General features: G+C 41.1%; 5 protein-coding genes, 2 long non-coding RNA genes, 1 other non-coding gene and 4 pseudogenes across 9 annotated transcripts; 5 read left to right on the top strand and 7 right to left on the bottom strand.

Moving 5' to 3' along the window:
• Positions 1–9,605: 9,605 nt before the first annotated feature.
• On the bottom strand, positions 9,606–16,504 carry LOC148997155 (uncharacterized; annotated as a pseudogene).
• A 6,853-nt stretch (positions 16,505–23,357) lies between these two features.
• On the bottom strand, positions 23,358–26,647 carry LOC148997154 (uncharacterized). Its single transcript, XM_089132810.1, has 4 exons — positions 26,385–26,647; positions 25,796–26,303; positions 25,280–25,709; positions 23,358–23,362 (listed from the first exon to the last, which is right to left on the bottom strand). Exons 2-4 carry the CDS (start codon positions 25,976–25,978, stop codon positions 23,358–23,360), a joined length of 618 nt encoding a protein of 205 aa, XP_088988936.1. The 5' UTR covers positions 25,979–26,303; positions 26,385–26,647.
• A 12,079-nt stretch (positions 26,648–38,726) lies between these two features.
• Positions 38,727–48,248, bottom strand: LOC120480000 (protein insensitive-like). Its single transcript, XM_089132357.1, has 3 exons — positions 48,105–48,248; positions 47,393–47,609; positions 38,727–38,970 (listed from the first exon to the last, which is right to left on the bottom strand). The coding sequence occupies exons 1-3, from the start codon at positions 48,201–48,203 to the stop codon at positions 38,861–38,863; spliced, it is 426 nt and encodes a 141-aa protein (XP_088988483.1). The 5' UTR covers positions 48,204–48,248; the 3' UTR covers positions 38,727–38,860.
• A 2,119-nt stretch (positions 48,249–50,367) lies between these two features.
• LOC120480002 (small nucleolar RNA U3) lies at positions 50,368–50,576 on the top strand. Its single transcript, XR_005623022.1, has one exon. It is a non-coding gene; the product is annotated as a small nucleolar RNA U3 (small nucleolar RNA).
• A 3,365-nt stretch (positions 50,577–53,941) lies between these two features.
• Positions 53,942–55,260, top strand: LOC148997153 (uncharacterized). Its single transcript, XR_016146018.1, has 2 exons — positions 53,942–54,103; positions 54,559–55,260. It is a non-coding gene; the product is annotated as an uncharacterized LOC148997153 (long non-coding RNA).
• A 16,656-nt stretch (positions 55,261–71,916) lies between these two features.
• On the top strand, positions 71,917–73,576 carry LOC148997152 (uncharacterized). The gene is made up of 4 exons (XR_016146017.1): positions 71,917–72,310; positions 72,891–72,965; positions 73,101–73,174; positions 73,256–73,576. It is a non-coding gene; the product is annotated as an uncharacterized LOC148997152 (long non-coding RNA).
• Positions 73,577–85,543: 11,967 nt separating this feature from the next.
• LOC120461626 (U2 spliceosomal RNA) lies at positions 85,544–85,720 on the top strand (annotated as a pseudogene).
• A 1,242-nt stretch (positions 85,721–86,962) lies between these two features.
• Positions 86,963–89,892, bottom strand: LOC120461514 (uncharacterized; annotated as a pseudogene). The gene is made up of 4 exons (XR_016146015.1): positions 89,274–89,892; positions 88,984–89,172; positions 88,444–88,892; positions 86,963–88,310 (listed from the first exon to the last, which is right to left on the bottom strand). The product of XR_016146015.1 is annotated as an uncharacterized LOC120461514 (transcript).
• Positions 89,893–91,504: 1,612 nt separating this feature from the next.
• On the bottom strand, positions 91,505–92,740 carry LOC148997151 (uncharacterized). Its single transcript, XM_089132809.1, has 3 exons — positions 92,633–92,740; positions 92,457–92,541; positions 91,505–91,825 (listed from the first exon to the last, which is right to left on the bottom strand). The coding sequence occupies exons 1-3, from the start codon at positions 92,738–92,740 to the stop codon at positions 91,506–91,508; spliced, it is 513 nt and encodes a 170-aa protein (XP_088988935.1). The 3' UTR covers position 91,505.
• Positions 92,738–111,597, bottom strand: LOC120461550 (uncharacterized). Its single transcript, XM_039649781.2, is given in 8 exon segments — positions 92,738–93,418; positions 93,655–93,781; positions 94,432–94,597; positions 96,941–97,010; positions 97,342–97,580; positions 97,946–98,701; positions 100,138–100,266; positions 111,531–111,597. Coding segments are annotated over 8 exon segments (1,557 nt in total). The 3' UTR covers positions 92,738–93,415.
• Positions 100,299–101,793, top strand: LOC148997150 (uncharacterized; annotated as a pseudogene).
• On the bottom strand, positions 102,153–111,313 carry LOC148997149 (uncharacterized). The gene is made up of 4 exons (XM_089132794.1): positions 111,279–111,313; positions 104,520–104,714; positions 104,075–104,171; positions 102,153–102,943 (listed from the first exon to the last, which is right to left on the bottom strand). The coding sequence occupies exons 2-4, from the start codon at positions 104,649–104,651 to the stop codon at positions 102,153–102,155; spliced, it is 1,020 nt and encodes a 339-aa protein (XP_088988920.1). The 5' UTR covers positions 104,652–104,714; positions 111,279–111,313.
• Positions 111,598–123,303: the final 11,706 nt, after the last annotated feature.

The following is a 123,303-nucleotide window of genomic DNA, read 5'->3' as shown; positions in this document are numbered from 1 at the left end:
GCCTATGCTGTTCGCCTTGTATTTATTGCCACTGGGTCATATTTTTAGGAAATTTGGAATATCGTTTCATATTTATGCTGATGACACCCAGATTTACCTGCCTCTTAATAGAAAAGACACATGTACATTAGCGCCTTTATTACAGTGTCTTGAGGAAATTAAGGCCTGGATGGCACAAAATTTCTTATGTTTTAATGAAAACAAAACAGAGGTTATGTTTTTTACCCCCGGAGGTACTTATGAATCGCAGAATTTTGATCTTCGTGAGTTGAATCCATTAGTGAAGCCCTATGTCAAAAACCTAGGCTTTACTATGGATTATGATTTTAAACTGGACAAACAGATTAACTTGGTAGTTAAATCGAGCTTTTTCCAATTGAGACAACTCGCAAAGGTGAAATCATTTCTGTCTTCCAGAGACTTTCAAAAACTCCTCCATATTTTTATCTCATCGCGTCTAGATTATTGTAATGGCCTCTATATAGGCATTAGTCAGGCCTCTCTCTCTAGACTGCAGAGGGTCCAGAATGCTGCAGCTCGCTTGCTGACGGGTACAAAAAAGCGAGAACATATTACACCTGTTCTTTCCTCTCTTCACTGGTTACCAGTTTCTTTTAGAATTAACTTCAAAATTTTGATGTTTGTTTTTAAATCACTTCATGGCCTTGCTCCTAGGTACATGACGGAACTGATTAGGCATTATGCTCCGTCTAGAGCGCTTAGGTCCGCTGACCATTTGCTTTTAGTAGTCCCACGTGTGAAACTAAAATCTAGGGGTGAAAGAGCATTTTCAGTGGCAGGACCGAAGTTGTGGAATAGGTTGCCCTTGTACATCAGGCAGTCCCAAACCATTACTATTTTTAAATCTAATCTTAAAACTTATTATTACAGTTTGGCATTTGACGCTGTGTGAGAGTTTGTTTTATTTTCTTATTATTTTATTGTATTACTGTCTTTTATTTCTTGTATCTTGGTCATGTTGGTTTGGTCCTTGTCGTATAAGTATGTAGATGTGTACAGCACTTTGGTAAACACTTGTTGTTTTTGAAAAAGTGCTATATAAATAAACTTTGACTTGACTTGACTTAAATGAATGGGAAAATTCCGACGAACAGCCTACACGGCCTTACGCGTTGGACGAGGATTCGGTTAGAACTACAAACACAAGTAAAAAATGTGTTTAAAAAAACTACAGACACGTAGTCGATACGGAGGACGCGCGAGTCCCCACGGTTGTGTAGAGAGGTTTAGATAAAGAGCTTTGAGTGATTAATTATGAGTATCTAACCTGACGAAAATGAATTTATTCAATGTTGTCCACATTATATTGCATTTGCAGCAGCATTGTGAACTTTTATAAAGACACGTTTATCCATTACGTTTTAAATGCATCATTATATTCAAATTGAAAACACGAGGAGAGCATGAAAGACCCACAACTGGCAGATGAACGTGCTCTCCGAAACGGTAGGAAATAAAATTAGATAGAATGGAGGATTTTAACTGTGACAAGATGATTGACAGGGCAGTTTACGGTGACAGGATTTTATTACAAAGTTTTAAAAAAGCTGACAAACAACGTGCATTTTTAAGTGATTCGGGTCAGTCAATCACATACCGTTTTTTTTTTTTTTATCTTGAGCTTGACGAAGTCACTGGCACTTAAACATTTCCGTATCTAAAGAGGAAGAAAGGAACAATGACAGCAGCCGCGGCCCTGTGCAAGCACAAACGCACCAGACAGGTTTGTAGACGAGATGGAGAGCGCGGCCTGCTTGCGTGACGTCACACATCACTACTCCTCCAAAGATTTTGGGATGTCTGAAGAATTGTATAATTTATTATGGTTCTTTCTACGGCACAAAACAGCACAAATCGAGCACAAACAAAAGGCACCGTTTTGGGCGATTTAGACGAGGTGGGGTGGAGAGTGAAGTCACTGTCCCGAATCCAATGTTTTATTTCTAAGGAGGGGAAAAATACATAATGTTCATCGTAACGGCACAAACCGGCACAAATTGAGCACAAACAAAAGACACCAACGAAGGACACATTTTGTGTGCGATTCAGAAGAAATGGGGTGGAGAATGACGTCACAGCTCCCGAATTAAATTGGCTATATCTGCGAAAGGAAAATGGATACAATGTTTGTTTTAACGGCACAAACCAGCACAAACAGAGCACAAACGAATGACACCGGTTTGGAGCGATTTGAACGATATGGGGTGGAGAGTGACGTAACACAACCAAAAAAATAATCTTCAATATCTCAAACTCCAAACCAGCACAAATGTTCGTTTTTACGGCACAAATCAGCACAAATACAGCACAAACCATTGGCATAGTTTTGGCGATTATTTCGTTTTATGGGGTGCCAACTTCACGGAGTTGGGGAAAACAGTATTTGAAAGGAGTATTAAGTCCGAAACCTCAGTACTCATAAAAGAGTAGACGAGAAGTTCCTGGATGGCTTACTGCTTCTGTCCAGATTTTGAAGAGTACGAAGATGAACACTTTTCTATCTCAGCAGGCCATGGGAGAAAATACGTAATAAAAGAACGAAGAAGAAGTACGTCTATGAAACGTCATTATCAAACATGACGGAGAACCGTGACGCGGGTGTTTTCAAATTTGAGTATTACAAACCAAAAACAAGGTTCCTTGTTTTAATTCACATTTGCTCAAATACTGAACTGTTTAATTTTTGAAGGTGTAACGCGAAATAGTAGGCATATACTAGTTTTATTATGGATATCTAACTGGGGAGATTTAGTGAGCACACGATCGTCTCCAACATAGATTTAACGTTACACTCATTTTAAACCTCATCCAGTGGAGAGTGGCTCATGAAGTCCTCTTCACTGGAAAGCGAAATGCTGCCATCAAAGGCTTTGAGTGAGTATACAACGGCAATAAATAAAAATTATTTTAATGTTAATGTAGTTTATTTAATTCTTGTAATTTCTAAACACTTTTTGATTCTTAATTTCTGTGAATTTACTGCAGAGCTTTTGTGGTGGAGCAGGACCTGCAAGGCAGGGTAACGGCAGCATTTGTAAAAAATAAAAAATAAAAAAATGGGAAAACCTAAAACAAAAATATAAATTAAGATAATTTTGATAAAATCAAATTACTTTGTGATATTAAAACGATTGCTTTTGTATCATGCTTGTGTGTTTGTGCTTTTTGCAGGACCTGAAATGTCCACAGACAGGGATGAGCACTGAGGATGGAGAGCCCACAGCAGCATCCTGGAAATGGTATTCCGCCATGGATGAGGCAATTGGGGGCAGACCCTCACTCACTCCTCCTGCCCTCGTTGCCTCATGTGGGCCAGATGCTGCTGTGGCCTCTTCATCCTCAGTGAGGCCAGAGGCGAGAGCCCGGAAAAGGCCTTTGGATATAGAGGACCTGATCCGGGAGATGGAGGAAAGAGAAGAGGAGAGAGAGCGGAAAGCTGCTGAGAGGGAGGAGAGGCTGTGGAGAGAAATGGCGGAGAAGGAGGACAGAAGAGAACGAGAGAGACAAGCGAGGGAGGAGAGGCAAGCAAGAGAAGCAAGGGAAAGTGAAGAGCGATGGCGCCGGGAGGCAAGTGAAAAAGAAGAAAAGAGAGAGCGGAAGACAAAGGAAAGAGATGAGAGATTTCTTTCTGTACTTGAGCTTCTTGCTAAAAAATAAAGTAAAAGTGTTTTCTGATCATTTACACATCTGGTTTTATGTAAAGAATAAACATTCTAAAACGCATTTAAATTGAATATACATACTAAATTTAGATTTGTGTGTGTGTATATATATATACACACACACACACACACACACACACACAGTTCTGTGCAAAAATAGTAGGCCACCAACAGCTATATGACCACCCATATTTTTCTATCATTATTAAGATAAAAACAGTAAAAAAAGAAGATATGAACTTAAAACAAATCTGGCTTCTTTAGGCAAACATCAGTGAGAATAAAGTGTCAGTAAGAATAAAAATGATACCATTGCTACAACAATGTCAAATGGTGGCCTGAGACTTTTGCACAATACTTTGTTTTTAAAAACAAACCATTTCTAGGCATCAACCACACATTATAAAACAAAAACAATCGTTTTATTGTAGTGTATTATGGGACTTATAGACGCTTTCATCAGACGCGTTGCCATGGTGATGAGCTGTCCCAAAGTTAACTTCTGTTCTGTTCGTTCATTAGTGTTTACTGGATAATATGGCATTGACTACAAATGCCGTGAAAGTTAAGGTGATGAGCAGGTTGTTGAGCTGTGGGGTGCAACCTGACCTAGGGAGCAAACGCAATTTTTAAAAATAAAAATGTCAAGGTTTCCTATGAGGGAGACGGCGGTATTAAAATAGCCTATCTATGTTTATCTGAGTGATAAGCGGTACAGTGTTTGTGTTTCCCATACATTTATTAGTGGCAGCCCACCACATTATCAGCGCTGACCGCCACATATTGATTTCCGTGTTTTTAACAATTTAAGATGGGAAAAGTTGTAATTGACTGCAGAGTTGTTGCGTGCAGCACATAAGTCTGTGTATTGAATGGTTAGTATCATAAACAGCGCTGCACAGATCCATCCAACATGCTGTAAATGTGGAGACCCGCCTTAAAAAAAGGTTAGCAAGCATGTAAGAAGCCTATAGCTAATAAGGAGAGCTATGTAAACCTTATCAAACCCCGCCGTTGCGGTCGGTACAGTTTTTTAACACTGCGGTAAATCAGACACGTCGGTAGAAAAACATTTTGTCTCTAATTTTTGTTCAACGGGTCTGGTAGTGTCACATTTCAGTTCGGCCAGGTAAAATTTATTTTCTTTGACTGGCAAGAAATACCAGCTACTAGGTTATTTACTTGTTATGGATTGTCTCCGCAAGTCTGCCAGAAGTTAAGTTTGGGCCAGAATAATGCACATGCGCAGTACTGTTTGTTTATGTTGTCACTGCTGAAAGCGTCTATAAATGCATACAGAGCTCACGCAGGGATATTCAAGGCAGGTCATGCAGGGTTCAAGTCCAACACACCTGTCTGTAATTATCTAGTAGTCAGATATTAATTGGTTTAAATAGATTCAGGTGTGTATAATTAGGGTAGGAAAAACTGTCCAGGACAATGGCCCTCCATGACCTTAAGGCGGGCATACACTGTGCGATTATCGTCCGATTTTGAGCAGAATTCTGACTCGTGCGACTCATTTTCGTGTCGGACCGATTTTCAGCTTTGTCGTGCGTCGTTTGTCGTGCAGTGTTCGTGCAGTGTACAGGGAGAGATTAACCTCTCACGATTGACAATCGGATGGTCGGATGAATTTCTGGCATGTCAGAAATTTTGGTCGCTCCTCGTGACTATATCGCACAGTTGAAGCAAAGCTACGAACCGATTGCCCTAAACTCAGTGTTTTTTCCCTCACTGCGCCTACACGAAAACAGAAGTTTAACCATTTCATCTGCAGCAAAAATAAAATTAAAATAAAAACGAGCTACAAATTACTGTTGCTTACCTCCAGTTCATGTTGCAAAATGGATAATATTAGGCTACCCACCGTCTTCAAGCCACCTGATATGTAACACCTCTTTTATAATTTTTCAAACAATGTTTTTGAAATAAACCTGTTTTTAATTTTCATTGATGATTAATAATGGCAATGTTCGGACATATTATAGACTGTTAATAGTTATTTTATATATAATTCATTGTAATCGACCTAAATGTTTTAGACAATTTTTAATGAGGAGTAAGATTAATATTTTATTATCCTCACAGCACGTTGGTTATGTGCTGTGAAAATATTGCGTGGCAAATTAATTATAATAGCCGATCAATTTAATAGTAAAATTAGCCTATAGGCCTCCCCTAATAATGATAATATAATAATAATAATAATTAAATGCATAAATTGAAAATACTAAATCATCTTGATACTGATAGCAGATGCTTGTTTTGACAATATCTCTGGATACATACACGTAAATAGGCGCAATCCAGGGGGTTATCGCAGATATTACACGTATAGTGTGAGCAGTGAAGTCGCAGCTCGACGATCGGACCGTACAGTGTGAGCACATAAATCCTGAACTTTGGCTTTGCATCGCATGCGATTTACTCGTTCAGTGTGAGTAGGTACCTTGCTGAAATCGCACAGACATCGCACAGTGTATGCCCGCCTTAAGTTGCACTCTTCACACAAATTATCTTAAGTTTTGCATTACCTAAACCCAGTGAAATAGTGACTGAAGTGTTAGTGCACCCAAAGATCTATATATATATATATTTTTTTTTTTTTCTTCACATTTTGTGGTTTAAAGACATAGTAATTGAGGGATCTGATAGCATGAAAGCAAGTAAAATTGTAAATAATGGAAAGAATATAAAGAAAGTAAATAATGGCTAAATTCAAATGTTTTAGGTGAATTAACCCTTCAACCCACCAGGTAGAAATGGTAGTAAATATATATATATATATATATATATATATATATATATATGCATTTTGTATTATAGTAGTAAAAATCATAAAGCATTTTAAATTTGGTAGATGTTTTTTTATCCAAGTGACTCTGTGCATTTATTACAGGGACAATGAGCCTAGATCAACCTGGAGTAAAAGGACCTTGCTCAAGGACACACTCGTGGCATCGGCTGTGGAGATCGACCAGCAATCTTCTGCTAACCAGTTCAGTGGTTTAGGCCATTACACAATAAAAGTTATAAAAACAAAATGCATGTAATTGTAAACCTATAAAATGACATTTGGAAAGAAAAGGAATGCTGACAACATGAATTGTAAAACATTTTAAGCTTTTTTAATGTTTTAAAGGTAGTCGTGCACATGGAGAGCAGGCACAGGGATGTTTGGAGCAGACACTGCAGCAGCCAGATTGTCCCGCACATGTTCTCCCACTTTTGCTGCAAGGTTGTGGGGATTATTATTATTATAGTTTATTTAGATAGGGACAGATACAGATAACATAGATACACTTTGACAGTGATCTGATGCATGTATCAATGTTTTTAGCCAAAAGCTAATTTACAACATTAGTCCCTAGAAGGGCTTTTCTAGTGAAATGCAATACATGCAATAAAATACACGAGCAATACAAAACAGTAAGGGCTTTTTGATAAAATGCAGTACAGGAATAAAAATACTAATAGAGAAAAAAATAATAAAATATAATATAAATGCCAAATAAAAAAATAAAAAAAATGAAAAAATTTACAGAAAAGGCAGAGTCGACAAGAACTAAATATGCGAACAACACTGTTTCTGAATTAACCACAATTTGGTTTTTTTTTTGAAGATATCTAGTGTCAGGATGCATTTCAGATGATCTGGCAGAGAGTTCCACAATTTTGCCCCTTTCACTGAAACAGAAGTCTGAGCAAATGATGTTCTACAGAAAGGGATGTTACAGTTGACTTTAAAAGCAGATCTGGTTAATCTAGTACTTTGTTGTCTTGTTATTATCTTGCAAAGCGGTAGTGGAGCAGCATCATTTAAACATTTAAAAATCAGCTTAATCAAATGCAGAGAAATAAAATTAACAAAACTTAAAATCTTGTATTTGCTTTGAATATGACAATGATGATACCTTATTCTTTTCTTATCCAAAACTTTCAAGGCTCTGTTATAAAGGCACTCTATGGTTTCGACAGATGACTGATGAGCTTGAGACCATGTGGTTATGCCGTAAGATATATGCGAAAGAATCATAGAGTTAAAAAAAATAAAAGCGCAATCAAGAGTAAGACAATTTCTAATCAGCATAAAGCAGCTCAAATTGGCCCTAACAGTTTTATAGATTTTCTTAATGTGACTTTTGAAATTCAACTGATAGTCTATATTTATTCCAAGGTACTTTACTTCAGGTACTTGTTCGATAAGTTCACCATTAATTTTTATGTTCAGAAGTTGTACTGAGGGTAGTTTTTGAATAGAGAAACAGATAGAGTTTGTTTTTTTAATATTTAAAGTTAAATGAGATGAGGCCAGCCAAGATGATATTCTTTCCAAGTTGGCATTAAGTTTGTCAGCCACAGTAGTACAGGTATCAGCAGAAGCATACACAACTGCGTCATCTGCATACATCAGAAGACCTATATCTGGACATACTACATCCGGCAAATCGTTAATATATAAACTGAAGAGTAAGGGTCTCAGGACCGTGCCCTGAGGAATACCTGTCTTGATTTCAAGAAAAGTGGATCTCACACCGTTAATCACAACACATTGTTCACGGCCCTTTAGATATGATTCAAACCAGGATAATGATTTTTTGGATAAGTTAAACTTGCTTAATTTGGAGATTAATATATTGTGATTTACTGTGTCGAAAGCTTTTTTTAAATCCAGGAACACAGCACCAGCTACATTTCCCTTGTCAAGAAATTGTTTGATATTTTCAGTTAGTAGACAGATTGCAGACTCTGTGGAATGGTTATTCCTGAATCCAAATTGTAGGGGACTAAGATATTGATTTATCTCAAGATGGTGAATGAGTTGTTCTGAAACAATCTTTTCTAAAACTTTAGACAAAGCTGGAAGAAGACTAATAGGTCTATAATTACAAGACATTTTGTCATCTCCTGATTTGAAAATCGGTGTTACCAGGGAACTTTTCCACCCATCTGGGAATTGTCCGGATTTAATGGAAATATTAACAATGTTTGTAAGAGGTTGGACCAAAATGCTGCTATATTTTTTAAGAAACACTGTGTCTAAATTAAAAATATCTTTCGAAAAGGAGGTGTTTAGGCCCTGTATGGCTTTCAAAACAGCTGTCTGATCGACCTCCTTCAGCTGGAATGAGTTGGCTTGATCTTCAGGCACATATACTGTTGTCAAGCCTGTATTAATGCAGCTTGGGAAGCTTGAGGCTAAGTTGTCAACGGATTGTATAAAAAAGGTATTAAATTCATTAGCAACTTGTGTGCTATCTGTAATAGTGTTTTCATCCTTTCTAAGTTCATATTTTGTTTGGGTGAAGTTACCTTTTGGATTTAGTAGGCTATTTAGCTTTTTCCACATTAATTTGCCGTTCCCTTTAACCTCTGTTAGGGCGTGAATATAGTAATTTGATTTAGACAGTCTAAGTTCTTTTACAACTTGGTTACGCAAACCTTTAAATATTTTAAAATCTATGTCCCTTCGGGTCTTAATAAAAGTTTTCAAAGCCAAGTCTCTTTTTTTCATCGTTTTTCTAATGTTATCGTTCATCCATGGTAGCTGATATTTTCTCTGGGATTTCTTTTGCTTTTTAGTGTATTTATTGACAATGCTCTCAATAGTGGACATACATTTATCACAGTAGTCATTTGTTTGATCACATTGTTGAAGCTCATCCCAGTTAACACTCTTTAACTCGGTTTCAAATTCAATCTGCTTCTTACGAGGAATTTCAAATTTATATACGTTCTTATTTGAATTTAAAAATCTATTTGTTCTTTTCTTTGTCAATTTTCTTGCAGTTAAAATCATATTATGATCGGATAGACCAGTAACTAAGTTATATGTTTTTATGATTCTATCAGGTTTATTAGCAAAGACTAAGTCTATCAGTGTTTGAGTCTTCCTGGTAATTCGCGTTGGGGTTTCAATCATTTGAATAAAATCATGTTTGGATGCAAGAATTCCGGGGGACCGTCCGGGGGACCGTCATCATGGTCTTCCTCATTCTCTGGCTCAAAGATGTCCCCATTGGCTAGAGCGAGATTGTGAAGCACAGCGCAGCACGCAACAACCTCAGGCACGAAGGCAGGGTTCACCTCCAAGGCCTTGAAGAAAATACAGCGCCAGCGTGTCTTCAGCATCCCAAACGCTCTCTCCACGATGTTGCGGGCACAGGAGGGCTTGCTGTTGAAACGAGCCTGCACAGGGTTCTTTACAGGCTCTCAATAAGGGGTGATGAGGCAGATGGGTGCACTCAGGCAAGGATAGCCTCCATCCCCAAGGATGCACTTACCTGCAGGTGGATAAATGCCGCCAGCATACACAGGGCTGTTCCTCAGCACCCTGGCATCGTGCACAGACCCAGGATATCCCACAAAGACATCAAGGAATTTCCCCCGGTGATCAGTGATGGCCTGGAGTTGGATGGAGTGAAACAGCTTCCTGTTGAAATAACAGTGGGAGTTATTTGATGGAGGTTTCATACGGATATGACAGCCGTCTATTGCACCAACTGCTCTGCTGAAAGCTGGTGACCCAGACAGCTGTGCAAATCCTGCTCCCACTGCCTCTAGGTCATCTCCGGTCGGAAAGCAGATCACCCTCCTCAAAATTCCCATGATGGTGGAACATGCACAGAGGACTTGGGGATATCAAAGGTCCTTGACACTACCTTGTAGGATGCTGCATGGGCCAGCCAGTAGAGGAACACAAGCACCTCGATGTCCCTTTCCCATCCATGGTCCGATTCCAGACTGACTGCAGCAATCAGGGACCTGATGGACGGCAGAGACAGGCGTAGGTGGGCACGGAGGTCAGCTGCTTCATCAAAATAAAGCCGCAGAATAGGAACAGCTCTGTTGAGGTGGCAGTAGGATGTGAGGTTCACGTTCACCACCTGTAAAAATGTGATAGTTTGTTAAAACAAGAAATTCGAATAAATCTCTGTTTCATGTGTTGTTGACTTGTATTTGTTTATTGTGATGGTTTTAGTTTTATCCATTTGTTTACTCATTGTTCATGTTTCCTAGTGGAGCCAATGAAATATTACTTCATTAATTTCTTGACTGAAAATGGATGTATTCACATTCATTGGCTGCATTTGTTCACTTTTCATACATAGTATGTTATAACAATAACAACTAAGCATGTTTTACTACAACTATCATTCTCAGTAGGAAAATATGTCATATAATTGAGTATTGGTCTGCATTTATCATTATAAGTGTTGGGGTGAGCTAGCATGGCAAGTCATTCTGGGTTAATGTTATTTTATTTATTTATTTATTTTTTACAAATTTACTAATGTACTTACATATTTAGAGTATGAAATCAATAGTCTTCTCCTAAGGCGAGATCTTCGAGCAGCTGCCCGACGTCTCCTTTGTACAAACATAGGAAACATTTTGCTGGTGTTGAAGAAAACAGTAGGCCTAATGGGTATGGTTGTCGAGGTACTGATGAATCAGGTGTTGGTACACCTGTTACTCATGATTTTCAAGCTTGCGCTTGTGATAACCTCTTAGATCACATGATAATGTCAACATGGCAGATGTCCGGTTCTCATTCATACTCAACGAGATTTGGCTATAAAGTATCTACTCTTTTAGCGCTCGTTAAGTAAGTACTTATTGAAATTAAGTACCTACTCATTGAGTATGCGGTTTCGGACGCAGCCATTGTGTGTGTGTGTACTCGTAGATTTCTGAATAAATGCATAAATTGCATTATAGTTTAAAAAACAATATGTGAAATTCTCATAGGCCATTAAAGTATATTTTCATAATGACACATCCCAATAGCATTGAAAACAACAACATTTTTCTTTGTGTGTGTAAGCATATGTCTAAATAAGAGTTCAAAAGCACCTGTAAAAACACTTTATTTATAAATACAGTGGCCAGCAGAGAGCAGTAGAAGACCACTTTCATTTTGACAGACTTGATTTTCACCAGTATTCTACACTAAAGCAAACCTGTTTTTCTATGATAACTATAATAAGACATATACGAAAAAAAAATTGTTATGTCAATTGTCAATCGAATTCTTTTATATATATATATTTTTTTTTTTCCTAAGTAAATTAACTGTATTGGCTGTAAATGTTCTTTCCTATGTTCTAATTGTATTTGTTTATTTGGATCCCCATTATGTCACGTGTCTGTCCTGTCGTGTTAGCACATGGGTGGTTTTGTTATGTTGAGCCATGTGCTCCTGTCATTGTTTGATCCTCCCCCTCGTTACCTGATTAGTGTTTGAGTTCTCCCACCTGTTCCCTCTTGATTTGTTCCCTATTTAAGTTCCTTCATGTTTGCAGTCTGTGTTGGATCTTTGTCTTATGTCTCCCCTGGTCCCTGGTGTTATTCATGGTCAGTGTATGGTATTTCAGTTCAAGTTCAGTGTTATGTTTTGTTGAGTATGTTTCCCCCCTCGTGGGTTTTTGCTTTGTGTTTTATTTTGTTAATAAATCATCCCTTCACTGCACTTGAGTCCTTCCCTTCACTTTTGTTAAGTGTATCGTGACACATTAGCCTTCTCTTCCTAGGGTCCCAACAATCAAATACAATTACTACATTTAATCAAAAACAATAAAAAGTTAAGTCAATAAACCTAACATTCATTCCAAATATCAAAATCAAAAATTTACCATGTATACTGCTATTAAATGTTCCTTAAAATATGTTTAAACTCATTTTCCTTGTTAAAAATTGTGTAATATCAATGATAAATCTTTCCATAGTTTCATTATTCTATACATTACAGTCCGATGTTTTGTAGTGGTTTTCGAAACAGGAAATAAAAAAAAAACATATCTTTTATGCATGCTTGGTGTTAAAACATGAGTACCACTAGGCTACTATACAAAAATTGAGAATACAGGAAATTAGCTATTCTAGACACAGAAATATATCTTGTAAAACAAAGCAGAGACAATCTTTCACCAGTAGGCTACATTCTTATTCTTACATTTTTTGTCTTTATGCACTCAACCAAACCACTGGGCAATAATCTAAGCTAGAACCATTGTTTTAGAAATACAGTTGTAACCCGGGTATCCCAGGCCACCAGTAAATTACTTGAGAGTTGGTAAAAGTTAAGAAAAAGAAATAAATAGTGTTCTACAAAGAAACGTTCTTCATCCTATCACTGATTGTGCTGCAGTGACTGACAGCCCTGAGAGCCAACATAGGCATATTCATTAGACCTGCCCACAGTTTGCACCGACGCCTCAGTCAGTCAGAATGAACAGATGAGGGAATCAGATGAGAACAGTTCAGACAAGGCCAAACACAAGGAGCATTTCTCCAAAAACTCCTTTCACTAAATCATTATTGAACATGAACTATGATTGAGTGTACTTACAAACTTTGGATGCGTCAGGCTGGTGTCATCAAGAGAGAGAAAATTTCAGAAATTATTTGATTTGATATGAATAAAGTTGAGTAGGCCTAGGCCACACTCACAGACTGAGGTGAACTAGTTAGCCAAAGGAAAAGCTAAACTGAACCCTTTGATTCAGAAACTTTGATTAACTGAGTCAGTTTATTCATGAAATTTGTTCAACTGAATCTATTTATCTTTCCAACATTTTCCATCTACTATTAAAAGTCAAGGTGTATTATTGGAAGAACTTCTGAATCATTATGTTTGGAGTCAAATCCAATACCCAATATCCAATTTCTTTATGTACATCTGTGTTATAGACGGGGCCTAGAGCAGCACTTTTGTAAGCGGCAAAATGTGTGCCAACCAAGAATTAACAATTCTCAAACTAGATTATTTATATGATTTATTGACCTGCGGCCGACCCCCTCTCACGAGTCATGACTGATTTAGCTTCCACCGCCCCCCAGCGCCAGCGAGGGCGAGCCCATGCACTCACGTGTCGGAAGTTCATTTTACCGACTCTCTGAGACATTCGAGTCATTTCGTTTATTTAAGTGGCTTTAAATGTTATCATTTTAACAGCCAAATTCCCCGATCACATCCACCTACGCAATGTTGATCATATTCTGAATTAAGAAATCATAAAGTAGTAAAAAACGATTTACAGGGAACATAAATGATTTCTTTACCTTCCGAGTCTTAGCCTTTTGTCACGTGACATAGCAATGAACAGATCGTTTATAATCACCCAGATAGCAAACTGACATTGAATCAACGTGGAAACATGACATCGAAACAACGTTGATCTGACATTGTTTTGCTCATCGAATTAACGTTGAACCAACGTCAGACGCGTCATTCTTTCAAAACGAACGGAAAATCAACTTGAAATCAACGCGTTGTTTCAACGTTATGAAAGCAAACCAATTTTCGATTTTCATTTAGCTTTGAAGAATGCCACGTCTGACGTTGGTTCAACGTTAATTCGATGAGCAAAATCAACGTTGTTTCAATGTCATGAGAGACGTCGTTTCCACGTTGATTCAATGTCAGTTTGCTGTCTGGGCACCTATCTGGGACTAATGCGGCAGGATGTCAAAACGAAATATGCCGGATATTGTTATTATTATGATAATAATATGATAATAAGAGAGCGCCAGAAGCGCTCACAGCCGAGGAAACCGACGTTCTTGTCATGGCCCAGCCGAGGAAACCGACGTTCTTGTCATGGCCATAAAACAAAGACAGAGAAGACGTTGTCCTTATAGTAAGTTACAACTGTGTTTTGCCAAACAGGTCTGAACCGTCATTACTGGTATTTGAAATACCACAAGGGTACATAACAATGATTATCAAATACCAACAATGGTAAATGGAATACCACAAGAGAACATAATGACGAACAACTACCAACAATGGTAGAGGGAATACCACAAGGGTAAATAAATGACAACTAATCCAACAAACCACACAACATAAATACAATCAAACCTCATTGTCATTGTAATAAAACCAGACCTTTTGTTTGTAAAGACGTTTGAAATTGTGAATGCCTTGACACTGCTTTAATTCAAGCCCCAGATTATTCTACAAAGTAACCCCACAAACAGACATAGAAAAACTCCTCCTGGTGGAACACGCATTTGGTACCACAAAGTTTCCAAATCCTCTCAAACTGTACGACTGCTCCTTATGAGAAAACATATTCTGAATGTTCGCTGGTAATAAATAATGATACACTTTGAACATAAACTGTGCATTATAAAATTTTACAAGATCCTGCATTTTTAATAGCTTTGATTTGAGAAAGAGAGGATTTGTGTGTTCATAATGGGCTATATGCACGCATAAGATTTGACGTAAGGATGCTCGTCCATTTCCGGTTGTGTAGATTAAAGCGGAGGAAAACCGGAGAAAACGGGATTATGGCAGAGTCTTCAATATTTATTGTCCTCCCGTCTTTGAAACGAAACGTACATACGTTTAGATGTAATTTTATATATAGTTATGTTTATTTAATATAATTTTAAAAAGAAGCATAAACACAACGAGGGGTGTCTGTTTTATCTGTTTTTGTGACTAACGTTTCATTAGTATAACCATGGAGTATAAAATTCAATATAAATTCTCGGTATTGCATTGGACTCTATGATCGGCGGAAGTTATCGAGCATCCTTAATCCTTCACCGGAAATAACGCCGTGCATAGAGCCCATAGGCGGCCTTGTGTAAAATTCGTATAGCTCTTTTTTGTAGCAAAAAAAGTGACTGTATTACATTTTTGAAATTATTGCCCCATACCTCTACACAGTAGGTTAGATATGGCTGTATTAAAGCACAATACAGGGTATGGAATGCATTATAATCAAGGATGTGCTTAACTCTACTTATTATGGCAAGGCTTTTGGAGACTTTGGTTGTTATATGTCTGATGTGGGCATTCCAACTTAGCTTGTTGTCAATCGTAACACCTAAAAACTTTATTTCCTGAACATTTTCAATGTGTACTCCATCTATCTCAACCAGTTTCTGCGACTCAGCTTGATACTTCCCAAAAAACATCACTTTGGATTTATCGAGGTTTAAGGATAGTTTGTTACTTTCCATCCATTTTTTTTATTTACTTAGTTATTTGTTTATAACACTAATCAGTCGCTCCAAACTATCGTTACTATTAAAAATATTTGTATCATCAGCGAACAATACACATTTAACCAATTGAGAAACATTGAAAATATCATCAATATATAAATTAAATAATTTGGGGCCCAATACTGACCCCTGTGGGACACCACAAGCAAAGTCAAGGCATTCAGAAGAGAACTCACCCATTTGGACAAACTGCACTCTGTCGCTCAAATAACTTTTCACCCATTTCCCAGCAACCCCACGTATTCCATATCGTTCTAATTTCTTAAGTATTATGATTAATGGTATCGATTAACGGTACCTTTGAGTTTGCGTCCTTGCTTCAATAATGCTATCTTATTCTTCCGATTGACAAATCGAACGATGACAACGGGCTTGCTGTTGCTCTTCCTGGGTAGAGGGTGGCATGCTTCGATATGATCCAGGTTTAGCTCCACTCCTTTACTCTGGAGAAAACTTTCCACCTGTTGCTCCACCGAGCGCGACTCCAGCTCTGACTCATCTCCATTGTCCCCGACCACAGCGCGTGCATACGAGCGTGGTTTGATCGGTAGACCGGTGATGACCAGGTCGTTCATCCGGGAGTACTGCTCGAGCTCGTTCACCCTCCACTCCAAATCCACAATCCGTTTGTCTTTGACTTCTATTTGGAGCCGTAGTATTTTCACCTCCTCCACAAGGGCCAATAGGTTTTCCTGCTGCCTCCGGATAGCAGTTACTTCTTCGAACAAAAGATCGATGGACTTTTTTATGTCCTCGCTGTTTTCTGAAGCGTTTTTCTTCTGCCGACTCATACTGAGAATAAGGCTTTTGAATCAGAATTTGGAATCCGTAAAACATCAGTACAATGCGAATTAACTACAAACACTCAACGCCGCGAGAACACGCATGCTTGATTCAGTCTTAGCGGCATAAACGAAAACCGTTGGTGTATCCTCAATACACTTAGCGTGCAAAAAACAAAACAAACAAACAAAAAAAAAAAACACTTAGCGCGCATGTCCGGTAACCTATGCAAATTTGGAATTAGGAGAATTTGGAATTTCCCGTTCTCTTTGCTTCGGGAAAGAATGCTATAATTTTAAAGTATTCTTCGCGCGCACCTCCGCTTCGTCACCACATCTGTTGTGTTTATGGTTGTGAGTGGTGAATTTCAAACCTCAAACGCCCCCTTTTCTTGCAGCTTGTTTGGTTGCGGAAGGACAATTTCACTCAAACCATGCCTTTGGTAGGACATGTTGCAAGTGTATCTATTTAATTTTGTGAATAAATATAATGCAGCTGGACTTACCTTTCAACATGGAAGGACAACCAGCTGCTGACAATAACACTGGAAAGAGAGCTCGGTGGTTTTGCGACCACTCGTTTCACATTTTCACATGCATCCCCCCAGATCTCATATAATGGTGTCAATGCAGGCAGATCAATAACATTGTTGAATATTAAATTAAATGTCCCCAACTAAGCAAAGCCAATGGCGACAAATGTTGTTGTCTGCAATTTGTAAAAATTTAGATATTCTGAAATGTTTCATTTACTTCCCTTTATTTGTTATTTCATTAAATATTCAGATGTTTTTTTGTGAATGTATAGTCATGGTTTTTTTTTTGTCCTGTTTTTATAAAAGAACTGTAGTCCGTAATCAAAGCTGCAAAGTCCTTGCTGCACTTCAGCTGGTACCTTGCAAACCTCCTCATACGAGCAGCACGATTACGTGAAAATTTTCGCGCCACTAAGGCAACACATCTGTTTAACAACAGGCTGTGAGAGGGCTGTGGACCACCGTGGACCATACGACACAAAATTATCCAAAATTCAAAATTACACAAAATTAAGAAAACAGAGCGATGGACTCCATTGTGTTCAGGGGGGACAATCGTGCTCGGTTCATGTCAACCTAGTGCCTAGTGTGAGTACACCCTTAGTGTCAGTCATTAACATATGAAAGGTCTTCACACCTCTCACACCCAGCAGTGTTTCAGCTGTATATGTCCGTGAAATATCACGGATTCCTGTCCGCGTAGGTGAGGTTTCCGGGTTTGTCTGGAAATATACTGTTCCGTGTTACTCTGATCCGCTTTTTCCCACATACGTCCAGCAAACATCAAATTGCAAAGGAGTTTACCCTGCCCGGATATTGCCGGATTTGAGTCTTTTCATGCAGTGAATGTTTTTTTTTTCATCTATGATTATGAAAAGTATAGCCTACGCAATATATCGGGAGACATGGCCAGACATGATTTTCAGACTTCATTAAGTGTTGTTTTGTAGAAAGCCTTTCTTTAAAGTGAATTTCGTTTTGTATAAATTGTATCTTCATTTAAAGCAAGTTTTCAATAAACCAATTGCCTGGATTTTATTAATAAGAAGCAAATATAGCTGGATTTACAAATGAACATCTTGATTGTTGCATACACACATATGTCGAAATAATGACATAACCACAACGACTGTCGAATTGTCCTGGTTTGAGACTGTTAATAGTAAGTGATCTAGTGTTGTCAAAAAACTCGGTACTTCGGTACCAAGTCGGTACTAAAAAAAAAAAAATGTTACGGTACCAGCTTTTCTAGGTACCGAATACCAGGTTAATCCAGTTCTAGACGCGCTGTCTGAAAGGTGCACAGTTGCGTCCTCTTCATAACGCTGATATGCTCTCTCTCTGAATCCACTTGTTGACACGAAAGGAGGAAAGAGCCACATATGGAAATATTTTGGATTAGTCTAATGTCACGTTGCCATAAGAGGCCGATTACATGCAAATTCGCAATTTCAAATATAGGCGCGAGGCAAGCGCGCTCATAATAAAAACTCGTTGCATAGCAACGACAGACGCCGCGTGAGAGCAAGCGCTTTGGAAAGAATAAGCACGCGCAAAAATATTATTCAAAAAAAAACACGCGCGACATGTGAACGGCCTCTAAAGTGCTTTCGGGGTAGTTTTACGAGTACATGAGCACAGTAGTATCCAACCGACACCAGAGTACTGGTATTAGTATCGATGCATCCCTATTTATGTCATTTAATGTCAGTGCCAGTTCTAGGCGTAATCTTGCCTTTATAACTCAGCAGTTTTAAAAAGCCTTTTCAAAATTAAATATGAATGCAGTTTTAGATTAAATAAAAGTACAGTCAAATCAAATAAAACATGTTTTTTTCTCCTGTAGCCTATAGTTTGGTAATGCTACAATAAGATACCATTCATCAACATTAGCTACTTCACATCAACACATTGAGTGAACAATATATTTTTACAACATTAATTAATGTTTGTAAATGTTATTTAATAGAAACACTTGATTGTTCATGTTTGTTCACTTCATTCATTGTGCATTAAATAAATGTTAACGGATTAGAACTTTACAAACAACTTTAAAAATGTGTTAGTGTATACTATTGTTTATTTTAGGTCATTTTATCTAATTTTTTTCTAAAGTGTTTATAATACAAATGTACAGTTTCCATAGTTGTAACCGTGATAAACACTTAAATATATGTAAATTTAAACTAAGCTTAGGTACCGAAATTGGTACTGAGAACCGTGAATTTTTACTGGTATTGGTACCGAATACTGAAATTTTGGTACCGTGACAACACTAAAGTGATCATTGTCAGCAATTTGGTGAACACTGATTCCCCAGTCTGAGAGAGCAGAGTTTTTATCAGGGTTTTTGACGCGAACTTCGTGGGATTTCGTCGGAATTCAGCAGGTGGTAAAATCGTGTCATTTATCACTGCCTCCTGTACACCTGCCTTTAGTGTGAGGCTAAGTAAACGTGCTCGTGCTCCCAAAAATATTGGTACTCAAAAGCACTTATGCATACATTGTGCACAAGCCAACTTACTGAAAGAAACGCTTAAGTTGGCTTTCACAAGCCAACTTAAGTGTCATTGCACCTTCGATATGGGGAACTGATGAGCTGGAGCAGTGGTTCCCGACAACTGGCTAGGGGTGCCGCAGAATCTCAGCTTTATTTTCCTATGTAAACAGCCTAAACTAACCTTCGTACCATATAATAACCTTTTACAGCATATTTTAAAATAATTTCAAAACTCCAACATGCATGTCCAAACGAAAATGAATAAGCGGGATTTTATAATAAAATCCTATTATACATTTAAAGTTTAAATGTTTATTTACCGCTAACTGGACTGTTGTCGGGAGGAATCGCTCCGCCCGTTTGTAATGGGCTCAATTTTATATTTCACGCAGATTGACAGAACAGGACAAATAGATACAATTATAGGTTTAAACAAAAGAAAAGCAGAAATGTCACAGCCCAGAAGACCGACTGTCTTTTTTATAAAAAAAAAAGACAGTCTATCTTGGCTTCACTTTACCGTCTTTCTTGGCTTCACTTAACATGTGTTTTTCTAAAACATCAAACAAAAGACAATCTTTCTTGATCTGACGATAACTTCAGTATGGCTAGTGAATGCGCCAGAGAAAAATGCACATTTCAAACGAATTACATAAGCAGAGAATTGTCTGTTTTCTTTCTTTTTGAATCGTTCTGTTTAAAAGTAGACATTTCGAGCTTTCTATAGATATATTTCTGTGGTGTATGAGGCAAGACCTACCTTATAAGCTGTGTTTCGGTTAATTTATGACTCGATGAGCTCCACGCCGGCGCCGTGTCGTGATTATCTATTGTCCGTTAGCTAAATACCGTATTTAGGCTACTTCTTTATTGAATCCAGGCAATTGGTCGATTATACATTTATTAAAGGAACACTCCGACTTTTTGGGACTTTAGCCTATTCACCATATCCCCCAGAGTTAGATAAGTCCATACATACCTTTTTCATCTCCGTGCGTGCTATAAGTCTGTTTGACGCACCCACCGCTAGCCGGTGATCCACTTGTCCTGTCTGTGCTATCGATGGGATGGCCGTATCCTTCAGCACATTATGGTCCGTGTGGCAAATTCCATTTTTTTCAAAATAATCGTCCTCATTGAAATGTACCGAGCAAACATAATGTCCCTTGATAATCTATTTAGGTGTGTTTGGATCAATATCCGAGTAAGTAAGTTAGCCATTTCTTCATCCAGTCAGCGTTTTTAGTTGGAATTCTGTGAAACATGGTATTACGTCCCCTGTTTACTGTCGCAGCTATTTACAATAGAGCGAAAACCCATGACTAAACTACGCTTTTACTATTTATAAATTGCTAAATCTGTTACCCAAACTCTGAGCGAACTCTCGGCTCCTCACCACGGCGTGTCTCCGGTGATGCGGTTATCACTCCGCCAAAGTAGCAGTGCTTCGCCTTCAGAGAATAGTTCCCAGGTTTTATACGGTTAAAAGATGTCTGTGTCTCATTTGACTTTGTTATTTGTACAGTCTGTGACTATACAAATCACAACATGTAAATAGGAAAATGTTTGCGTTATTTTGTCACTCATTTGGATTAGTATGAAAGCTGCAACCATTCATATCCAGTCTTTATGCTAAGCTAAGGCTAGCGGTGGGTGCGTCAAACAGACTTATAGCACGCACGGAGATGAAAAAGGTATGTATGGACTTATCTAACTCTGGGGGATAAGGTGAATAGGCTAAAGTCACAAAAAGTCAGAGTGTTCCTTTAAAATTAAGATAAAATTAATACAAAAATGAAATTCACCTTAATGAAAGGCTTTATGCTTTATGTTTGATGTGAAAGTTTTAAAGCAGTCCTTCAGAGGCGCTTTCAGAGTGATCAAGTCCGTAACGGGGAACTGTCACGAAACATTATTTATCCCTCATAAATACATACACGAAAAATAAGACAAAATTAATATTTTATGTTCTGTGGAGATGAGCCAACCGTGGGTAGTATTACTTTTTACACTTTTGCCACCTAAAAGTAAAAGTTTTTTTTTTGTGTGTGTCGTATATACATAACTGATGTGTTTTTCCCTTAAATATAAACGCGTGTGTAGTGATATTTTTCAAATATCTAAAGGGGGCATGGATAAGATGTTTCAATATACTGATATTAAATGCATTTTCTGAGAATTTACATTTCAAGTTTCTTTTTTCTTTTTTTTTACCTCAAATGTCACGTCCATGCTGGAATTGCCCATTTTTAAAGAATATATCCTCAACTAGTTTTGTGATGTAGGTAGGTCTACATATTTTATAATGTTAACTTAAAATAATACTATAGTAATTTAAAGATGTGGTAGCATTAGATTTGGACAGGAAGGATAACTCTGGGAGTTAGAAGGGGTGTGTCTAAAATGTTGCCTTCTCACACACATTTCTGTTTCATATAGCATGTCAGACAGCCATCATTTCTGCTAAAGAAAATGACAAAAATAGTAACGCACATTAAATTGGATGTAACTTTAATCCAATTACTGGTTTGGAAATAGTAACGTACTTTTTACTGAAAAAAGTGTTCAGAGTCAGACTAGAGTTACGCATTACTAAGTAACGTGTTACCGGCATCACTAATTGTATATAGGCCTATGTATGTACACATGTTTGTTTAGTTTAATTGGGTTGGGGTGCCGTGGAAAAAAAAAAACTACAAAGGGATGCCTTGCTTTCAAAAAGTTTGGGAACCACTGAGCTGGAGAGACTGAGCATGCGTGATCGCACCGTTTGTATCGACCTTTCTTTCGCTCAAGTTATACTGTAATGATACATGAACACAGGTGAACCGAGGACTTAAATGATGGGGCGAATTTAACTGAAGTTGTGATTACAAATTACTTTATTTGAATGTATTATTATCCGCCTGGGTAATAGAATTGACATAGTTATGTGAGGACATAAAAGAACTGGTGAACCGATTTTTTGAACCGGTTTGTGGAACAGAACCAATTCCCATCATTGTTTCATTCCCGCCAATAGAAGGCACAGTCATGTTCTCATGTATGAGGGGGAGATTGGTGATCTATTTAATTCTAGGTTGAATATTATTAATTAATTGATTTTGATTTGAATCAAATGTTTATGTATTTTGTATTATTATAACTTCTGGTTTCTCTTGTAAGGATTTTGGCCAGGCGAATCAATTTTTAATTTGTTTTATTGAACACACCCCCTTCCACGAGGAGCGCGCGCTGAGGAACAAAGGACAATAGCTGTGTCCCAAAGTGAAGGCCGTGGACTTCGAAGGATGCAGCCTATTCGTACTTGGAAGGACGCACCATGTAGCCGTAGGATTTGTAATTGCGCTACCAGGTGTTCCCCATTATGCTGTCGCCTAGCAACGCGGTGATAGGAGAGCTACAATTCTACACGGCAGAACACTAACGTTACTTGTTGAAATGGAGCAGGAATATATTATTTTTATTTTTATCTTTTATGTTTTACTGGAGGAGATGGTGAGGATGTTTCATCCCCAGCGCCGCCGGGTGATATATCTCCGGCTTGATGAAAACCGGCTCGAGGTAAGGGAGTCATTTTATAATTTAATAACTTATTTGCTTCATCCCAATTCAGAAGTTGCAAATTTCATTGCTGCAGAACACTTTAAAATGTACTTAAGTATTGGATGTACTTGAGTAATGTAATCCCATATGAAAAAAAAACTGCATGGTTCATATACAGCAACCATATATCTTCCTTGCTTAAATTGGCTAGAATTACCTTACGTGTTTCATGTAAGACCAATACATGTCCTATAAAAAATCAGACCGATTATGTCCCCTTTCATACTAAATAGCACACATACAACTTATAGGGGATTTTTGCATCATATATGAAAACTGTAAGTCTTATATGAGTTGTACATGACAAAATACTTGTAGAAAACACACAATATTCATATACAAATCATTTAAAGGTCTTATATTGAATTATATGAATTTTACATGACAAACATATGCAATGGTATATGGTTTTATTAGAAAATAACTTAAATTCATATACAAATCATTTAAAGCTCTTATATTGAATCATATGCTAGTCAAATTAAAGTCATATAGGATTTATACACATTTTGTGTCATTTTTTTATACTTATAAAAAGTGTGTCATACAGATTTCATGTTTAGATGACCAACATCACTTATATGAAGTTTGCAAATTTGGAAATTGTACAGTGCAGAATTCTGTTCATTTAAAGTAAAAAAAGGCAAAATACAAACAGTGGTTTTAACAAACTATTTATTTTATTAACGAACAAGCCCCTTTACATCATAGGTTAACCTTTAAAATAAACAATGAATGCACAATATAGGCATTTCTGTCAAATGGTCTGTCATACTTCAAATCCTGAACAGTGAAGTTTCATAGAGCAGGAACGGCTGTGCAGATCCAACTTCCTCTAGCTCAGTCATTCCCAAAGGCGGGGTCCCGACCCACAAGTGGGTCGCGGAAGATTTTGAATGGGTCGCCAAGTCGAGCACTATTTTTCAGTGTGCTATATATACTCTCTAGATCAGGGCTATTCAATTGGCGGCCCGCGGGCGATTGTGCGGCCCGCCATTCATCTCCATACGGCCCGAGGGCACCCCAACCTCCCTCCTCCTATTTTCTGGTGGTGCGGCTAAATTTGGTTAGATATGCGTGTGGCCGCAGTGGCGCGTGCAGCTGGACGACTATATGCACTGTGTGTGTACCATGAGCGCTCCGACTGACCTGAGAGAAACATTTACAGTCCGAATATTTCAGCAGTTCTTATGTGTGTCCCGTATTTCTGTCGACTGAACCAGCGATATTAATCATTCGTTGGTTTGATTATTTCCTTTCCATGAATTGGCCAAACGCGCATGCATAAAGGTCTGAAACGATTCGGATTCGTTCACCTGAAGCGGTTTCTCGGTCAGTGATAACAAATAGAGAACAAAACAGCGCTGGTTTCAGTTGTTTCACTAGTTTACTTTGAGCTAGGCAGCACGGCCCAGGGGATAACGAAACGCAAAGCTTAGCTAAAGCCCGGACACTATTATTAAACAGCGTTGTGACATCTTAGTGAGAAGCGTTTCAATCGGACACTCCTCTCTCTTACAAACCACAAATCTCTCAATGATTTTATCTAGTTTTAAATCGGATGAAACAGCCTTAACATTCCCAATAAATGTGGAATATTTATATTGAATACTATGTTATAGTCATTTATATTGCATAATTTAGATAGGGGGGTAGAGGAATGTATTATTAATTAATTGTGTGTATAGTTTTTTTGTTTTTACCTGTTTAGGCATTTTTTTATACAGTGGTAGTGAGCCATGCATGGTTACACAGTTTCACTGTCAGGATATTTTAATTTAAGCCTAATTATTATAGTAAATTGTGTACACTGTAATGATGAGAATATGAAAACAGTGAGATGTCCTGTCAACTCTTCATTTCTCATTTAACCTATGCATTTCGCTCATTGTCAACAACAGGTTAAAAAAGTGCTTTGTCAAATATCTGTATCTCTTTTAAATAGTTAACTGGAAGCTTAACTGACTTTAAAAATGATCATACATATTTTGTTAATGCATACATTCTCTTCGTGATATATGAATAGGCCTTATGTTTATTGGGTCACAAAGATTTTTCGACTTTAAAATGTGGGTCCCCAGAAAAAAAGTTTGGGAAACACTGCTCTAGCTAGTCCAAGACTTTGAAAAAGGTCCGTTCCACCAGCGGGGAGTCCCTCCCCGGACGAGCGCGCCGGCCCCCCGAAATTTTTGGGGGGCCGGCCGGCCGGCGGCACCCCCGGCCCTCGCCCGGCGTGGGGGGGCGCCGACGGGAGGGGCCACAAGTTTCGGGACCGCAGGGGCAGTTCCGCCTCGACCCCCACGGGGGAGCCGTCCACGGAACAGCCCGCGAACCCACTAAACGTCCGACCGGACGCCTTGCGACGGGAGGAGGAGGAGGTGGTGGTGGTGGGGCTCTCTGGGGTCCCCGGGGGGGCATCCTCACCCTCCACGGCTGCCTGGAACAACGCCCGCTGTTCCAGGGCCTGCTTGGCATCCAAGTTCAATGCGTAGAACTTGTCAGCCGTGGAGGTGTCGTGGCACATGAACCGTGCCACTTTGTGCCGGTCCCCGGGGCTGATGGTGTTCTTGGCCTGTTCAGAGAGAAAAGCACAGTTGGAAACAAACACCCTTACGTCACGAGTTCACAAGGCAGAAAAGCACGGGCTGGAAAACTCACGTGGGTTGCGATGGAGGTCCTGACATCTGTGAATGTCGGAGTTCCCGGCAGTTCAAGCCCAGCCCATGCCTCCTGAAAATATTGGTTCAGGTTCTTGCAGGGGCTGGGCTTGGAGGTGAAAAAGAAATACTGGGCGTCGCCACCACCCACTAGCTCCTCCCTCATGGCCAGGAACTCCGTCATCCACTAATATTCGGTCTCCGTCACGGGCAGCTGAGCGGCCCCGAAGGCCTGGTTCGTCTTGTGGGTTGAAATCTGTGGAAACAGCAACAAACGAGCAGCGTAAGAGAAGGACAGAGACAGAGAGAGAGAGAGAGAACATTTAACATTCAACTCACATTAATCACATAGCACCCGTCCATGGTCGCCTGGCGCGCTGCCCCCACCTCCGCAATGGTCATGTTCTGAAACACCCCACCGCGATGCCCGTAGATGCAGGCCAGGTAAGCGGTGAGGTGCCCATAAAATGACCACTGGTCCTTCCTGTCAAGGGTCACCTTCAGACGGGCTATTGAAAAACAACAACAAAAAATGTGTTAAACAGAGTGCTACGCAAAGGTTTAAGAGCTAAGAGGAGGCAAAAACTTACCAAGGATTTCAGGAATGGCGGCCCTGGCGGAGGCAACGCACTGGCGGAGAGCGGCCTTGGGGATCAAGTGGCACTCCTTGGCCTGTTTGACCCCAACCTCGTGGACCACCACTCTCCGCCGAACCGAGCGGATCAGGCTCTTGATCTCTCGGTTCAGGCCGACCATGATGGTGCGGGAGAGGCGGCAGGTGGGCGGCGGGGTCTCGGAGATGTACATCAAGAACTGCGACACGTTCTTTAGGTACATCTGGATGGTTGGCTCCGCGATCTTGGCCTGGTTGAGGGACTGGTGCCAAGACCGCATCCTCGCCGTCTGGTTGAGAAACCCAAAGCTCGCCAAGTCGGTGTGCCCCGCCGCCATGGATCCTATGAAATTCCTGATGCGGAAGATCTTCGACCCCACGTTGTTCACCAGCCTGGGAGTGGGGTCGGCGCCAAGTTGATGTCCGTGGAATTCCTCCAGCAGGACGTCTGCAAAAAGAGAGACACAACACACAACAACATACAGGGTCAGAACAAAAACACGGGGGTCAGAAAACACTGTCCGCAGAGGGAGAAGCCACAAAGCAATAATAACGATAATACATTTACTTAAAAAACATTTAAAAGTTGCTTTCTCAAAGCACTTTACAGACAAACATAACAGAAAAGCTACACACTTTAAACGAACAATTAAGCGAGTTAAACAAATCATCAGGTAAAAGCAATCATAAAATAAATAGTACTCACTCAGAGCTGGCACGTGGTCGGGGAAGGGATGCCTCTCCTGCTGCGGAGACGGCTGGGCAGGGGAGAGAGGCTGGGGGACCCCGTCGTCCGGCTCCTCCGAAGGCCCGGCCTCTCCTTCCTCCTCGTCGTCCCCGCCGCCGTCTCCCTTCCCGGGGGACCAGAGAGCGGACAGGAGCCTCCCCGTCACCCTCGCTACCTGGGAAGAGGGGGTTGACCTTGACCTCCTCCTCAGTCGCTTGTAGCGGCGGGTGACCTCCTGTAGCGCCTTGCTCAGGGTTTCCACCTGGAGGTGCATGTCCGCCAACTGGTCCCTGACGCACAGGCAGGCTGGGTTGGCGCAGGGTGGAGCAGGGGCGTCCGCCACCTCCTCCTCCTCCACAGGCCCCGAGATGTCCTCCTGATCCAGAGTCGAGGCCAGCGGCACTTCAGGGTTACTCGCCCTCAGGTTGGCCAGGTCCTCCAGGATTTTCCTCCGCTTGATTGAAGCCAACGTCTTCTTCCGAGTCGAGGGAGTTAGCTCGCTGTGGCACTTCAGGTGGCGGTCCATTCGGGCGGTGGTCTTGCCGCAGGCGGGCACCGGGCAAGTGCCCTTCCGGACGTCCACCCTCCCGGAAGAAAGGGCCAGCAGCAGTTTCCTCTCCTCCTTGTTCTTCACAAGGTGGGTGTTGGTCAGGTGCTGGCTCAGCTGGTGGTAGGGTCTGAAGCAGATCGGGCAGTCTTCAATCGCAATGTCGAGTTCTTGCTGGAAAGACTGACCCGTGCAGGGCTCTTTTATACTCTTTCGGAGGACACTTTCAACTGAGATGGACTGTCCAAAGTTTTTCTCGGGAGCCGCTTTCTCCACGTTCCAGGCACTTTAATATATTTGCAGTGGAGGATAAGGCCTCTCCAACGAGCCCACCCATGATGTCCAACTCGCCGAGATACGGGCGATTTAGTCCCGAGATTTTAGAATGCGCCCGACGGTTTTCGGCTCATATCTCCGCGAAAACGCGGCCAAACGGGACGATTCTTTTACCAATCTCTTCTGCTCAAATAGACGCTTCCAAAGAGCCCACCCACGGCTGGATGCGTTAAGTTTTAGAGCACGGAAATTCACGTTTTATGCTCTAGCTCTGGCCCCTGGGGGCCCACGGGGCCGTGGGTGGTCTCCCCGGAAAGGTCTGAAAAGGTTTTAGCAAGTGGGGCTTCATAAACAAGTTATACGTTGCTGCTCCTTTGAGCTGAGATCTGGACATCCCATGTAGCATTTATGCCATTATAAAAATAGGGGGTTCGTGGACGGTGAAATTTCGGGACGGCGCTTGGTGCCACAGACTCGGGGGGGCCCTCTGAGTGCAGTAAAACTAATTAAAATGTAAATTATGTATTTAATGTAAATTTAATTAAAATGTCCATTAATATAGTGGGTTATTGGACGTATAGGGGGTTCACGGACAGTGGAATCATGGGATGGCGCTTGGTGCTATGGACACCGCGGGGCCTGCCGAGTGCAGTAAAATAGTTTTCATCATGGCAGGACCTTTAATTGCAAAATTTCTGTCAAAAAAAGTAAATTTTGTCTGAAAAGTGTGAATGCGGACTGGAGTTTTTATTTTTTTCATCAAACCACCTCTACTGACACAGACAGACATAGATGGAGTGGTTTTAAGTATTACAATAATTATTGTAAGCTCTGTTTGTACACATTTGTCAGGACTGAAGATTGTTTATCAGTCGTCATGACAATTAATGGATGGTGTTGATTGGTTAGAGGGCGTGGGAAGTGTCATTTTCACTAAAATAATCCCATTTGCTGGTAGTCTGATGCACGGTGAGTCTCTCTAACCTGCTCTCTGATATTTTAGCTTATGCACTCGTGAATTATTTTAAATTGTACTTTAAAGTGCTTTGTGCCGTGATATTGTACCGTACACGAAGTCCCGTGCTGTGCTTTGTAACACGTGTATTACTGTTTAGTTTATTTTTTGGGCCTAAATTGATCAGTCCAGGGAAGTTATTTAATGCCAAGTTCCCATGAAGGACTGTAAATTTTATTGATTGAATTGTGATTTAATGATTTAATGAATCATTTAATGATAGTGTTAACCTTTGGGCCTAAATTGATAAGTCCAGGGAAGTTATTTAATGCCAAGTTCCCCCAAAGGACTGTACATTTTATTGATTGAATTGTGATTTAATGATTTAATGAATCATTTAATGATAGGGTTAACCTTTGGGCCTAAATTGATCAGTCCAAGGAAGTTATTTAATGTCAAGTTCCCCCAAAGGCCTGTCATTTTTATTGATTGAATTGTCTTTAATGATTTTAGCTGATTAAAGTGTGTGGGTTTTTTTTTTTTTCATCCTTTAAAGATGCCGAAAAGTTTAAGAGAGGGTAAGTTGACATGTTGGCCGTGGCAAAATGTTACAAATGGTTTGTTACACATCAGTTTTGTGTCATAAGCTGTGTGTGTGTGTGTGTGCGCGTGTGTGTGTGTGTGTGTGCGTGTTTATGTCCCTGTAAATCACACAGGTCAAACTTTAATTTGCAATAATGGAGGACACAATCCTAGTTTATCATTTTAACGGATACAACTATGTTGAGTCGGACGAGGAATTTCGCGTGGACGATGGGGGTGAGCAGGAGGACCAGGACCAGCCGGTAAACCTCAATTTAGTCGTGGCGGAGATGAATCGGAGGTGGCCGGCCTCCGAAGGGCCGTCGGCGCCATCAGGCGGCGCTACACGGCCCTGAGGAGGTTCAGTGAGAGGCGGCAACAGGAGCCGCTGCCACCTCCACCTCTGCCAAATGAGGGGGCACAGGATGTGCGGGTCCTCCGTGCCCTCGAGTTTAGGAAGAGGAGACACTCGAGGGCCAGGCTTGAAAAGAGGACGCGTCCCACTCAGTAAGTACATCTTTTGGTGGGTCTGTTTAAGTTTGAGTGGGTGTGGGGTTTGCTGACTCTTTGTCTCTTTCTATTTTTTTGCAGGACAGGCCGACCCAAACAGAGGGCATCGCCCTATGCGGAATAGGAGGAGGAGGAGGAAAAGACAAATCAGTTCATTCAATTAGTTATTAAATAAATCTTTTAAAAGTTTCACTTGTCTTGTCTTTTTTGATGCTAATTGGACCTCGCTCAGGGGTTGATTGCATGAAGGCCGGGTTTAGTACTTTTCAAATATAGAGGGTTATTTGACAAATAGTGTGTTCGTGGGATGACCCACATAGCATTTATTCCATTGCAAAACATAGTGGGTTCGTGGACAGTGGAATTATGTGATGGCACTTGGTGCTATGGATTTAGGGGCTCCAGCTGAGTGCAGATAAATAGTTTTCATGCAAATATTTTGAAAGCTAAGCTTAAAAACACGTGTCAAAAAACCCACTATTTGTCCAATAACCCACTGCTTTTCAAATGTACTACCCGAAAACCTATTGAATAAATTGCAGGCGGGATTCTGTCCATTTGCAGCTTATTGCATGAAGGTCAGGGCTAGTACATTTCACAAATAGTGGGTTTTTGGACAAATAGTGGGTATTTGGACAGTAGTTTTTAAGCTTAGCTTTAGAGATATTTGGATGAAAACCATGTATCTGCACTGAGCTGGGGCCCTTGAGTCTGTAGAACCAAGTGCCATCCCATAATTCCACTGTCCAAGAACCCACTATGTGTCCAATAACCCACTATTTTTTAAATATACTTCCCGAAAACCCATTGAATAGACTGCAGGTGGGATTCTGTCCATTTTCAGCTTATTGCATGAAGGTCAGGGTTAGTACATCTCAAAAATAGTGGGTTATTAGACAAATAGTGGGTATTTGGACAGGGGGGGGTTAAGCTTAGCTTTCAAAATATTTGGATATAAACTACTTTCCTGCACTCAGCTGGGGCCCCTGAGTCTGTAGCACCAAGCACCATCCCATAATTCCACTGTCCAAGAACCCACTGTGTCCAATAACCCACAATTTTTTAAATATACTACCCGAAAACCCATTCAAAAGATTGCAGGCGGGATTGTGTCCATTTGCAGCTTATGTGTTGAAGGCCAGTGAGCATAAACCCTAAAGTTTGAACGGCTATAACTCTGGGACCAAGCCGCCCAGATGCACCAAACTTGGGTCAACTTGGGGGCTCTAGGGGCCCTCTCCAACGGGCCCTAGCCCGAGGCTCTAGCGCCCCCACAGGCCGAGATATGGGGCCCAACAGAAAAGGGGTCACTTCAGAAGGAAGGGTCCCAGAACCTCGGGACTCTGGGGTCTGAGAGGGCCCCTAGGGGCCACTCAACGTCCCAAAGGACGAACCGCTGGGACTCGTCATTTCCGAGATATTGACCGTTTTGTCCAAAAGTTCCTTATGTATAACGGGGTGTATCTCGGGAACCAAACCGAGTTGGAGCTCAAAACTCCGGGTGTGGGGAGCCCCTATGGGTCCCCTCAAGACCCCAAAGTTTCGAGGTCCTGGGCCCTTTCGTTTCCGAGAAACGGGCACTTCCTGTCCAGATTTGACCGGGTATATCTCGGGAACCAAAACGAGTTGGAGCTCAATACTCCGGTTGTGGTGAGCTCCTAGGGGTCCCCTCAAGACCCCACAGTTTCGAGGTCCTGGGCCCTTCCGTTTCCGAGATACGGGCACTTCCTGTCCAGGTTTGACCGGATGTATCTCGGGAACTGAGCCGAGTTGGAACTCCAAACTCGGTGTGTGGGGAGGTACCAATGGGCCCTCCAATACCCCAAAGTTTGAAGCCCAAAGTCGGCGTGGTTCCGGAGTTATACGCGTTCAAAGTTGGACCTGGTGATGGCCTAGGGTCGTGACGTCATCACCGTGCGCCATAATGACACGTGGTCGACGGTTTTCGGCCAATATCTCCGCGAATACTGGACCAAAGGGTGGATCCGTTGAGTTTTCGCGATTGTAAATGCACTTTTTAAGCTTTTCTGACCACATGTGTCCAAAAACCCACTATTGTCCAATAACCCACTATATCAAATACATTTGAAAGGGGCCCCGTCTTTTTCGGCCTTTCGACCCCCGAACGAGGTCCGAGGGCCCCCAAACTTTTCCGCCCGCGTCGGGGGCCCGTGGCGAGTCGGAAAACGGCGCCCCCTAGTCGATCGGCCGTCGCGACGTGGGTTATTGGACGGATAGCGGTTTTGCGGACGACGCCTTTTTTCGGCCTTTCGACCCCCCGAAGGAGGTCCGAGGACCCCCAAACTTTTCCGGCCGCGCCGGGGGGCCGCGGCGAGTCGGAAAATGGCGCCCCCTAGTCGATCGGGCGTCGCGACGTGGGTTATTGGACGGATAGCGGTTTTGCGGACGGGCGTCCCTTTTTCGGACTTTCGACCCCCGAACGAGGTCCGAGGGCCCCCAGACTTTTCCGCCCGCGCCGGGGCCCCGCGGCGAGTCGGAAAACGCCGCCCCCTAGTCGACCGGGCGTCGCGAAGTAGGTTATTGGACGGAATCGGTGTTTTGCGCACGACGTCCCTTTTTCGGCCTTTCGACCCCTGAACGAGGTCCGAGGGCCCCCAAACTCTTCCGCCCGCACCGGGGGGCCGCGGCGAGTCGGAAAAAAAAAAGTTGCGAAGAGGCGTCCGCGAAACCGCTGCGGCGAATACATTCATTTAATGGGCGAGTGGGATTTTGACAGAAAGGTCCGATGGGCCCCAAATTTTGCACGCTGACCCTTGGGCACCACCCGAGCGACATACTGACAGCAGGGGGCGCTAGAGCAAAGGCAACCCATTTGACCCCTTTAATCCTCATCTCGGGCCTATAGGCTCTTCCATTCATGTACCCTAAGAGGCTTTTGAGTGAAAGTTGGTTAAAAGGGCTAACTCGCTACAGGAGGGTCCTAGGTTTTCACCCTTCGGGGCCGTGTGTCGGGGGCCCCTGGAGGGCCCAGATCTCAAATCTCGACGCGCCACGACCTTTCGACCCCGTACGGGGGCCATCCCACAGACCACTTGTTTCGTAGCGGTTTTGCGGACGGGCGTCCTTTTTCCGGCCTTTCGACCGCCGAACGAGGTCCGAGGGCCCCCAAACTTCTCCGCCCGCGCCGGGGGCCCGCGGGGAGTCGGAAAACGGCGCCCCCTAGTCGATCGGGCGTTGCGACGTGGGTTATTGGACAAATAGTGATTTTGCGGACGAGAGTCCCTTTTCAGCCTTTCGAACCCTAAACGAGGTCCGAGGGCCCCCGAAATTTTCCACCCGTGCCGGGGGGCCGTGGCGAGTCGGAAAACGGCGCCCCCTAGTCGACAGGCCGTTGCGAAGCGGCGTCCACGAAACCACTGTGGCAAAATACGTTCATTTAATGGGCGATTGGTATTTTTTTCCAAATGTCCCCGGTGCCCCAAATTCGGCACGCCGAACCCTTGACCCTCCCCGAGCGACATGCCGAAAGCAGGGGGCGCTAGAGCAGAGGCAAGGCGTCGCCAGGCTCTAACCCCGACCGTCACGCTAACCCTAACTCACAGGCCCCTTTTTGGGCCTCAGGACCCCTGAACGAGGTCCTGGGGCCGCCAAACCCCGAGTCAGGGGCCCCCGGAGAGTCGGAACGTGAAATTTCGAGGTGCCGCGACCCTCCGTCTGCGTGCGGGGGCCACTTTTCAGTCACCATCCACAATGAATGGCCCATTACAAACGGGGGCCTACGAAACGCTTAGAAAGCAGCCAGGGCCCTCAACCTCGGGGGCCCCGCTCGAGGTCCCTAGACGACGGAGCCCGCCAAGTTTCGGGGTGCTGCGACGTTCCGTCTCCGTGTGGCGGCTCGTTTCGTCGGTTTGACCTTTTTGACCTTTGTCATTTTCAAAATGTGCATTTTTCACCCTTTTTCGACCTTTCGGCCCCTGAACGAGGTCCGAGGGCCCCCAAAATTTGCCGCCCGCGTCGGGGGCCCGTGGCGAGTCGGAAAACACCACGCCCGAGTCGATCGCCCGTCGCGAAGCGGCGTCCACGAAGGCCCGTTTGGCAAAAAACATTCATTTAATGGGCGAGCTGGATATTTTTTGAAACGTCCCAGGGGCCCGAAATTCGGCGTGCTGGCACCTCGGCCCCCCCTGACCAACATACCAAAAGCAGGGGGCAGTAGAGCAGAGGCACACTTTTCCCGGCCTGTGTGAAAAAATCCTCTCTTATGGCTTTTTCACTCTGAGACTGAAAATGCCATTTCAGTCATTTAGCGGGGGAGGGGCGATTTTTTTAAAAGGTCTTAGAGATCCGCGCTTCGGGGCCCCGGGTCAGGGGCCCCCGGAGAGTCGGAATCTGTAATCTCAAGACGCCATGCCCCTTCGTCCCCGTACGGGAGCCGTCCAAGGACCACTTGTTTCGCAGTGGTTTTGCGGACGCGCGTCCCTTTTTGGGGCCTTTCGACCGCCGAACGAGGTCCGAGGGCCCCCAAACTTTCCCGCCCGCACCGGGGGGCCGTGGCGAGAAGGAAAACGGCGCCCACCAGTTGATAGGCCGTTTCGAAGCGGCGTCCACGAAACCGCTGTGGCGAAATACATTCATTCAGTGGGCGAGTGGGATTTCTTTCAAAATGTCCCCGGGGCCCCAAATTCGGTACGCCCACCCCTTGGCCCTCCCTGACCGACATACCAAAAGCAGGGGGCGCTAGAGCAAAGTCAAATTTTTCTAAAGACCCCAGAGATCCGCGCTCCGGGGCCCCGCGTCAGGGGCCCCTGGAGGGCCAGGATCTCAAATCTCAACGCGCTACGACCCTGCGTCCCCGTACGGGGGCCGTCCCAAGGACCACTTGTTTCGCAGTTGTTTTGCGGATGCGCGTCACTTTTCGGGGCCTTTCGACCGCCGAACGAGGTCCGAGGGCCCCCAAACTTTTCCGCCCGCGCCGGGGGGCCTACGGCACTTTCGGCAAATATAGTGGGTTATTGGACAAATAGTGGGTCCGCGGGATGGGGGCGTGGCCCGGGAGTGGGGGCGTGGGCTTATGGCACTTATGGTAAATATAGTGGGTTATTGGACAAATAGTGGGTCCGTGGGACGAGGGAGTGGCCGGGGGCGGGTCCCGGGGCGTTTGCCCGGTTCAGTGGGCGATCGGACAAATAGTGGGTCCGTGGGACGGGGGCGTGGCCGGGGGCGGGCCCCGACGCGTTGGTTCGGTTTAGTGGGCGATCGGACGATAGTGGGTCCGTGGGACGGGGGGCGTGGCCTGGGAGTGGGCGGGGTAGTATTCCGTGAAACTCCCACCCACCCAGTGGACGGTTGGACAAATAGTGGGTCCGTGGGATGGGGGGGTGGTGGGGTTTCGACTCTCTAGCGCCAACTATAGGCGTCCGAATCGGCCGAAATCCGTGCGTATTGGTAAAAAGGGGGTTAGTCGTAAAAGGCCCTCTCTCTACCAAGCTTATAGGGGAGTGGGCATCCCACAAACTCCTGCGATCCATCGGGGCCATTATGCGTCCTTTGGCAGCTTTATAACATGGGCTTTTGTCTGCGAACCAACGCTTGGGACTAACTCTAATTAGGTTCTTAAACACAAACTTCCCTCAACCCATTAAAATTCTATCCAGTTACATTTTAACACACATTGTGTGTTAAAAACTACACAACTTGTGTCAAAATAACATCAACACATGATGTGTGTTGTTTTTTAACACATCTCTTTTTAGAGTGTGATTATGAAATGCTTTGAAAAGTGTATTGTGTCAATGTTAAAAGCAGAGGTTGCTAACAACCTAGATCCGTTACAGTTTGCCTACAGACAGGAGAGGGGAACTGAGGATGCTATTATTAGCATTATGCACTTAATTCTGAAGCATTTAGAGAATAACAAAGCCTATGCTCGTTTGCTTTTTATCGATTTTAGTTCGGCTTTTAACACCATTCAAACGCCCTTGTTAATTTCAAAGATGGAGCAGCTGAGTGTAAACCCAGCTATCATAAAGTGGTACTCATCTTTCTTAACAGATAGAACTCAGTGTGTTAAAGTAAACAATTGTCTTTCAGAACAAAGAAAGATTAGCACAGGTGTTCCACAAGGCTGTGTCAGTTCTCCAATTCTTTTTACTTTATTTACAAATGAATGTTCAAGGAAGCATTCAAAAAACTATATTTTTACATATTCAGACGACACAGCCATCTTAAGTCTTCTTGATGTAGACGATAATATTGGAAATGTATACCTGCCAGAAATAAGTCGGTTTGTTGAGTGGTGTGATAAAAATGATCTAAAAATAAACATAAAGAAAACAGAGGAGATCATATTCGATCCAAAAGGTATTGGGGACCATCATCAAGTGGTCATACATAACCAAAACATCACCCAAACGCAGACTTACAAGTATTTGGGTGTTTATACAGACAGCTCACTGACTTGGAAAACCCACACGGAATGGGTTTGCACCCGGCTGCACCAGAGACTATATTTTTTACGTAGATTACATTTTTATGGGGTGAATAAGAAAATCATGATGCTGTTCTACAAAGCTGTTTTAGAGAGTATTGTTAAGTATGGTGTTACAGTATGGTTTGGGAACCTATCTATACAGCTAAAATCCAAACTGGCACATCTGGTGCTGACAGCACTTAAAATAGTTGGACATGAGGAATCTTTGAATCTCCAACAGTTATTTGAGAATAGCACGTTAAAACAGGTGCAGAAAATCGTGGAGGACCAAACTCACTTTTTGCACTATCAGTATGAACTGCTCCCCTCCGGCAGAAGATATAGAGTACCACTGTGCAAACTGAACCGGTATAAAAATAATTTTGTTCCTATGTCTGTACGTATGTTGAATAACAGTCTATCTTATTAATTTTAAATTTTTAAAAATTAACTGTCTTTTCTCTTTTTTATACTTTTTTATACTTGTATATTTCTATGCACATGCAGCAACCATTTTAGTCCAAAGCAAATTTCCTCTCGAGGATAAGAAAGTATACTACTACTCAGTGCTCGAATTGAGTCAAGTCTTATGGGGGGTCCCCAATTTTTTTTTTTCCTGGTGGGCGGGGGGGGGGGGGGGTAGCTATGTAGGTTTAGTCTTGCATATAAATATATATCTTGCATATACATACTGTATAAGGCTCTTGACGACCCGTTAAAGCAAGTAACTTCAAAATACACTGTCTCAAAAACAGTAGAAAATAATCAGATGGCTTCCAGACTTACTGGATGGTATCACTGTCTGATTCAACAGTGGCACAGAAATAATTATTTCATCCGAAATGTCTCCGAAAGCAGTGATAAAAGAGCAGCCAGTGAATAACTTCAAAAGGATATCTATCTTCACAACTTTTTTATTACTTAAACATTAGCAAAAGAATGGAAAAATACTATCAGGCTGTAATGATGTAGATGGTGTGAACTAGGTGTGGGAACTTTACTCAAAGAGTACAGGACAACTGGGCAAACAGGATACAGTCTTTGAAATAGTTTATAAGTTTAACATAGGCATGTCTAGGAGATTCTCAAATGTCAATTCAAGATTCATCCATAACAATCATCATAATAATTTCTGGAACCAGTGGATGAAGACATAAACCAAAACTCAGGACCGGTAAGTATTTACTGGTAAGCATTTCTTCAGAAGCAGGGATAACAAAAATCTCAAATGAGAAATTACCTCTTCAACAGAAAGTATTAATAAACTCAGTTTCTTTTCCCACAACAGAAATGGAGAACTTAACATAACTATATATAATGTGTTACAGAAAACACGTATCAAGTCATATCTGAGACACAAATAACATCCAGTAAAACACAAGACGAAGAGTCCCCCTTACAAAAAATTACTGCAGTTTTGTAGAAGTAATACTGCAGTTTTTTTACATGTAAAAAAATGCAGTTTTTTGGACACGAAAAAACTGCAATATTGCAGTATGCTGTAATACTACAGTAGATGGCTGAAGTTTTACTGGGGTACAACTGCAGTATTACTGGTCCAATAAATCTAAAGTACTAGTGAAATAATACTGCAATACAACTGCAGTTTTACTGCAATACAGCTGAAGTATTACTGCAATACAACTGCAGTATTACTGCAATACAACTGAAGTATTACTTTAATACAACTGAAGTATTACTTTAATACAACTGAAGTATTACTGCAATATAACTGAAGTATTACTGCAATACAACTGAAGTATTACATAAATACAACTGCAGTATTACTGTAATACAACTGAAGTATTACTGCAATATAACTGAAGTATTACTGCAATATAACTGAAGTATTACTTAAATACAACTGCAGTATTACTGTAATACAACTGAAGTATTACTGCAATACAACTGAAGTATTACTGCAATATAACTGAAGTATTACTGCAATATAACTGAAGTATTACTTAAATACAACTGCAGTATTGCTGTAATACAACTGAAGTATTACTGCAATACAACTGAAGTATTACTGCAATATAACTGAAGTATTACTTAAATACAACTGCAGTATTACTGTAATACAACTTGAAGTATTACTGCAATATAACTGAAGTATTACTGCAATACAACTGCAGTATTACTTAAATACAACTGCAGTATTACTGCAATACAACTGAAGTATTACTGCAATATAACTGAAGTATTACTGCAATACAACTGAAGTATTACTTAAATACAACTGCAGTATTACTGCAATACAACTGAAATACAACTGCAGTAGTACTATAATACAAAATACAACGACAGTAAAATGAAATGCTACAAATAAAATGCTGTACAAGTACAATATTTATTTTCACACATATGAATTAGTACAGAAGAAGAATAGTGAAACTGCAATGTAACAATTGCAACCAATTTTGGCATTATTCAGGCAGGTTTCGTTTTTTGAATAGCTTGTCCTCGTTGTTAAGCTTGGTTCGGATGACTGCCTTGATATTAGATGTAGACACATTGAATTTCTTTTGGATGTAGTCTGAAAAAGAAAAGAAAAAAAGATTCAGAGAAACTCTCAAGTTTCAGTTACACTCTTCAACACAGGCATTAAACTGAATCTTGAATGCTGGTGTCACCAAGTGTTTGGGGAAAGTATTCATACTGTTCCTAATTATTCTTTAATGGCATATTGGTCAACATTAATGCCAGGCTATGAACATTTCAAGTAAAAGAAGTTAAGGTAACACTTAACTTCTTAAAGCCTTTAAGTATAACATTAAAATACCATTCAAAATGATGGCAAGATTTTAAAGGAGTGGGTCACGTCAAATAATGAAGGACCCAGAAGCAGATAGACAGGAATAACAGTCTTTAGTTAATGATAGAAACAAAGGCAGTCTGTCGTTAATGAACACAGATCTGGAGACAAACAGAAGCGGGAATAATCTCCTGTCACGAAGCGCTGAACAGAACCTCCTAGGCAAAGTCTCTAGGAACAGGAGACGTCTCAGTCACGAAGAGTGGACGAAAAGAGCCCCAAGCCGCAGCAACAGCAAGGCACGGAAAATACTCTTAGTAGCCAGACTGATACGGACAAACAAGACAAGACTGTTAGCACTTGACTAAATCAGAGAGGACGGACGTACCGTGACATGAAACAATGATCCGACAAAGAGACTACTGAAACAAACGCCAGATAAAGGGTGAACACTTAGGGAAAAGTAGAAACAGGTGTAAAAGCAAATCAGCGCGAGCGCTGATTGCAAAGACTAACAGGTGAGGAAAGAGAGAGCGGGTATGAGCGTGAATGAGTGTGTGTGTGTGTGTGTGAGTGTGTATATAAGTGTGTGTGTGAGAGAATAAATAGAAAAAAACCCTACTCATAACAGTACCCCTCCCTCAACGAGCGCCTCTAGGCGCTCGAGGAAGGAGCCTGACGGGACCGGTAGAAGTCATCAATCATAGAACGGTCCAGGATGTCCCGGGCAGGAATCCACCGCCTCTCCTCAGGACCATACCCCTCCAGTGGCGGCTGGTGAAAAATATTTGAGGGGGGGCTGAATAAGAGGGGGGTCTTGGGGTCCCCCCCAAGAAAATTTTGAATTTAGTAGATGTGATTTTCTGCATTCTGGTGCATTTTAGGCCTTAGGCCATCCCCTTACCTATACCAATAAAATAACTTAAACCAGTCAATACCAATGGTCAAATAATACAATAATAATAATAACAGTTTGACAGTTACTGATAATGAACAAGTTGCATGTTTATTATGCTCTGTGTGCTGACAGAAAAAGTGCAAACGCATAATATTGATAAATTATAATATAGGTAATACAAAAAATAATAGGTAATACAACAATCTAGTTTAATCAATCCCCAGCTGTAGATTACATATTTTTGACAAATTGACAATTGGATAATGGATAACAATGTGTTGATACTAGAGAAAGAGAGAGAAAAAAGGCTGTGAAAGAGAGGGTGGGACAACATTCTTAAGGGTAACACCCAAGTATGAGAAGAAAGTTGATTTTAACTAGCTCAGAACTTAAAAACATTAAAAACAAAGCAAACACACAGGTATTAATATTCCTATAACTATTTTAATATCAAATGTGTGTGAAACAGTGTTTATGTGTGTGTGAGTGAGTGACAGAGACAGACAGGTCAATTCCCACGACTTACTTTACATTATTTCCACTCGACGTCACTGGCGCTGCCATTCTGCTCTCATCTGAGGTAAAAAAATGTCCCGTGGTGCGCGTGCACGGTGCACTCCCCTAATCTGATACTGTGGGCGATATTTTCAGCGCCCCCAAACCATAAAATTTGACGACGCTGATTGGCGAAATATTAACTTTTTTGCATAGCAACCGGGGAACTATTGGCTTAAATTCCAGCACTGTGGGGCTGAGCGAACTGGCGCCCTGAGAAGACAGCCTATTGGCTACTACTACACCAACATGATAAAAGAAACGAAAGTGAATACAAATATCATTCTGGTGAGTTCAAAACACTTTTCAAAGTAAAAGCATTATTAGCATATAATTAACATTGATTATTTATCAAAATGATAAATTATAATATATATTAAAAAAACAGACAGACAGGTCGGAGGGAGGGCGGCGCCCCAGCGCCCTCTATGGGCGAGCCGCCCCTGTACCCCTCCCAGTCCACCAGGAACTGGTGACCACGCCCCCGAGGACGAACGTCGAGGAGCTTGCGGACTCTGTAGATAGAGGCCCCCTCGTCAATGGGAGGAGGAGGGAGTGAGGGGCGGGCGGGCGCACGAATAACGGGTTTAATGCAGGACACATGAAAGACCGGGTGAACACGGCGCACCTGACCGGACAGTCTAAGCTTCACAGCAACAGGACTGATAACCTTAACAATAGTAAAGGGCCCGATAAAACGAGGCATGAGCTTGCGAGACGTCTCATGAACAGGTAAATTGCGGGTGGATAACCACACCCTCTGACCGCAAACATATCTGGGAGGTCTAATTCTGCGGCGATCAGAGCCTCGACGAGTGCGCTCCCTAGTCTGACATAAAACAGATCTCACCCTCCTCCAAGTACGTTTACACCTCTGAATAAAGGCCTTGACGGACGGAACTGAGGCCTGAGACTCTTGAGAAGAAAAAACAGGCGGCTGGTAACCAAGGCAACCCTCAAACGGAGAAAAACCAGTAGCGGACGACGGAAGTGAATTATGAGCATATTCGGCCCAGGATAACTGATCGCACCATGACACGGGATTCTGAGAGGTGAGACAGCGCAACATGCGACCAAGGATCTGATTGGTCCTTTCGGCTTGCCCATTGGTCTGAGGATGGAATCCTGACGACAGACTGGCGGAAGCCCCTATCTGCCGACAGAATTCCCTCCAGACTTGAGAGGTGAATTGAGGACCTCTGTCAGACACAATGTCCGAAGGAAGACCATGGATCTTGAAAACGTGATCCACCATAATCTGGGCGGTCTCCTGAGCCGACGGTAATTTAGGGAGCGGAATAAAATGCGCAGCCTTAGAAAAACGGTCTACGACGGTGAGGATGACCGTATTACCAGCCGAACGAGGAAGACCGGTAACAAAATCCAACGCAATATGAGACCAGGGCCGCGAGGGGATGGGAAGAGGTCTGAGAAGACCCGCCGGAGGCTTGTTACTAGACTTGGTTTGAGCGCAGATAGAACAGGCAGCCACAAAATGCCGAATATCGCGCTCGCGAGATTGCCACCAGAATCTCTGACGTATCACAGATAACGTGCCTCTTACACCGGGGTGCGCGACTAACTTAGAAGAGTGCCCCCAGCGAAGAACCGTCAAACGAGCAGCCTCGGGCACGTACAATGTTCCCTCGGGGGATCGGGGAACGCGCGTGATGTGCGAAAGTGCATACTTAACCGCCTGTTCCACTCCCCAGACGGCCACCCCGACCACACAGCGCGGAGGTAGAACCCTCTCATCGGTCGAGGCACCCTCTGAAGAGTCGAACTGACGAGAAAGGGCATCTGGTTTGAGGTTCTTGGAGTTGGGTCTAAACGAAATGGAAAAATCAAAGCGATCAAAAAATAACGCCCAACGAGCCTGACGAGCGTTAAGACGTTTCGCAGAACGAATGTATTCCAGATTGCGATGATCCGTCCATACAATGAATGGTACACTGGTTCCCTCAAGCCAGTGTCGTCACTCACCAAGTGCCAAACGAATCGCAAGGAGTTCACGGTTACCAACGTCATAGTTGCGCTCCGCGGGTGACAGACGGTGGAAGTAAAACGCGCACGGATGAACCTTGTCATCCTGGGAAGAGCGCTGCGACAAGACAGCTCCCACCCCAATTTCGGAGGCATCGACCTCAACAATAAACTGACGCTTAGGATCAGGAGTGATCAGGATGGGCGCTGAAGTAAAAAGTCTCTTTAAGCGGTCAAAAGCATCCTGAGCATTCCCTGACCACACGAACCTGGTCTTGGACGAGGTGAGAGCGGTGAGAGGGGCGGCAACCTGGCTAAAGTTACGAATAAAGCGCCGGTAAAAATTTGCAAACCCCAAAAACCGTTGGAGCGCGACTCGAGAATCAGGGACAGCCCAATCGAGAACTGCTCGAACCTTGTCAGGGTCCATACTGATCCCCTCCGCAGAAACAACCGAGCCGAGAAAAGTAACAGATTGGGCGTGAAAAACGCATTTCTCAGCCTTAACGAAAAGGCGATTCTCCAACAAGCGCTGCAAGACCCGACGAACGTGTTGAACGTGTATTTGGAGGGATGGTGAGAAAATTAAGATGTCATCCAAGTAAACGAAAACAAACACATTGAGCATATCTCTCAAGACATCGTTTACTAAAGCTTGAAATACGGCGGGAGCGTTGACCAGACCAAAAGGTAAAACGCGATATTCAAAGTGCCCGACAGGAGTGTTGAACGCGGTCTTCCATTCGTCTCCCTCCTTGATACGCACTAGATGGTAGGCGTTGCGCAAATCTAACTTAGTAAATATCTTTGCACCCTGTAGGATCTCAAAAGCAGACGACATAAGAGGCAAGGGATAGCGATTCTTGACTGTTATGTCGTTCAGCCCTCGATAGTCGATACATGGGCGCAAAGACCCGTCCTTCTTCTTTACAAAGAAAAATCCCGCACCGGCGGGAGACGAAGAAGGAACAATGATCCCCGCGTCGAGAGAATCTGTGAGATACTTCTCCAGAGCCTCTCGTTCGGGCACCGAGAGGGAGTACAGTCTACCGCGAGGAGGCGTGGTGTTAGGAAGGAGTTCGATAGAGCAGTCATACGGACGGTGAGGCGGTAAGGAGACCGCCCGGGACCGGATGAAAAAGGCCCGCAGATCATGGTACTCCTCCGGGACACCAGACAAATCGTCAGGCTCCTCCTGAAACACAGAGACAGAAGACAAGGGAGAAACAGCAGACACAAGACAATTTACATGACAAGATAATTTCCATGAATGAATCGACCCCTTAACCCAGTCAATCTGTGGATTGTGCTGAATAAGCCAGGGATGACCTAAAACAATGGGGGTAAAGGGAGACTGAAAAACAAAAAAAGAAATAGTCTCTTGGTGATTGCCGGAAACAGTGAGACTAACCGGACTGGTGACGCAACGAACAGAAGAGAGCTCTCTGCCATCCAGGGAAAAGACAGAGGCAGCCTCAGTCAAGTAGATCAAGGGAATCTTGTGTTCACGAGCCCACTTCTCATCAATAAAATTCCCCTCAGCACCCGAGTCGATGAGGGCAAGGGCACTAGCTGAGAGACCAGCCAGACGGAGCACAGCTGAGATTGTGGTACGTGACCTGGGCGACGAGGAGATGACAGACGCGCTCACCAGTACTCCTCTGTCTACTGGCGAGCTCTGGCTTTTAAACTGCAGGATGAAACAAAGTGACCAGCCGTACCACAGTAAAGACAGAGGCGGTTAACTATGCGCCGCTGACGCTCCTCTGAAGAAATGCGCACACCCCCAACCTGCATGGGCTCAGCATCAGGCTGGGTCAGTACGGAGGCAGTAACAGAAGGACAGGTGTCGCTAGTCGTGGTAAAGGGAGAACGAACACGTCGCCTCTGCTCGAAACACTTGTCCAGGCGAATGGCCAGGTCGATAAGCTGATTGAGCTGAGAAGGTGCCCCCCGTGCGTAAATCTCCTCCTTAAGGTCTAAATTCAATCCCTCCAGAAAGCGTGCGATCTGTGCAGGTTCATTCCACTCACTCATAGTCGCTAGTGTCCGGAACTCTATAGCAAAGTCAGCCACAGACCTTTTACCCTGGCGTAAAACAGCCAGAAGACGAGAAGCCTCACTGCCGAAGACGGACCTATCGAAGACTTTAATCATCTCATCCTTAAAAGACTGATACTTGCGACAGCATGCAGATAGCTCCCTGGATCTCAACTGCCGTCCGGACGGGCATCTCGTCTGCTGGATCCTCGTCTGGTCGGATCATTCTGTCACGTCAAATAAAAAAGGATCCAGAAGCAGATAGACAGGAATAACAGTCTTTAATTAATGATAGAAACAAAGGCAGTCTGTCGTTAATGCACACAGATCTGGAGACAAACAGAAGCGGGAATAATCTCCTGTCACGAAGCGCTGAACAGAACCTCCTAGGCGCAGTCTCTAGGAACAGGAGACGTCTCAGTCACGAAGAGTGGACGAAGAGAGCCCCAAGCAGCAGCAACAGCAAGGCACGGAAAATACTCTTAGTAGCCAGACTGATACGGACAAACAAGACAAGGCTGTTAGCACTTGACTAAATCAGAGAGGACGGACGTACCGTGACATGAAACAATGATCCGACAAAGAGACTACTGAAACAAACGCCAGATAAAGGGTGAACACTTAGGGAAAAGTAGAAACAGGTGTAAAAGCAAATCAGCGCGAGCGGGTATGAGCCTGAATGAGTGTGTGTGTGTGTGTGTGTGAGTGTGTATATAAGTGTGTGTGTGAGAGAATAAATAGAAAAAAACCCTACTCATAACAGAGTGTCTTGCAACACAATCTTAAAATAAAGTCTTCACAAAAATAGTTTTATAAACTGATAAACCTCACATATTTCAGCCTTCAAATAATCTTTTATAAAAAGATTAAGTCAAAAAAGATAAATTACTGACATTCACGTGCATCTCCCCTTATCTTTTATTAATAATAGTAAAATTCGGGCCGATTTTCCTGTTGCATCTGTCGTTGCTATGCAACCATGTACTGCGCTCTCCACAACGACGAAGAAGTTTTAGTAGCTAACGGATTTTCACCACTGAGAAACGCTTGCTGTAAGTCTCCTACAAAATTTATTCACGGAGAAGAGAAAAACACCAGTGTTTGGGTGCACCGCGATCCTTCATGTTGACTGAGCTTTCAGTGTTGTTACGGAAGGGGCTGATTGGTTGGTTCTTCATGACCTGCAGTTCGTTTGCGGCATTGTGAATCTGAAATGGTGAGATTTTTTCAATCTCGCTGCGGATGCCACGCGCCTATAATTGAATGAACTTGAGCGCGCAAACCCAGTGTGTGAATGGCTTCTTGGCGAGCTGCCTCGTATCAAGCCACGAGCTAATGCTAGCATGCGAGCGACGTGTTTGAACCATAGACTGTAAAAAAGATGGATGACGCCCCTTCGCTCTTTTCTATCAGAGAGAACCGAGGCCGCCAGTGTCTTGATATGACGCTGACATCTTGGGACCTGAGTCTGCACTTGCGTGTTTCGGGACCAGTCATGCGCAGTCGTGAGCAGGAAGTAAAGCCGCTAAATCAAGGCCGCGCCCTCCTTCGCGCTGAATCAAACGCAAGCACACGCCCCGCACTTTCATTAAGTGTCCCCTGTCTGCTTCGTTCTTCTCCAATAATGTCTGCTGATTGCAAAACCTCGTTAAAATAAGGTAAATACAACTACTAACCACATAATCAACATTATTAAAAAAAGTCCGCTGGTGGTTTCAGTGACTACCTCGCACAGAGAACCTGTCAATCATAGCTGTCAATCATGATGTCAGAGCACCGTTTTTTATCATCAAATAACTAACTAAAAACAAACTTATTTTAAAAACGAACACTTAAAATTACATCAACGTGATAGAAACTACAGTAAATGACAGAAACTATCTTTGGAAAAAGGATATGTGGAGTGTAATTTAATTGTTTAGTTGGTCTCGCGTCCCATTGAATAACATGGGGAGGCGGGGGTTATGAGCTATACTAGGACCGGTCACAGGGGGGCGATTGAGACGTTTTGGCTTCACTTTTGAGGGCTTGTGCGGCACGCTTGGTTTGAACCGGTTTGAACCCCTGCTCTAGAGCTCCGCTTTGTAGGCTACGACTCAATACTTTTTTGCTAATTTGTAATAACTTTCTGTGGCCAGAGTTTTGGCAAATGAACGAGGGTAAAATCTTTTTTAGACCTGACTAAATCAAATTTAAGACCTTAGTTTTTAAGGCCTTAAATTCAAAGTTGAGAATTTTAGACTTTTTAAGACCCCGCGGATTGGCAGTGCACATTATAATGCATTACATATTTTCATAAATAATTGTGACTAAAGATAAATGCTGTAACGACTCAGGGGCGGGTCTGATCAAGGGGAATTTACATGCATTATAATATTTGCAGATTCATTGTTACATCTGAAATTGGTAGTTTGTCATGTGTTTTAATGCATTTCACATTATAAAGACATAGCATAAGTATTTTAATTATTATAACTGTGGTTAAACGGAAACACTTTCTATGAAGACAATTCTTTCAACAATTCTTTAAAGGGTGTAAAAACATTGAATTAAAGTGTTTTTATTTTAAATCTTGATTTAATCCCTGCCTTATTCTAAAAGCTATTAATATACCAATTAGTAATTATATACTTGGACTGAAATAAAAAACATTTTTGAAAAATAATAAAGCAACTGATAAAAATCCAAAATATCTAGTCTTTAGAAATACATGACAAGTTAAGTTACCGATTAAGATGGACACTTTGTGAGCTGGAAGTGCCTCCTTGCTGGTCTCTGCATTGGATGCCTTTCTTCCATTTAAAGAGTGGGTGGCAAGAGTTTCTCGCCCAAAGATTACAAGGAGAAGCTCGTTTGTAAATTTTTTAAAATCTTGGGGATTGATCTTGTCAAACTGGCATTTCTTGATCCGCACTCCTTCACCCAAATTGATGTAATCGTCTTCCTAGCAGGGAGAACAGATTTTTTAATTTTATTTTTTTAAAACAGTAATTTTAATGAAAGTTGACCACCACAGTGACAGATTGTAGGCTGGTACAATCTAAAACAAAATGGCTCAGAAATGCCATTTAGAATAAATTTTCAAGCTACAGAACCAACCATAATTTGGACAATGATTCTTTTTTTTTTTTTTTTTTTTTTTTTACATCACTTCTGTTTCACTTTGAAATGATACTATTTCCTGATACTACTGTGAATAGTGACTCTTAGTGTTTTAATTATGTTTCCATATTTCAGAAGCTTGGTGTGTAGGGTCTAAACAGCAAAACAATTACAAATACTTATGGTTTGCCCTGTACATAGAGTTAAAAACAACAACAGCAACCACAAGTTGTTTTATGCAAAAGAGGTAGATTTTAACACACCTTTTCTCCAGAATTGAAAATTCTGATAGAAAATACAATACAATACAAAAACTGCATAATTGGGATTCACTTACCTGCCCACTTCCTTGAGCAGAGCATGGTTCTTGAATTTGAGAACCGATGTTCTGAGAAGATGAGGTCTGCGGAGTGTCAGGCTTCTGCTTTGACATCATTTTTAATTCGGCCACTGTGTCTTTTAGTTCCTGCACAACATCATGCATTTCTGGAAAACAGCAAAGCAACACAATCATGTTTAAATACTGTACAGTGCCCTCCACATCTATAGGCACCATTTATTCCCTTGGTCTTTCATTAAAAATTCTAACCTTAAATCAAAATAAAATAATTGGGGAAAATATGAATATGAATTGATAAATATATTATTGGAATACAGTATATGGAATATATGTATACCAAAGTTATAACCTTCACGTTTAGGGCTAATCAACTGCTAGGTGTGCATTACATGATTTTAATACACGAGGTGGAGACAAAGAACCAATTGTGTAATGCACACTGAGCTGTTAAACCTGTGCGCAATTTTACCAGAAGAGTAAAACTAACAGTTGCTTTTCATTAGTTTTTTGGCCTATGGCTCGTTAGATCTAGCTTTCTGCGCACTTTAAATCAGGCACAGCATCTTTCTAATGAAGCTGTCAATTTAATTACTCCAAGAATAGTGTCATAAGAACTTGTTGCTTAGAAATGTAATGCTTCAGTATGTGAGAGCCCAGACAGCAAACTGACATTGAATCAACGTGGAAACGACGTCTCTCATGACATTGAAACAACGTTGATTTTGCTCATCGAATTAACGTTGAACCAACGTCAGACGCGGCATTCTTCAAAGCTAAATGAAAATCGAAAATTGGTTTGCTTTCATAACGTTGAAACAACGCGTTGATTTCAAGTGGATTTTCCGTTAGTTTTGAAAGAATGACGCGTCTGACGTTGGTTCAACGTTAATTCCATGAGCAAAACAATGTCAGATCAACGTTGTTTCAATGTCATATTTCCACATTGATTCAATGTCAGTTTGCTATCTGGGAGTGCTACACGATCTCTGTGTCCGAATGACTTGCTGTGTTTGTGTGTGTGTTCTACAATAAAAGCAGCACATCATGTTAGAACAGTGATTAAACTGACTTGTAACTACCTGCACATTCATTGTTTTAATGCACACCTTCCAGCCAATCAGAATTGAGAAGTCCAACAGAACATGGTATAATATATAGACAAAGAAGAGAGTTCACAAGTAGATAATTGAGAATATTTGCTACGGTATAGCTAGATTTCATTACCTTTCGACTCCCTCAGCTCTCTCTCTGCTTTTATCCTGAAGCGCCGCTCATATTTTAAATCTTCCTTTAGCTCTTTAATTTCATTTTTTAACTCCTCTATCTTTTCAGCCATGTCTGAACTCTTACATGGTTGAGGAGACAAAGGACTTGGTCCACTTGATTCCTCCAGCACTCCCACAGAGGTTCTTGGTTCCTGAAGTACAATATCAGTTATGTATTTTAGCTGTAACGATAATCTGCTTGTTTACATCAGGTGTCTTCAATAATGCTCAATCATCACTCAATTATTCACTTAAAGGGTTAGTTCACCCAAAAATGAAAATTAAGTCATTAATTACTCACCCCCATGCTGTACCAACCCCGTAAGACCTTCGTTCGTCTTCGGAACACAAATGAAGATATTTTTGATTAAATTTGAGAGCTGTATAACTACCACATTGGCTCCTAAGGGACTGCCTCTTGACGGCCCAAAAAGTCAATGAAGAAAATGTTTAAATATCCCAAGTGACTACCGTGGCTCAACTATATGTTTATCAAGCGACGCGAATACTTTTTGTGCGAAAAAACAAACAAAAATAACGAGTTTATTCGACTATTTCTTTTCTTCCTTGTAGGCCAGAACGAGACTTCCTTATAGATTTCCACGACGCATGCGCGAGATTTGCGATCTCAGATCGCATTTTAATTTTAATTTGTATTTTAATTGATGAGCTTCAATGACAGCATATTACATTTGTCTATACACAAAGGGTTGTAACTGGTTGGAATGAGATTTTAATGATATCCTGCGATTAATGAGTCTGACTCTGTCTCACTTTATTTCTCACCATATTTGAAATTAGTACAATGCAAAGAATGGTTAGTTTACTTCTGGTAATTGTATTACAAAAAACATATAGATTACAGTGAATTGAATTGAACAAAATTGACTTCATGATCAAACGTCTCTGTGCTCGTGCAGCATCAGAATCAGCAGCTCACGTCACGCCACCTGGTTGCGCGCTACAAAGTACAAATCAGTATAGTCTGATTTGATTTGACTATACTTTCAGGGATCATTTCTATAGTTTTTAACTTGGAAGTGTTTTTCTAAAGTGTTGAGTCTCCCTAACCACGATGATGAGTGAGAGTGTGGTCCTCTGAGCGTGAATCGGATGGAAATCTGTGATTTGATTATGGATATCTATCATTGATGACCGTTCATTGATTCTTTTAGAGTCTTTGAGGAGAACTGCATGATCCATGAAAAAAAAAAAAAAAAAGTACAAATCAGTACAGAAGCAGCATTTTCCCCTATTTTCTTAACTGTGTTTGAATAAATTTCAATAAATGTGTTTGTACATCTCTTTAAATTAACTACCTAAAGATATGAGGACATACAGCCTACTCACCGCTAAACTGGATGACTCGACAAGGCCAACACTGCAGCTCGGCTGACGAAGTTTTCTTCCAGAAAACATATGCTTCCTCTCGTTTGTCCCCCTTGTGAATGACATTGGGGTGTAGTTTGGTCATATCTTTGTGTTTTAGTTTTGAGAGTTCACATATGTGAACGGTGTTGTCTGTGAAAAAATCTACCAAAACGTATTTTATTTCCATCATAAACTAACGATGACGCTGACTGACAGTTTGCTCATCAAGGATCAGCTGCTCTCGAGACTCGTTGTCAGGCAGTGTTGCCAGATTAGAAATGTCAAAGTATCGTACCAAAACCTCAAAATTATCGTTTTTTGAGAAAAATTATCGTACACAAACCAAACGCATAAAATAAAGCTATTTTCCAACAATTTTATTTTCCACATCATTTTACAGCCAATTTAAACAAGCTGTGTAATACGTTCACACTATAATTTGAGGAAATCTGGCAACTTAACTTTTTTTTTTGCCAAAGTGCAAAAGATATGCCGACAGTCCACATTTTGAACTGGACCATAATTTAACTATAATACAGAGAGAAAAAAAGTGCACAATCGACACTAGAAACATTCAAATTCTATCTCTAAGTCGCTGTCATCATCGGATGCCACATCCACTTGTGCTGTGTTGGCAGATGTTGTTGGTTGGGGAATCCTTTTACGGTACAGATTGGATGACGTCATTGAGCGCAGCATAGTGTTCGTCGGTTTGAAGGCATGACACCCACCAGCATTCTTCACACACTCCGATGTGTGCAGGAGTCCATTCAGAGTGTCTGTAATGAGTCGGTTTCGTGGTTTTGTTTTGATTAGATTTACTTTTGAAAACACTCGTTCACATGACGCATTTGAGTGGGGAAACACAAGCACATCCAGAGCAAACTTTCCCAGTTCGCTGAACACAGCTTTCCCCTGGAAATCTTCCAACGTAGAAATATGATGCCAAAATTCATCGACATCCATTTCTTTCGTGTCTTCACTCAAGGCCATGATAGGCAATCGCCTCCACTGGTCATCAATGACTTGGAGACTGTCTGTGTCTGACATGTCAATCAGCCGTGGCACTTGTTCCATGAGGGGCAGCAGAGACGGATGTTCAACTCGAGCGTTTGCATCTGTTGCAGTGGCAGGAGAAAGGCATACAAGGCGGGTCAAGAGAGCATCATCAAAATCAAATCGTTTTTTGATTTCCCCGCAGGCAACCTGTAGAAAGTTCTGACAGCGCACATAAAAATCTGTCAGATTTGCTGGCAAAATTTTTGCCTGCTGCACATGCTGCCTCACCTTTATGCCCAAGTACATTGAGCTCAGTGTGACCTTTGGACCGTTATTGATGTCAATGTCTTTCAGTGGAGTGCGCAGGACATGGTCCCTATCCATGAACGTCAGAAGCAGATCTGTGTAAGTCTCGCAGACTTTGCTTCTCAATGAAGTGATCACTACCTTTTCACTCTGAAAATACTGATTAAGATCTGTGAACTTCGGTAGGACCCATTCAAGGAAATAATAGAAGAGGCGTAGTGACTGGTCATTAAGTGAGTGAAAAATGGTCTCCGCAGCAGTAAGTCTGGCCTCAAGCCACTGATCTGTGAAAAAAAGACGGAGAGCATCCCATTGTGCAGACACACGTTTTACAACGTCGTTCAGTGACAGCCATCTAGTCTGTGACGGCTTGAGCATTTTGTGGGGCTCAACATGGCAAAAATCTTGAAATTCGCGGAGTTGCGCGATACGTTTTGCGCTGTTTTTTAAGTACCCATAAATGTCTCTGGCTAAATCCTCACACCTGTGAGGGAGTTGTTTGCATGCCTCGCTTGCGCAAAGGTGCAGTGAATGGCACACGCAGCGCTGCACTGTGATGCCTGGAAGATCAATCCTGAGGCGGCTGGAGACAGAGTTGTGTTTTCCCATCATTGTGTTGCAGCCATCTGACCCGAACCCCACAATATTTTCGAGTGGTACACCTGCATCAGTGAATGATTTCATCATCTCGGCGTAAAGTCGTTCCGCAGTGGCTCCCTCTTTAGCATGTCTGTGGTCGTCTGTGTTCAAGAAGATTTGTACCAGTTTCCAAAATTTGGTCTGAATCTTCCTTGGTCCCTCATCAAAAAAACGAACAACTACACACAGCGTGTTTACATTGCCTATGTCAGTTGATTCGTCAATCAGAACACTGAATTTCTTTCTTTTAAGAATTTCTGTTAGACTTTCAGAATAACAATCCCCAATGACATGCTTGGTTATAGCAGTCGTCTTTGTGCGTCCAAGGGTCATATTTTGGGCTATTTGTGAATCGTGGAAAATATCTTTTAACACCAAGACCAAATGGTCTGAGATTCTCAGAGGTACGTTGTGCTCTGCCATGAACCCTGTTAATTTGATTTCAGCATTCTTCACAGATTCATCTAACTTTTGTTTTTCAGACGGTTTCTGTAGGCATTGTGCTATGGACCTTTGTGATGGGCCAAGATTTTTCTTTTTTTCTGTATGTTTCTTGGACTTTTCGTGGTTTTTTAAAACCGTGATCTCTGCCACCATTTGGATGTTGCAACAACGACACACTGCTTTAGCATCGTTTCCTGGGACCGGTTTTAGCCATCCTGCAAAAGTTGGGTCTTTTTCCCACTCTGTCCTATATGTTTGTGGCCTATGCTTATGTAACCCGGGTAATCCAGGCTACTAAAAAAATAATATGAAAGCAGAAAATAAGTAAGAAAGAAACAAAGAAATCACATATCAAATGAGGTGATGGGCTCTTAAGAGCTAGCAGCAGAGGAAGTGCGGGAGTGCGCTAAGCCCCGCCCATCTGTACTAGCGGGCGAGTGAGATGAGGCAGCTACACGGAGCGATCTTCAAGACCCCTTCATGTAAGTGATTAACTCAGAGAAAAGTGATCAAATACAACAGAAAACAGGATTTCTGAACTGATGCTATAATATGAAGGAGCTGATGCCAGAGTAAGACGCGGATGAGACGGAGGCTAGTGAAACAGATCGATGCAGATGGATGGAACATCAATGTGCCACAAATTAACTTCCTTGTAGGAAATGTATATAAATTCATCGCCTTGGTGAGTTAAAACCCAAGCATTAACTTGACATTTATATAAAAATGTGCTGCGGATCTGATAGAGATTCAAAACAGTGTCATATAGACTGTGCGAGCCGAAGTGGATAGCACATGGGCTAAAGCACTTAGGTAAAGTTGGTTTTATATTCACACATTCGCACATTCGCGTTAAAGAACTTTTTCAATTAAATAGTCAATGAAGCAATTTTTTTTCAGATTCGAAGCATCTACATGATATTGACAACAAAGATAGTGAACTACAACCTTTTCTACAATCGAACAAAATGGGCAAGTATATTTTTGATGCATGCATAATTTAGCGAATATTCAATGTAGTGTGGTAACCAAGATAGGGACCGTCTAAAAATTTAACATCGTTTTTCATTGTGTGCAAACAGACAATTACATTGTAGCCAACTACAGATGTACCAGAAAATATCTCTCACATTATGTGTTCTAATGCAACAGAATGTCTTTTAGCAACAATAAAACTGCATTATAATGATGGTGTTTAAAAAGGTGTTTAGGAAATAATAAAGAATGAACATGTCGGCTACATGAACTGTAATCTGGTAACAATCCAGACTGTAGAAAGTGGAAAATCATGTGTAATCCCCTGAACATAGTTAATCACTTCATGTTACATCTGTTTAAATTTTTGTTTATCTATTTATTTGAAATCAAAATGAACAAGAACAGTGTTGGTGTTGGTTTTAATAATAACATATGATTTATTTCAATAGGTTTTGAAAGGATGGGCCGACTGTTCCTAAGCAAGTTGGAACGTCTTGTCTGGACCCTAAAGAACATACTACTACAGCCCATGTCTTTCTGTTTTATCCACCTCTGATGTTCTGTTTTTAAGTGTAATAAAGACTTTACAGTGTGACAGTGTTCTCCAGGCGCTGAATAAAAAGAAAAGCCCAACAGTTTTTTATTCTTTCCTGTTGTTTAGCATCTTCAGTTAACATTAAACTCTCACAATAACACAATTCGTTTGCATTGATTGATGTTTACAGTCCTGCAGAAATATCACTGTCCATGTTACTGAATCCATCAGATTATTGACAAGTACTCAGAAAGGGAAAGCATGAAAGCAAACATGATGTTGTTTTGGGTGTGAAGGGTGTGGATTTTGGAATAAACTGCTGCTTCATGTATATTTTGACTGATTATAATCAAAGATTTCCTTCTAAATATCACATGATTGGAATGACTTACATAGGCATATTAGATTATACTTATAGAAGTTACCAGTATGATTACTTAAATGTTTGTTTCATGTTTTTTTGTCTGTATTTGATATCTGAATGTAGTAACAGTGCTTGCTCATTTAGTGGTTCTGTGATCTTTGTAATGGCCTACAAACTCCTGTGAGAGTCTTGAAGCTGACTTCTGTTGTTGAAATTAAAAACTATCTTAAGTAAATCTTTAATTTATTATAATTCTGACTCCTGCTCTTCATTCATCATATCTGGTTCTGGGTCTTTGACTGTGCGCCCCTAACAGGTGAACATTTAAAAAAGTAGTATAACTCCTATGGGGTTCTTCAATAGCACATCTTCCATCAAAAAAATATTACATTATCTAAATATATCTATCACTGTAATGGCAGAAAACAGTAACTTCTCTACTTCATGGATGTATTTAAAGAAGAATGATTTGCTTTAAAAGAACATTGAAACAAAAGTACAGTTTGACAATATATCTCCCTTACTGTTCGTACAATTATCAAATGTTTATTTAAAAAATACTGTAATTCCCCTAAAGTATTCTTTTTTGTGTGTTTCAAAGGCTGTAGTGCTTTCCTAGTGACCACACTGACTCACTACAGGTGAAATTTGGACAATAACTCCCTTACTGTACGTACAATACACAAATAAGTTCAAGAACAAATTACTGTAATCCCCCCTGAAGTATTTTTTCCCGTTTTAAAGGCTGTAGTCCTTTCCTACTGACCACACTGACCTACTACAGGTGAAAATTGGACAATAACCCCTTTACTGTACATACAATAAAAATAATAAGTTCAAGAAAAAATTACTGTAATTCCCCTAAAGTATTTTTTCACGTTCCCAAAGGCTGTAGTCCTTTCCTACTGATCAGACTGACCTACTACAGGTGAAATTTGGACAATAAACCCTTTACTGTATGTACAAAAAACTAATAAGTTCAAGAAAAAATTACTGTAATTCCCCTAAAGTACTTTTTCACGTTCCCAAAGGCTGTAGGCCTTTCCTACTGATCAGACTGACCTACTACAGGTGAAATTTGGACAATAAACCCTTTACTGTATGTACAAAAAACTAATAAGTTCAAGAAAAAATTACTGTAATTCCCCTAAAGTACTTTTTCACGTTCCCAAAGGCTGTAGGCCTTTCCTACTGACCACACTGACCTACTACAGGTGAAATTTGGACAATAAACCCTTTACTGTATGTACAATAAACTAATAAGTTCAAGAAAAAAAACAGTAATTCCGCTGAACTATTTTTTCCTGTTCCAAGGGCTGTAGTGCTTTCCCAGTGACCACGCTGACGTACTTCAGGTGAAATTTGGACAATAATTAATTTACTGTACGTACAATAAACTAATAAGTTAAAGAAAAAATTACTGTAATTCCCCTAACGTATTTTTTCCCATTTCAAAGGCTGTAGTCCTTTTCTACTGATCAGACTGACTTACTACAGGTGACATTTGGACAATAACCCCTTTACTGTACGTACAATAAACTAATAAGTTCAAGAAAAAAAAACAGTAATTCCGCTGAACTATTTTTTCCCGTTCCAAGGGCTGTAGTGCTTTCCCAGTGACCACGCTGACGTACTTCAGGTGAAATTTGGACAATAATTCATTTACTGTACGTACAATAAACTAATAAGTTAAAGAAAAAATTACTGTAATTCCCCTAACGTATTTTTTCCCGTTTCAAAGGCTGTAGTCCTTTTCTACTGATCAGACTGACTTACTACAGGTGAAATTTGGACAATAACCCCTTTACTGTACGTACAATAAACTAATAAGTTCAAGAAAAAAAACAGTAATTCCGCTGAACTATTTTTTCCTGTTCCAAGGGCTGTAGTGCTTTCCCAGTGACCACGCTGACGTACTTCAGGTGAAATTTTGACAATAACTCCTTTACTGTACGTACAATAAACTAATGAGTTCAAGAAAAAATTACAGTAATTCCCCTGAACAATTTTTTCCTGTTCCAAGGGCTGTAGTGCTTTCCCAGTGACCACGCTGACGTACTTCAGGTGATATTTTGACAAGAACTCCTTTACTGTACGTACAATAAACTAATGAGTTCAAGAAAAAATTACAGTAATTCCCCTGAACAATTTTTTCCTGTTCCAAGGGCTGTAGTGCTTTTCCAGTGACCACGCTGACCTAATTCAGGTGAAATTTTGACAATAACTCCTTTACTGTACGTACAATAAACTAATGAGTTCAAGAAAAAATTACAGTAATTCCGCTGAACGATTTTTTCCCGTTCCAAGGGCTGTAGTGCTTTCCCAGTGACCACGCTGACCTAATTCAGGTGAAATTTTGACAACAACTCCTTTACTGTACGTACAATAAACTAATGAGTTCAAGAAAAAATTACAGTAATTCCCCTGAACAATTTTTTCCCGTTCCAAGGGCTGTAGTGCTTTCCCAGTGACCACGCTGACCTAATTCAGGTGAAATTTTGACAACAACTCCTTTACTGTACGTACAATAAACTAATGAGTTCAAGAAAAAATTACAGTAATTCCCCTGAACAATTTTTTCCCGTTCCAAGGGCTGTAGTGCTTTCCCAGTGATCACGCTGACGTACTTCAGGTGAAATTTTGACAATAATTCATTTACTGTACGTACAATCAACTAATAAGTTAAAGAAAAAATTACAGTAATTCCCCTAACGTATTTTTTCCCGTTTCAAAGGCTGTAGTCCTTTTCTATTGATCAGACTGACTTACTACAGGTGAAATTTTGACAATAATCCCTATACTGTACGTACAATAGACTAATGAGTTCAAGAAAAAAATACAGTAATTCCGCTGAACTATTTTTTCCCATTCCAAGGGCTGTAGTGCTTTCCCAGTAACCACGCTGACGTACTTCAGGTGAAATTTTGACAATAATTCATTTACTGTACGTACAATCAACTAATAAGTTAAAGAAAAAATTACTGTAATTCCCCTAACGTATTTTTTCCCGTTTCAAAGGCTGTAGTCCTTTTCTACTGATCAGACTGACTTACTACAGGAGAAATTTGGACAATAACCCCTTTACTGTACGTACAATAAACTAATGAGTTCAAGAAAAAATACTGTATTTCACCGTAAGTATTTTTTCATGTTTCAAAGGCTGTAGTCCTTTCCTACTGACCACACTGACCTACTACAGGTGAAATTTTGACAATAACTCCCTTACTGTACGTACAATTATCAAATGTTTATCAAAAAATTACTGTATTTTCCCTAAAGCATTCTTTTCAAGGTTGGAAAATATTCCTAGTGATCATACTAACTTACTAAAGGTTAAATATTGCCAATACCTGCCTTACTGTAAATACAATACATACACATTTTTATCAAAAAATTACTGTATGGACTGGACTGCATTTTTATATAGCGCCTTCATAGACCTAATGGCCACCAAAGCGCTTTACATTTGCCTCACATTCACCCATTCACACACACATTCATACACCGACGGCGGTGTCAGCCATGCAAGGCGCCATCCAGCTCGTCGGGAGCAGCTGGGGTTAGGTGTCTTGCTCAAGGACACCTCGACACTTGGTCAGGTGGAACCAAGGATTGAACCACCAACCTTTCGGTCTGTAGACAACCCACATGATCCACTGAGCCACTGTCGCCCTATTCACTACAAGTGTTTCTTCATGTTCCAAAGGTTATACTATGTTTCTAGTGATCGCTGTACTCAATGAATTTTGATAAATGTAAAAGTAGGTATTAGAACTGCTGTTTCTGGTACAACACATTTCGTTCGTTGATTAAAAACAGTAAATATTTTAGCTTAATCGTATTTTTAACGTTATAAATAAGCAACAATCTTATTGTAATGATTTCAATCTGGAATCCAGTGCTGCTTCAGTGTATATCTAATGACAAATTTAATCAATGTATTAATCAATATTTTCCTTCTAAATATCAAATGAGTTGAATGACTTCTCTAGGCTTATAAGATTGCACATTGTAATAAAAATTACCTGTGTCATTATCGAAAATGTTATTTCATGTATTCTCTAATGTCTGTATTGAATATCTGAGAGGTGCACTGTGAAACCCAACACGTTAAGCTAACTCATTTCAGTTGAGACAATTCAATTAAGTTTGTGAAAATAATAGTTATGAGTACTCTGAACTTATTTTAATCAAGTCCTCTAAAACAATGATCTTCATTAATACACAATTAAACTTCTGCATTCAAATATCTTGATATTTGATTTTATATTGAGTAAAAACAGTGAAATTACACACTTTAAATGAACTTTGAAGTGCTTGTAGTAACTACTAGCTCACAATATCACACACAGTCAAATCCTTTAAGTTAAGCTAACTCGTTACATTTGAGGACACTGATTACCTTAGTTGATTTTTAAAAAACAAAAAGAAGATATACATTGCAATCAATAAGTTTAGAAATTATGAGTGACTTATTAAGTGATGATTGAGCATTAGTGATGAACACCTGCTGTTAACAACACTCAAAAAAATGATGTGCTTTACTTAACTTTTTCATGTAAACAGGTTCCATATGGTTTCACATAACTTTGTTTTGTTAAACAAACATAATTTGTTCATGTAACTTCAACATCATGGAAGTCATTTTAAGCCATCCAATCAAACTCTGAGCTGAGTGTTAAATGAACACTGAAGCGGTGTTAAAGTTATTGAGACAATTAAGTGAATAACTGAGTGATGATTGAGCATTTTTGAAGACACCTGATGATAACAAGCAGAATCACTGAAGGAGAAAATCACAAATTGTAAGCCACCGTTATGGAGATCAGTGTTTGCTTTAGTTGGGCTCTTGACACTTATACTTTTACTTTAAACTTTGTTTGGCTGTTGTTATTGATTTATAACAGTCAAATGAACAAAGAAAACTGTGATCTGATGTGATGGTTATGTTTTGACATAATCATGCTGTGATCTGAAAGTTCCAAAAAATTGTTATTCTGATGGTTAGGATTAACTTGCTTGCAACAGTTTAGTGATTATACAACATATCTGCATTTTCTTATAACAGAAAATATTTAATAAAACTATTCTGATCAAATCTTTTGAGCTTTATGTAGAAACAGATATCAATAATCAGCCTGTCTATCTAAATCGTGGTGACATTAATAGTCCTTCTTGCCACCAATCACAACTCATTAATGTCTCCCATCATGCATTGCGGTTTGAATACATTATGATCTGAATTGTCTATTAGGGCTGGGCGATATATCGCACGATATTGTTATGCGCATCTAATCAGTAAAGCCGGTTCCTTGATTAGCAGTAAATCACCTTTACCTGCTTTCAGATGGAGCGGCATTCACTACAAAGAGCCGTAGATCACTGACAAGCTGAGCCATATCGCGTTAATATCGAAGACGTATCGCCAGCGATATTTAATGCGATATGGCTCAGCTGGTCAGTGAACTACGGCTCTTCGTACACAGCAAAAACTCCAGTGTTAAATTAACACACCTGGGAGTGTATATGAGTCCACACTCAAGAGTGTTAAAGTTAATGAGATAATTAAGTGATTAAATGAGTGATGATTGAGCATTATTGAAGACACCTAAAGCAGAATCACAAGGAAAAAATCTAAAATTTTAAGCCACCATTATGGAGATGAGTGTTTGCTTTAGTTGGGCTCTTGACCCTTATAATATAAATTTAATATTTTAATGTGATGTTGCATCTGAGTTATATCTGTCAGCTGAACAAAAATAAACAATAATAAAATGATGTTGGTCATATAATGACATTCATCATTTGATATTTATGTCTATAATTTATTCTGTTGGTTAGTGTATAACTGAGATTCTGCATAATGTCCAGAATGTTAAATATAATTGACGGATTTCTCAAAAGTAAAAAAAAAAAAAAACTTTCCATTAGGCACACACAGACCTCAAGATTCAGTCAATGCTTCTTAACAACGGTGACGAGTAGAATATTTAAGTAGGAAAAGTAAATTACATAGACAATTCAGGTCGTAATTTATTGAATCCGCAATGCATGATGGGAGCCATTAATGAGTTGTGATTGGTGGCAACAAGGATTCATTTTGTCACCACGATTGAGATACACAGGCTGATTATTGATATCTGTGTTTCTAAATAGAGCTGACAGTGATTTGATCAGAATATATATTAAAAAAAATTAAGTTATAATATAGATATGCAAAACAACCACAAAACTGTTGCTAACAAATTTAAGCAAATTTGGTGATTCAAAAATCACCTAAATAGAATTTATTTTTTAGATCGAGCATGATTATGTCATAATATACTCAACACTATCAGACCACAGAAGTCTTATTTGACTGCTATAAATCAATAGCAGCAAACAATTAAAATTTAAAGTGAAAGTAAAAGTGTCAAGATCCCAACTAAAGCAGACACTGATCTCCATAACGGTGGCTTACAATTTGTGATTTTGTCCTTCAGCGATTCTGCTTGTGATCATCAGGTGTCTTCAATAATGCTCAATCATCACTAAATTAATCACTTAATTATCTCAACACTCTTGAGGGTTAATTTAACACTCATATCGTCCATTTGAAAGTAGGTGAAGGTGATATACTACTAATCAAGGAACCGGCTTTACTGATTAGACGGCCATAACAATATCGTGCGATATATCGCCCAGCCCTACTTTAGGTGTCTTAAGCTCATTATTTATTCATGCAGCAATGCATGATGGGAGCCATGAATGAATTTTGATTGGTGGCACCCAGAATGCACCCAGAAATTTTTTTTCTTTATTGATTTGATCATTTGAATTTCATTGAAAAGCCTAAAATTGTATGTTTTACAACAGCAGTGCTGGTGTGATCCATAAAGTAAATTTAATAGTGGTTCATGCAGTTTGACTACAAACTGGAAGTTTGGTGGTTCAAGCCCCAGTTCCACCTTTTCTATGTGATCATCTGGCTGTTATAACTCATTCACAGCCAAACATAATCTAAAGTTAATAATATAGGGGTCAAGAGACCAACTAAAGCAGACACTGATCTCCATAACGGTGACTTAAAATTCCGTTTTTCTCCTTCAGTGATTCTGCTTGTTAACATCAGGTGTCTTCAATAATGCTCAATCATCACTCAATTATTCACTTAATTGTCTCATTAACTTTAACACTCAGCTCAGAGTTTGATTGGATGGCTTAAAATGACTTCCATGATGTTGAAGTTACATGAACAAATTATGTTTGTTTAACAAAACAAAGTTATGTGGAACCTGTTTACATGAAAAAGTTAAGTAAAGCCAACACATCATTTTTTTGAGTGTTGTTAACAGCAGGTGTTCATCACTAATGCTCAATCGTCACTTAATAAGTCACTCATAATTTCTAAACTTATTGATTGCAATGTATATCTTCTTTTTGTTTTTTAAAAATCAACTAAGGTAATCAGTGTCCTCAAATGTAATGAGTTAGCTTAACTTAAAGGATTTGACTGTGTGTGATATTGTGAGCTAGTAGTTACTACAAGCACTTCAAAGTTCATTTAAAGTGTGTAATTTCACTGTTTTTACTCAATATAAAATCAAATATCAAGATATTTGAATGCAGAAGTTTAATTGTATTATTTTCACAAACTTAATTGAATTGTCTCAACTGAAATGAGTTAGCTTAACGTGTTGGGTTTCACAGTGCACCTCTCAGATATTCAATACAGACATTAGAGAATACATGAAATAACATTTTCGATAATGACACAGGTAATTTTTATTACAATGTACAATCTTATAAGCCTAGAGAAGTCATTCAACTCATTTGATATTTAGAAGGAAAATATTGATTAATACATTGATTAAATTTGTCATTAGATATACACTGAAGCAGCACTGGATTCCAGATTGAAATCATTACAATAAGATTGTTGCTTATTTATAACGTTAAAAATACGATTAAGCTAAAATATTTACTGTTTTTAATCGACGAACGAAATGTGTTGTACCAGAAACAGCAGTTCTAATACCTACTTTTACCTAATACATTTATCAAAATTCATTCAGTACAGCGATCACTAGAAACATAGTATAACCTTTGGAACATGAAGAAACACTTGTGGTGAATTACAGTAATTTTTTGATAAAAAATGTGTATGTATTGTATTTACAGTAAGGCAGGTATTGGCAATATTTAACCTTTAGTAAGTTAGTATGATCACTAGGAATATTTTCCAACCTTGAAAAGAATGCTTTAGGGAAAATACAGTAATTTTTTAATAAACATTTGATAATTGTACGTACAGTAAGGGAGTTATTGTCAAAATTTCACCTGTAGTAGGTCAGTGTGGTCAGTAGGAAAGGACTACAGCCTTTGAAACATGAAAAAATACTTACGGTGAAATACAGTATTTTTTTCTTGAACTCATTAGTTTATTGTACGTACAGTAAAGGGGTTATTGTCCAAATTTCTCCTGTAGTAAGTCAGTCTGATCAGTAGAAAAGGACTACAGCCTTTGAAACGGGAAAAAATACATTAGGGGAATTACAGTAATTTTTTCTTTAACTTATTCATTTATTGTACGTACAGTAAAGGAGTTATTGTCAAAATGTCACCTGTAGTAAGTCAGTCTGATCAGTAGAAAAGGACTACAGCCTTTGAAACGGGAAAAAATACATTAGGGTAATTACAGTAATTTTGTCTTTAACTTATTAGTTTATTGTACGTACAGTAAAGGAGTTATTGTCAAAATTTCACCTGAAGTACGTCAGTCTGATCAGTAGAAAAGGACTACAGCCTTTGAAACGGGAAAAAATACGTTAGGGGAATTACAGTAATTTTGTCTTTAACTTATTAGTTTATTGTACGTACAGTAAAGGAGTTATTGTCAAAATTTCACCTGTAGTAAGTCAGTCTGATCAATAGAAAAGGACTACAGCCTTTGAAACGGGAAAAAATACGTTAGGGGAATTACAGTAATTTTTTCTTTAACTTATTAGTTGATTGTACGTACAGTAAATGAATTATTGTCAAAATTTCACCTGAAGTACGTCAGCGTGGTCACTGGGAAAGCACTACAGCCCTTGGAATGGGGAAAAATTGTTCAGCGGAATTACTGTATTTTTTTCTTGAACTCATTAGTTTATTGTACATACAGTAAAGGAGTTCTTGTCAAAATTTCACCTGAATTAGGTCAGCGTGATCACTGGGAAAGCACTACAGCCCTTGGAACGGGAAAAAAATGTTCAGGGGAATTACTGTAATTTTTTTTTGAACTCATTAGTTTATTGTACGTACAGTAAAGGAGTTATTGTCCAAATTTCACCTGAAGTACGTCAGCGTGATCACTGGGAAAGCACTAAAATCTTTGAATGGAAAAAATGATTCGATTATTGCACTGTTTTGGGGGCGGGGGGTGTGGGGGGTGTACAGTTGTAAGGCCTAGGACCAGACATGCTGAAAGAAGACCAGGAGTAATGAAATTCAATCAAATAAGTAAAATTTTACTGAAGAATAATTACTAGTTACATTAGTAGAGCCAGTGTAGGAACATCCATTGCATAATCGTTTACTTCTGATAGGACAACATAAAGTCTAAACAATTATACATTTTTGATAGAAAAGTGGCTATATAGCCAATAATCAGATTGTTTGTCGTCCATTTCTGAGATTTAAGTCTGTGGTGACCTTCTTCCAGGGTAGGAGAATGTTGTATTATCACAAAGTTTAGAACCTCAAAAGAATATCAAACGCACACACAACACTGACAAAAAACATTTATCTTCGAGGCTGAAGAAGGCCTGAGCTCAGAAGAGCAGTCCATCTTAACAGGATGATTAAACATTTCACTCCAGGAAAGCAGGAACGATAATATTATGCCCCTTTACTCCACTCCCTAAAGAAATACACATGAGATGTTCTCTTGATGGAAAAAAGGTGAAATTATGTATAAATTGACCTTCAAAGTTATACAAGTCAACTATGACAAGATATGTGATATTGTTATGAAATATGCAATTATTATATTATAATCATGGCTTTTGGTATATGAAGTGTTTATGGCTTACAAGCCACAATTGTCACCAATAAAAAGTGCAATGAAAAGTAATGAAAAGTATCCTAATTAGTTGTTAAACAATTTATTAAGAACGTGTTTACTGTAAAACACTTGTATTAATAATCATTGTAACCAGAAAATAGTTTATTAAGAAAAACACCTCAACTTGTTTTATAATGATTTTTATTATGATGCTGGTTTATTAATGAAAACACTGTAACTTGTTTTCTAAATATTTGTATTATGAAAATGGTTTATAAAGAAAAACATAGCACACTGAATGTTGTAAGCATTTATTGAGCAGATGATTGTGACAGAGTAGAGAGGAATTAAACATTAATTAGAAAGAGCTTTGTAAAAGAAAGGAGAAGAATGCCATCATTACCGTCTATATGTTGCGGATGAGATACAGAAGATACAGTGATGATGAAAAGGTCCAGAAAAAGAGGACAAAGGGATGTATACTTTTATATGCAAAAGTCCTAAGGGCTCTTCTACAAATAATGACAGTTCAAGATTGTGTGTTTGACCAATTGGCTGTAAAAAACTGAATGTATGTATGTCTCTCTCTCGCTGCTCTCTGAATCCCAAGACAATTATAATCAAAAGGCGCCTTGCATGTGAATACAACCCAAGGGCACACACTGGAATGCACCTAAAAGAAAATGAATAAAGAAATGATTACAATAAATACTTGATTGTTGTTTGTTTGTTTTTAAATAATAAATTAATCATTCCAAAGGATAAATATTTATAAAAGGATATATAATTAAATTGAAGAGACAGGATTCTGACCCCAACCCTTCAGTACATAGGCCTACAGTAAGGGAGGTAGCCTACTGTCAAAATTCCACCTCAGTCTGGTCAGTAGGTACATACTACAACATTTGGAACATAAAAAAATGTGTTTGGTGAATTACTCTAAGTTTTAACACTTTTTGTGTACTGTAGCCTATGTACAATAGCCTACGCAAAAGTGCACTAAAGCAGTCGTGATCTAGGTGAATACTCGGCAAATATGAAACATGAAACTATTTTCACCCTGTTTTTTTTTTTTTTTTTTTTTTTTTACTTGACTATGTTCATGGTGCTGTCCATGAACTATGTGGTCCTGAAGGTCCAACATGATCAAGTCTGCAACTTGGGTAGATTTTTTTGTTTTGTTTTGTGTTTTATATTCGCTTTGCATATTTTCGGAGTTCCGCGTTCAATATCTAGTGAGTTGAATATTGTTACTACACAAATAACATTTTTTATCTCCACAAAACAACTTTTCCTTCGGGTTTGCACTTTGTAGATGGTCCCTTTTTAACAGCCTGCGCATAGAGATCAATGTATTTTGTCCTGTCCGAAGGAAAGATCGTTTTGATGAAATGTAAGTTGTAGCTTGTGGTGTTTTATCTGTAGTTATCTGTGATATGTGTTGTGTCTAGCAACAACGTTTAGTTCACGAGTTATTGAACGCGGAAGTCCGCGAATGTGCGAATATGCGAATATAAAACCAACTTTACCTAAGTGGCTAAAGCTGACGCACGTGTGAGAATGCTAATGAGCTAATGAAGTACGCTATTAAGTGTTAAAGTGTTATGTTTAATGTGTTGATTGAAGTGCATACAATGAACATGTTTTGACAATGATATTGTTTAACTGTGGATTAATTATTGTTCTGCCTTGTGTTTTGCAAGGCTGGGTTTTTTTGTGAGATTCAAGTTCTCCTGTGATGATTCCCTGATTCGTGCTGGACGCACGAGGTGCAGATTGTAAATGGCGAGCCACCGGAACCATATTTTCTGTTGAACTGTGTTTTTTGGGCCATCAAACTGGTAGGAGAATTCTTTCTTTTACTATTGGACAAACGGGACTTGGACTCATTGAGATCATCTTGCTTTCTATTTTTCCTTTTGATTTTCCAACAAAAGACATTGATTGTGATTCTGATTCATTCTAAAAGAATCAACAGTTCTCTGAACCCATCGACCGAGTTACGAACTCTGGTTAACCGAATCTGATTGTCAAATCTTGAGTCTCTGATTCACATTGGACAGACTATTAAAGGGTTAGTTCACCCAAAAATGAAAATTAAGTCATTAATTACTCACCCCCATGCTGTACCAACCCCGTAAGACCTTCGTTCGTCTTCGGAACACAAATGAAGATATTTTTGATTAAATTTGAGAGCTGTATAACTACCACATTGGCTCCTAAGGGACTGCCTCTTGACGGCCCAAAAAGTCAATGAAGAAAATGTTTAAATATCCCAAGTGACTACCGTGGCTCAACTATATGTTTATCAAGCGACGCGAATACTTTTTGTGCGAAAAAACAAACAAAAATAACGAGTTTATTCGACTATTTTTTTCTTCCTTGTAGGCCAGAACGAGACTTCCTTATAGATTTCCACGACGCATGCGCGAGATTTGCGATCTGCGTACACAGCTTACACTACTTCAGATCGCAATTCTCGCGCATGCGTCGTGGAAATCTATAAGGAAGTCTCGTTCTGGCCTACAAGGAAGAAAAAAATAGTCGAATAAACTCGTTATTTTTGTTTGTTTTTTCGCACAAAAAGTATTCGCGTCGCTTGATAAACATATAGTTGAGCCACGGTAGTCACTTGGGATATTTAAACATTTTCTTCATTGACTTTCTGGGCCGTCAAGAGGCAGTCCCTTAGGAGCCAATGTGGTAGTTATACAGCTCTCAAATTTAATCAAAAATATCTTCATTTGTGTTCCGAAGACGAACGAAGGTCTTACGGGGTTGGTACAGCATGGGGGTGAGTAATTAATGACTTAATTTTCATTTTTGGGTGAACTAACCCTTTAAGTTTAAAGAGAAAGTAATTTGTTGTAACTGAAAGTGAAATTTCTGAATTTCATTCTGTGAACTGAATCAAACTGATCGTTCATTTGATTTGATTTTGAAGTATTTGAACTACTGATTGCAATACTTTGTGTGGAAGCATTATCCATTGTTATTTACTTTTATTGTATTACAAGGAATTTGACACAGAGGTTTATTTTATTTCTTTTATTGTTTTTCATCAATATGTGAGAGTCTGGTTCAATAGAGTACTGTCCAAAACTGAGTCCACGTATCTGGAAAAAAACAAGAGTGTGAATATTTTAATTTACCATATTTGATTTATCTTTGTAATCCACACATTTTATGTAAAAGTATATTTCCTCTTAATACAAAACCCAAACTGAATCATAAAGAAGTCTTTGTATTGATTGTTCACTCACCTGTTGTGCTGTCTTCCTCTCTCCAGTAGTCGCACTTTTCTTCTGATCATTTGGCCTATTGAATGTTACGCTAGTAAGACGCGCTAACCACGTGTCACACGCTACACTTACTTTTCCGGTGCTCTTCAGACTCTGCCTTTCTCTTCGCTCCTCCACTGTCCTCACCTTTCCTTTCTGAGCTCATTTTTATCACTTCACTGCTTCGTTTTGTTTAGACTGATTTAACTGAACTGTCTTCTTCAGCAAAACTGTAGTGTAGTGTTGACGTGCGGGCGACACCGTGTGGGTGACACCGTGTGGTGTGTGTGTGTGTGTGTGTATTATGTGCTTGCGTGCTGGCAGGGCTGGTCAGAGAGAGAAGCGGTAGGATGTGTGTTTGGACGAACGACTGAAAACTCTGAAATTATCGTACATTATGGGATTTTTTTCATTATTGATCGTACATCGTACAGAGGTCAAAATTATCGTACAAATACGATAATTATCGTACATCTGGCAACACTGTATATGAGTTAGTTCCAGAAGCATATAGACTGCGATTTCGTAATTGGAAGAAGGGAGAAAGGCAGACTTATACAGAGGTAGTAAGAGAGCTGAATTGTCATTTCAATCATTGGTGTGCTGCAGTAGGCGTTTCTACCTTTGAAGAGTTGTGTAATTTAATTGTTTTGGAGCAATTTCGAAACATCCTCCCTGATCGAATCGCGGTTTATATAAATGAGCGCAAGGTAAAAACAGCTGCAGATGCTGCAGTTTTATCTGATGAATATGTTTTAACGCACAGGCAAAATTTTAAAGAAAACAATTCAGGAAGGGGCTCCCGCGAGCAGTGCTTTGGACGTTTCAGTGAACGTTCAGTATTTTCTAATACTCCCGCTAGTCAGTCTGTTGCCAAAGGGCAGTCTCGGGGTAGGGCAGATCCGGATGCTTGTCATTACTGTTTAGAGAAGGGGCATTGGAAGAACGAGTGTCCAGTTTTGAGAGCAAAGGGCCAGAGGAACAAATCTGGCACGGCAAGACCTGTTGCCCTTGCCGTTTCTGATGTGCGCGCACGTCCTGAGTTCATCCACACAGAGATTAGGGCAAACCTTGAAGGGGGTGTGGCCTCTAACTTTTCCGAGGACAGCCTTGTGGGTTCTAGCCAGTATAGCGGGTCTGATGTAATTAAAGCCATTGTCAATGATTACTCTTCTTTCATTACAGATGGTTTCGTTTCATTGGTGGGCAGTTCTGAAAAGGCGCCAGTTAAAATTCTTAGAGATACGGGGGCTTGTGAGTCTTTTCTTCTGGAGTCTGTTTTGCCTTTTTGTACTGAGTCCAGCATTGGTCATGTTTTAGTGAGGGGAATTGGGTTGCAGGTTGTAACTGTTCCTCTGCATAGGATTGAGCTACAGTCAGACCTGGTTCGGGGTGAGGTTGCCATTGCCGTGCGCCATTCGTTGCCTGTAGATGGCGTACATCTCATCTTGGGAAATAACTTGGCTGGAGAGCGAGTTTGTACCACCTCCTGTGGTGGTTAAGAGTGTTCCATCTAACCCATCAGGTACTGATTGTAGCCTGCAGACCTTACCTGAGGTGTTTACTGCCTGTGCAGTAACACGTGCTATGAACCGTGCTTCTGGAACTGAGGTTCTAGAGAAAAATCGTAAGCCTGATTTACAGCCTATTGTTTTGCCCGATCTGCCATCTTCTCTGTCTATTAGGGATTTTGCTCTAGCTCAGAAAGAGGATTCAACCTTGAGTGAACTGTTTGCTGGGGTTTTGCCTGCTGAGGAGCAACATAGTGCAGCAAGGGGTTACTTTGTTCAAGATGGGCTGTTGGTTCGTAAGTGGATGCCCCAGACTAAAGAGATGTTTGAGGAGCCTGTTTTCCAGATAGTAGTGCCAGTGAAGTTTAGAGACCTGATACTTCAGACGGCTCATGGTGATATAGCGGGCCATTTGGGGGTGCGGGAAACGTATGACAGACTTATGAAGTACTTCTATTGGCCTTGCCTGAAGAAGGACGTGGCATGCTTCATTAAGACCTGTCATACGTGTCAGTTAACGGTAAAGCCTAATCAGGTGATCAAGCCAGCTCCACTTTACCCTATTCCAGTTTTAGGGAACCCATTTGAGCATTTGTTAATCGACTGTGTTGGACCCTTGCCTCCATCTAAGTCAGGGTGTGTTTACCTTTTGACTGTGATGTGTCAGGCCACCCGTTACCCAGCTGCCTATGCTTTACGTACAATTTCTACAAAGTCGGTGGTGAAGGCTCGCTCTCAATTTATTTCCATCTTTGGCATCCCTCAGAGTATTCAGAGTGACAGGGGCTCTAATTTTACATCGCATATGTTTTCAGAAGTGCTTAAACAGCTACGTGTTAAACGTCAGCTTAGTAGCGCTTATCATGCCCAGAGTCAAGGTTCCCTGGAGCGTTTTCACCAGACGCTCAAGTCATTGCTTAGAGGTTACTGCGTTCAGCTCAACAAAGACTGGGAGGAAGGGCTTCCCTGGTTGTTGCTTGCAGCACGTGAGGTAACACAAGAAAAGCACAGGTTTCTCACCTAATGATTTGGTGTTCGGCCAGAGTTCGTGGGCCATTAGCTGTCCTGCAGGATAAGCTAAAGAGTCCTGAGAGTCCTTCTAACTTGTTGGAGTATGTGAACGGCTTTCGCTGGAAATTCTTCTTAGCTTGTGAGATGGCTGTAGAAAATCTAACTAAGGCTCAGAAGAAAATGAAGAGTTGGTATGATCGCCGAGCTGAGCCGAGAGTATTCAGCCCTGGGGATCAGGTTCTGGCGTTGTTGCCGATAGCCGGTTCACCTTTTCTTGCTAAATTTGCCGGTCCCTATACAGTTGTTCGGCAAGTGTCGGACTTGAATTATCTAGTTTCAACTCCTGACCGAAGGCGTAATAAGCAACTCTGTCATATTAATCTTTTGAAACCTTATTACAGTAGATCTCCGGTTTCTGGGGCAGCAGAGACTGGTGATCAGGTAAAGTCAGTTGCGTTGGCTCCAGTTGCTGGGATATCTAGTTTATCTCCACACATGGTGGCAGCATGTGGTGAGGAGGATGTGGTTAGCCCAGACGACTGTGTGCTCCAGCCTCAGTTGAAGAATTCTGAGAAGTTGTCTGATTTGGATACACTACTTGGCCATTTGTCTAAGGAGAGGGCATTAGCAGTTGAGTCATTGATTTTTAACTTTCCTGCTTTGTTTTCAGATACACCGTCGTGCACTCATTTGATCAAGCACGACATTGATGTGGGTGATTCTGAGCCGATAAGGCAGAGGGATGAGCAAGGTGTAGACCGGCCAGTGTGTTTCTTTTCAAAAAAGTTTAACTGTCACCAGTTAAATTACTCGACCATCGAAAAAGAAACACTAGCTTTAATATGGGGATTACAACACTTTGATGTTTATTTAAGTGGGGGTGCTGTTCCGGTTACCATTTATTCTGATCACAACCCACTAACGTTTTTATATTCACTAAAGAGCCCAAGTCAGCGCCTTATGCGCTGGGCTTTATTTTTACAACCGTATAGCTTACAGATCCGTCACATTCGGGTTGTGGGCAACGTCATGGCTGACGCCTTGTCCCGTGCCCCGTGTGAGCTGGAATGAGTCAGTGGCTGCGTCCGAAACCGCATACTTCCCTACTATATAGTATGGAAAAAGCAGTAGGCGAGCGAATAAGTATGTCCAAATCCTTAGTATCCATAAAAGAGTAGGCGAGAATTACCAGAGTGACGTACTAATTATCGCGAGATTCGGGCATACGTATACTTATAGTACGTCCGAATATTCCTACTTTCGTACTATATAGTAGGGGGAAACAGTATTTGAAAGGAGTAGTATGTCCGAAACCTCAGTACTCATAAAAGAGTAGGCGAGAAGTTCCCGGATGATCTCCTGCTTTCGCCCCGATTTTTGAGTGTTCATCCGATGGATACTCTTCTATCCCAGAAGGCCACGGGAGAGCATACGTAATTATCAACATCGGAGATCAGCAGGGGTTTTCAAATGTGAGTAAACACGGTTTCTTGTGTTTAAATCGTATGTGTTAAACTACTATAGAGTAAACGTTTTAACTGTTGAAGGTCTAAAGGACTTAGACAGTATAGTATAGTTGTGATTTTGCTGTAAACACATGTTTTATTAGTTAGTTAAACTGGGGAGCTCCAGTAAGTACGCTACACGTAAGTTTCTAAAATGGATTTACATAACCATATAACGTTACATCTTAAATACGCTTATTTAAAATGTCTATTTACATCTGAAATGAAAATATTGTTTAAGTATTGCAGATGAGCACATCCCAACATGAAAAATACATCTGAGTGATGTAACGTTATGTGTGCTATTAATATGAAGGATAATTCACTGTTGTCAACACTACTTACATTACACAAATGTAGGCCTACTGTAAATAAGGTAAATAAACAAATCTATAAAGTAACTAAATATGTTATATTTAATTTGTCCCTTATTAGTGTTGATATATTGAGGGACATTTAAGTTGGATTAAAAGTGAGTTAACACATCAACCTCAGCATGTAAATTCAGTGTTGAACTCGTAATGTGAATCTTGTCTGTATGTTACAGGGACAGAAGAACACGCGTGTGTTTATCTGCTGGAGAGAGGCTCATGATGCTGAATGCTGTCATGAAAGGCTCTGAGTGAGTATACTACAGAAATGGATAACAAAATCTATTCAATCTTAAATTGTAGTTTATTTGAATTATTGTACAAATTTCAAGTAGAGAAATTACAACACTTTTCTGATTCTTGATTTCTGTGCATTTGCTGCATAGCTTTTGTGGTGGAGCAAGACCTGCAAGGAAAGATGATGGCAGCATTTGTTTTAGGGATTTTACTCAAATATAAAGTAAGGTTATTTTTAATACATAAATCAAATGACATTGTGTTAAAATTACTGCTTTTGTATAATGTTTGTGCATTTTTGTAGGATCTGAAATGTCTGCAGACTGGTGTGAGCACTGAGGATGAGGAGCCTAGAGCTGCATCCTGGAAGTGGTGCCATGGATGAGTCCCTCCATCTCTCCACCTGCCCTTACAAGACCCTCTATCTCTCCACCTGCCCTTATTGCCTCAGATTGTGAAGCGCAGCGCAGCAACAAGCTCCGGGACGAAGGCACAGTCCCCTCTGGTGAATTCATCAGAATAAAGCCGCAGAATGGGAACCGCTGTGTTGAGACGGCATTAGGATGTGGTGTTCAGCCCTGTAAATACATGCTTGTAGTTTGAATAAAGCTTTGTTTCATGTGTTGTTGACTTGTATAATGCATTTGTTTATTGTGATGGTTACTTTTATTTGTTCTTTTACTCATTTATTCATTTTTATTATTGTTGTCAGTATATAAAATTGAATTATTTAATTCATGTATCCATTAATTCATCGATTGACTGATAATTGAGATGTTTCACTGCATTTATGAATATAAATGTATTCATGCATAACTGTCATATGACAAAACAAATTACATTTTGCTTGTTATATTAAATTATATTTTTAGTATATAAAAAAGTTATATAATTAAGTATTGGTCAGCATTTAATATTATTATTTTGTTTAAGTTTTGGGGTGGGCTAACAATGCAATTCATTCTGAGGTAATATTAATTTTTAAGGAGTGATACTTACATTTTTCGAGTATAAAATCAACAGTTTTCTCCAAAAGAGATCTTCGAGCAGCTGCCCGTCTCCTTTGTGCAGACATTACAAACGCAGAGGAAAACTGTTCTAGGTTGTGCTGTCGAGTCACTGATGTTATGAAGTGTTAGTACACCTGTCACTCATAATTTAAACTTATAAACGTATTACATACAAGATCATGGAAAGATACCATAATAGTCATAATGACAAAACAGAAAACATAAAGATCATTGGTTTGTTTACATCATAATACAGGAAAAAGGAACAATAACAAGGCTAAATATCTTTAAATAGTTCTTCATAATACATGAAAAATGTTGTTGTTTTGTTGTTATAGGTCTGAGGGATGAAACGAGGTAAATTCATCAAGAAAAGGAGGAAAACTTAAAGGAGAAACGTTTTGGGTATAAAATAAAGAAATTAACAACATATATTCAAGAGGTGACGATTTGGGGGTTTCTTAATAAAAAAAATATCAGCTGTTTCTTCAACAATACCACAACAAAATGAGAAAGTTTCATCAATGTCAAGATATTTATAGATAGAAGAATTAAACGTGTCGCTGTTCATTTCTTTGCGCTTGTGATATGATGATAACGCGTCGTAGTAGGTCACATGATAACGTCAACATGGCAGATGTCCGGTTCTCATTCATACTCAACGAGATTTGGCTATAAAGTACCTACTCTTTTAGCGCTCGTTGAGTAAGTACTTATTGAAATTAAGTACCTACTAATTGAGTATGCGGTTTTGGACGCAGCCAGTGTCTTGTCCTGTCTGTCTCTCTCTTGTATCTCTAATCTCTTCTCTGCCTAGTCTCCTTAAAATTTGGCTTTCCAGGTACCGGGACTTGCTGGAGGCTTGGGTTCGAGTGAGGGATTGAGTGGGGGGTGGGGGAGCCGGCTGGATTCAAGTGGCCATTTTGCATCTGTTTTGCAGGCTTGGGCGGAGTGTCCAAGCCATAACCCCTAGAACAAAAGTTGAGTATTTTTAACATTTGATGTTTATTCATATATGGAAATTTATTCATGTTTTTTTATTGTAATTTGATATGTTGTGTATTTATTAGGGTTGTTTGGGTGCTGAAAAAAAAGGGTGTAATTTTTCCAGAGTCTCTCTTTGAGAGGCCTCTGTCGTAAGGAGGGGGGTGTCACGGCTTTGCCTGGCTCCTCCTCCTTTCGGTGTGCTGTGTCTCCTACAGGTGAGCTGGGCGCAGGTGTTTGGAGTTGTGGTAATTAGTTCTTGATCGCAGCCTTTAAAGACGCTTCAGATGAGACCAGCAGGAGAGGCAGCCTTCCTTGCATTTCTCCCGCACCGTTTAGGATTTTTTTTTTTTTGTTTCTTTTCTTTTTACATTTAATTTCATTACACTGTTGCTTTCATTTTCATTTTTGTAAAAGCCAATCTTCTTACTGGCTGTGTAAGTTTATTCTGTTACAATTCTATTAATTTAATAAATTTCGTTTAAACTATTCCGTGTGTGGACTTTCCCTATATTCTGTTGCTTGCTTTGAGCCAGGCTTGTAACATGTGAAATTTGAGCTAGTTCCCCTGTAGGTATAGCGCATTTTCCTCTTTAGGATTCGTGTGCACCTGAATGTAGTGCGGGGTGAAAGTGGTTGGAGCGGTTGTCTCGGGAGCATGTTTGTTGTTGTGGCGAAGTTGCCAGCTTGCTGGTCGCTTAACCAAACTTCTGGTTTTTAGTGCATAAATACCTGTCGCAAGTAACCCCTGAAGACTAGGGTTGAGTTACGTAGATTGGGTTAGGTAGTTTAGAGGGGACGCTCAGTTTATGAGTTTACTTTGGTTTGTGTTGTGCAATAGTTAGGTCAATACTATACGTTCTTCTGTTTAACGGGGACTGATTGCTGTATTGTTCAGGTGTTAATCATGGCAGGTGTCGATGATTTTATTGCTGTTCCCACGGAGGGATTTTTGGATCAGTGTACTAGGGATCAGTTGTTAAAGATAGCTGATCATTATAAAATCAGTGTGGGCGACAGCAGGTTAAAACAAAATGTTAGATCAATTATACGGGCACATTTGTATGACATGGATGTTTTGACTCCTGTACGAAAACCACATAGTCCTAGTAAGTTGGCTTTGGATGAGAATGTATTTCCTGGTGTAGCTTTAAGTTTTGAACAGCAAAAAGAAATATTGATATTGCGTATGAAATTAGAGAAGGAGAAGGAAACAGAGTTGGAACAGATACGGCAGCAGTCAGAAGCTGAAAAAGTATTGGTGTAACAAGTGTTAAGAACACACAGGACTTTTACCCTTGTGATACACAAGTAACAGACATACACCAATCGTATAAAAATGCAAAGTTTATTTAAACAGAAATTCCAAAACTATTCACAGTAATATGCATGATAAAAAACAAAAATTAAAACACAATAAATGTTATGTAGCTGGCTGCTTCAGTAGGAGTAATACCACAATCTGGCGCCCCTGTGAACCAGTGAATTAACAAGAGGGGCGATCACACGAATTACCCCAGTATGTTGAAGAAAATCTTACCTAATACAGCACGCATTCACACGTGAAAATTTCACAGCAAGATCATATGAAAGGCAGAACAATGTACAGGTGTAAACACTTCAAAATAAACTCCACACAATAAGAGATATAATTTTCTAGAACTACATTAGTTTAAATCAATAGCAGCCTCCACACTAATTCCTTTTGGATGATGTCAGACAGATAATAGAAGAAACCTAGGCGAGCAGCCACCATAACAGCCTCACTAAACTAATAAAAATTGAAATAAGCAAGACTACAGTTATATGCATTTGGCCACAATTTCTTGAAAACGCAGTCAACATAAAGTCACTCATGACCCCGCCCACTCCGTGCCCTTAGTACATGTGGCAGGTGCTAACGGCGAAACAGCAGTGATCTGCAGCGACACGCACAAGTCCCGGCTTCGGACGATTTGTGGTACACTCTGAATGGCCAGCGGGGAAATCCAGGACAATTGATCCAGGCTGCGAGACAGAGGAAGGGAAATGAGTTCTACACAAACCCACGTCAGTGCCCACTTGTTCGTACGTGATAAGAATTCACACTTCCCTTAATCAGAGGAGTAGAGTGCGTTGATTTATATCGGAGACCTCTCTCTGACGGGGATCAATCATGGTTGTCACGGCGTGGAGTCGTGCATGAATGCTTCGTTGGACACGGAGACGATTCGTTGGAGACAGTCGAGCGTGTTGCGGCTTTCTCTGTTCCCACCCTGGACTGCATGTTGTGGTTTTATGTAGTGCATCTGCCAATCGCATTGAACCGCTGGCTTATCAGCAATATTGGACACACCTGTGAACAGAGCTTCACAGATACACGTACACACCTGATAAACATTTACCCACCCTCACAGATTGTCAACAGTCAATGTTCTCCTCCCGTTACATTGGCACTAGAAAAAATGAGGCAGGAAACAGAATTGGCAAAATTAGATTTACAAAGTGAAAAACTGAAATTGATTAAAGAAGGTAAATTACAAGACTTCTAAGGGGATGAAGAAGAGTTGCCTAGGGGCAGCGGTAGTTCACGTGATATTTTGAACTGTTTGCGCTTGGTGCCTAAATTTAATGAGAAGGACGTTGATGTGTTTTTCACTTTGTTTGAGCGTATTGCAGTCGCGAGGGGCTGGGTCGATTCAGACCGTATCATTTTGTTACAATGTGTGTTAACAGGGCGTGCTCAGGAGGTTTTCTCCTTGTTGTCTCTAGAAGACAGCGCTGATTATGACAAGGTTAAAACGGCTGTACTGAAAGTGTATGAATTAGTCCCTGAAGCATACCGTCAGCGTTTTAGGACTTGGAAAAAGGGAGATAAACTATTAGAGGTCGACCGATTCATCGGATTTGCCGATTAATCGGCACCGATAGTTGATTGGTGGAACTATCGTTATCGGCAAAAATCCGCACCGATAGTTATTTTCTGGTTTCGTCCGTTGCTGGGGCGGCTGAGAAGTGCGCGCTGTCATTCATTACACAGTACGAGAGAGCTGAGAAGGGTCTGCTGGCATCATGCAGTACAAAAGCGGCCTCTAGAGGTGTCATAAAAACTATCAACTGATGCCTCGTGTTGTTTATTTCGACACGTGACACTGCGCGCTGCACTGAGAGCGCGCGTTGTGTGGAGAGCGGAGATCGCTGACATCTGATGCGCGTGCTAAAGCACGGACAGCGAAAAGGTACAGGGAATTTTGTCATATCATTATAAACGGATGAATTTGTTGACTAAATGCTGCATTAGTAGAGAAAGAACCGCACAACAGTATGTTTGTTTGCCTTCGAGAGTGGCTGAAAGGACGCACATTAGTAGTACCTCAAGCGGTTAAAACACTGACACAAAAATACACCTAAGTCCGACCCGAATGTTTAATGTCACAAATTGTTCCCATCTATTTGCATTAGTTTATATCCAGCTGGTCACTTTGATGCATTCATTATGCAGCGACGTTGCATTAGAGACGTATGATAGCAAACTGATATGTTCATACAGCCGACAAAAACAAACGAATCAGAGAAGCATTCGATTTCGGTTCTTTTTTCACCATCACTTTAATACATATTTATTTTTATTAAATATTCTTTAAGTTCTATAAAATACAGGGCTCCAGACTGCGACCAAATAGTCGCATTTTGCGACTAAAATTTGAGAGTGTGCGACTGAATTTTACATCCAGTCGCACATGTGCGACCGGTAAATTTGCCACACGTTAAACGCATGGTTAGCGTGGAAGGGACGCGTCAATGAATCCGTGACAAGAATAGCGCGATTAAACGTCTGTGGGAACATGAGAGACGGAGTGAGACGGAGACAAAGATCACAACCTGATGTGCGTCTGAGCAATAAGCGATCTATCGACACGTTACCTAGCAGCGAATACAAACAAAATGAAAGTGAAACTAAAATACGCAACTCATATAGGCTATGCTTCACGGACCGTTGGCGTTTTTATTAGATGGGACCAATAATAGACAGAGCAGCGCATAGTGGAGCCCCCGAACCACCGACAGTAATAAAGCCCCAAACTTGCCAGTCGCTGGTTAACACATTAATAACATTAACTAAGGTTAATAACTGCTGTTCATTGTTTGTTAATTAACATACTAAATTTTTAAATTAAGGTTTTTATTTGTTAACCATAGTTAAAACTCTATGAACTAACATGAATGATCAAGGTGAAATTGTATTGCTCAAATATTAATGCTGTAAACATTTATATTGCATAATGCACATAGTTCATGTAAACTAGCTAATAAATCATTGTTAACAAATTGGACTTGCAACATGTTATAGCTAAAGAAACACACATTTAACATATTTTAATATTTTAAATTATTTTCAGATGGCAAATTTTGTTATTATTTGAAACGTCTTTTTTATTCATTAGGTTGGCTTGAAAAAGAACAGTTAAACAGTTACATTTGGAATGTTTAATTTGTTATTTAGAGTATTATTTTTTGTTTGTTTGAAAGAATGCCTTTTATGCCAGTTTTTTGTATTTTTATAATAAAGTTCAGCACTGTTTTACTTGGAGTGTTATGTTTGTTTTTATCCAGTATCAATTTTAAAAACTATCGGTTGATTAATCGGTTATCGGCAAGTACAGCCCAACCTAGCTATCGTTATCGGTAAAATCCAATATCGGTCGACCTCTAGTATTTATTGTTTGAATTACGTAATAAAATTAACAGAATCTGAGAGCTGACATCGGTCTTCGTGTCCTTTTCTGTGCATGAAAAAATTGATGTGTGGCGTGAGAGTGTGTGAAAAGTGTTGTGAGAGTTGGCCGCTCTGAAAGACGCTAGCTTGGTCCACATCAGGGAATGCTGTCGGTCAAATTAATTAAAACTAATGATAAAAATGTAATATGAACAAAACAAATACCATAAAACTAGAAATAATAGCCTGGGCTTTAATTTTCCCATATCGTCGAAATGCACCGACTTGTCTATGAGACGGCCTTTATAATTTAGTATTGAGATGTTGTTCATTTAGTCTCTAATCTCAGAAAATCTCCAAATGCTCCACGTGAAACTGCGGACTTCCAACCTTTTACTATCGTGTCAATTGATTTGATTAATATGCACGAGGGAGACAGAGCAACTCAGCGCTCGCCCGTGTTGTTTGAAGACATGAGAGTGCGCACGGCCGCGGATGTATTTTTCTGGAGGTATACTGCCCCCATCTGGTATGGAATATGGTGTATGATTTGATTTTAAATGCCATAGGGCACCTTTAAAATTTTCGTGTTTTCTCCTTCCGTGATTCTGCTTGTTATCATCAGGTGTCTTCAAATGATGTTCAATAATCACTCAGTTATTTACTTAATTATCTCATTAACTTTAACACCGCTTCAGTGTTACTTTAACACTGCAGCTGTGTCCCAATGTGAAGGCTGGGTCCTTTGAGGATTCCTAATTGCGCAACCAGGTGTTTCCTATTACCGCTCCTGGCACAGCGCCAAGCAACAGTGCGAGAGTAGGCTACAGCTACCACCCTGATCATTCATTTAATAAAATTGAGTAAACAGTAGGGGTGTAACGATTCACTCGTTTTCTTGATGCATCGATTATAAATCCTGACGATGCATATGGATCGATCCTGAAACATGTATTTTTAATCGTGAATCGTTTATTTACGTGAATAATCGATTTACAAGGCTAAGAATCAAATTAATCGCGATTTTATAGCGATTCAGTCGTTTAGAAATATATAAACACAACCTTAAAGTGTTCCTGGTACAAGCTGCCTCACGCATTGGCCATCATAAGACATCCGCATTTGATTGGTTTCACGCGCTCACACAACTCTGATTTCTCACGCTGAAGCCCGGTCGGTCAAATGCCTGAAAAATGAGTTTATCTTTCTACCTGTTGAGCTACTCGTGTCGTGATCAGCTTGTATTACCGCAGATCAGTGGTGGAGGAAGTACTGAATCTCAATACTTAAGTAAAAGTACAAATAACCAGATAAATATTTACTTTAGTAAAAGTAGAAGTAACACAATGACAACCATACTTAAGTAAAAAGTACCTGATTTTAAATGTACTTTAAGTATTAAAAGTAAAAGTACGTGCATAACAATTGATTCTCTTAATGACTATTTTCTAATGATTAATAAAACATTTAATTCTAACTCATTCAACCTAATACTCCTATAATGATGTTCAATAATGATTGAAATATGAAAAAATATAATAATGAAATAATGAAAAAAACTTTTTCTGAAACAAGCTTGCAATTAGCCAATTATAAATCATGCCTATCCTTACTGTATGTTAATAACTATGTTTGGCAGTAAACGTAATTAATTTATGGTGTAATTCTGAACCGCTTGGCTTGCCATAATCCTAACCAAACGTATATTACATAGGTGCGTTTCCTATGCACGTAAAAACAAATTTTCGCGTATAAATTGCTCGATAAACACACTGCGTGCGAGACCCATTTAGTTGATGTAACTATGGCAACCAAACGTCACTGGTGAGAGACAAACGTGCAACGAACGGACGGTCAGATTACATTTTGGCAGGGGAAAATGTAATGAAAATATAACAGAAGTTGTAGAAATGTAGTGGAGTAGAAAGTATAATAATTGCTGCAAAATGTAAAAGTAAAAGTAAAAAGTATGCACTATTTATTCTACTTAAGTAAAGTAAAGATACGTGAAAAATATACTTAAGTAAAGTAACAAAGTATTTGTACTTCGTTACATTCCACCATTGCCGCAAATTAGTTAAAATCTCCCGGAATCTAGAGCGAGCGTGCATACGAGACAGAGGTTGTGCTCCAAACCGCGTATCGCGCGTTCACACACGGCTGCACGCACTCGGCAGAGAGGGAAAGCGGGCGAGAGACCACCGTGCGTGTACGGAGAGTCTTTCCATGTAATAAATGAATGAAAGCATTTTATTTCATAGTGCCCAAGTAATGGCATGGCAGCTTTATCAATGGCTTGAGCGGTTTGCCTCAAAACTATTGCTTTCTCGACAGAGAGCTCAGCTGGAGAGCTCAAACATGGACTGCTCAAAAATCTGTAGTTACATGAGAGCTATGGGACAGATCACGAGCAAAATCTAGTGAAAAGATGTTAACGAGTCCACTAAGAGGACGCAAAATGAAACTAATGAAAACGTCTCCATTAATTTGTGCATGTAGTCATTTAATGCAATACTTTAAAAACCTTTTTCAAAATATTGGCTACTTAGGTAGGTTTCTACAAATGCTAATTTGTAGGCCTTGGAATTTTTTTTATAATAATATATTCATTAAAATTAAAAACAAACATAAACTAACTTTAACAATGGACAAAATCCCCACTATCTGACCCCCGAAGGCCGCTGTGTAGGCTAATTCAAACCCAGACAAAGACCCATTGGGTAAAGCATTGAAATAATACTATAATGCCTATAAAAAATTAAGAATCGAATCAAATTAATCGAATCGCATCGAATTTGGATGTGAATCGCATCGAATTGAATCGTTCTGAATTTGCACAAATCATTCTTGAATCGAATCGAAAACCTATGAATCGTGAATCGAATCGATTCACTGTCTACCCAAAGATTCACAGCCCTAGTAAACAGCTATGGAGACAGAATTGGCTATTGTCATTTTTGTTTTATTTTAGGCTATAGGCTATTTTTAATGGATATTTTATGTTTTATATTTTCATGTCTTCATGTTGATTTTGTAGGGTAGCCTATTCTTTTTATTGTCTACAGAAATGGATCATGATGAATGTATTTATACAGGCTGTCAATCCTATTTGAATATTTTAAAGCAGATGGATATAAAAAGTCCAGTGCAAACGTCCTGACTCCCGCTTGTCATCGACAGCTGTCAGTCACAGTTGTTAGGCAACAAGAACAACAATCCTCTGCAGGCTAGAGCGCTTCAGGTGCGCACTTTGATATAGGACGCAGTTGTAGTTAGCAACAATTTGTTAATATTGTGACAATGGACCAAAATTTTGTTACTTTAATTTTTAAAACCAGTGGGAGAATGTAAGGAAGTAGGAACTTCATACTGGGTTCGTATTCATGTACAAATGTGAAGTAGGCCTAGCTTACTTTTTCCCTCACAGGACATCAACATTTTACTTTACTACACAAAAGTATATCGTTTAAATATATCAACCTTGCAAACACTCAGAGACCCTTACAAAAATAATCAAATATCCAGAGCCATGATTTCTCTTTTATGTACACATTTAAAGTTGCATAAAATATTGAAATAATGAATAGGCCTAATAAAGAAATAATGTAGCTACAATGTAGGCTATAATGTCGTTTTCGTGTTTCCACATAACAAATGAAGCACGCAATGGTAAATGAGTTAAGATGAATAAGAAAAAAAAAGAAAAAAACAAAAAGAAAAAAAAGGACTGTGAAGGATGCAGCCTATTCGTCCTTCGAAGGACGCACCATGTAGCCTTCGTGGGATTTCCTAATTGCGCAACCAGGTGTTCCCAATTACCTATCCTGGCGCCAAGCAACAGTGCGAGAGTACTGCTGCCACCCTGATCATTCATTTAATAAAATTAAATAAACAGCTATGGGGACAGAATTGGCTATATATATATATATATATATATATATATATATATATATATTTTTTACTGGAGGACATGGGAGCAGGGCCCTGCTGTCCTCTAGTAAAATATAAAACAAAACAAAAAAAAATAACAATATAGCAACCCAGACAGCAAACTGACATGGAATCAACGTGGAAACGACGTCTCTCATGACATTGAAACAACGTTGATTTTGCTCATCGAATTAACGTTGAACCAACGTCAGACGCGGCATTCTTCAAAGCTAAATGAAAATCGAAAATTGGTTTGCTTTCATAACGTTGAAACAACGTGTTGATTTCAAGTTGATTTTCCGTTAGTTTTGAAAGAATGACGCGTCTGACGTTGGTTCAACGTTAATTCGATGAGCAAAACAATGTCAGATCAACGTTGTTTCGATGTCATATTTCCACGTTGATTCAATGTCAGTTTGCTATCTGGGAATATATATATATATATATATATATATATATATATATTATTTACTGTGGAGACTGAGAGCCAACCCTTCTTCGTCTGGTGATATTACTGTGGTTTGCACAGTGTAATTCACAGGCTACCTTGATGTGAAATGGATGATACAGAAATGGACCATGGTGAATGTATTTATACAGGTTTTCAACCCTATTTGAAAATTTAAAACCAGTTGAATATAAAAAGTCCAGTGCAAGGTAACGTTACTCCGCTCGTTATCCAGCAGTTGGCGACAAGAAAGAACCGTGGACCGGTCCGAGCGCTTCAGATGCGCACTTATGGGGGACGCAGCTGTAGTTAACAACAATTTGTTAATGTTGTGACAATAGACCAACATTTTGTTCCTTTAATTTTCAAAATAACCAGTAGGGGAATGAACTTCACAGCCTACTTCATAGGCTATTCACGTAAATGTGAAGTAGCCTACTTGTTTCCCTCACGGACAGCAACACTACGCATTGTTTTACATTAAACTACACTAAAGTAGGCAATTCTATAGTTTAAATGCATCAACCTTGCAAACACTCAGATGTTTACAAAAATAAACAACGTCCAGAGCCATGAATTATTTTATTTGACACATTTAAAGTTGCATAAAATAATAAATTATGAATAATAAATGTTTTGTTTTCTTTTTTTCATTTTTGCGTTTCCACAAGACAAAGCCACACAATGGTGACGAATGAGTTGATGAAAAAGAAAAAGAAAAAACTTTTGCCTGTTAACACTGGTTTCTCTGGATTAATGAAAACAATACTTTTACGTTTAAATGTAAATTTGCCGTCCACCACCGAACTCTCGGCCACTTAAAAAAAAAAAATGCTGTCGTCACCAGCGCAATGACTTGTGGGTTAGGATAGGTCGCGTAGGATCCATTTATTTATCCTCTCTTTCTTGGCGAAATGAAGGGTGCATTTGAATCAGGGTAGCCTTGATGACGCAACCAGCCTTCGAAAAAGGCCTTCGGAGGATGCATAACTGAATTGGGACAGCGTTCATCGCGCTGCAGTGACGCAATCGGCCTTCAAATACGGCCAAGCGTCCTTCAAATACGGTCTTCGGAGGATGCAACCTTCACATTGGGACACAACTTGCTTCAGTGTTTATGTGAGTCCGCACTCAGAGTGTTAATTTAACACTGGGGATTTTGCTGTGATGGATGAGACCTTTTAAAAACGTTTTAAAGAACTTTTTAAACCCCTAAACCCTTGTAGACAACTTTTGTTTCTTATACAAAGAGAGAACTAGGCTTTATTTATTTTTTGTATGTCTTTTACCTATCCTTTTTTTTTTTTAAAAAAAAATGGTTGTCTGGAGATATTCACCAAGAGCCCAATGTTTATTTGATCTTTTTATTTGTATTTTTTAGAAGTTTTCTTTGTTCCTCTGTTTGCAGTTTTTATTGTCACACTCTTTTTTCCTGTTCATGTATTTCCGTCTGGATTAATTTAACAAGAAGTAAAATGGAAAAAATACTGTAGAGTGGATGTAAAAAATGTACTGAGACAATAAAAAACTTTTCGAAAGAAAAAATCTGTTCTTATCAGTTTAATATCTGATATGCGCCCTACCCGGGCACCAAATTGATTTTTGGTCCTGAGAGATAGAATAGGGGCTTGCTCCTAACACTAACCCTAACTCCACGCATCGACCCGGTATTGCAGTACTTCTGGGAACGGTGCACCCTCCTAAAGTGTTCAATGAAAGAGTTGTAGTGGTCTTGTGTGGCAGAAGGTGATAATGGAGCTAGTGTGAGTGGGTGTTGTAGGTGATCATGTGCTATACTAGCCTGGGTAGAATTGTGGTGTAAAAACAAGACAAAAACAAACCCCTGTTCCTCTATCAGTTTAATATCTGATCCGTCCACTATTCGGGGACTGCGTATTATATACATTTCTTGGCTCATGGAGCCGGATGCGGAGCATGCAAAAAAAAAAAGCCCCTCACTGCACACACATTTTTGATGTCTCTTGGAGTCTTTACTAACGAGCTGATGAGTTGAATCGTGTGTTGCAAGTGTCTGTGCATGTTTGACTGGCAAACCGCTGGTGAGGATTGGGGAGAGGGACAGGGTGCTTCTGGCTGAAGGCCTGGGAATTCATACTTACCTGGCAAGACACCATGATCAGGAAGGTGGTTCACCCAGGGCGAGGCTCGGCCATTGCACCCCGGGTTGTGCTGACCCCTGTGAATGGGCCTCCGCCGATCCGGAGTGCAATTGACCGGAAACGTGATTGGATGAGGTTCTACGATTGATCACATCGTTTCTCTCTGTTTACTTCCTAGGTCCCCATGCGAGCGAGGGAAGTCCCAATGATGACATCACCAATACTACATTGTTATGATGACATCATTCATTCATTAATGGCTAAAAAGAGTATTTCAACTGTTTATGATACACTGTTAATATGTAATGACTACTATCTCTCTTTGAGTACTCATGTAACATTAACAATGTCATTTAGTAACTTATTTTTTTTATTATATTTTTATTTGAACAGGTTATATAAACTATTACTTAAATTATACTATGACTATATAATTTATTATGTACCCCAATTTTCCACAGTAATAAAACATCCTTTATTTTTCATTGTGATTGTTTTATTTGAACAGGTTATATAAACTATTTATTTAATTATACTATGACTATATAATTTATTCTGTACCCCAATTTTTCATACCAATAAAATATCTACAGAAGTTTACTATGAAAGTTCATTACTTAATATAAGCATGAAGTTGTTCCTTTACAACGATGATGAAAGTTTGATCTGATGTAATTAATCAAAAGTTGTATATAAATAAAAGGACACTTTTTAATAATAAAACAAAATCACTTTATTTAGTTTCACAGAACATAATATATTATGCAAGAGTATATTACAAAAATAAATCAAAAGTTTTACATTGATTTTATTGAAAATAGTTTTAAGTAAACATTGTGGAGATACACACTTGTAACTTGTACACATGACACTTTTGAAAGAAAAAAGAACAACACACAAAACGTAGAACAATAAAACTTGTACACAATAAAACACACAATTTACAACGGGCCAGCCGTTCCCTCCTCTGATCCATCCACAACAGACACAAAATGTTCATAGTCTCTAAATACTATGTTCCCCAGTCCCTTGGAGGCTGAACGGTTGATTGAAGGGCAAAATGGGTTTTTTTTTGTACTTTTTGTCCCTGAATTGTTTGCTCGCACACCCTGCAGGTCGGGAGATGCTGCACCCTTGTTAGCTTAACGCCCAGGGCCGTGGGAGGATCTGCCATCTTCCTCTTGTACAGTATGGATTTAGACCACGACAATCCTTCCACAGGGTTCTGTCCAGAGGGCGGCTGAACAGCTGGCCTGATGGGCACAGACTGGGTGACCGGGATGGATGCCTGACTAGTAGGCAGTATGGGCTGCGTGGACGAGGGGCCCGCAGACTGGGAGACTGACAGCACAGGCCTGGTGATGGTGGAGGTGGCGGGGATTTTCCTCACTGGCAAGGGCCGTGGTGGTTGAGGAGGGGGCAGTGGTGGTTGAGGAGGAGGCTGTCCCGCCGCCACCAGCTTGTTGGTCCGTCCCTTCAACACCTTTGTGTCGCCTGTGCTGGGCGTGGGGACGTACTCCATCACAGGGTAGTCAGGTGGAGGAAGGACGGCAGGCTGACGCGGTGCAGGAGGCAGCTCTTCAGACGACACTGATGTGATTTTGGAGATGACGGCTGGCTGGCTGGTGGCGTGAAGGTTCACCAGCCTCTCCTGCTGCCGGATAAAGTCCCTCACTGTTTTAGAGTTTATTTTGGGAAGGGGGATGCCTGCCTTACAGAGGATTGGGTCATCCACCAAGACCTGGTGCTGGATCCTCTCATAGGCCTTGAGGATGCTGGTCTTCTCTGGGCTGGGGCGAGAGGCCTGAGGGGAGCGCAGCCACAGAAGCTTGACAAGCATACATGAGGCGGTTGTGCTGCGGGCTGATGTCCTGCTGTGCTGGTGCATACCTTTTTGCCATCTTCACCTTCTGGACCAAGGCGGCGTCAGCAAGGTCATCCCTCTTAGTGCGGCAGTACAGCCTGTTACCCCAGTGTGTGCGGTATAGCTGTTGGTACTTCTGTGGCTGCTTGTTGTGCTCCTCCACCACATTCCAGGCCTCGAGGACCCGGTTCCTTTGCGCGGTGTTGAGGAGCAACTTCTGGTCTGTCAAGCCGACCTCCACCAGTGCAGCACAGAATGCCTCCAGCTTTTGAAACCCCGGCAGAGGATTGTCACTGCAGACATCCTCCTGTAAAACATACACAGAGACACACACACACACACACAAAGAAAATTAGGTAAGTTCCAATGCATACAATGTCTTGTTTTTCAACATTGATTACTGTATTCTTTTCTATCAGACAAGTAGATACTCTACTCACAAAGGCAGGGGGGTTGACTGTAGCAGTCTCACTGCTGGTAAGAGTCATGTGGGGCTGGACAGTAGGATGGTCCTCGTCGCTTTGGTACGCCTCGTCTGATTCGTCGTCCGAGTCAGCCTGCCCAGGCTGAATGACCTCCTCCTCCGGCCCAGGACCGTCATTGACAATGCCCTCAAGAGAGAAGGCCTCCCCTGTGCTTTGGCTGAAAAGATATTCAAGACCAAGCAGCTCATTTGACTGGACGGCGGCCGGGGCCCTGAAGTTCTCTTCCACCGTCTCGCCAAACAGCTGCTTGCAGCGGGAGTTAAGGCGGTCAATGAGCGGCGCCGAGTAGACTCGGCTGTGCCGGCCTCTGCCCCCAAACACTGCATCCGAGCTCCGGTCAGAGTTCCACCTGGCGATCCCACTGATGAGGTAGACCTGGTAAGGCCGTGCCGCACATTGGGGACCTGAACATCACAACAACAGGTATTATCAGAATGAAAGAAAAGAGACGTGTGTTGTTTGCTGTTAAACAAGTATTTTTCCCCCTTAGATTACCTGGAATCATATGGGGCAGCGCCTTATGGAACCCCCCCAGGCTGTTGCTCCCACGCAGGCATTAATAATACGGGAGGTCCACATCGTTGATGGTCGTGGTACGGGCAACCCTGTACATGGCCATGCCTGGTGGGTCTTGGATGCATTCCAGGTGTCGCTGCTGGCTGGCCCACATCTCATCAATTGCTGCTGTAAACACAAAAATCCACAGACATGCATGATGAGCTCTTGTCATTTTGCACATATTGTGTTTGTGTGTGTGTGTGTGTGAGAGAGGTGTTTTTCCTTACCAGGGGACTTGAAGAGGCTGACCCCGCTCTCGTCGAGCCCTGCTGGACCCCTGAGCTGTTGAATTACTAGGTGGACAAGACGAAATGTCTCCTGGGCTCCGAGGGTGACACCGGACATGATGCTTGAGCTGGTCCCGGGAGATGTAACGCCGGACAACATTCTCGTCTGTCACGACCTCCATTGTGGCCGGATCTTTGGCCCTGACAGCCCTGATGAGGAGCTGGAGGTCCTCACGGTTATAGGCCAGCACTGCCCCGGCCAGCGCAGACTTGAAGGCGGCGTACTTGGCGTGGGCCTCTGTACGCAGAGCAGCATCAAAGCGGTGAAACCAATGGAAAATATCCAGCCTCACCACCATCCCATCATCCACCCAAGGCTGGAAAAGCGTCTCCACGGCCGTCGGACCCTGTGCCTTGCAGCATCCCCGGTCGATATACAGGATCTTGGGTGTCGGTTGATTGGCAAGCCGGAACCGCTCCACCACGCCACGGCACATGGGCCCCAGCTTTTCTGAGGACTCCTCGCAGGTGAGAACAAAAGACACGATCTGCGAGTACTCGTTGCCGATGCTGGTGAACCACTCGGCCGAGCCCTTGCCCTCCCCAGAGAATTTCTTTACCACCTACAACAAAATAAACACAAAACAGTTTAGTTTAGTTTTGGATAATGTTGCGTTTCTCCGTGAGTACTCGAATGTCGACACACTTGCCTTCTTTGTGGAATCCATTTTCAGGACTGTGCCAAACGTGTAGAGGATCTGGCTTCGGTAGTCCTGCACGTTGTCCGCCTCGGCCAGGAGGAAGGCGTGCCGCAGGAGCTGCGCGCAGTGTAGCTCTCTGGGAGGAGGTGGCGCCTGGAACTCCCCGTGACCCAACGCAGACACGATTCCGCCGGGTTCCACCAAGGCCATGAGGAGCGTGGTGTACAGGTCCTTCCTTTGATGGTAGTTCTCCTTGTGGTTCTCCTGCACCTGCCGCCACACTTTGATCATGGTGTTTCCCTCTGTGCGGTCACGCAGGAGGCAAAGTACTGTTTTGTCCACCCCATGCTTTGCAGTCAACACGGCCGGAAACATGGCCTGATGAGCCTCGCTCAGCTGCTGCAATATTACATCTGACCACTCGCTCCACCCCTGGCAGCCTTGAGGCATGGTCCACAGACAACCACCTCTGTTGCCATGGTGTACCAACCGGACACATCACAGATGTGACGTACCTAAAACAATAAGTAAAACATTATTAGTTACATTATTATTATTAATAAAACATTAATACATTGAGATTAACAATTTTTAATAGATTAAAAATGTGAAAATTGTAAATAACATTAAGAAAGTTAGTAGATGCTGTAACAAAACTATTTAATTGTTAAAAATTCCCAAAGCATTTACTTATGTAAACAAAGGGGACTTTTTTCAATGCATGGATGACAATTTTCTAATAATTGATCTACTTATGTCACTTTGGATGGCAGGAGGCCGATGGTGTAAGTGCGAGCACATCTTTCTGTGTGTTGTGGACACTGTGCCCCCTTAAAAACCAAAAATAAATAGGTACACAATGCGTCTGTCAGCATTCATGTTTGTTAAGTAGTCACTAATTATGTTACTGAAAACACAGGTGTGAAGAGCCTTACCCGGGTATGGTAACCAGACTTGGAGAGGTGTGTGTTGCCTCCAGCCCCAGCGCACTTATCTCCACGGGGACATTTCAAGGAGCACCGCCACATTCTGATGGGGCGCCAGAAGAAAAACCGGCTGCGGAAAAAGGCCTGTGGAGTGGGGATGGCCCCGCTAACGAAGCCGGGTGACTTGGGGGGGGTAAAACCACATCCGGTCTGACTTCAGGACGCGCCGCCTTCTAATGACGCCCTTGATGTCCTTGTAGGTTTGGACAGACGTTAAGAGGCCTCTCTTGCTGTCCTCCTTCAGCCAGGGGATGTCAGGTGATGGGATGCCATTGGGGTCTTCCCACAGCCGCACCCAGCCTTCCAGCTCCACCTGAAAGACACAAGACATACAACACACAACATTTATTAATTTGTGTCACATAATGTGGTGGGGGTTACCAACCAAGGGATTTTCTGAAATGCATTAACATTGCTTGTGTGTGTTATGATTTTACACTTACAGGAGAGTCACTTTGTGACAAAGGGGTGGCAGACACAGGCTGGCTGGTGGAGGTCGATGGTGGTTTCTTTGGGGCGAGCATCAGAGGGTGACTGACCAGGCACTAAGAGAACAGGAGGAGCGTCTGCTGCTTGGGACTCTCACAGGAGGCCTGAAGCGAGGACAGCGTGGGCTTCTGCTGCTTCCTGTGCTTTTCCTTCTTGCTGGTAGACCGAGGAGACTGCTCGAGATGCTCTAGGGTTGCTGGCACGCTGATGGATGATGGCGGCTGTTCGGGAACCCCTACCGACACAGGCTGGGTGGAGGAGATGGGCAAGGGCTCCTCTTGGCTCTCAAAGGTGACGAGAGCATCCAACAAGACAAAGTCGTCCAGAGCGTCATCGGACCATGACAAGTGGGAGGTGTCAGCTGCTGCTGGGGAAACTTGAAGTGAAGATAATTTAGATCATTTATAATATAAAATTATAAATGTATAATTTAGGTTCTAATACAATAGTATAAACTATGAATTAATCTGTACATTGAATTTAGCATTTAAGATTAGGATGTTGATTATATCCGGCCCATCCTGTTTTTCTGTTTTGGTCAGATTACTGAAACTCTTAATGTTTTTTTTCCTGCCCAAACTGTTTTCTCTATTGTGTTTTAAATGAATCAGATCACAATCCAATCAACCTTACGAATCAACGTCTATGCTACTGATCTGATTAACACAGGATGGGCCGGATACAATCAACATCCTAATCTTAAATGCTAATTTCAACATTGACTTTTACCTTTTGTCTTTAATGGCTCTGGGATGGCTCTTGGAAATAGTTCCTGGCCAGAATCAACATTTTCAATAGTTACTGAAGCCCAGTTACTTGCCCTCAGAGTAGGGATAAAATACATTTTTGGTATTTTGTGTATTTCTTTTTTGTAATAAATGTTTTTCATTGTTGCATACTAATTCTAGTTGTATTATTTGTATTATCTGTGTCCTGTCACTGTTATTCTGCTTGTGCTGTAGAAGCTTCTGTCACCAAAACAAATTCCTCGTATGTGCACAACATACCTGGCAATGAAGCTCTTTCTGATTCCGGTTCTCTTCTTGAAGAGCTGGAAGTGGCAGCAGCAGGAGTGGCATCAGATGAAGGCTTCTGTGAATGAATGAAAGCTTTGTGCTCTTGAAGTTTGTCAACATAGCATGTGTAGTAACAATCACGGCAGTTTAAAATCACCTTAACCTACCTCTCTATCGAGAATATATTTTCTGAAGCGCTTCAGGGATTTGGTGGTGATGTCCTCCTCCTTCATCACCAGCCACTGCCGCACAGAGCAGTACGCCTCCTGAGGCATCTTTCCCTCTTGATCTGTCCCACTGTGCGGGGCAGTCTGAAACACCTTGTGCAGACTGTACACTGTTAATTATTTGACTGTAAATTTACAATAAATTGCAGGTTACCAGTTGCATGACTTTCACAGTAAGTTACCGTATCATTTTTACAGTAAAGTATTGTGAAATGACAGTTGTATACTGTAACTTTACAGTAATTATGCCATCGCATTACTGTGATTTAGCGGTAAGCTGCTGTAGAATTAATGTATTTAACTGTGAAATTACAGTTGCTCTATATGTATTACTGTAATGTAGCAGTAAGCTGCTGTAAAATTAATGTATTTAACTGTGAAATTACAGTTGCTGTCTGTATTACTTTAATTAAGCAGTAAGCAGCTGTAGAATTACTGTACATAACTGTTAATGTCTATTGATTACTGTGATTTAGCATAAATGATGGACCAAACAAAACTAATAAAAACAGTGATTTAACTTTTATTTTTTAGAAGTAAAATACAATTTAATCACAGGAATAAAACACCTGGTAACAGGGATTAACAGTGGGTAACAGGAATGTGTGTCAAAAGAACGAGAAAAGAGATTGATGGAGAGAGAGGGAAGAAAAGACAATAGAGAGGGTTGCAGGTGTCTCTCTCCTTCCCTTGCGGTTGGTACCAGCATAGTGTGGGCTCCATTCACTATACACAAAAGATAAGAAAGACAAAAAGTTTAAGTTACTCTGTGGTGGACTGGCTCCCTGTTAAGTATGGTACTCGCGTTGTAACACTAATCCTAAAATGTCTAAAACTATTTTTTTTAAATCATGTGAATAGTCCTATATCAATTCATATTAAATCAACAAATCAGAGGACTCTAGATACAGATTCAGATACAGTGTTTCGTTCGTCCGTTCTGAAGTTGGAACACCGCTTACATTATATTGACAAGACATCCATTCGAAGTCAATGAGCTTCCTTATCAGAGTGCAGACTTGCTGGTTCATGTGACCTCTCTGCCTCTTAGATTTTGTTCCCGTCTCTGGGTTGATGCCCAAGAAGCACCTATAATCAAAAAGACAGAAGAAAGCTGTTAATTTATGTGCGATACAAAAAGGTGTCAGTTCCCAGTCACCACCTTCAGTGGGTTACTGCTGTTGGCAGTACAGAGTCAAACTAAAGTTAGCACAGTTTTAACAAGGTGACATTACTGTAATTCAGAAAATAAAATAAAAAAATTCATGGAACTGAACTGAAAATCATTTCCATTACAAACAGTCAAGAATAGACCCTCAACAAAGAAGAGGTGTGTGATTTAACCAGGTAAAGCATTAGCACACAACAATTTACATCATTTACATGTACTGTTTGCAGAGGATGGAGTAAAAGCCTGTTGTCTGTCCATCTCCCTATGTCTGTTTCTGCTTGTACTCTTCCTCCTAGAATTATTACCCATTCACAGATGATGTGATAAACACATTTTATATCTTAAATCTTTTTCACAATAAAGCACCCAGTAGTTTTCACCGGCACAGACACACAAGTTAAGTCTGCAAGACACCACTTGTTTGAGGGGGAGAAAGGGGGGTCATCACCGTTTGGCTGCTGTGGTCCTGAACGGATTGCAAAATACATAAAAATACATCCAAACATTCCTTGTTTAACCCACCAAATAGAAAGCAAGCCCTCAAGTACAAAATTAATGTAGATATTACCTTTGGATAAATTCCAGAGTACAAGCAGCATCTTCAGCATACTTCAAATTAAAATTGTAGTAGCTGGAAAAAATAGCAGCCAGACCAGTTGTAAAGTCAAGGTGAGGTCCCATGACCACTTGACCCTCCAAAGACAGCATCCATGCCCTTGGTTTCATTTTGTCACCTGAAACAAAACCAGATACACTCATCATGGACGTTACACTTAGATCGTTTAAATGAAATTAATACATGAGCATCATACTCAGAACACTACTCACTCTCAGGTTATATTTTTAATAGGGCTGTCAGTTTAAGGCGTTATCAACGGCATTAATGCAAACCCATTTTAATGGCGTCAATTTTTTTATCGTATGATTAACAGCCTTTTTGGCCTAGCAAACATTTTTGTTTTTTTCAATTGCTTTTGCAACAGGACGCAGCATGCACGAGGATGTTTTGTTGCTTCATCGACCAAAGCGCAAGCGGAGACCGGAAACAAAACAATAGGCACGCCACACACACTTGTTTGGGCTTGCGAGCTGGCCAAATAGTTGGTTAACGATACGTTTTGAGTGGATGACGAGCACGAGACGCCGAAATGGATGCCAGTAAGATTCTGAATGGAAAGTTTACTTTTAAAAAGTTGCCAAATGGTTCAATTGACAAGACCAAAGTGATCTGTGTGTTTTGTAGGGGTGTAACGGTACATGTATTCGTATTGAACCGTTTCGGTTCGAAGCTTCCGGTTCGGTACGCATACAAACCGAACGATTGTTTGGACCATTTTTCCTGCCGGCAAAATTCGTGCTGACGCGGTCAACACAACGTTGCGCAACATCAAATGGCAAGCGTAATGAATGCAGAACGAAACTGCGCTATAAATGTGCTTCACGGATCGTTTATCAGTTCGGACCAGCAACATCTGTGCAGCGCGAGCCGATCTCGACCAAGCGACACTGTTACTACACAGCGCTAAGAGATCCGGTAAAGAAAACATTTGAATTCGCCACTGAGGTAATAACATCGCTGCGAGATCTAGTGAGATGCATTCACATTTCTCCGTTATTAACCGCAGATCTCTATTAGATCAAACAGCGCTGTCATGGAAACCAGGAGAAACATTGTGCCGTGAATGAACTTTACGTCCACAGACCAGCAACATTCACCATGGATTTAATATAGTAACACTAACTGTAACCAGTTTGGCTGGAATGGTGAAATGCTTTCAAGTACTTCACACATCTTTTACCAGCACTTCAAAATTCAAATATTATATAAATAAATATATATTTAAATGTTATTTTTAATGTGATGACCAAAACATTATTTGTTCACCCTTCAAAGATGACCCCCATTTATAAACCTGAAAGTTTCAAGATCTAGGAAAACTCACTTATTTAAAAATATTTTTTCTTTAAACAAATAGGAAATTTCTCTGGCATTTCTTTCTTTTTGCTGTATCGAAAACGTACCGAACCGTGACTTTAAAACCGAGGTACGTACCGATTTTTGTGTACCGTTACACCCCTAGTGTTTTGTCATTGTGAACTGAGCTATCACCATCGCAGCACGTCCAGTCTGAAACACCACTTGATGATGGCCAAAGCACAAACATAGCTGATGCGAATTCTGCACCTTTAGACATTTAGAATTAGTGGTGCACGATATATCGGCCGCCATTATAACATCGGCCGATATGATCCATTTTTTACACATCAGTATCGTTTGACAGCACTAATTTTTTTGTATATAAGGGGACTATAATGGAAATTTATTTTTGGTGCTCAAAGTGCAAAAAAACAACAACACATTTGAAAAACTCAACAGCAATGTCTCTTTCCAGAAATCATGACCTGTTGTACTTAAAGGAGTAGTTCACTTTTAAAAAAAACTTTTGCTGATAATTTACTCACCCCCATGTCATCCAAGATATCGATGTTATTCTTTCTTCAGTCGAAAAGAAATTAAGGTTTTTGATGAAAACATTCCAGGTTCAAACTACCAAACGGTTCAAGGTCCAAAAGACAGTTTCAGTGCAAACTGCAAACTGTTCAAAGGGCTTTAAATGATTTCAGACGATGAATAAGGGTCTTATCAAGCGAAACGATTGCTCAAATGGTCGCCTTGCTCTGTTCTGTGATGCACGTTTGTGACTCTCCTGTTCGAACTCCTTCATCAAAATGAACAAATTTTTTTCCGAGTCAATTTGTTAATTTCGTTCTTTGAATGAACCAAATGACTGTTACCATATAGAGAAAAATCCTGTTTTCATCAAAAACCTTCATTTCTTTTCGACTGAAGACAGAATGACATGGATATCTTGGATGACATGGGGGTGAGTAAATTATCAGCAAAAGTTTTTTTTTAAAAGTGAACTACTCCTTTAAGATAATCCAGACCTTATTGTGAGCAGTTTCATGTAGGAACTATCAGTTGAAAGAAAATAGTCACTACATGAAACTGCTCACAACAAATCTGTGGATGACTTGACAGAATACATTCAAAATGAGGAAGACATCAACATTACCTTAAACAATCAAGCGAGGGGTGCTTGGTAGCATCACAGTCCCTTCTACATCAGTGGCTGTGGCACAAGGCTGCAAAAATATGAGTGGAATAAGATTCAACTGTTAATAATATTTACCTATAGTAGCTCTAGTCAATTTGCGAACAAATCTTCCCTTGGCCCCCATTGATTTATCTTAGATTAGGCAGTAAACATTTGGTAAAGTTGAATTTGATCATGACAATGTGACAGGTTTCTTTGGACTGATGAGCAGTTGGCACCTGTATGAATGGTGAAGTGTAGAGTGAAGCGCTTTGTGTGGTCAGAAAACTAGAAAGATGCAATATAAGTACACTCCAATTATCATTTACCAAAAAACAAAAGGCCTAATGCTTGTGTTAATGTGAGTAAAATATACTTACATCAACATCAAGCACAATAGCATCCGTAGGCTCTTTAAAGTATGCCATTAGAAGGAGAAGAATGCATGTAGCCTTGTCTGAAGACTCCGGTTCAAAACAAGCCAAAACGTCTTTCACGCCTTGATGACAGTTGACTTCTTTGCAAAACTTCAGAATGGTGTTGAATTTGTTCTCCAGGGCCTCTCGAAACTTCACGAGGATGGAGACATCGGTCAGAAGAGTAAAGTGGGAACATATACCTGAAGATAATGGAGTAGAAGTGCTGCTGAATCTTTGTTGTAATTATATGCAGGTACTCTTTGGATGCTTCAGGTACATTGTATTGGTGGAATATAGCCTCAAAAACGAGCGAGTGTATTTTTGCCAGTATATGCTCACTTTTCTGTTCAAACAACTTATAACTTATACATTTTACATAATGACCCATCCCTTTAACTCATTATTGTAACAAAATAAAAGAAAGATATTGTGGACAATGGCCCTCATTTACCATTCTTGCTTAGAAACGGGCGTATATGTGCATTTTACATTTCAGATGATTGAGACTATACTCCACCCATGCAATGAGCCATGTGCTTCACAAGATGGAATAGGGCAAAAATACCTCTTGGTGAAAAGAGAAAAGGCCATTCCTCCTTAACAACTGCAATGGCTGGCGCAGGTACACTATTAAGATAGCGTCGCTGGATGATATAGGTCTTCTCCATCAGAGGTTCTGCTCTCTCAGCACCACTCATGCCTTCCTCTGAGTATATTTTGAGGAGATTACTTTTAATGCCATCTAATGATTCCTCAGTTTCGCCAAAAGGAACTTCCACAGGACACCACCTTACACAGCCGTACTGATCTACAGGGCCTCTTGTCATCCCTCTGCCTTCATCTGGTACCTGACTATGCGTCCTCTCTCTGCGTCGTCTCACTAGAGTATTGTTCCTGGTTTTATATTCCACCCTAGTTTTTAATTGCTGCAAAAAAGAATGACAACCATCTCCAAGGATGTCTCCATTTTTTGCAATGTCAGCAAAACATTTTGGATGGCTCCTTACAATGCTTCGAGCAATGTTGTGACACATTGTTCTGTTTGGGTTAGGGTCATGATCCAACATCTGATCAACCACTGCCCTGACCATTTCCTTTCTATCGCTTGGTGATGGTCTTGATTTATTTGTTAGCGCCTTTCGAATAGCTGCTGGCATCCTATCCCAGTTGACCTCAAAGGCTACATGCCATGGTCTGCCAAGGGGCAAGGATGGAGACGAAATGGTGTCTTGAGTGCATGGGAAGTTGGAAGGAGTGTTTAAAGAGCTGGGGACAACGGTTGGAGTGACAGGAACCAGTTCCAGTTGAACTATTGCGAGTCCTACAATTAAGAGAACAGATAATTACATGAAGGGAGTGAGAAAATACTCCATCTGTGTTTGATTATCGCTCTGAATCGGATCTGGATGTGATCTTTGACAAAAAAAAATATTTTCTGATTTTCACTTTTTTTTTTTTTTTACTTTAATCCTCAGTTCCCTAAAACTCAACTACCGTATTTTCCGCACTATTATAATCCGGAGCGCGTTATATATGGATCAATTGGTTAATAACGCTCCACGTTATTAAATTCGCCCGCGAACTCACGCTCGTGTCCATCTTATGCCCGCTCTGTCACACGGCCAGTTCAACCTCGTTTAAATCACTGTCCCCGGCGCTGCTCACGCGTTACAGAATGTTTATAAAGCGCTCCCCGTTCAGCGCTCAACGCAATTTGCTTTGTGCTCCACTCAAATCGGCCCCCGCTGCCTCCAAAAAATGAAAAAAATATGCATGTATTTGTATTTCACTTTTAGTTTAGACCACAGCCTTACCTTACAAAGAACTAAAGACCAACAACAACATTTTCCAAACAGAAATGTTTCATTTCAAATTACAAATTAGGAAAAGCCTAAGAACAGGAATGTAACATTCACAAAAAGTCCTGTAAAATTAAACGATACAATGCAAGCAACTTTAGTCAGGCGGGGAAAAGACATGGAGTTTTCTCGTGGTGTGAGCTGAGCGGAGCGGGAAATAGGGCGACGCTCCGTCCTTTAAAAAATGCCGCTCTGCGCTCTGTTCAAGATGCGCCCGCTCGCGGTCCCCTCTCTTGCTCCAGCTACACTCCGCTCACATACTTTGCTGCGAATGTATGTTGTGCCCGCCCCAGCGCGCTTCCTATAAACGCCTCGCCTCCGGCGCCGCGCACTCGCTACATTCCCTTTAGCAGATCTAGTGGATGCATAAAGCAAACCCAGTTGAACGTATGACTGCAGTATCTTATGCGCCTTATAATCCAGTGCGCCCTATATATGAAAAATGTTCTAAAATAGCTCATTCATTGAAGGTGCGCCTTATAATCCGGTGCGCCATATAGTGCGGAAAATACGGTAATATTTCCTTTGTCCACTAATAATTTTTGACACTGAGGGTCTTTTATAAAGATATATTATTCATAAAGATTAAATATGACAATTAACTTTATTTATTGTTATTGCTAATATTGTATAGTATGTATTGTTATTTGTTGTATAATCGCTAATAAAAAAATAAAATTTGTTTACTTTGGGCAAGCAGATTTCTAATCTACTTGACCGACCGAGTAGATGATATATTCATGCTATATTTGCACTTATGTGCTGCCTTTCTTCAAAAAAAAAAATGTTTTACTTAATTTTATGCATTATATTTTTATCTTTATTTTTATTCTATTCTATTTTATTCAACTTTAGATTATTCAACTTTTCAATGGGATAGTATAAAAAATATAGTTACCTTTAAAGCCATTCAGTAACTTTCGACACTGAATAGGTCGAAGGTATTTCTCTATATCTTTTTCTTGAAGCAAAGCAAGGTCTTCCTGGTTTTCCACCCCAAGCTCTTGCAACCCACACAGCAGTGAATAGGCCTTTATCACATTTCCTGGTTTGGAACGTTCGAAATCGCCAAGCAGTGTACTCGCACTTCCGGTGGTTACTTAGTTACCAGATAAACTATGGCTGCCTCCTCTCGCCGGTGCTATTGCAGTGTACCGGGTTGTTCAACATCAAAACAAAGACAGCCATACCTTAGCTTCCATGATTTCCCAAAAGACGAACACCTCCGCAAGGCTTGGGTGAGATTGATAAGGAGGGACGAAGGTCCTTTGTTCCATATAAGTCGGGGTAGTACGTTTGTATGCAGCTTGCACTTTGACGAGGAAAGCATTTACTTCTCGAAAAGTGGGCGGAGGAGACTAAAATCCGGTACTACACCAAGTCGATTTTCGTGGAACAGCTGGGGGGAGACTCGTGTCGATCGGGTTAATGCGCGTTTTGAAGTAACGTTAGTTGAAGAGTCACAGAATAGCGACTCTGCTATAGAGAACGCGGATGAACAGCCCACAGTCGCGGAGGATCAACAACCCGCGGAGGTTTGGGGGCAACAACCCCACAACTGGAGGCTAAGGTCAGAAGTTTAGAAAGCCAACTGAGTGACCTGTCATGCACACTAAACATCAACAGATACTGTGCCACTGACGAGGAATTCCGGTTCTACACCCGTTTTCAATCAGAGAAGGTGTTTTGGTCGTTTTGGGAATCAGTTGCCTCCTCAGCATCTAGGCTAATCTACTGGAGCAGAGCTCAGAGGGCAAGCGATGTCATGGCATTGGAGAAACCAAGCCCGAACCGGAGGCTGGCACTCGTGGATGAACTGTTTCTTTACTGCTGTCGAGTTGCCGTTGGTATGAAGGAGAAGGTGATTGCGGACATATTTGGCATTAGTCTCACTACGGTGAGTAGAATAATAATTACATGGGCCAACTATCTATTCATTGTTTTGGGGTCAGTGCCAATCTGGATGACAAGGGAACAGGTGCAAGCAACAATGCCACCAAAGTTTGCACAGTACTGCCCGAACGTGCGTGTTATTCTGGACTGCACAGAAATCAGATGTGAGGCACCATCATCACTTACCCTCCAGTCAGAAACATTCTCCTCCTACAAGAACACCAACACTTTCAAAGGTCTAATTGGCATTGCCCCATGTGGTGTTATCACCTTTATCTCAAAGCTTTTTACAGGCTCAATATCAGATCGAGAAATTACACGTCAGTCAGGGATCCTCAGCCTGTTTGAGCCTGGAGATGCATGCATGGCTGATAAAGGCTTTGTCATTGACCAGATGCTGTCTGATGTTGGAGCAACCCTCATAATCCCCCCATTCAAAAGAGGTACCAGGTTCAGCAAACAGGACACAGAAAAAACCCAGAACATCGCCCGACTAAGAATCCTGGTGGAGAGAGCCATCAGAAGAGTGAAGGAATATCATATCTGGGACACAACCATTCCTTTGACCCTTTCAGGGTCCGTCAATCAGCTATGGGCAACTTGTTGCCTAATGTCCAACTACCAAGGCCCTCTGGATGTGAAGGGTGATGTCCCAGTGTGAAACCCTTAACAAAGGCATAAGATGAATGATTCAGATTTGTTTGGTTTCATTTTATTGCATTAAAACATGGCATAGCATTTATTATTTATATATATATATAGCATGACATATATACATCTATTATAAAAAATAATTTATGTGAAAATGAATACAATAACATAACATTTATACACTAAAAAAATATCAGACACTCATCTTACATTTATATTTACATGCATTTAATTTACTTTAGTTTCAGGTACGTTTCCATATATGTGGTGAAATAAAATAAGTCAAGTTTACCTTTCATTTCACTGGTCAGCGACTCGTCGAGCCAAATTCGCTCTACTGTGAGGTCACTTTGTGTGGATGTAATGAAATCACACCATTTTAAACCAGTAATGGCTAACTGGCCTTGCTTGCCAGAAATACTTGTGATTTTTTTTTAGTTTGGCCTGACCACCAATGAACTTGACATGTGTAACCTCTGTTATACTGTTAACATCTGGGCATTTCACTTCAGCTAACCCAAAGGGTGGATTTGCAGTGGGATCATACACTTTGGCATCAGGGCTAGCACCGAGGTAAGGCGCATCAGGATTCACAACGAATCCAGAAGGAGCAACACTGACATTGCAAAGGTCACTGTACTGTTGTAAAACGTCTGGCTCAAGGTCAATACCCCTTTTCATAGCAGGTGAAACCCCCTTTATGATCCTGGCTGCGAGAGCCTGACTAGATGACTCCCCTCTAACGCTACAAACTTCGCCGAATCTACTGGAAGTTAGGCGGGGCTGTCGGACTTCCTTCCACAAAGACTGCCCCCTTGTATTCTCTTCAATGATACTTGCACATTTACGGGTTAGTTCTAAACTCTGTAAGTGATAAAACTGCTGACAATTGGGGACAAAATGTAGATGCCGTTCTAATTCTAAGCCACTAATTAATGGAAGTTGTGGAAATGAGGGAGCTTCTGGATGCTTAATGATTTCTCGGGGTATTACTGGTGTGCACTGATAAGAAAGAACTGAACCTCGAGGGACTGGTCCAAATTTAGAGTCCACTAAAGTCAGTTCAGAGAGGCCGTGTAAGATTTTGCAAATGCCAGGTTGTGGCTGATGGCTGCGTAGTTGGGCTCCAACTGACAACACTGCCGGGTCAGGAAGGGGTCCTAAAACACAAGTAACAGAAACCATTCATCAGTTAATAACTGTCAATGATTTACAGTGTAGCTAATCTGATACAAAGAACTATCTGCATGTTCTAATTTTAAAATTGCTGATGTTATCGGACTTTCAGAAATAGTAATAATAATGAATAATTGGATTCAGGTTTAATCATAACGTAGTGCAGACATTATCTTAATTCCATAATGTGCTTAAACAACAATATTGCTGGCCATAAACTGAGACAGTGCTAGACGCGGCGCTAAGGATGTTTACATTACAACTAGTTGAAATGTTCCTCTTGTAAATATATTTCCCTTTCAAATGTGCATTCTGATTAACACATACATTCATTTCCAAACTAACCTGACGAAGTCCAGTGCTCATCTTCTCATTAACAGCGTTTTTCTCTTATTGATCATATTTCATACCAGTTTAATTTACAATCCTAAACTGAATTTTACCTATTTTTTTCTGATAAAAGTTGTTAAAATATGGCTGATTTTTGGTTACCATGATTTAACTATTAACTTGTAGTTTTATTTTGTTTTTTATTTGTAGTAAAACCATGGTCTATCATCATAAGAGCGCAAAAAAAAAAAAAAATGAACGATCCAACAAATTTAATTCATCTTAACAGGCTAACAGCGTGACGAATTTTGGAATAAACGTGTGAATTACAAACAGTGAAATGAAAAATCACTGAAATATTTTATACAAAAAAAAATATTAATTTTGATCTTTATCATCAATGCTCATACACACTGCAGGTCACTAGTGTGGTCACTATTTAGATGAGCACTGACGTGAGATGAAATTTTCACGCATGTTGAGCCATGGCTTATGTTAGATTAAAAACCTACAAGTCCTTTGAGTTTGAAAAATCATGTACACAGTAATCATCAAAATATCTCTTCTCCTGTCTCTTAAAATGAACACCCACAGGATGATTTACAAATCTGACATTTGACATTTACACAATTTGACATTTTCAGAGGCGTTTATTCAACTAGATGTTAACAAAAGCACATTGAAAATACATAACCGGAAGAATCGATACACTGCTTCGAGCAATTCCAGTAATCAATTCTGCCGTGATAAAAGTATATAAGTAAATTACCGTAATTAAAACTTACCAGCGTAAGCGCGATACAGAGTAGATTTGACACTACTGCGTCCTAGCGCCTTTGGCTTTCGTACCACGAGTTCATCCGTGGGTTCGGGACGAATCCCCTGGATCAACACAAAAAGAAATTAAATTCAGTTGCAAATCTGAGAGAGTATCAGTTTAATTCAGCAAACAAGCAATATTGTAGGTGTACATCCTATGCAGGCAACCGCTGCTCTGCAAAATAGAAGGAAACAAATGTATACTGAAATGTGATGTGTGAGTAAATCTAAAATTGCATGTATGGCTATATCTGAGGGACCCAGACAAATTTTATATTATCATGTAAACAATTCATATGGATGAGGTGTAGGATATGGAGACACTGTGCAGAAACATCTACACCAGAATCAGTATTCCAACAGTGTGCACTTACAAACTTTAAAGGCACAACTTGCATCAGACAAACTTACCTGTGTCCTTGGACGGTGCCATGATTGAAGCACACCGGTGCAGGACAGTGGGGTTGGCACAGTTTTCAGCCCCATGGTGCTGTAGTGAGCCGTTTGATACAGGAGTGCAACAACATGGTTGCATAAAGCCATTCCAGCAGCACACGAGCAGGAGCATCCATTTAACTCCACAGGTCTAACAGCATGCAGCACAATCTAGAAATGGAGAACATTTACTTATGGGAAAGTTTGGATGTTTAGCCTGTACAGTAATTAGCATTTATTTGACACTAGGAACATTATTGTAAAACTAGGTTGAACAAAATTAAGGCAACAGCCGAACAAAAAACAAAAGTTACTGATCTGCAACAGCAGATGGAAAAAGAAAAAGAGCATCTGCAACAGCAGAAGAAAGAAAAACAATGAACAAATGCACCTGAACCTTTGTAGGTCTGAAACCATGCTCTATTCACTACACATTACAAGTTTGGGGTAATTTGGTACTGTAGCACTGTCTGGATCCAAACTGTAAATCTGATGAAATCCACCAAGGATCAGAAAGATTAGGTACTATCTACATGATGTCCTGTTGATAAACAAAAGACTACAGAAAGCCAGTAACGCATGTTGACGAGTAAATTAGGAACTAGAGCATGATTTCGGCCTGAACTTCCTGACAATCAATGTAACCTGAAGTGTATGTGGCTCTTCATTCTTTTGCATAGAACGGTAGCAGCTCGCCTGCACTACCACTTCCTCACTCACTAAATCTGACACTGCATTAAAAGGGGGGAAATAGTCACACATCATACTGAAAAAAGATTAAATGTTTAACCACATACAACTTAACCTTTGGCTGTGATTCTTAAACTGCCGCAACGGCATTTCCGAACGTTAATGTAGCCAAAGTGATCATTAAAACATCGGGGCCTGGGCCATTAACGTTAGCTAGCTAGAGGTTACCTCCTCAGGCAAAAGCCACTGACACTGACTGACATACTCAAGTGAAAAAAAGTCACATAACGTTATATTGTTCGAATTATTTAAATAGGATAGGCTGTATTTGAAGTGAACCTTTCTAAGCTGACGACGAATAACAATAGGTTACTGTCGTAACCCCGGTTCTCTGAAACATCGAGTGGAGAGATCCACCTATGGGAAGGGCATCCGTACCTGACCTCTGCAGAAGCATCCAATTGCACCAAGTCTGGCTAGACAGACAGAAGCGCGCGGCCAGTGCCCGATGAGGCCACACCCCTCACCCACGGGCATATAACATCTGGGCGCGCTGCTATTCCTCAGTAAGTATATTCGCTTCTCGTGCGGCAAGCGGGGCAAAGCTGGTGGATCTCTCCACTCGATGTTTCAGAGAACCGGGGTTACGACAGTAACCTATTGTTCTCTTTCATCATCTCGTGTTCGAGATCCACCTATGGGAGAGACATGGACAGCTCCCCGATTGCCCAATACACTCACAGTGAGGTTCTGAAGCCAGAGAAGGACGGTCACCTCAGGGAGGCGGTGCCTGACACGTCCCTTAATCATGAGCCTGCGATGGTGAAACCACACCTAACTAATGTGGACAAGCAGGACATGAAATACGCATGGGACACATGCGAGATAGTAACCCCAACCCACCAAGACATAATCTATACCCGAAAGGGGAAGAAATGATAGGTGACAGGAATGAACATGGCCAGTCAGCCCATTCACTCTTAATGGTATATATATACCAACAGGGTTACAGCAGGGAGGGGCTAAGACGACCCGACCCCTAGAACCGAATGTGCTACCGAGGTACTGGTGACATCCAGCCGGTAGTAGCGCACGAAGGTATGAGGAGAAGCCCAACTGGCAGCGGAGCAGATGTCCTGCAGTGACACTCCCCTAAACAGAGCCCAAGAGGTGGCTAAACCTCTTGTGGAATGAGCTCTGATGCCCCTAGGGGGCTGCACTCTCTTTGCTTTGTAAGCCATGGTAATAGCATCCACAACCCAATGTGAGAGGCGTTGCTTCAAAATTGGACTCCCTAAGTGAGGGGGAGCCCATGAAACAAAGAGCTGGTCGCTCTTCCGGAAAGCATTCGTCCTGGTCATATATGCCTGTAAGGCACGGACTGGACACAGAGCGTTCAGCCTCTGATCCTCTAGAGAGGTAAAAAGGTGGAGGGTGAAAAGCGGACAGCTCCAACACCTCCGAAGTGAACGCAGGGAAGCACTTCGGCATGAAGGCCGGGTTAGGCTTAAGGAAGACCTTATCTCCACTAAGAGAGAACTAGAGCACGAAGGATGAACCGAGAGTGCATGTAGCTAACTGACACGTTTAGCAGATGCCAAGGCCAAAAGCAAAGCTGTCTTGAGAGACAGCAGCTTAAGGGATATACTATCCAAAGGCTCAAAAGGGTGTTGAGACAGAGCTTCCAGCACCATGGAGGTCCCACTCCGGGACAGTTCTCCTGACGACTGGCAAAGAGCGGCGTGCACCCTTCATAAATCTACGGATTAGAGGGTGCTGACCGACGGTCGAGCCCTCAAAACCCACATGACAGGCTGAAATAGCAGCCAAGTGGACCTTAATGGTGGAAAAGGACCTGCCTTTATCCATGAGGTCTTGAAGGAAACACAAAATATCAGGAACTGAACACTGATAAGATGTGAAACCGCGCCCATCGCACCACCCCTCGAACACTTGCCACTTACAGCCATATAAGGGCCGTGTAGAGACGGCCCTGGCATTCTGAATAGTGGTGACCACACGCGGCGAAAGCCCAAGTGCGTTCAGGTTCGTCCTCTCACGGGCCAGGCCCAGAGAGCCAACCTGTCCGGCTGGGGGTGGTAAATCTCACCGTTGGCTTGGGATAATAGATCCGTGCGAACGGGAAGGCACAATGGCTCGGCGTATAACAGAGGGATTATCTCCGCCAGCCACGGTGCTTTGGGCCATCTGGGTGCTATCAGAATGAGAGACAGGCCCTGCTCTCTCACCCTGGCCAATGTGGGAATATCAGGCACAGGGGAGGAAAAGCATACAGGAGCACTCTAGGCCATGGGTGGGCCAGTGCGTCTACCCCGAGGGGCGCGTCCACGTCCCTTAGAGAGAAGAACATAGGACAATGGCAGTTTCCGCGCGAGGCGAATAGATCTACGCTCGCCCGTCCAAATCTCATCCATAGCATTTCCACTATCTGCGGATGAAGACGCCAATCCCGTAGATTGGGTTTCCCCTTGACAGCAGATATGCGCCGACGTTCAGAATGCCTGGGACGTGAGTCGCGCGTAGCGACAAGAAAACCCGTCTGCTCCACACCAAGAGCTTGTGAGCTAGGAGGTGAAGTTTCGACGAGCGCAAGCTGTCCTGACGGTTGATATATGCCACAGCCGTGGTATTGTCGCACCGTACCAGCACATGATGTCCCTGCAGGCGAGGCAGAAAATGATTCAGAGCTTTACAATTGGTAAAAAAGCTCTAAATAATTTATATGTGCTGAACGTAGTCTGTTTGGCCACAGACCGTTCACCGTTTTGCCCTCCTGGGTGGCACCCCAGCCTGTTAAGGATGCATCTGTCGTCACCACTTTCCGCATCGTAACCGCCCCGAGTGGGGTTCCCCGTGCGTAAAAGTCTGCGTTCTTCCAATGGCGCAGGGCTGCAGTGCACGCGCGCGCGTCACTGTAACCGAGCGGCAAAGGTCGCGAATCGGGCTGAAATGTAGCGACAAAACCCATTTCATGAACGCCCTCATCTTAAGGAGTCCTAATGGCACAACTTGGGTGGATGAAGCCATGAGACCCTGCATCCTGAGACATGTGCGATATTGCACTTTCGCCCCTTCTCTGAACTGTGACAGACAGCTCATAGAGAGCGAACGCGCTCTAGAGAGAGACGCGCTCGCATGGCAACCGAGTTCAACTCCAAACCCAGGAAATTGACATTCTGACTGGGCGTGAGATTGCTCTTGCCCACGTTCACTTGGAACCCGAGCGATGTGATGTGCGCGAGCACACGGCCGGTGTCCTGCAACACCTTCTCCTTCGATTCGGCTATGATGAGCCAATCGTCTATGTAAGTCAGGATTCTCAGACCTGTTATTCTCAGAGGCGTTAAGCCCGCCTCCGCGCACAGACAGAAAGACCGGGGACTCAAACTGAGTCCAAATGGAAGAACTGTGAATTCGCAACATATGCCCTGGTAGGCAAAACGAAGAAAATTCCTGTGCGGAGGATAAATGCTTATGTGAAAGAAAGCATCTTTCAGATCGACTGATGTGAACCAGTCGTTCTGTTTTATGGCACGGGCGAGAGCGCCCTGTGTCAGCATTCTGAAGGTGTATTTCCTCAAATGTTTGTTCAACACTCGAAGGTCCAAGATAGGGCGGAGAGAGCCGCCTTTCTTTGGAACCAGAAAATACCGGGAATAAAAACCCTGGTTCATCAGATTGGGGGGTACCACCTGAATCGCTCCCTTGTTTAAGAGAGATGAATTTTCCTCTTCCAGAATGTGAGAAGCTTTCTCTTCCGTGTGAGAAAAGAGAATGCCGTTGAAATGAGAGGGTTTTACTGCGAATTGCAATCTGTAACCCTGCATTATTGTACGCATAACCCACTCGGGAGCCGAAACGGTTCGCCAAGCCGCTTCGTGACTCGCGAGTGTCCCCGCTCGGGACAGAGCAGAGCTGTGTCTTGAGACCAACAGAATTATTTGTGATGCAATGGCGCCATCTCGTGGGCACACTAGAGGCGACATGCGGGGGTTCGGAGGGGTTTCCTCTCTCTGCAGTGAGAAGGGTCTCTCTGCGGAAAGAGGTTTTTCCTCCGAAACGAATTTGTTAGATTCGTTATTATTTGTGTTTGTGTGTTTTGTGTTGGGCAAACACTGCGTGAACTGGGCAAACATAGTGTGGTGTACACTGTGCTAAACTTTACCCACAAGGAGCCCCTTGAAATTGGGGGGGAAAACACACATCTCCTGAACACATGAACTGGGCAGTCTCAAGTGCAGGCAGAAAATACCCATTTTTAAGGATATATAAGAATAGTTTGTTTAAACGTGTATTTAGTTATGTGTTGGGAAACACAATGACCAAGCCTTCCACACACACAACGTGCACTAGAAACACATGGCTTGCAGCCGCAACTGAGCTGTGCGAGCCCAGCTGGTTGATTTGTGAGGCAATGGCGCCATCTTGAGGGTAGACTCGGGGCGACATGCAAGGGATCAGAGAGATTTGCTCTCTATGTTGACACAGATATAAAAATCTGCACGAATTCATTTGATTCGTTTAATAATAGTTTGTGTTTTGTGTTGGGAAACACTGGGGCAAGCCTTTAATAACTGGGTGAGGGAACCAAGTGTGTGCGGTGTGGTAACACTGCTTATGTACTTTCCCTCACAACAGCCCCCCTGTGGCTTGGTAGCCACGAGACGGGATTACCCGACCGTCCGAGGGAGACCCCGTGTCTTTCGGACAAGGGTTCCGGGACCGGGAGAATACGGAGGGCTCGTGGCCCGTGAACGCGGGCTGGAGGCTCCCATGGTGGAACAGCAGGCGGGCTGCTAGCGTTCAGGGCCGCCTTCCTACTCATCAAGGCCCGTGAGACAGTGTTAACAGTCTAGAGGGAGGCTCTAGGCGCGCTTGAGAGCTTCGCGAACACTGGAAAAAACGTTGAAGAGTTGTTTCCTCAGGCTGGGCGGTGGTACCCGCGTTTACCCGTCGTAAATATTCCTATCCTGGTCGGTGGCGCTCTATGGAGCTGGCCACACAATGTTGAGACGAACGGCCGCTCGCTCACAAACTTCCAGGAGGATCGACTGAGGCAAAACCGCGTGAGCGCTAGCTTAGGGTAACGTTAGAAAGACCGCGTCATCCTCGTCGCCGGAACCGTACCGGTTCGTCAACGAGAGTGAGGTTTTCCCGCGAAGATGTCCTCTTCAGGGAATGCGGATTGGGCTGAATACCGCTCAAATATTTTATCTGTGGCGTTCCGGGAGTCCCCCGGTAGCGCGTCATCATCACCGTGTCCCCCATCCGAGTAAGAAATGCCAAGCACGGTGCGCTGGATAGTGCAACTAAAGCCGGCTTTGTAAAAAGCTACATGGGCAGCAATTACAATGACCGCATTTCTCCGGGTTCTCCAAAGCTTCTTGAGCGTGCTAAGCCCAAGCGGACCGCGCAGAACGAGAGGGTCCTTAGCGGCGATGAGAGCACCACACGCGGCCGGGCAGGCTCGTCGTGATGGACTGTTCCCCAGGGGAAGCGGCTGTTTAGACGGTCACATAGCCATGGGTGGGCCAGCGGTGAAGAACTCGGAAAATACGTGGCGGGCAGCCATGTAAGGAGGAGCAGGTGAAGGACAGTGAGAGCTCGGCGGCTCCGGATGCAAAAAACACAGCGGATAGGCTGAAGAAAAACGACTGTCACTCACGTCTGGCGGAGGCTGATCTGGCGATATGTCCTCCTGTAGACTCGAAAGTGGACAGCGTAACGTTAATCCAACCGAACTGTGTCAGTGCAGAGGTCGCGAGAAGCGAATGTCAACTGAGGAATAGCAGCGCGCCCAGATGTTATATGCCCGTGGGTGAGGGGTGTGGCCTCATCGGGCACTGGCCGCGCGCTTCTGTCTGTCTAGCCAGACTTGGTGCAATTGGATGCTTCTGCAGAGGTCAGGTACGGATGCCCTTCCCATAGGTGGATCTCGAACACGAGATGATGAAAGAGAACTAGCTTACTAAACATAACAAGCTAGCGATAGCTCGCCAACAGAACAGAATTCAAGCTACTTACCTCTATAATTGAAGACAAAATTCTCGTAGAAGAACTTGTATCATTTCTCCAACCTGGATGATTTTACCTTTGAGTGTTCATTCACGAGTCGCACCACATCGTCTTGGCCAACTTTTGGGAGATTCGAGAGAGAAGTAGTCCAGCGATAACAGGCAGCCATTTCGAACGCAATAACCGGAAGACGCAGTACACTGCTTCAGCTATTTTTGACGGTTACTTCCGGCGTTCTATTTTGATGCGATAAAGGCCTATTCAGAGTTTCTTCGGAGAGGCCAGGTACGAATGACAGCACCACTTCTTTCATCATTACTTCATCCATTTTCTGAAAAGAGAGTTTGAGCAGACATACAAACAATTCCATTTGGCAAATTACTATAGTTATGTACATAATGTTTGAGCTTTATTACTGCAACAGAATGTCCCTAAAAGAGTGGAACTATATATAACTCAATAATTTCTGACCAAATTAAAAGTTTCCAAGTTTACTGCACTTTTCAGCCACACTGTCCCTTTTCCATGTTGATTACAAACAAATTATGTTTACTAAACACTTTAACTTTCTGAGGGCTATTTCACAAAACCAAGATAGCGGATTAAGCCGGAATTTTTCAGATATCCTGGCTGAATTAAGCCGGGACTCGGTTTCACGAAAGCAGTAGCACATAAGTTACCATGGCGATTTATTCTGTGCAGCTAGCCTGCTCCAGACCAGGCTAACAGCCAGGCTTAGTCAATCCTCGTGCCTTATCTGTTCAGTCAGCGGTCACGCCGATCAGAAACCAATGTGTTTTGTCAGTTATGTGTTCAGCGCAATTTTATCAGCCTGCATTAAAATACCTCAGATACATTTGGCATTCAGTCAAGTATAGCCTACTATAATTATTGTAACATTATGATGGTAGCCTACCATTATTAACTATAATAATAATTATCCATATGGGTATTGTTACTGTTCAGTTGTGTTTTTGAAGACTGCTGTTCTAAGTTTGACAGATAGGTCTTTAATAGGCTATTGTATGTGATGAGGGAATTAGAGAAATGGCTGATAAAGAAGCAAAAGTTTTGTCAATCAAGTCAGGCAATATAGTTGCTCTAAACACATGTTTCGTCCTTTACAATGGCATGCCCATTTTGGATGACATCTGATGAAGCACTTATATTGAGAAGGCCTTTCAGACGTGAAAGAGAATTACCTGCAAGAGCGTTAGGGTAGAGTGCGGAAAACGCCCCCCTTAGGGAAAATGTGACATTACTGTAAAACAAAACATAAATGTGACTAGAATTGCCATCCCAGTTTTGAGTGTCTTTGGCACGAGTTATTTACCAAATATTAAAATTGCTCAACCTTCAAAATAATTTTTTTTTGACTGAAAATATTTTTGTACAAAGGGACAAATCAACAGCCAAATGAACATAGTTTTTAATCTCTAAAAGTAAAAGGCAAGTAATGCAACAACATAATATATATATACCTATTAATATTTATTTCAGGAATGTACAAAATAGCCAAATTTCTATATTTTGATTTCTACACGAGGCCTATAATTGATGTAGTATTTGTTCATCACTATCATCAAGAAAAACAGAAAACCCTAAATAAATATTAAACATAAATTAGTATATTAATAGTGAAATATATTACATAAATGCATTAAAAGTCACTGTTTTATCATTGGGTCACCTAACCACCTTCCATCATTGCATTCACCAAGCTAGCTAGCTAATGCTCACTTGAAGTCATTTTTTCATGTTTTGTTCAAATATTTTGATTTCACCGCCTAGTTATACTGCATTAAAGTGTAAAATAAAGACTTTGATGAACATAAATATGTTACTGTAGTAATTATGATAAAGAGAAACTATGCCCCCTGGGGGGCGTTTTCCCCGACTCTGCCCTACTGCTTTTCTGGGGATGGGCATCTGCTACCTGTGCAGACTGTTGGGTCCCAAAATTATCAGACACTTACCAGTTCTCATATTTGATCTTGACCTGTTGCCAGGTCCTCTTTGGTCCAGTCATGTTTGTTCTGTATAAATATATATAGGATGTGTAACAAAAAAAGAGTAACATAAATTAATAAGCTGCACTCTAAAAAATGCTGGGTTGTTTGAACCCAATTTTGGGTAAAATATGGACAAACCCAGCCATTGGGTTACTGGAGCATTTTTTAGAGTGTGTGTAACATAAATTAATCAGCTGTCAGCAGTGTTGGGTAAGTTACTCTAAAAAAGTAATTAATTACTAGTTACTAATTACCTATTCAACAGTGTAATTAGATTACTGTGCAAATTACTCTCTCTAAAAAGTATTTAATTAATTTTAATTACTAATTACTTTCAAAATCCCATATCAATCTCAACCAGCTGAATAATACAAGGATAGACATGAATCTGTTTTAATTCTTTCAAATAAATACTGTAAAATTGCATGAATTATCCTTAAACTGACCAAGGTGGAGAAGGTTACATTATAAAAACATACTTTTTTAGCATCAGACAATAGGCTACATTTTTATGTTAAACCCACTATTGTTTTATGGCTGATCTCATGACATTTCACACTTTTTTCATACATATTTTACAATAATTCATATACGAATTTGTACGAGTACGGTCGTAATATTTAGACACCTCATAAAATGCATACGAATCGCTGTGAGATCGGATTGATCTATACACAGTATTTACCTTAATTACATCAATAACTGTAATTAAATTACAGATAAATTAAGAGTAATCCCTTGCTTTACATTTTCAATGAAAAGTAATGAAATTACAGTAACTAATTACTTAGTAATTAGTTACACCCAACACTGGAAGTATGGTACACGCAACTTATCCATAGTAGCATCAATGAATCTGTGATGGACTGTGTGGTCTGTTGAAGAAAGCTGTTGACTCCCACTTATCTGAATTACTTACACCTGGCTTGACATAGCCGCTCCTCCTGAGCCTGGTTTGGCCTTTGTGAAACTGATAAAGCCAGGATGGACTGATCACACTAGGTCAAGCCCAGCTTTATCTCTTATCCTGGATTTATAAATTCTGCTTTTGTGAAACAGCCCTCTGGTTATCTTTATTTGTGTATCCATTAGTTATCGTTGGGGTATCCAGGGACCCCAGACAATAACATTGCATTTTGTAACAGATTTTTTTTTTTTTTACAAATGTATTTTTACTTAGTTTATTAATGTTTTTACTCAACATATGTGTAGTTTTTGGAGGATTTATGATAACTTTTACATTTCTATAAATAAATAAACAAATATTTATTTAAATAGGCTTTTTTACAAAAAACAGCATTTTATGTAAAATACACTTTGTAAAAGACCCATTTCATTCATGGGGATAACATGGATAATTTCACATCGTTTAATGTAAGATTTCTGCCAATATTTTGAAAAATGCAGTTTAAAAATAAACAAATAAAAAATCACTTTAAACACTGCATGGCCATGGAGCTCCATTATATGCAATTAGCTATTTATTAACCAGCTATTTATCTTTTGACCAGTTGAATTCAGTTGGAATCATATCTAAATAATATATAATCACAATTATTTATATAAAAAAAATTTTTTGTCAAGTTTTAGCATTTTTTTGTACTGAAAAAAAAGTTTTTCAATAATGTTACATTATGATTAGAATCAAACCTGAACAAGATGTTACAAATAGAAATGTTGGAGTCTTTAGATTTTATTTATTTCAATCATTTTTTTTATGTAATTATATAATTTTAATCAAAATTTAATCAACTGTAATAGAACAAAAATTAACAGAAATTAACAGTTATATTAGATATTGAGGAAAAAAAAAACATTAAAAAAACATAAAAATGCAATGAACTGGGGTGCATTTCCCAAAAGCATCGTTAGCCAACTATGATCGCAAGTTCCGTCGTTATCAGCATAGTCCAACGAGTCTGTGTTTCCCGAAACCATCGTTCCAACGAACATTCACAAACAGCATCGCAAAGTTGTGTAGTTTGAACGACAGCTCTCGACCTGTGGTTAGAGGCATCGTTTCTATATTGCATGACATTTGGAGGTAATAAATCCTAATCTTGAGCAAAATAAGCAAGCTGACATTCAGTACAACCGGTGCCTTTTATTTAGAATACAAATGTAATTTAAGTCTTTTAGTTTTTCAAAAGATTTGAAGTAACGTTTTTGAAGAGTGCGCATGCGCGAACGTGCTCTACTATGTAAGAACGAGCCAAATATTGAGTCTGGTAATAAAGCAAAACAACTGTGAACAATTAGAAATAGTCCTCAGATGACATGTCTGTAATTTATATAAAACAACTCTAGCGTTAATTGGATCTCAAACAGTTTCATTAAAAGTAGTTATTACTCTACCACGTGCGAAACCAACGTGGTTGAACGATACTTTGCGACAGTGGGTTTCGGGAAACAGTCGTGATTAGCTAGTTGATTTTTCCAACGATGCATCGTACTATGGTAGTGAAACAGTGAATGGGGGGAAAAAAAAACATCGAACTAGGAAGAATAATAACAACTAGAAAGGGCTTTAAATAAATAATAAAAGAACGCTCACTGCCGATGTGTCAGTGTCACCAATTTATATTTGTGGTGGTTCTGCATTTTATTTGACAAATTATAAGACTTTTATAGCCTTACATATCTATTCCTGTGTGTGTGTGTGTGTGTGTGTGCGTGTGTGTGTGTGTGTGTGTGTGTGTGTGTGTGTGTGTGTGTGTGTGTGTGCGTGTGTGTGTGTGTGTGTGTGCGCATTTTCAATGTGTCAGTGTCACCAATTTAGTTTTGTGGTGGTTCTGCATTTCGGATGATTTTATTTTACAAATGATGAGAAGGTTTTATTGTCTCAAAAATGTATTCCTCTGTGTGCATGTGTGTTCGTGTGTGCGCGTGTGTGGCGAGCATGATAATTTTGCATTGTGGACGTTTTTTGCATTGTTGGAAGTGTGTCACTTTATTTCTGTCTATGCTTGTTTCTGATTTTTATGATGAATTTTGTATTTTTACTATGCAGGGTCTCCAGGGACCCCAAAGACAACTAATGTCACTTTTTTGTCACACTAACATAATAACGGACATCATTCCAATTTATTTTTCTTTTTTTTTTGTAGATCTAGAAAGTGTTGGGAGCTGTGGAAAGTTTCATAACATTTGGACTAAGAGAAGTTTTTTTTTTTAAAAATCAGCAAAAGTCATTTGCGGGTTAAAAAGACCCCAAAGATAACCAGAGGGTTAATGTTACATGTACAAGTTGTCCAACATCTCCACAACAGATATCAAAGAACACTATCCCCTTTCCACTATATACTAATTGGAGAGAATACAATCAAACTATTTACACCTATATAGAAAAACACATTTGGTAAGCAAAACATTGTCGCGAATGATTGATGAAAGGAATGTATGAATTATTGAATCTGGTTCTAATGAACTAGGATATTTAAGAAACAAATAACAGTTTAGACAAAATGTACTACTGAAATAGTCGGATTTAATACAGACAGGGATGGTATCATTTAATTTTTTTCCTTTAGCATTTTTTTTTTTTACTGCACCTAAAAACCACCAGCTCTGGGCATATAAACTTTAAATGTAAGATGAATTTTAAAATAATGACTTTAAGCTTAAAATATGAACAGTTTTACAAGCATTTTTTTTATCACTGTGATGAGAACATGTATAACAGAACATTTGGTAGCTTAAAAAAATGTTATTAAAAAGGAACTCCCAATAAGTTTACATATTGTGTGTGCATTTCTACCTGCTTGCTCCACTCGTCACATCAATACCGGCTACCTCTGTCAAGTGTCAGTTCAAACTGCCTCTGGAAAAGAATGGTGGAGAGCAATTAGTGATATATCATACACTTTGTATGATGGAAGAGGATAATAGTCAAGCAAATCCTTTTGCTCGATGCAAACATAATCCTCTTGAGCAGTTCCTAATTCACAATACGCCTTATTCACGGCAGCGCCATCTTTGATTTTTAATGAGAATGAAAGCGAGGCTGTAAGGGATAGACTTGCATCTCTTCAATGGGCTGTACTGTTTTTTAATGTGTTTTCGGATTGTTCTGCTCATGAAACACTGGAAAAATATCTTTCCAAGAAATTACAGTTGACAAAAGACTCCCGACAATGTAAGTTGTGGAAAATTGTAAGTATTCTAGGAGCTTTATTCAGCTTTTTACAGCAGATGCCATTGGAAACACGGTAAGACTATCCCTCACAGCCTCACTATCATACCTGTCATGGCGCTGCTCTGAATAAGGTCTATAGACACCCATGTCGCTCAGCTTCACAAAAGTATGTTTTTGAGTCACAAACTGCACAGACTCATTAAGAGCAATGATAAGATTAATCTTTCCCACAGAAAGTTCTCTATCAGTACTCTCAAGCAAAACACACATTCCCTTTCGGTAGACTGTGCCTTTCACTGTGACTTCATTGCAAGCTACTGCAGACTCAAAATTTTGACCAGCTACCGATGCCCTGATCCTGTCGTTGTAATCACTCACATAAAACTCTGTACCCTTATCAACACGAACATCTGAAGGAAAGAGTCTGCCTGCACTCAGGTAGGATTGCAATAGTTGGTGTCTTTCTGCAAGAGTTTTGCACAGATTCTTAAAGTTGTGCAATTTCCTAGCACACTGCTTGAAGAAGGTGTGTTTGCTCTCGAACCGTAGCGTCCACAGGCGTATAAGTGGGCCAAAGTGAAGAATCAGTTCTGGGTAATGGCACAAATAGTGATGCTTGGGTTTTAACGGACTGGCAGGGAAAAGCCTTTGACGACTGAAGATATATTCTTCAATAAGGACTTTAAGATATGCCACTTGGCCTGCTGTAATGGCTGGTGCGCAAACAAGCTCCACAATCTCTCTCAGCTGCAGAATGAGTTGCCATACTTCATTTTCAGAAGGATCTTTAATTCTGTCACCCACAAAAAGAGGTAGCAACCAAAGAAAGCACCAATTTTGAACTGCATGTCCACTTAATCGTTCACTACCAGGAGATATGTCTGCTGGTTTGCTGCTGGCATCATTTCCCTGATATTTGAATTGATTTTTACATCTGTTCAATTGTAAATAGGTAAAGTGCTTCTCCTGAACCAAGTGACTAACAAACAAGGCAAGGTCATAAGACACAATACCCTCAAACAAGTCATGCCCCAGACATGGCGGGAGCCCTGGCTGGCAAACATGAAAATAATTAAGATGGTTAAAAGGAGAGTCCATCTTGATGCTGCATACTGTGGCAGTAGCACTGGTGTCTAAACCTTGCAAATGACTTCGATAGGACTGTGCAGTTCTTGAAATCCCACACGTGTATGGTTCATTCATAAATGCATTTCTGTCGATCTCACAGTAGCGGCAGAAATGGGTTGCCCGACTAAAGTTTTCGACAAATCCCCCAATGCAATGTGATCCAAGGTTGTCTCTTGAAAAGGCAACTAAAGCTCCTTTTACAACTTTGCCATCATTTGTCAAAATACCTCCTTCCTCTAGAAGTTTGAGGTCCCTGATCAATGGTTCAAAAACTTTGTTCATGCCAAAGTATTTAAAATCTTTCTCCCTACATAGGAGGACAAGTTGCATTTGATCTATTGTGGATCTATTGTGAGGCAAAATGTCAGTCAGGGTCATGTAAACAGCTAAAACCTTATGTTTTTTTTCCCTGAACCAAGTGGATTCACAACCTCAAAAGCATCTTGATATAGGATCACACCAACAGATGAAGGCTCTGTTTTCAGCAGCTGATTGCCCTTAAATCCCTCTCCATCTCTCACATCCTGAATTATATTTGCAGTGGCTGGTTGCAAATGTGTGGCGACATACTGTTCTCTTACAGACTCACTTTTGAACAGTGCAGCTAATGTCTCATGGATGGGAATATACTGGGAAAAGCACTCGTTACCATTTTCATCACAGCCCAAAAGAAAAGGCACAGGCTCAACATAGTTAAAAATAGTTTTAAAAAAACTCTTCCTTTTTTGGTCTGTACTCAAAATGTCCCTGTTACACATCTTAAGAAGATCTTCCCTGTTCATTTCCTCAATGATGTTGCTTATCGTGTCCTCTTGGATTCCAATTTCTTTCAGTTTCTTAGTTAAGATCATAAGGGAATGTGATAAGCCAATTTTATGGGCATTTTGAAAGTCCTCAATGACAGTCTATATAGTACTGGCTGGTAGCAATAACTTTCCTTGTAATTTAAGATACAGAAGGGCAAGGTTTTGCAAATAGAGAGTTTCATCTACAGCAAATTGCCCCTCTGGCTCATTATCAGCCACAAAAGATGTATCAGAACATGGCTGACTATGCAGACTACTAGGCTCTGCAGGATCGCACACATCTAACAAGGTGTGATCTAGATTTTTATGTTTCCTTGAAAAATGTGAGGCTAAAGTGGACGCAACTGTAAAGCTGCAACCACAATCTCTGACTGGGCATTTGATTTCTAATCCCTCATGTATGTGTGACTTCAAATGCTTGATGAGAGAGCTTAAGGTGTCACGTGTAAATGTACAAAACGGAGCAACACATTTTAAGGGAGTCTCAAATTGCTTGCAAGGTCGCACAGATTATCCAAGCCCTTTATGGTCTCTGTACATATGAGTTTTCAAAATATTTGCTTTTGCGATACATCCTAGAGCATTCAGGCACACCGCAATTGTACTTAAAAGTGTTGACCTTAACACAGCCTTAGAGATGACTACTAAATCTAATCCCACTTTGATCATTTGATTAATGGTCCTCCACAATTGCACATCACCTGGTCACAATAACTAAGGTTCCCATTCAGGGAACTTCGAGCTGCGTGTAACCGCCATGGGAACGCCCCTGCATGATGAGTCATGAAGCACGTATGAAATCTGTCCAATGGCGAGACGTAACGTCATAGGTGGGGTGACGTATCGACCAGGAAACTATAAAGCACCCCCGAAACACAAGCGTAACAGCTTCTGAGTCTTCAGCAAAGCGCTCTATGTATGAGTCATTGTCTGTCTGAAAGAAAGTTTGTCTATATATCTAAAGTGTATATTATGGCGAGTAAACAGCAGCAGTTCAGAAAGTGTGTTCATCCCTGCCCTCGCTACATCACGGGTGGGGATACACACAATCTGTGTGTTGTCTGTTTGGGAGTGCAGCATGCTCAGTCAGCTCTCGAGGGGACTGGCTGTGAGCATTGCGAGTGTCTGCCCATGAAGACACCCGCCGGGCACTCTTCGAGGAGAGTGGTTCGGTGCGCGCTCCCCGCGGCTCGGGTCCCGCTGCTGCCAAGGCACAGCGAAGGCTTGCGTCGTGGGGATCGCAAATGGATCTATCAGTGGGGATGGAGACAGGCTCTGCCTTTTCTCTGCCCTTACCTGATAGATCCAGCGCCTCAGATCTCGGTGCGGGGGTCCGCATTGCGGTTTCTCCTGCCCGGGCTGAGGCTCCATCACTTCAGCTATCCAGTTCTGAGGAGCTGGATGTTGAAAGTGTGGATGTGGAGTCTATGGACTCAGTGGAGATCGGGGACTCGCCATCCCCATACCAACACCATAGAGTGAAGAGTAAATTGTACGAGAGATTTTTTATCGTCTCACTCACAACCTCCACGCCGGTGTTTGCCCTTCTTTCCCGATCTACACACCGAGGTGTGTAGATCGTGGAACAGACCGGTGTCTGTGAGAATACTAACACATCAAACATCCATGTATTCAAACATTGCTGGGTCAAAAAGACAGGGTTATGGGGCGATGCCGAGGATGGAGGAAGTTTTGGCGAGCCATCTTTCTCCTGAGACGGCATCGTCCTTTAAAACACCGACGTTGCCCACCAAACCACTCAGGAATACTTCGGTTTTGGTGGGCAAAGCTTATTCGGCGGCGGGACAGGCAGCATCTTGCTTCCATACCATGGCTATCCTCCAGGCATATCAAGCAGATCTGCTAAAAGATATGAGTGAGGGGGAGGTCGTCAGCACTGACGTTATTAAAGAGCTGCATCAGGCGGCAGATATTTCTCTCCGTGCCACCAAGGAGATGGCCAGATCAGTCGGCCGTTCTATGGCAGCCCTGGTGGCCACGGAGAGACATTTATGGCTAAACCTAGCTAGTATGAAGGAGAAAAGGCTTTTCTCCTGGATGTGCCGCTGTCAACTGATGGTCTTTTTGGTGGCTCAATGAATGCTGTCATTGAAAGGTTTCAAGAGGGTAGAAAACAGGCGGCGGCGCTCCAAAAATGCAGTGGTGGAATGTAACGAAGTACAAATACTTTGTTACTTTACTTAAGTACATTTTTCACGTATCTTTACTTTACTTAAGTAGAATAAATAGTGCATAATTTTTACTTTTACTTCATTACATTTTGTAGCAATTATTATACTTTCTACTCCACTACATTTCTACAACTTCTGTTACATTTCCATTACATTTTCTGATCAGTTTTTCCCCTGCCAAAATGTAATCTGACCGTCCGTTCGTTGCACGTTTGTCTCACCAGTGACGTTTGGTTGCCATAGATACATCAACCCGGTCACACTAAATGCGTCTCGCACGCAGTGCGTTTATCGTACAATTTATACCCGAAAATTTGTTTTTAGGTTTTTACGTACATAGGAAACGCACCGTGTGTAATATACGTTTGGTTAGGATTATGGCAAGCCAAGAGGTTCAGAATTACATCATAAATCAATCGCGTTTAATTCCCAAAACATAGTTATTAACACATAGTAAAGATAAGCATGATGTGTATGTTGCCTAATTGCAAGCTTGTTTCAGAAATGGTGACAACTTTTTTTTTCCATCATTACTGAACATCATTATAGGAGTATTAGGTTGAATGAGTTAGAATTAAATCTTAATTAATAATTAAAAAATAGACATTAAGAGAATAAATTGTTATGAAAGTACTTTTACTTTTAATACTTAAAGTACATTTAAAATGAGGTACTTTTTACTTAAGTATGGTTGCCATTGTGTTACTTCTACTTTTACTAAAGTAAATATTTATCTGGTTATTTGTACTGAAAAAATGTCTCCCCCTCCGCTCTCATGTCCCCAGGGCTGCTGGGCGGGAGCAGCCCCACCCGTCGGGTACTTCATCGCATAGGGCGCAGCTGAAGAAGAGCGTCGCGTCTCGCGCTCCTCCCAGCAAAACTGGGCCAAGACGCGGCGCTCTCAGGCGAGGTCTTCCCGGGACAGAGCCGATCTGAGGACGGTTATTGTCGCAAGGAAGGCCTCGTCGAAGAGGTCCTGACGCCACTGGCTGAGCACGGCGCCCGCTCTCCCCCGGTGCCCTCAGGGGCCCGTTCTGCTAACCCCGCCTGTAAGGTGGGGCGCAGACGGTCCCAGCGAGCAGTGTCCCGAGGGACGCTCGTTTGCTCCAAGGAGCGATACAGAATGGTCGTTAAACCCTGCCTGTGCGCGGTCACAGGGCGCTGTTTCTGTGTCGAAAACTACTCCAGAGGCCAGTCTCGAGAGACTGGTACCCTTAGTAAAATTTCTGGCAGAATGGGAAAGCCTTCCAAATATATCTCGATGGGTCCTGCAGACTATCGAACACGGGTACGCGATCCAGTTCAGGTCACGTCCGCCTTGTTTTTGGGGGATTTTGCCTACAGTGGTGGCCCCCGAGCAGGCTCTGGTCATGGAACAAGAGGTGAAAGCTCTGTTACTGAAAGGGGCGATAGAATGAGTTCTTCCTCCAGACAGAGAGCTGGGGTTTTACAGCCGTTATTTCATTGTTCCAAAGAAGGATGGGGGGCTACGTCCGATTTTAGACCTGCGCCTCTTAAATCGGTCAGTAGGGAAGCTCAAGTTCAAAATGCTAACTCTCAAGCAGATCGTGTCACAAATCAGGTCCGAGGACTGGTTTGTCATGATAGACCTGAAGGACGCTTACTTCCACATTTCCATCCTTCCGCAACATCGGAAGTTCCTGAGGTTCGCTTTTGGGGGCGAAGCGTACCAATATCGGGTTCTTCCATTTGGCCTAGCGTTATCTCCTCGAATCTTCACGAAATGCATGCCGCGGCTCT

Source organism: Pimephales promelas, chromosome 2 (assembly GCF_988280905.1).
Source record: "Pimephales promelas chromosome 2, fPimPro1.hap1.1, whole genome shotgun sequence".
Lineage (NCBI taxonomy): Eukaryota > Metazoa > Chordata > Actinopteri > Cypriniformes > Leuciscidae > Pimephales > Pimephales promelas.
Note: the sequence above shows the minus strand (reverse complement) of the source record. Positions and strands in the feature narration are given on the sequence as shown.

What these genes read in the sequence shown, in the direction of transcription:
- LOC148997154 (XM_089132810.1), bottom strand. Translation starts at nt 25,978, where the DNA reads ATGACGGAGTTCCTGGCCATGAGGGAGGAGCTAGTGGGTGGTGGCGAC. An exon ending in GGACCTCCATCGCAACCCAC is followed by an intron (nt 25,710 to 25,795) that starts GTGAGTTTTCCA and finishes CTCTCTGAACAG; the next exon opens with GCCAAGAACACCATCAGCCC.
- LOC120480000 (XM_089132357.1), bottom strand. Translation starts at nt 48,203, where the DNA reads ATGATGTCAAAGCAGAAGCCTGACACTCCGCAGACCTCATCTTCTCAG. An exon ending in CTGCTCAAGGAAGTGGGCAG is followed by an intron (nt 47,610 to 48,104) that starts GTAAGTGAATCC and finishes TCTCCCTGCTAG; the next exon opens with GAAGACGATTACATCAATTT. An exon ending in CAAAGTGTCCATCTTAATCG is followed by an intron (nt 38,971 to 47,392) that starts GTAACTTAACTT and finishes TTTCTTTTTCAG; the next exon opens with ACTACATCCAAAAGAAATTC.
- LOC148997151 (XM_089132809.1), bottom strand. Translation starts at nt 92,740, where the DNA reads ATGCCTCAGGAGGCGTACTGCTCTGTGCGGCAGTGGCTGGTGATGAAG. An exon ending in AATATATTCTCGATAGAGAG is followed by an intron (nt 92,542 to 92,632) that starts GTAGGTTAAGGT and finishes ATTCATTCACAG; the next exon opens with AAGCCTTCATCTGATGCCAC. An exon ending in AGAAAGAGCTTCATTGCCAG is followed by an intron (nt 91,826 to 92,456) that starts GTATGTTGTGCA and finishes CTTCACTTCAAG; the next exon opens with TTTCCCCAGCAGCAGCTGAC.
- LOC148997149 (XM_089132794.1), bottom strand. Translation starts at nt 104,651, where the DNA reads ATGGCTTTATGCAACCATGTTGTTGCACTCCTGTATCAAACGGCTCAC. An exon ending in GGCACCGTCCAAGGACACAG is followed by an intron (nt 104,172 to 104,519) that starts GTAAGTTTGTCT and finishes GTGTTGATCCAG; the next exon opens with GGGATTCGTCCCGAACCCAC. An exon ending in TCTGTATCGCGCTTACGCTG is followed by an intron (nt 102,944 to 104,074) that starts GTAAGTTTTAAT and finishes CTTGTGTTTTAG; the next exon opens with GACCCCTTCCTGACCCGGCA.